The sequence below is a fragment of the Salvia miltiorrhiza genome, chromosome 6 (assembly GCF_028751815.1).
Source record: "Salvia miltiorrhiza cultivar Shanhuang (shh) chromosome 6, IMPLAD_Smil_shh, whole genome shotgun sequence".
Taxonomy (NCBI): domain Eukaryota; kingdom Viridiplantae; phylum Streptophyta; class Magnoliopsida; order Lamiales; family Lamiaceae; genus Salvia; species Salvia miltiorrhiza.
This window is the reverse complement of record NC_080392.1, coordinates 34,023,154-34,155,854: the sequence shown is the minus strand read 5'-3', so window position 1 is coordinate 34,155,854 and position 132,701 is coordinate 34,023,154. Positions and strand designations below refer to the sequence as shown.

The 132,701-nt window shown below is 39.2% G+C and overlaps 5 protein-coding genes and 2 long non-coding RNA genes across 8 annotated transcripts; 4 read left to right on the top strand and 3 right to left on the bottom strand.

Annotated features, from left to right (window-relative positions):
• The first annotated feature begins 5,386 nt into the window (after nucleotides 1-5,386).
• LOC130989167 (uncharacterized) lies at nucleotides 5,387-9,295 on the top strand. Its single transcript, XR_009090516.1, has 3 exons — nucleotides 5,387-6,025; nucleotides 8,328-8,391; nucleotides 8,991-9,295. It is a non-coding gene; the product is annotated as an uncharacterized LOC130989167 (long non-coding RNA).
• Nucleotides 9,296-11,303: 2,008 nt separating this feature from the next.
• LOC130990796 (uncharacterized) lies at nucleotides 11,304-12,005 on the bottom strand. Its single transcript, XM_057915029.1, has one exon. It carries the CDS (start codon nucleotides 12,003-12,005, stop codon nucleotides 11,304-11,306), a length of 702 nt encoding a protein of 233 aa, XP_057771012.1.
• Nucleotides 12,006-18,459: 6,454 nt separating this feature from the next.
• LOC130990795 (metalloendoproteinase 5-MMP-like) lies at nucleotides 18,460-54,332 on the top strand. Its single transcript, XM_057915028.1, has 3 exons — nucleotides 18,460-18,843; nucleotides 25,300-25,989; nucleotides 54,111-54,332. The coding sequence occupies exons 1-3, from the start codon at nucleotides 18,460-18,462 to the stop codon at nucleotides 54,330-54,332; spliced, it is 1,296 nt and encodes a 431-aa protein (XP_057771011.1).
• A 6,457-nt stretch (nucleotides 54,333-60,789) lies between these two features.
• On the bottom strand, nucleotides 60,790-75,371 carry LOC130989166 (patatin-like protein 1). 2 transcript variants are annotated; one of them, XM_057913104.1, is made up of 7 exons: nucleotides 75,003-75,371; nucleotides 72,127-72,308; nucleotides 69,202-69,388; nucleotides 62,639-62,788; nucleotides 62,210-62,503; nucleotides 61,194-61,369; nucleotides 60,790-61,109 (listed from the first exon to the last, which is right to left on the bottom strand). In XM_057913104.1, exons 1-7 carry the CDS (start codon nucleotides 75,141-75,143, stop codon nucleotides 61,055-61,057), a joined length of 1,185 nt encoding a protein of 394 aa, XP_057769087.1. In that variant the 5' UTR covers nucleotides 75,144-75,371; the 3' UTR covers nucleotides 60,790-61,054. The 2 variants fall into 2 exon arrangements, with proteins under 2 accessions (XP_057769087.1, XP_057769088.1); XM_057913105.1 differs by having other exon boundaries at nucleotides 62,639-62,785; nucleotides 75,003-75,365.
• A 9,270-nt stretch (nucleotides 75,372-84,641) lies between these two features.
• LOC130990794 (glycine-rich protein DOT1-like) lies at nucleotides 84,642-85,115 on the top strand. The gene has a single exon (XM_057915027.1). The coding sequence runs from the start codon at nucleotides 84,642-84,644 to the stop codon at nucleotides 85,113-85,115; it is 474 nt and encodes a 157-aa protein (XP_057771010.1).
• Nucleotides 85,116-85,518: 403 nt separating this feature from the next.
• On the bottom strand, nucleotides 85,519-94,355 carry LOC130989165 (uncharacterized). Its single transcript, XM_057913103.1, has 8 exons — nucleotides 93,979-94,355; nucleotides 93,758-93,849; nucleotides 92,786-92,930; nucleotides 87,911-88,042; nucleotides 87,618-87,767; nucleotides 86,257-87,504; nucleotides 86,050-86,177; nucleotides 85,519-85,702 (listed from the first exon to the last, which is right to left on the bottom strand). The coding sequence occupies exons 1-8, from the start codon at nucleotides 94,039-94,041 to the stop codon at nucleotides 85,564-85,566; spliced, it is 2,097 nt and encodes a 698-aa protein (XP_057769086.1). The 5' UTR covers nucleotides 94,042-94,355; the 3' UTR covers nucleotides 85,519-85,563.
• Nucleotides 94,356-105,676: 11,321 nt separating this feature from the next.
• On the top strand, nucleotides 105,677-106,705 carry LOC130989164 (uncharacterized). Its single transcript, XR_009090515.1, has 2 exons — nucleotides 105,677-105,892; nucleotides 106,410-106,705. It is a non-coding gene; the product is annotated as an uncharacterized LOC130989164 (long non-coding RNA).
• Nucleotides 106,706-132,701: the final 25,996 nt, after the last annotated feature.

Below are 132,701 nucleotides of genomic sequence, written 5' to 3'. Positions count from 1 at the left end.
GGGCCTTATGTTTTAATTACTTTTGTGCAATAAAAATGAGAGCCCAACACATCTTGACAAAGCCCAACCCATCTTAGATCCTATATATTTTTCTCCACCACAACCGCCTCAATTCCCTCTCTTCTCTAATATTTCCTCCGCTGCTGCGCCCAAATCATTCTCTCTCAATTCTCTCACTTTCTCTCTCGTTCCAACACTCGGACTAAGCTTCAAGGACAGCAGCCCAACGAATTCAAGAATAGCAACCATAGCTCATTCTCGATTCACACAGCAGCCCAACAAATTCAAGCCAAGGTTTCACCTTTAACTCCCCTGCTACTTCACTTCACTTTTCGTTTAAGAAACGCAAATTCATGTTCATGTTTTTGTGTGTTTATATGTATTTTAGCTGCATAACTTTTGAAAGAATAGATAAAGGTAGAGTCTTATTTTTGTGCTGCTTTAGTTTTGTGTCTTGAGCATGTTTGTTTTATGGAGTTGGCTGTGTGGGTGGGTCGTCGAAGTTAAGGAAGAGGGTGGGTTGAATGGTGGCTGAATTGGGGATTTGGAGGAGAGGAGAGTGAAGGTAGCGGCCGTGGCTTGCTGCGGTCCCCAGAAACAGAGGGAGGTGACGGCGCTTCGCCGTTGCCAAGGAGGAGATCGGCGTGAGCTGTACTGGTAGTTCGAGAAAGAGAGAGTCGGCGGATGTTCAGAGGTTGGGGGTGAAGAGCAGAGTAGCGAGAGTCCAGAGTAGGGAGATGAGTGTAGAGCAGAGCAGAGTAGAGAGGGTGGCAGAGCAGAGCGAGAGGGGCAGAGCAGAGTAGGAGAGCAGAGCAGAGCAGAGTGGAGAGTGGCAGAGCAGAGTAGAGAGTGGCAGAGCAGAGTAGAGAGTGGCAGAGTAGAGAGGGGCAGACCATAGCTGAAAAGACCAGAGCTGGATGCCAGAGCTGAAGATCAGAGCTCGGACGCCAGAGCTGAAGCGCAGAGCTCGGACGCCAGAGCTGAAGAGCAGAGCTCGGACGCCAGAGTTGCAGAGCAGAGCTAGCTTGCAGAGCAGAGCTAGATTGCAGAGTAGAGCTAGATTTGCATAGCAGAGCTGAAGAGCATAGCTAAAGAGCAGAGCTGGGATACCCGAGCTGGGAGACCAGAGCTGGTTGAATAGAGCAGAGAAAGGCGGGAGAGGCGGCAAAGCCGTGGACTGCCTTTGTTATTATTTTGGATTTGTGCATATTTTTAGTAAACACTTATATGCTTAAGTATGAAATGAGTCATGCATTGCATCATGTTTTAATTGGTTTTATTTATAATTTCAATTACAAAAGAAAGATGAGTAAGAATATTGTTGGTGTTCTTAACTCAAGAGAAATGTTTTCATTTATTTATTCTTTAAATTTTGAAAACCCGGCTAAGTGAATCATAGAATGTTAAGCATTTTACCGTGACTTTAGTTTAGATTTAAGAGACCTATTAAGAATAGATTTGTTGTAGGCTTTGAACGTCAGGAGGATTAGCACTGCTATTCCGATTCAGAGATAAGGTTAAACGACAGGCTTTGCCTAAACAGGTGGGCTTATTTTCCAAATGTATGATTGAACTAATGAGCTTAAATATTCGTAAAATATAAACTGTTTATCCAATAAAATGTTTATGTGCACTCTGCTCTGTTTAAGGCTCGCCACAACGAATCAATTGAGGTTCTCTTATAGCCTAACACGTTATTTGAGAATTGTGTACACCGTTAGCTGACTCGGTGGGTTGATCTCTATCGGGCACTAACTAAGAGGCGTTATAAGGGTGCTTGCTGGATGTGTTCCGAAGCATGTAATGTAAGGGCCTGCCTGGGTAGCATCCCGAGGTCAAAAGAAACTTGTCTGGGTTGCGCCCTCAGTTCAAGTAAATGGGAGAAACAGATCTGTCGGTGGCTAAAAGGTCCGGGATCATAGCGAGTAACGGAAATGAGTGTGACAACTGCGCGCAAATTAAGTATATATATAAAATGAAATGTTTTAACATGCTTAGAAGTTCTTTCACTTTAAATCCTTCTAAGTCATGTCAAGTATGATTGGATAAACTACCCTTCAGATTATGAAATGTTTCAAAAGTTGCAGCCCACTAAGTACATTAGGACTTAGCCCAAATATCTTCAAATGTTTTTCAGGTTAACGGCTGGTGCTGACGGGGCGAGCTGAGGCTAGGGTTCAACTCCGTGTTTTGACTTCCGCTGTAGAACTAGTCAATATATATATATATATATATATGTCTTTTGTTTCCTTAACTTAAGACCTTTATGTTGTGACTCTAAACAATATCTATTGTTGAGCCGAGACTATTAATTCTCAAGTATTTCATTCTATAAATGTTGGTTATCTGAAGCATGACACTAAACATGTGATCCTGAAGTTATTATGTTTGTTGAATGATTCGTATCACTTGAGTACCTGTCTTTCTTCACCCAAAGGGGCTAAGCCCGATTATTATCCCTTTTATTCGGATTTCACAAGGATTCTTCCTTGTTCATTTAGATGATTAGTCGTACCCCAGTTATAGTTATTGTTTCAAGAATTGGGGCGTGACAAATATATTCTTATTCTTATAAGAATGATAGCTGCCTCTTAACCCTAGATTAATAGGGCCGAGCTTTTTCTTTTGTCTACAATTAATTAGTCCAATAGTCCAACTATTTACTAATTAATTATGTTATTAGAATATATCAAATATATCGTAATCTAGTCTATAAAATATCTTTCAATCTCCCACTTGGACTAGTATTAGATTAAACACCAAGCACTATCTTTGCACCCTTAAGTGAATCAACAATACACATAAAGTGTGACCCAATAGGCCTCCATTATCGTCAATAATCAAATTAAAGTCTACACAAAACTCTTAAACTGCGTTGTGTAGCGAACTCGATATATGAAGAACGTTTACGTGGATTCTGTAAACAAACCTTTATATGAAGTTTATGTAATATCCTTTCATTCACGATCGACTCGATTGAGCCTATGATCTGCCATGTGTCTATCAAAATAACTCAATCACTTTATCTCATCTTTATTATATGACCCATTCGATCATATTCAATTACTTTTAATTGAATATATCTTTGCATTGGCTAATGACTAACGATCAAATAATATAGAGAATTTGAAGTGTCCTCTCGAAATTCAAATCGAGGAATGAATCATATTCTTGGCTCAACTACCATTTCCATTTTCCTCATGATGTACCCAACACAAGCCGTATCTACCCCTTAGATGGAGTGCAAGCATTGTACTTGGTCAAAGCACACCACTCAACAAACAAAATGAGTATTGACCTCAAGTCAAAGGACTATTACGTACTCCACACACTATTAAATCATAGACACTAGAACAAATGATTTAATAGCAGAGTATACTAATACTCTCTAAAGTATCCATGTGTCCATCACGAGAATCAAATATCTCGTAGTTGTGAGATCAACTACATTCTCTAAGAATATGATGCAAACCACATGCCAACCTATAACGTGTCATCAATATCTCATTCTTGATAACCATTGGTTAGGGCACTTTTAGAATTATACTTATATCATTAATGTCTCACATCATTAATAACAGTGATAATTCAAGGGAACAGATAAAAGAATAAAGTCAAACAATAAAACAAATTATTCCAATAAATGCACAAGCCCATGAAATCAAATAACATATATATAAATGTGATCGAGTAAGGATGTCTCATTACAAATTGTTTCTAAGACATTCAAACAAAACTCCCACTAAATCAAAGCCAACCTCCAACATGTTTAACACCCAAGCTCTCAAAGTGTTTGTTGTGTTTTGCTATACACAACGGCTTGGTGAAAGGATCAGCTAGATTATCATCAGTGGGTACTCTTTCTAATTTCCAATCGCCTCTCTCTATTATTTCTCTGATCAGATGATATCTCCGGGGAGTGTGCTTGTTTCTATTCGTGGGTCTTGGTTCCTTTGCTTGCGTAACCGCACCAGTGTTGTCACAATACAATGGTATTGCACTATTGGTACTTGGAACGACACCCAGTTCTTTCACGAACTCAAACAGAGCAACAACCTCCTTGGCAGCTTCAGATGCAGCAATATACTCGGCTTCGGTGGCGGAGTCGGCAGTAGTGCTTTGTTTGGAACTATTCCAACTAACTGCTCCACCATTGAGGATGAAGACATGGCCAGACTGTGACTTATAGTCATCATGGTCTGTTTGGAAGCTACATCAGTATACTCTGTAACTGATAACTCTGGTTGTCCACCATAGACTAAGAAGTATTCTTTAGTCCTTCTAAGGTACTTTAGAATAGTCTTGACAGTTCTCCAATGTTCCTCACCGGGATTTTGCTGAAATCTGTCTGTCATGCTAAGCGCGTAAGCCACATCTGGCCTAGTAGATGTCATGGCATACATTATAGATCCTATAGCAGAGACATATGGGATCCTTTCATGTATTCAATCTCTTGGTGACTAGAAGGGCAACCCTTCTTAGACAAGATTATACCATGTCCCATAGGAAGAAATCATTTCTTGGAATTTTCCATTGAGAAGCGCCTTAGCAATTTGTCTATGTAGGTGGACTGTGATAATCCCAACAATCGATTAGGTCTATCCCGATAGATCTTTATCCCAAGGATTTAGGAAGCATCACCTAGGTCCTTCATCATGAAGGAACTTGACATTCAATCTTTCACGGATTGCATCATGGACCGATCACTACCCATAATTAAAATGTCATCAATATATATGACAAGGTAGACAACGTTTCCATTCTCGCGTTTACTATAAACACATGGATCCTCTTTGCTTCTGACAAAATCAAACGATTTGATAGCTCTGTCAAAGCAAATATTCCAACTCCTAGAAGCTTGCTTAAGTCCATAAATGGACTTCTTTAGCCTGCATACCGCATTCAGCCTTTCTTTGGATACAAACCCTTCAGGTTGAGTCATATAGACTTCCTCTTCAAGTTCTCTATTGAGAAACGCGGTTTTGACATCCATTTGCCAAATGTCAAAGTTGTAGTATGCAGCTATAGCAAGTAAAATCCTAATGGACTTGATCTTTGCGACTAGTGAAAAGGTTTCGTCATAATCAATGCCCTCGTGTTGACTATAACCATTTTCCACCAACCTAGCCTTATAGGTTCGTTGTCATACCCCGACTTTTAATCCCTGATTAAGGGCTTAATTATTAATAATTAGGGTTCGGCATCCATTAATAATAAAACTGGTTTGATTTATCTGATGTGATTTAATCGTTATATATGTGTTTTAATGTGCTTAGTTAAAGAAATTTTTATAAATGCAGTGCATAAGTTTTAATTGGTGAGTTAAGTGTATTTATATGAGCAAGTTATTATGATTTTTATTTGAGGATTATAGCACTTGGAATTTTAATTAAGTTTCGAAAGCAAGTGTAGTTTATTTTTACCGAGAAATCAAAGAATGCCGGTTTATGGAAATTTTTCCAAACAAAATATTTTCAAATTATTTTTCCTATGATGAGGAATATTATAATTGAGTGAGTGCACTAATATTAGTGTCATATTTATTTTAAATTTTGGTCACAAGAGTTTTGTGTTATAGCATTTCATTAATTAGTGATTAGTCTTTCATGATTTTAATACATGGTTTATTCCTACACCACATACTACCTTACACACACATGATTATTTTAATTAATTGAGCATGTGTTTAATTCCTAACCTTGCATGAGAAGGGAACAAGTGGCCAAGTGGGCTTTTAATATTCATTAACTACTTAGGAAACTTAGTGACCAAGTTTAGCATTAAACAAAAGCATTTCCTCTCTCTTCCTCCCCTCTCATTTTCGTCCATCTCTCTCTCCCTCTCTACTCTCACTATTTTCTTTTCAATCCATCATGGAAGAACACTCCAAAGCTTCTAAACACATAGATCCACCATCACCATTCCTAGAGCTAGCCTTCAATCACCAAGAATCAAGAGAATGATCAAGCTAGAGTTTTCAAACCCAAGTGGATCAAAGAGTTCGCCATTTTCTTAAATATTGAGGGTAAGTGGATCAACCTTAAGATTCCTTAAATCTACCTCCATTTCTTGATGTTTTGATGGAAGAAAACAAGAAAATCAAACCCCTCCATCATTTCTCTAATTTTCGAAAATTGGGGGTATTTTTACCCTTCAAATATTTTCACTTTCTTTTCTTAAATCGAGGCAATAATTATGTAATTGAGAACCTATTGAGTTGATATCCATGAGTTTTTAAAAGGATTAGAAAGGATTTTGAATTTTCAAAGAGTTTAGTTTGCTAAATTTGGGAAGTTTTGGATTTGAGGTTGATTGATGAATTGATGGATGATATATGCTTTTGAGAGTGTTTATATGAGATTTGATGGATTGGATTGATGGTTGAAATTGATTAGTAATTTTTTATATGAGTTAGTTTGATGTAATTTGGGTAAAATTGATTCTATGGTTTAATTTACTAATTGATTGCTTATTTATGCTATTAAGTGTGCCAATTTGATTAATCTAAGGTTTGATTAATGATTTATGTATGTTTGTAGATTTTCAAAAAGTTTAGTTTGTTAAAAATTGGGACTTTGTGATCTATGTGTTAATTGATTAAATTGGCTAAGTTTAATTGTTATTAAGCATGATAGAAATGATAATTAGGGATCAATTTGGTTAGATGTCAAGAATGCCTAAAATTGGTTAAGTTTAGTTTGCTAATAATTGGGAACTTTTGATTAATGAGATAAATACTTGAATTGATGATGTTTATATGTTAGTTAGACTACTAGCAAGGAGAAAGCATGATTAATTTGGTTAATGATGTTGATTTGTGAAAATTTCTCGAGTTTAGTTTGCGTGCATACATGAGATCTTGTATATAAGATGAGTTATGAGTCGAGCATGTTTATATATGGCTATTTGATGATAAATTGAGCTTGTATATGCGATATGAGACTAAACGGACCAACTCCTAATGACTTATGTGTTGGCCGAATGTAAGGAGAAAAAGGGGAAGTCGATGTTTGAATTTTCTTGAGTTATATGATCATGTATTTATGTTATTGTGATTTATATGAGCTTAATTTGAATTTTTGAGAATTTTTCATCGAAGAAGTCCGGAATTTAGGTATATTTGCTTTATGCTCAAGTTTGGAGTTAATTTGAGAACTTTTTTAAAGGCTACTGACCTACTGTTTTCGACGCGATTTTGATATCCAAAAACCATGAAAATTTTATGGTAAGTGTATTTGAGAGTTTTGAGCACACCGGTAAAATTTCAAGCCATTCCAACTTCGTTTGATATTTCTTTAAAATGCAAAACCTAAACTGTACATTACTACCGAGAATTTCAGAGAACAGGGGAAAGAGTCTTTCATTTCAGTAGCTTCCTGTGTGATATAGATTTCCAAATTTTTATGGTATTAACCGTATTGTGTTAGCTAGATATCCACCAAATTTGAGCCCAGTTTGACAACGTTTACTATTTTTCAAAAATCAAAGTTTTCGATTGCCCAAAACTGCCGAATATGGTAGATCGTGGTAAACACGTCATATCTCTCAAACCACTTGGAGTTTTCGACTCTAATTTTTTTTATATGAAACTAGACTTGAAGATCTTTCTTTCAGTATGAGTCTCGAGTCCAGGAGATGTCGGAGTCAGAACAGATTAATATTTGAAGTTGTATCAATGTAAAAACAGAGCATGTTTTAATGATGTTTGATTGTGATTCTTATGTGCCTTATGTGATTGTGTTGTCTATGTGTTTGAATGAGATTAGACGAGCCTTATATGAGAGATAAATCGAGACTTAGTACCATGATTTTCTTGAAACCTATCCTTGAACTTAAGGATTTGAGATGAGTGGAGAGTTTATATAGAGTTGAGTAAGGAGATAGAATATGAGATAGAGCATGAGTTAAGACTTTATGAGTATGGATTTTAAAAGGATTAAAATGTTTTAAATCAATTCCATTTTAATGGAGTTTAAAATGCTTATTTAAGTCATTTATAAATGAATAATGGAATTTCGTATTTATTTACATGGAAATGAAATGTATAGAATGTTATAAGATGGTGCATGATTATTATCTCTTATGTGAACATGTGAATTTCTAAATGATATTAAGTTTAAGGATGTTGAATTCTTTTATTTTGTTTGTTATGTGGTTACGTGATATTATGTGGTTAGTCGATGTTATGTTGGTTTTTGATTGTTTTAATCGAAATGAATTATGGATGCTAGAACCCTAAAACACTAAAAGATACCCTAAGCACGTAGAATTAGACTTTGTCTTGTGACAATTTTCTTCACGAACTTATCGACTCTATATCAATGAAGGTCCGGGCGACAAGAAGTGAAGCCGAAGAAGAAGCGACTCCACGCTAGCTTAAGAACGTTTGAGGTGGGCATTACTTTTACTATACGTATGTAGAGATCCCCTGCGTGACATAGGCCTCTTATACGAATATATGCATGAGATGATTTTAACTGTTAATTTCAGTTTATTATTATGCCCAAATGATAAATGACTCTTATGAAATGAAAATGATATGTTTATGAAATGAAATGAAATGTTTATGAAATGATTGACTGCCAAAAATGTTTATGTTTTACGTATGTATCCTATCTGTGTTGGTTCGCCAACTTTAAAGGAAATCCAATTGGGATCCTATGCTAGACAAATGTCGCTAGCTAGGGTTAACGTGTACACTTATGGAGACCGCGAGTCGCTTGCGACCGGTCTTGGCGTCCGTGGTAAGGAGGCCTCCTTCCCGGCGCGTGACAGAAAGGAACAGATATGGATCATATGAAGGAAAATGGGTCGGCCGGCCAATCTTATGAAAATGAAAGAAATGTTTTAGTAAGCGCAGGACTTTCAAGAAAACCCCTGTGTGTTACTGTTGGCAGTTCAATTTATATATGTTATGCATGACTGTATTTTCGGCATATATCCACTGAGTATTTTTATACTCAGCCCTGCATGTATTTCTAAATGTGCAGGTTGAGCAGCTGATGGAATGGAATGGTGTTGAGCGGGTGGTCCTTTGATCATTTCAAGAAATGTAACCTTGAGTATACATCTTCATATGTATATCTCACACGTTTTCCGCTGCAAAACACTTTGATTAGGATAACTCTATGTTGTGAAGTTGTGACACGTGATATTGGGTAACCCACCTTAATCAGTTCTCCTTTATGTGTATGTGTTATAAGTATCCAAATGATCATATATGATCCTAACATTTTATCTATAAGTGACATTTCCATATACTCTAATGTTAAGTAATTATCCATTTCCGTTCCCACTCATTAATTCTCATCCCAAGTCATAATCCCGGCTAAACCGTCATTAAGGGTAGCGGGCTGTGACATTCGTACTATGCCATCTGCATATCTCTTTTTTTTGAAGATCCATTTGCAGCCTATGGGATATTTCCCATCTGGCAAATCAACTAGTTCCCAGACTAGATTGAAGTACATCGAGTCCATTTCAGAAATTAAGGCTTCAAGCCTCTTCTCCGAGTCGGAGCCCGACACCGCTTCGGTATAGGTCTTAGGTTCATCATCATCCAGATCAACTTCATCATCTTGGTTCTCAACCAATAGATTAAGTCTTTCAGGTGCTCGACGATTCCTACAAGGCCTATGGAGTTGTTCTTGCATTTGCTCGGGTTGTACATTCTGATCGTGAGGAGGTTCTTCTGTGTTGAACGTTTCAACAGTTTCGAAATTTTCAGGGATATCCTCAAGATTTTCTTGAGGTGCTGGTAATACAACTATTGTATCATCCTGTCTTTGATGCATCTTATTGATTTGAGATGTCTCTCTAGGAGATATTCCCCTTCCCAATAGATCATCAACGACTCCCACTGAATTCTTGTCCACACCATTAGACAAGTTTTCATTCTCTATGTTATTTTGTGGTTCTTGACATTCCGGGAAACAATCACCTTGTGATAACTGGAAACGTAGAAATAATATCCAATTGTTTCCTTAGGATATCCCACAAAATATCATTTCTCACTTTTAGATTCCAACTTATTAGTCATCATTTTCTTAACATAAGCAGGACAGCCCCAGGTCGCATATGGTTAAGACTTGCCTTTTTGCCACACCATAGCTCATATGGTGTTTTCTCAACTGATTTAGAAGGAACTCTATTTAGAATATAAATAGCGGTCTGTAAGGCATGGCCCCAAAGGAATAAAGGGAGACTTGCAAAACTCATCGTGGATCGAACCATATCTAATAAAGTTAGATTCCTCCTTTCGGATACCCCATTCATTTAAGGTGTTCCCGGAGGTGTCCAGTCTGACCGAATTCCATGTGATTTTAAGTAATCAAGAAACTCAAGGCTTAAGTATTCTCCTCCTCGATCCGATCGAAGAGCCCTGATACTTTTCCCAAGTTGCTTCTCGACTTCTAACTTAAACTCTTTAAATTTCTCAAAGGCCTCAGATTTGTGTTTCATGAGATACACGTATCCATACCTCGAAAAATCATCAGTAAAAGTTATGAAGTACGAATATCCACCTCTTGCTTGTGTAGGGAACGGTCCACACACATCTGTGTGAATCAGTTCTAGCAAGTCTTTGGCTCGTAACCCCTTCCCAGAAAAAGGTTGGTTAGTCATCTTTCCTTTGAGACAAGATTCACAAGTACCATATGACTCAAGGTCAAATGATTTGAGATAGTCTAACTTTCTCAATCTTGCTATCATGTTCTCATTGATATGACCAAGTCTACAATGCCAAAGATAAGTAGTATTATTCGTATTACTTGACCTAGGTCGTTATTTTTGCACATTGAGAACACTTCTTTCACATTCAAGATAATATAAACCATTCAAAAGAGAGGCACTTCCATAAAACAATCCATTCAGTGAAAACGAGCATCTACTGTTTCCAAAATGGAAAAACCTTCAATGTCTAACATCAGAATGGAAATAATATTCTTAGAAATAGAAGGAACGAAAAAACAATTACTTAAAACTAGTCTATTTCCCGAAAGAAGATCTAATCTATAAGTCCCCACGCATTCGGTAGCAACTTTTGCTCCATTTCCCACGCGTAGATCGACTTCTCTGGGCCTCACTTTCCTAATTTTACTTAGTCCCTGCACATTATTACAAATGTGTGAGCTACAAGATGTATCTAATACCCAGGATTGTGAATGGTTAATAGACATGTTTACCTCAATAACAAACATACCCGATGCACCTCATGCCTTGTATTTCGGGCAGTCTCTCTTCCAGTGCCCCTTTTCATGACAGAATAGGCACTTATCATTTGGCAACTTCGGCTTTTTATGAGTTCATCCACCCTTAGGCTTTAAATTAGCATCAATTGCTTTCTTCTGCTTGTTCTTCTTAGAAGATGTAGCAGTAGAGCTCACCATGAGCACAGATTTGCCTTTAGAAGTGGTAGACTCGTAGGTCTTCAACATGTTGTGAAGTTCAGCCAGAGTTGCCTTCGTGCCATTCATATTGAAGTTCACAATGAAGCTTTCAAATGAGGCAGACAATGACTGCAAAATCAGATTGACTGAGACAGTAGCGGGTAGTATCGTTCCAATCGATGTCAACCTCTCAATCAATCCGATCATCTTCAAAACATGATCAGAAACCGAGCTCCCTTCGTGAAGCTTACACTTGAAAAGATCTCGGAGTATCTCATACTCCATAGTCTGAGCTTCCGAAGCATACAGACTCTTCAAGAGTTTTAGCATTTCAAAAGGGAACATGTGTTCGTGTTGCCTCTGTAACTCCGTATTCATAAAAGTCAACATTACACACTGAGCCATAGTTGCATCCTCGACATGCTTCTTGTGAGCATCTTCGTCAAACGAAGCATACTCCGCAGATTTCTTGTCGAGAATCACAGAGATTGGGTCGTCCAAGACGTACTCAATCTTTTCTAGTCTTAAGACCAGACGCAAGCAACGGAGCCAATCCGTGAAGTTTGACCCAGTCAACTTGTCAGTTTCCATCAAACACTTTAGCGACAAATTCGACATAATATCTGATCAAAATAAATAAAGAAAAGTAAATTAGAAAGAGTAAACTATGATCACATTATATCACCAATCAAACAATGGGCTATCGTATTGATTAGCTCCCACTAATTTTTAACATATTTTACGCCCCCAACGTAAAATACGGATTTATAAGTTATATAAATCTTAGTGGTCCAAGATCTAAGTCAATATTATGTAGCCTCTGCTTTGCTGATGACTATAATAATATCACTTAGTAGGCCTCTAAGCCAATTGCAACAACAATTTTGCAACTCTCGGTTGATTAATCCAATTAATCTGCGTCCTTAAATTATTCTTGGTCGCTTTGCGTTCCAAAATAATTTAAGTAAGTCAACCCCATCACACGGTGCCAACCTATGAATGAGCCTTGGCCTTGTAGATTAGAGCATACAATTTTATGTAAATACTCTTGATCGAAAAGGATGGGTTGCTCAAACAATTATGATGGACGACGTATATTGGGATTACACAAAGACTTCTATGTAATGGGGATTTAGCATGTGATACTAATTGCTTATATTTAATATCCAATATTAAATAGCAAAATAATTACTGGGTGCCGCCTACCCAGGCATAAAATACGGAGCACACATATTGGGCGCCGCCTACCCATACATAGCATAACGGACTACATATATTGAGCGCCGCCTACCCAAGAATAAAAGCGGTCTCTTACTACTATAGTAAAAAATAAGCATAAAAACAAATAGCATGCTTATCACATAAAAGGCACAAAATCTCTACGAATAAAAACATTAATCAAATTAATATTTTATTCTCTAATTAATTATGGGTTAATCAATTTATATTAATTCTAAATTAATATAAATTTATTTCTATTATTATTACTTCAAAATTAATAATAATAATAATAATAATAATAAATAAAATTTATTAATCTAATTAATAAATTAATTCTGAAATTGGAATTCAATTATTAATTCAAAATTAATAAAAGTTTTTTTTTAACTGTTACTGCTCAATTTTGGGTCATTTATTAAAACAGGCTCAGCCTCCTTTAATAAATCAGATTTGCAGCCCAAAAGGTCAACAACAACAGCCCATTTAATCAAATAAACAGGCCCAGACCGGGCCCGAACACTTAACAGCCCAAATCCAATTTTCAGCAGCAAGGGTTTGAGAAAAGGATTTGCAGCAGCAGCTGCCGCCTCCTTTCCCGTCAACCCATGTTCAGAGCCGCGCCGGAGGAGTGGCTGCGACGTCCGGCTAAGGCACGCCTTCGCCGGTCATCTCCAACTCCAGCCGCTATCAGTCCGGTGACCAAGTCACAGAGAGACAGAGAACCGAGGCGCGACGCATACAGCGGAAGGCTGTCGGGCGCGGCAAACCTGCGGGCTCTGAGCCAACGGCGGCAGACGGTCGAGCGCAGCACATCGGCGAGCCCTGAGCCGCCTGTCGTCGCTTGTTGCCACCCCCAGCGATGGTCAATTTTCCGGCAGTTACTGCTGAAATAGAAATTTTATTAAAAAAGAAAAAAGAGAGAAAAACCCCTGAAAGCACAGACGCTAACAGAGGGCCGAGTAAAAAAGAAACGTAAAAAGCAAAACAAAAACCACAGAAAACCCGCAAAGGACCACGGGTGAACAAAAACAGAAACTATGAGGAGAAATCTAAATAAGCTTCGTCGTCTCCAACATCGTCGTCATCCACCTCTTCGTCGTCCAGCATATCTCCCCATTTTTTCTTTTTTGTAGAGACCACTGCCGACATAGCTCGGGCTGCGTCTGAAGAGGAGTGTATCACAAAGTTTTGCAGAATCGCCCCTCTAGACTGAGCATGCTGCACTTTATTCAAGAACTCCACCGGTGAAGCATCAAGAACAGCCATCTGTAAAACTGCACCAGCAGCACCGCCTGCTGCTTTTTGGAAATCCGAAGACATGCCATTCTTGATAATACGCCGGAGTCGATGCTTGATAGAGGAGTCATAAACCTTTCCCTTCTTAGTAGCCCCCTTTGGTCGCCCTCGGCCTCGAGGAATGGGGGGATCCTCCATCGTCGTCTTAGCTGGCGTCACAACCAAAGCCAGATTTAGATTGCTCTCGGGAACAGTATCCGACGGCCTTTGTGAGAGAGAAGTATCAACCTCCATAGTGAGTTGCTCGCATGAAGTGAGCTGCCCGCTAGAAGATTGAACAGAGACTAGCTCCTTCCCATTAGTAGTGTGCTGGTCCATGTCAGAATCTTTGTCATGGGGAATGGAGTCCGTTGTGTCATCCTCGGCGAGGGAACCAAAAGAATTCTCCTGATTGAGAATCTTTGGTATCGGGCGCCAGTTTGGAATTTTTCTCGGGCCCTGCACAACAGTGAATTCATCCACCGCTGTTGTCGAAGTTGGCTTATCCACAGCAACGGAGTTGATCTTCTGACAAACAGTAGAAGCATGACCAAGAACTTTACAAACCGTGCAAAAATAGGGTAGATTCTCGTACCCAAATTCGACAGTAAAACAATTATCTCCGCAAGTAACATCGAGAGAGTCAGGCACTGGATTCGAAACATCAATTTCGACCAAAGCTCTAGCGAAATGCCCCACAAACGCAGCAGCAGATTGTCCGTCCACATTAATCGGATCTCCAACATGTCGAGCAATCCCGGAGATAACTTCAGGGTGCCATAATTCATGAGGCAAACGGAAAATTCGGATCCAAACCTGAGCAGTGGAAGAAGAAGCTTTGTAAGGATCGAAAAAAGGCACCCAAGCCTGGGTGCGTAATATGCCTTGCCGAAGACGCAAAGAAGGAGAGGCTTTCGCAGCATTGAAATCCGCCGCTGACGTGAACTTTAGGGAGAAGAACCCTTTTCCCAGTGGTATAACTTGCCATGGGTGAGTCGTGTTCCACAAGCCGGAGAGCTCTTTGTGCAGATCGTGCGCGAATCTAGGGGTGTCACCCTTACGAAGGAAAAGACGAGCGTGAAGCGCCTGAGTGAAAGATTTCGCCTGTCTTTGGTGGAATGCTGGTGAGAGAACGAGCACCGGTTTATCGTCGACGATCGTCGGCTTAAGGACATCAAAATCATGTGCAGGTAAATCAGGGGGCCGTTCCGATTGGTTTTTAACCGCATTGGCGAAAGAAGATCGCAAAGTAGGGTTAGAATGTTGTGCCCGAACCCTAGTCTTTGTTTCCGAGATTTGTGGAACCCTAATTTCTGGAAAAAGAAGATCCGAGGCAAGGGTACCCTCGGACGAATCAACGGCAGCGCCGCTATCCAAAATCGATACAGCAGCAACCTGTATTTTCTGCCCCAAAATCAGGGCTTCCGGGAAAAGGTCTTTAACCGCAGACTCAGAAACGGTTTTGAGAGTGGAACTTGAAGGAACATCCGAGGGCCGAGTTTGGTTCTTATCGGAAGAAACAGGCGTAGGCCTGACAAAGTTGTTGGAGATCGGAGGAAAATCGGAAGCCATGGAAGCGGGCGGAGGAATCACGCGGCGGCGAGAGAGGAGCTAGGGTTTCTCATGGCGAGAGACTTCGATTACCAATCGATGGGCGACGATGCATCTAAAATTGATATTAATAATCAATAGTTAGTTTCTATGGAGAAGCAAAAAAAAAGAGTCAATTTTCCGGCAGTTAAAGAAGGCTTCAAACCAAGTACAGTTTTGTAAAATCAATTACAAAATTTTGTTCAATTATTTGTTGCCAAATAATCCGAACAGAATGTCCCAATTCAAAATTTCAATTTTCAAACATGTTTTCTAAATCCAAGTTCTAGATGGTTAGCCATGTTCGAAACTCAATTTCAAAAAACGTTTGAAAACATTATCAATTCCAAATTAAAAATTCGGCAGATTTCTAAAATCAAATTTTAATTAACCCATAATTAATTAGAACATTATATCAATTATAAATCGAGCATCATCTAATGATACGCAACGGAAATTCAATCAAGGATAAGATCTAAATTTACAATTATATTCATGTGTAAAGATAAACACACAACAGTTAGAATAACTCACTTGTTGTGTGGTAAAACGATCGTGACAAATCCTGCAATTGAATCCACTACTAGAGGTATCCACGTGTATATAGATTCGATGCAGGAACAATTCCAAGTGCACGTCTCAATCACAGAAAGCTAGGAAATTCTGATTGAATACTATAGTGCTCTAAGTATTTTCTCTCTTGTGTTTTTACGTGTCTGACAAAAGAAATATATTCTTATTCTTATAAGAATGATAGCTGCCTCTTAATCCTAGATTAATAGGGCCGGGCCTTTTCTTTTGTCTACAATTAATTAGTCCAATAGTCCAACTATTTACTAATTAATTAGGTTATTAGAATATATCAAATATATCATAATCTAGTCCATAAAATATCTTTCACAACATGCATTCACAAGAGACCTATACGATTCGACGTAGGGGTGACCTTATTATTTACACCAAATATTATTGTGGCCCACAAATAATTATCTCCCTTTTTATTAACAAAATCTGTATATAGTGTACATGGCCAACTACTTGTTTCACATTCCATTTCAAATGTTATTTCAAGATCTCTGAAATTTAAATTCATTCCGCGTTTGAATATTGATGTATGAAAGCAGAAATTATTCAAATTCAATAGGTCATATTTTCTTATTTGGACGCTCTATTTTCTTATTTTGAGTCCTCCGGAACCGACGGGAACAGCCGCAACGTCTCTGACAGTGCCGCCTTGAGGTACACCAAGCGATTGACCTCCTCGAACACCAGCGGAGAAGAAAGGAGTGGGTCCCACCATCAATGAAAAAAAAATTAAAATATTTAACGGAGTTAAACAACCGTTAGGGCAGAGGGTGTAATTGAACCAAATTTAAGACTTTAGGGGTTTAGTTGAACCAAAGTCGAGTATAGGGAGCTATACATGAAAAGGATGTCTATGTTAGGGGTGTATTTGATACTTAATCATTTTTAAAAGGGTTATTAGCACCTAAATACATTAATTTTGGGGGTAGTTTGGTTTTGCACATGAACGTTAAAAGGTGTGAAAAAATACATGATATCGTATAGGACATCTCTAAAAGATATCATATAAGGCATCTCTAACCCCGTAAATCATAAGATTTTTATGGAGCTTGAAAATCTAATATTTGAATTTGTGATAAAATTGCTACAACATTAAAGTTCATGTATTTTTTTACACCTTTCAAAGTTCATGTGCAAAACCAAACTAACCCCAAATTTGATGTATTTAGGCGCCAATAACCCTTTCTTAAAATAAAAAAATCATTATATGACAAATACCCTTAAATAACTCATTATTACACCAAATGTCATTATGACCCACAAATCACTACAAGAAAACACGCGTATAACGAACGGAATTAACGACCGAAATTTTCGGTCGCTAATTTTGCGGCCTTAACGACCGTTTCACGACCGATGTTTTTTAAATTTTTTTAAAATTTTTTAACGACCGAAAATTCGGTCGTTAATTTTTTAATAGAGTGAATTTGTAAAATGTCCACTTTCATATTGTAAAGATAAAAAAATGTCCACTAAAATAAAAAAACTTAAAAAATGTCCACTGTTACCAAAGTGCCCTTCACATTAAAAATTTAAAAAATGTCCACTTCATTTTACCTTTAAACACTACCACTTTAAAAAATCCCGCATTTCACAACCAGTCGAATTCACAACCAAAATTTGGTTGTGAATTAAACTGAATTCACAACTAGTCGAATTCACAATTTGAATTTAATTCACAACCAGAATTTTTTGGTTATGAATTCACAACCAAAATTTTTTGGTTGTGAATTCACAACCAGAATTTAATTCACAATCAAAATTTTTTGGTTGTGAATTCATAACCAAACGAATTCACAACTAGAATTTAATTCACAACCAAAATTTATTTTGATTGTGAATTCAAGTAATTGTGAATTTGAGTTTTTAAAGTTTGAATTCACAATTAAAACTAGAATTTATTTTGGTTGTGAATTCAAGTTTTAGTTGTGAATTCATAGATCTCGTTGTGAATTCAAGAATATTAAGTTGTGAATTCATCGAGTTGGTTGTGAATTTAAGAACATTAAGTTGTGAATTCATAGATCTGAGCGTGAATTCAAGAATATTAAGTTGTGAATTCAAGAACATTAATCAATTATCCAAAATATGTTTCTCTTTCAATCGATTAAATCTCTTTAATAAAATCCACAAAATTCTCCACCGCTCATTTATCACCTCATCCAATTTCAATTCCATGCTAGGGTTTGAGAATTCGTGATCGCGATCTGCCCCAATCGGCAGCGCCAGCTGCCAAATCACATCTGTCATCAGCAATGGAATCACCTTATTCTCAGCTAGCCGGATCTCCGACGGCGTCCGCTCCTCCCCGCCGAAGAACGGCTGGTGCAGTATCAGCCCTCGGATCCACTCTGGCGCCAGCTCGTCGGCGCGGCGGAGCCACCTCCGGAAGCAGAAGCACATGGAGGAGCTAATGGCGCAGGTTGCCGAGCTCCGCCGCCAGAACCACCAGATCCTCACCAGCCTCCGCGCCACCACGCAGCACCACGTCGTCGTCGAATCCGAGAATGCCGCTTCAGATCTAGGGTTTCCGCAGCAAAACCCCCTAGCTCCGCCGCCAGAACCACCAGATCCTCACCAGCCTCCGCGCCACCCACCGCCGTCCGACCCCATCCTCTATTGCCCGCGTCAGATCTGCCGTTCAGTGGGCAGCTCACGGCCGCGCCAGATCTGCCCAGCCGCTGCAACGACTCCGACAAGGAGAATTGGAATTCAGGGGTGGGGCGAGTCAGCAGTGGCGGAGCAACGCTGCCGCGTGCGCGGCTCCCTCCGTCTCAGAACAGCAGTATAGCGGTGGTGGTGGGCGGCAACTGTGGAGCGGCGGCGAGGAAGAGAAGGAGAGGAAGAGGGGGAGAGAGAGAGAGAGAGAGAGACTGATAACACTCATGTTTCCATGGTTTTTAATGTTCATATGATGTTAATTTTATAGGAAATTGAGTGTTGGATGATTGTTTTGTGCTTAAATTGCTTTATCTTGTGAATTATGTTACTTGCTCGTATTTTGATGAATTTTACAGAAATATGGAATTCGAATTTGGAAAAATATTCTGAAATAGAAGTTGTAGATCGTCTCGATACGAGTTCGTGAGTGCAAACGGATCATAAATCGGAATTTGGACAAGGAAGATATGGCCGAAACAAGAAAGTCGCGCGCAGCAGTGAATAGTGCCCGACGGGAATTTCCGAATTTTCGGGAATTTTCGGAATTTTCGGATTTTCTCAGTATTTTCGAGTTCTACACTGTATTTATCTCCTGTGCCTATATATAGGTCCTTTCCCTGACCTAATAGACACATCTTTTTACATCTCTTTACCTCTCTTTATTTCTTTTGTTCTTCTTTTTATTTTTAGACTTAGGATTTTAATGTTTTCATAGATTAGATTTATTTTCCTACAAGATTCAAGCTCTCATTCAACATTCTTCCGGGTTTTATCTATTTTATTTATTTCAATTGCTTTATTTTATTTATGCTTTTATTTTATTTTATGATGTCTAGCTAGTTCTTTATCTGATTCTAGGGTTTGTAAATAGTTGATTGAATTTATGTGATTAATTTGTTAATACCTTTTTGCCTTCCAGTTTATGATTCATAATTCCTGGTGCTTGAATTCTTGTGAATTATCTGATCAATAGTTTGCATGTTTAGCTATTCGGTTTGAGACCTAGCGGAGATAACTGTTTAGCGGATTCAGGAATGTATGATATGATTTTAACCTTGAGACCTAGCGGAGATAGGTGAATCATAGGGAGCTATTCTTAGGAGCTATTGGGAGTTAGTAGATTTTCTTGAGACCTAACGGAGATAGATAATTTACTAATCTACGATCGTTGCTGCTCTAGCGAGAGTAATTGATTAATTTAGTGATCTCTCATCATAACTGGATTAAACTGGTACATAGGATTAATGGATTTATTATGTGGATTTAGTTAATGAATTTACTACCCTAGGATCAGTTGTCTTTATTATTCGAATTTTCCTACGTGCTTTTAATTATTGTTAATTGCGTTTTAATCTTAGTTCAATATTCACCTTCATAATCGTTTTACTTGCATATTGTGAGAGTCTGTGTAGGAGATAGATAGAGTGATTTCGTCTTACAGTCCCTGTGGATACGATATCCGATTGCTGTTTATACTACGATTACACCGTGTTAGTTGCGGTATTTTTGTTGCTAATAAAATAGTGATCAACTTTTTGGTGCCGTTGCCGGGGACTGTTTAGATTTTGCTTTAATATTTCCAATAGGACTTTATAGTACTGCAAGTTTTTTTTGTTTTTATTTTTCTTTTCTGATCTTTTTGCTGTTTCTGTAGGTTGCATATGAACACACGATCTCACGGAAATCCTCTCTTTGAGTTTGACCCTGAAATCAATAAAACCTTGCGCAACCTAAAGAAGCAGAACGATCAAGTTGAGACAGAAACGATGGCTACTCCAGAGCAAATCCAAATTCGAGCTTTGCAAGAGCAGTTGAAGAAGCTGCTTGATGCACAGGAGACAAGAGAGGCTCAGAAACAACCAGCCATCAATGAAGCGTTCATACCACAATATGTGTACCAGGAGCCCCCACGAGTGAACGTTAACAACTTTGAGCTAAAAACGGGTTTGATCACGATGGTCCAACAGAGCCAATATGGTGGACAAGCGATTGAAGACCCTAATGCGCACCTGGCGCATTTCCTGGAGTTGTGTAGCACGGTGAAGATGAATGGTGTCCCTGATGACATTATCCGTCTTCGTCTTTTTCCCTTCTCACTGCGGGATAAGGCGAAGTCGTGGTATCATACGCTGCAGCTGGGAGAGAATATCGTGTGGGAGGATTTGGCTCATGCATTCCTACGCAAGTTTCATCCGCCTGGCCTTACGTTGAAGTTGAAGATGGACATCGTACAGTTTCAACAGTACGATGGAGAAAAGCTAGCGGAGACTTGGGAGCGGTATCAGGAGAAGCTCAGAAAGTGCCCAAGCCATGGATTTGATGAAGGCATGCTCGTGATCATGTTCTACAATGCCTGCGGGGAGCGTACAAGGATGCACATGGATACAGCTGCAGGTGGCTCTCTATTGCAGAAAAGCAGTTCTGAAGCATGGAGCATTATTGATAGCATGGCTTCTACAAGCTACCAATGGCCATCTGAGCGAGTACAATTGAAGAAGGTTGCAGCTGCGTCAAGTTCTGATCCTATGGCAGCAATGGTTACTCAACAGGCAGCGATGGCTACACAGCTGGCAGAGCTGACTACAAAAATTGGTGAGTTGAATGTTGGACGTCATGAGCAAGCTGTGATAGATTCGTCAGTCATGGAAGATGTAAATTTTTTGAATGGCAGAAACTATGAGAATTTCCAGCGAGGACAGCCAGGAATGTACATCAGAGGGCAGCAGTTCCAGCCAGGAGCACGCCCGCATCCTAACCTTTCTTACGGCAATCCGAACAATGCTTTGCAGCCTCCACCTGGATTTTCTGTGTCTAGCGGAGGAGTTATCAATGAGCCAAAGAAAGATTCGATGGAAGACATGATGAAGCAGGTGTTGGGAAAGATAGGTGGTTTGGAAACGAATGTAGGTGCATGGAAGACCAATATGGAGACCCAAGTGAGTCAAATAGGAAATCATGTTTCAGCATTGTCCAAGCAAGTGCAGATATTGGAGACTCAAGTTGGTCAGATGGTCAACCAAGCAGCTGCGCAGCACAAGTCGGGCCAATTCCCGAGCAACACTATTGTCAATCCAAAGGGCCAATGCAATGCTATTTTCGATGGCACTCTGTCTCCAAAAGATAGGAGAATGAGCAAGGAGAACGAACAACCAAGTGAGGAACCATACAAAGCTCCTATTCCACTTAGGGAATACATCCCAAAGGTTCCATTCCCCCGTAGGCTGATGAAGAGGGAGGTGCTTGAAGAGCAATGTGCTGTGAAGCCGAGCAAAAAGGTGGATGCCTAGGAAATCAAGCTGGAGATCTCCCATTGCAAGAATGAGAAAAAAATTGCCAATCCCGAGGAGACAGAGCATAGACGTATAGTGGATGAGCTAGAGAGACTACTTGAAGAATCGGACCGGCATGCACAGCCTCAAACTCTCTCAAAATTGCAGGATTCCAAGGAAAAAGAAGAAAATATAGTTGTTCACGCCAAGAAGATGGGTGATGAGGATAAGAAAATTCCGCAGGCGACAGCTGTGGGCACTGAGCTGCCAATGAAGCTACTATCGAAGAAGAAAGATCCGGGTAGCTTCACCATTGAGTGCGAGATTGGAGGAGAGCTCTTTCCCAAGGCTCTTTGTGATCTAGGGGCAAGTGTCAATGTGATGCCCATCTCTGTTTTCAAGCGGTTGGGAATTGGAGATCTCAAGCCGACCTCGATGGAGATTCAAATGGCGGATAGATCATGAGTGAAGCCGAGAGGAAAACTTGAAGACATCTTTGTGAGGGTTGACAAGCTCGTCTTCCCTACGGATTTCTTGGTCCTCGATATTCCTGAAGATACAAATCCGCCATTGATTCTTGGTCGATCATTCTTAGCTACGGGGAGGGCTATGATAGATGTGCCCAATGGAAGCGTCGTCTTTCACGCAGCTGATGCACATGAGTCCTCTGTCTCTGTTCGTGTTAGGCGATCTGTCACGCCTGCTGCGTTTGATGTTCATTGAGACCATGAGGTATCGTCGAGCTCTAGACGTTAAATTAAGCACTTGTTGGGAGGTAACCCAACCATTTTCTTTGTTTTGTTTTCCTTTCGTTTAGTTTCTTTTTGTTTCTTTGTTTTCTTTGTTTTCTTTGTTTTGGATTTTTTAGTGCAGCGTTGAGCTTGGAAGATACGGGAACTCGCGCTTGGTTCATACCACCACCATGGAGCATGTTTTTTTCTGTGAGTAGTGACACACATATCATCATCCCTCCAAACTTATTTTCGAACTTATGTTCTGTAATAAGTTTGGGGGAGGGGGGTGAGAGTAGATATGTGTATCACTTTTATCTTTTTCTTAGCTTTATTGTTTTATCCTGCTTGGTTGGTGATGTGTGATTGTTTTTGAGTTGGTTTTTACTCCATTAGAATTTTGGTGAGAGGCTTATGATGATTTCTTTGATAAAATTTTGTAGAATTCAATTTTCTTTGATGATTTAAGTATAATTGGAACTAATTTGCATAATTCTAGAGTGATTTTGACCTTGACTTTTGGACGTTGAATAAACCTGTGAGATTTTGAGCCATAACTGTTTTTCATACGCAGTTTATTCTTTGTTGTGAGTTTTGTCATGCATGTGGTGATCTTCTAGAACTTGCCATGGTTTCTGTGTCGAGGTTGCTGTTGTGCCCAGGATTATGAGTTCGTGCCCAGGATTATGGTTGCTGTGTCGAGGTTGCTGTTGTGCCCAGGATTATGGTTTCTGTGTCGAGGTTGCTGTTGTGCCCAGGATTATGAAATAGAAGTTGTAGATCGTCTCGATACGAGTTCGTGAGCGCAAACGGATCATAAATCGGAGTTCGGACAAGGAAAATATGGCCGAAACAAGAAAGTCGCGCGCAGCAGTGAATAGTGCCCGACGGGAATTTCCGAATTTTCGGGAATTTTCGGAATTTTCGGATTTTCTCAGTATTTTCGAGTTCTACACTGTATTTATCTCCTGTGCCTATATATAGGTCCTTTCCCTGACCTAATAGACACATCTTTTTACATCTCTTTACCTCTCTTTATTTCTTTTGTTCTTCTTTTTATTTTTAGACTTAGGATTTTAATGTTTTCATAGATTAGATTTATTTTCCTACAAGATTCAAGCTCTCATTCAACATTCTTCCGGGTTTTATCTATTTTATTTATTTCAATTGCTTTATTTTATTTATGCTTTTATTTTATTTTATGATGTCTAGCTAGTTCTTTATCTGATTCTAGGGTTTGTAAATAGTTGATTGAATTTATGTGATTAATTTGTTAATACCTTTTTGCCTTCCAGTTTATGATTCATAATTCCTGGTGCTTGAATTCTTGTGAATTATCTGATCAATAGTTTGCATGTTTAGCTATTCGGTTTGAGACCTAGCGGAGATAACTGTTTAGCGGATTCAGGAATGTATGATATGATTTTAACCTTGAGACCTAGCGGAGATAGGTGAATCATAGGGAGCTATTCTTAGGAGCTATTGGGAGTTAGTAGATTTTCTTGAGACCTAACGGAGATAGATAATTTACTAATCTACGATCGTTGCTGCTCTAGCGAGAGTAATTGATTAATTTAGTGATCTCTCATCATAACTGGATTAAACTGGTACATAGGATTAATGGATTTATTATGTGGATTTAGTTAATGAATTTACTACCCTAGGATCAGTTGTCTTTATTATTCGAATTTTCCTACGTGCTTTTAATTATTGTTAATTGCGTTTTAATCTTAGTTCAATATTCACCTTCATAATCGTTTTACTTGCATATTGTGAGAGTCTGTGTAGGAGATAGATAGAGTGATTTCGTCTTACAGTCCCTGTGGATACGATATCCGATTGCTGTTTATACTACGATTACACCGTGTTAGTTGCGGTATTTTTGTTGCTAATAAAATAGTGATCAGAGACGTGAAGGTGAAGAGAGAAAGGAGAGAAAGAGAGAAATGAGTGGCCATTTTTTTAAATTTTAAAGTAAGGGGTATTTCTGTCTTTTCAATCAAAAAGTGGACAATTTTTATTATTTTTATATTAGTGGACAATTTTTATCTTTACAATATGAAAGGCGTGGATAGTTTTATATATTAACTCTTAGAGAAAATTATTAGTTAATTAATGATAAATACTGTTACAATTATTTTTAGTAAAAATCAGTACTGTTGTTTGTAAACCCATCACGACACCATCATTTTTAAAACAATCATCATTTATTTTGCTTACTTATATACTCAATATTCAATTCATTAACTATTTGAAGTTAGTTATTTTTCACAATTCTCAATTTCAAACCTATAATACACATAATTGTTTATAATTATGATATGGGAATAATTAATTTGTGGTAGATGACATAGCTGGTCTCTACGTTTAATATTTTCCACAACCAATTCCAAGTCAAAGTCATGCATTCAAGTAAAGGAAAAAGGAACCCACAATCTTTTTTTTTTTCTGTTTTTTTTTTTTTGCCAAACATAAAGTCTATAAATACTTGTAATATATAACATTAACATGCACCACAAAACAAATTAAATATCTTAAAGAGTTTATCAAGTAGTCATTCATGGCTTTTAAGATTTTCAGCTCATCTCCTTCATCTTCCTCATTTTCATACTACTTGCTCCTAGTGGCCATGCCAAGAGGAACACCCCAAGTGGCAAAAAATCCTCACCTTTTGATTTCGTCAATAAATTAAAAGGTTGTCACAAGGGCAACAATACTAAAGAGATCCATGAGCTCAAAGCCTACCTCGAGAAATTCGGTTACCTCAAATATCCAAATAAAAACCAAGCCATTGATGATGATTTCGACGATATCCTCGAATCAGCCATCAAAACCTACCAAGAAAACTACCACATCAAACCCTCAGGGATCGTGGACGATGAGACGATATCAAAAATGACAACCCCACGATGCGGGGTGCCTGATATCGTCAACGGCACTAACTACATGCAACCTCGAAACAGAAACCACGAGTCTGGCTTGAGTGGCATCGACACCGTGTCCCTCTACTCTTTCTTTCCCGGAAACCCTAAATGGCCACCTTCCAGAACCCATCTGACCTACAGGTTCTTGCCCAATCTTCCCGCCATCGCCATGGACCCCGTGGCACGTGCCTTTCAGAAGTGGCAATCTTCCACACACTTCACCTTCGCACGTGCCCAACCCAACCAAAATTCAGATTTGGTTATAGGGTTCTACAGCGGGGACCATGGTGATATAGACCCTTTTGTTGCCCGCGATGGAACCCTAGCTCATGCATTTGCACCAATGTTGGGAACACGATGAAATATCCTAATCCTAGTTTTGATGATACCAAAATCCTTTAGCCTCTCTTGTAATAGACTAGAACTGTTCGAACTCAAGTGTTAGAGTTCTTTTCTAGTTTAGCTGTTGCTGTGAAGACTGAAGACTGAAGAACGAAGGACTAAAGACTGAAGACTGAAGTTACCGACTGATGTTGCATGAAGGCAGAAGTCAAAAACAGAGGTTTGACTTATCAGTCGAAGAATCAGTTTTAACTGATTATTCAATGCGAGCCATGTGGAATCAGCGGACTGATACTAAAGTCAAGTATCAGTTAAAGTTCTTCCTCGGACTGGACATTCAACGTTCAAAGGAAGCCACGTACTACAGAATTACAGCCGCATTAAATGCAGAGATCTCAGGATCGTCCTTTCTCTGCAGAGGCCATCCTCTTTGGTGATTACCTTTTTAGAGACATCACGTCTCCTGCTCTCCAAAGTAGTCGTTCTCACCAAACAAAGTGTTGGATTTGTATACTGAAAGCAAGAACATTTTATGCTTGTATACAATGATTCCTGTGTTCACTGTTTTATCTCCTATCTGATTGTTTTCATGATTACATATGTATGTTCTTTATCTCTATATAAGTATATTATATGGTGTGTTGTAGATCACAGAAGACCGTATAATTGGAATAACCTTAAGAGATATAATATAATCGCAGCCGAAATAACACTAGGACCAGTTATTGGTTTAGGTTGCGGTATAGATGGAAGTAGTTTGTCTTGACTACTTATCTATAATGGTACGTCATAACGTATTGATAGGACCACAGTGAGATGTATTCTTCTATCTGACTTAAGTGAAGAATCAAGGTCTCGGTAACTTATATGATCTTAATACTAATAAGATTTCAGATATATATGTTGATTCGTTTATCACTTTGATTTACTATGAGCGGGAGTTATATAGTAACTTGAGTACTCTGTATCTTGGGTGATAGCGGTTAATATATGATATTTGATTATCTGTATTAGTACTCGTATCCGATAGAGGATAATGACATCCCCTTAAGGAGCTCAATAATGTTTATTGCGTTAAACCCTGCAGGTTGATTAAGTTCAGGCGCAATAATAAGGTTTGAGTGGTACTGCTTAAGGATTACTGATAAACACTCATTTTGCATTGTTTTTAGGAGTGTTTAAGTGTTAAAAGTGCTAGAATTATGCTCGGTTGTGATATCTTTTGTTTAAGTTTCATATTCTTTTGGGATATTACGCTTGGATATGGTTTTGGCTTTATTTTGATAGGTTTGAGAGTTGTTGAAAGTTAAAGTTAGACAATGAAGATCCAAAAGTTGAGTTAGGAGTGCACCGGGTGAAAGAATCGAAGAATCAAGCTCGAAGGGTGCGAAAAATGAGGCAACAGATCATACAGCGGGTGGGCGGCGACCTAGCCGGCGACCTGGGCAATGATCGCCGCTTGAAGAGTAATTTTTGCACTGAAGCCGGCGACCTGGCCGGCGATCGCCGGGCCGGTCGTCGAGACTTCTGGGACGTTGGAATGTGAGCGGCGATTGCCGCTGAGTGGAGGATTTTCATGCTACAGCCGGCGACCGCCGGATAGCTCGCCGGGCGGGTCGCCAGACGTCCGGTTTTGCGGAAATTTCCGTTTTTCAGTATTATTTTCGAATTAGAACTCTCTGTTTCACCCTAAGACTATAAATAGGTCATCTTTTGACCTATCTAGGGTTCCCAGCTTTAGTTTTTCAGTTCCCAACATTCATATTTCAGTTTTATAGCTTTAGAATATTTTAGCTTTCCAGTTTTCAAGGCTTCGATCAAGATTGAAGATTCAAGCCGCTACAATCGTTTTAATTCGGTTTTTATACAATTTGTTTTTACAATTGCGTTCAATTTAATTATGTTTATGTTTGATTTATTATGTCTGGCTAGTCTTTTAATCTGAACCTAGGGTTTGTATATAGCTGATTAATTATGTGTTTTTGATTTATTGATATCAATTTGCCTTCCAACTTGTGATTCATGATTCCTGGTGCCTGTTCTCTTGTGAATTATCTGATCAATGATTTACATGTCTAGCTGTTCAATTTGAGTCTTGAATGCGATAATTGTTCAGCCGATTCAGGAATGCATGATATAGTGTTAGCCTTGAGTCTTGAATGCGATAGGTGAAGCTATAGGAAGCTATTCTTTATGTGCTCTTTGGAGTTAATTTATTCCTTGGAGTCTTGAATGCGAAAAGGGATTAATTAATCTACGTTCATAGGTGGTCGTTAGAGACGCTTGTGAATAATATAGTGATCTTTCATTAGGGTTGGATTAAAATTGGTAATTGAATCAATAGGTTGAATACATGTAGTTGATTAGTGAAAGTACATCCCTAGGGTCAGACTTTCCTTATATTTAAGTTAATTATCATAGTTTATATGCTCTTTAGTTTTAATTTAATCAATCTTAGTTCATAATTCGTCTTCATAATCGTTTCACTTGCATACTGTGAGAGTCTGTTTAGGGAGTAGATAGAGTGATTTCGTTTTACAGTCTCTGTGGATACGATACTCTGCTTGCTGTTTTCGTACTACAATTACACTGTTTAGTTGCAGTTATTGTTGCTATAAAAATAGTGATCAACTTTTTGGCGCCGTTGCCGGGGACTGTTTAGATTTTGCTTTAATATTTCCAATAGGACTTTATAGTACTGCAAGTTTTTTTTTTTGTTTTTTTTTTCTTTTCTGATCTTTTTGCTGTTTCTGTAGGTTGCATGTGAACACACGATCTCACGGAAATCCTCTCTTTGAGTTTGACCCTGAAATCGACAAGACCTTGCGCAACCTAAAGAAGCAGAACGATCAAGTTGAGACAGAAACGATGGCTACTCCAGAGCAAATCCAAATTCGAGCTTTGCAAGAGCAGTTGAAAAAGCTGCTTGATGCACAGGAGAGGAGAGAGGCTCAGAAACAACCAGCCATCAATGAAGCGTTCATTCCACAGTATGTGTACCAGGAGCCCCCACGAGTGAACGTCAACAACTTTGAGCTGAAAACGGGTTTGATCACGATGGTCCAACAGAGCCAATATGGTGGACAGGCGATCGAAGACCCTAATGCGCACCTGGCGCATTTCCTGGAGCTGTGTAGCACGGTGAAGATGAATGGTGTCCCTGATGACATTATCCGTCTTCGTCTTTTTCCCTTCTCACTGCGGGATAAGGCGAAGTCGTGGTATCATACGCTGCAGCTGGGAGAGAATATCGTGTGGGAGAATTTGGCTCATGCATTCCTACGCAAGTTTCATCCGCCTGGCCTTACGTTGAAGTTGAAGATGGACATCGTGCAGTTTCAACAGTACGATGGAGAAAAGCTAGCGGAAACTTGGGAGCGGTATCAGGAGAAGCTCAGAAAGTGCCCAAGCCATGGATTTGATGAAGGCACGCTTGTGATAATGTTCTACAATGCCTGCGGGGAGCGTACAAGGATGCACATGGATATAGCTGCAGGTGGCTCTCTAGTGCAGAAAAGCAGTTCTGAAGCATGGAGCATTATTGATAGTATGGCCTCTACGAGCTACCAATGGTCATCTGCGCGAATTCAATTGAAGAAGGTTGCAGCTGCGTCAAGTTCTGATCCTATGGCAGCAATGGTTACTCAACAGGCAGTGATGGCTACACAGCTGGCAGAGCTGACTACAAAAATTGGTGAGTTGAATGTTGGACGTCATGAGCAAGCTGTGATAGAACCGTAAAGCATGGAAGATGTCAATTATGTGAATGGCAGAAATTATGGGAATTTCCAGCGAGGACAGCCAGGAATGTATGGCAGAGGTCAACAATTTCAGCAGGGTCAGCAACAGTTTCAGCCAGGAGCACGACCACATCCTAACCTTTCTTACGGTAATCCAAACAATACTTTGTAGCCTCCACCTGGATTTTCTGTGTCTAGCGGAGGAGTTATAAATGAGCCGAAGAAGGTATCAATGGAGGATATGATGCAACAGATGTTAATGAAGATGACTGGGATGGAGACAATTGTTAATACAAGGATGACCAATTTGGAGTCTCAAGTGGGTCATATTGGAAATAATTTTTCAGCACTTTCCAAGCAAGTACAGATGTTGGAGACTCAAGTTGGTCAGATGGCCAACCAAGCAGCTGCGCAGCACACACCAGGAAAGTTTCCTAGCAACACTGAAATCAATCCTAAAAATCAGTGTAATGCGATTCTTCTAAGGAGCGGGACTCAATATCAAAATCATGCAGAGCAGCGAGACGACAGGAATGGCAAGGGAAAAGGTGTCGAGATTGTTGAGGAGGATGATTTGGAGACGATTGTATGCGATATGCCGCCTACTTCTAAGGCATCGAGTTCCTCTGCTGTTAAGAAGCCTATTCCTACTCCTATGTTTCCCAGGCCAGAGTACAAGCCTGTAGCACCCTTCCCGAATAGCCTAGCAAAGCCAAAGATGGATCAGAAGTTAGCCAAGTTCATGGAGATGTTTTCAAAGCTTCACATCAACATTCCTTTACTTGATGCTTTGAGAGATATGCCAGGCTATGCCAAGTTCCTCAAGGATGCAGTCTCCAACAAGAAGAAGTTGGGGAAATATGAGACGATTAATCTTTCCGAGGAATGCAGTGCAGTGCTACAAAGGAAGCTACCATTGAAGCAAAAGGATCCTGGCAGCTTTACCATCGCTTGTATGATGGGAGGACAGAATTTCTCTCGTGCTCTTTGTGATTTAGGGGCTAGCATCAATTTGATGCCTCTCTCTATTTTCAACCGGTTGGAGATTGGAGATATCAAGCCTACCTCTATTGCATTGCAGATGGCAGATCGTTCCATCACATATCCCAAGGGAATTGTGGAGGATGTCCTAGTGCAGGTGGAGCAGTTTATTTTTCCTGCAGATTTCGTAGTCTTGGACATGCCGGAGGACAAGAATACTCCATTGATCTTAGGACGTCCGTTCCTAGCTACCGGTCGTGCTCTTATTGATGTGCAGGATGGAGATCCCACATTTAGAGTCAATGATGAAAAATTGACTCTATCTATCTATGATGCTATGAGAAAACCAGCCAAGCCGCCGCTGGATGAGTGCAACGTGATCAACTCTCTGATAGCTTTTCATGCAGCTGTAGAGGATCCTTTGGAGGAGTGTATCACACAGAAACCTCCACCAAAGGAAGTTCCCCAGAATGAAGTGATTAATTTGGCTGACAATTTTCTAGCAAATCTGGAGGATGAAGAGGTTGAGAAGAATGAGCCCCCCAAGTTTGAAGCCAAGAAAAAAACTCCAAAACCAAAAGAAGTTCTGACTTTTGAGAAGTGTTTGTTTTTGGAGTATGATGGGGGGTCTTTGAAAACCCATACCCCCAAGAAGAAGAAAGTGAAATTCCGGATTTTTCGGAATAAGAATGAAAAAGGGGCAATGCTTGTGGAGGATGTCCGAGCCAAGAGAAGTGTTTTGGTGGAGAGGGCACCCAAGAGTAGAAAAACCTTCCAATGGTTAGAATGCTGTTTCCGACCTCCATGAGTTTTTGAGGTATCGTCGAGCTCTAGACATTAAATTAAGCACTTGTTGGGAGGTAACCCAACCGTTTTCTTTGTTTTGTTTTCCTTTTGTTTAGTTTTTTTTTGTGTCTTTGTTTTCTTTGTTTTGGGGTTTTTAGTGCAGCGTTGAGCTTGGTAGATGCGGGAACTCGCGCTTGGTTCATACCACCACCATGGAGCATGTTTTTCTGTGAGTAGTGACACACATATCATCATCCCTCCAAACTTATTTTCGAACTTATGTTGTGTAATAAGTTTGGGGGAGGGGGGTGAGAGTAGATATGTGTATCACTTTTATCTTTTTGTTAGCTTTCTTGTTTTATCCTGCTTGGTTGGTGGTGTGTGATTGTTTTTGAGATGATTATTGCTCCATTAGATTTCTGGTGAGATGCCAATGATGATTTCTATAAAAAAAAAATTAGAATTTGATTTGCTTTGATGATTTAAGTATAATTGGAACTAATTTGCATAATTCTAGAGTGATTTTGACCTTGACTTTTGGACGTTGAATAAACCTGTGAGGATTTGAGCTATAACTGTTTATCACACACAGTTTATTCTTTGTTGTGAGTTTTGTCATTGCATGTGGTGATCTTCTAGAACTTGCCATGGTTTCTGTGTTGAGGTTGCTGTTGTGCCCAGGATTAGGAGGTGATTTTAGGCCATCTTTTGTTAGCCACATTTTTATCCCAAACACTGTCCTTAATGAGAAAAATTATCCTTTGTTATCCACTTTGAGCCTATTTAGCTTTTATTCTTTAGCTGGATGATAGGGGGTGATGTAGTTTATGGGAATCTTTGCGTGGTGAATTTCATAATGGGTTGTGAAAAAGAAGGGATGATTTTGTATTACTATTTACTCTTATGAGCTCTAAAAAGTTGTGAAAAAAAAAAGTATAAAGTCGAGAGGTTATTGAGATATTTGTTGAAAAATCGACTTTGTGTGTTGGAAAAAAGTTGAGAGCATAAAAGAGTGGTTAGTTCTGCATTGTGATGATTAAATCCCTTGAGTGGTGTTGATTATGGTGATATAGTTGGGTGGAAGATGGAATTTGTTCCATACTTGATTTGTGATTTGTGAAGCTATAAGGTTGGTGTTCTTAAATTATTTTGAGTCACTTAACCTATATTTTCCTACCTTAACCAATGTCCCTACATTATAACCCAAAAAAAAGACCTTTTTAATCTTAGTCCTGGCACACTTTTAGCGATGGAGATTGTAGACAATTGGCAAGCTTATGGTAAGTGATTTACATTGCATTGAATTCGATGAGAGTATACACGTCCCGTTCCATCAAATTGAGAGTTGAGTTATACACATACTTGTGAGATTCAATTGTTTGGAATGTTGAGGTTGATTTTGCTATAGGTTGCGCTTATTGGTAAATTATTGTGCTTAATTATTGAGGATTTGAAAGTTCCATCATCCTGTTTTTGTTTTTGAGGCATCTATGATCTAGAACTATACCCATTCGTGTTTATTGAGTTTATTCTTTCCATTATTCGAGGACGAACAATGATGTAAGTTTGGGGGAGTTGATAAACACTCATTTTGCATTGTTTTTAGGAGTGTTTAAGTGTTAAAAGTGCTAGAATTATGCTCGGTTGTGATATCTTTTGTTTAAGTTTCATATTCTTTTGGGATATTACGCTTGGGTATGGTTTTGGCTTTATTTTGATAGGTTTGAGAGTTGTTGAAAGTTAAAGTTAGACAATGAAGATCCAAAAGTTGAGTTAGGAGTGCACCGGGTGAAAGAATCGCAGAATCAAGCTCGAAGGGCGCGAAAAATGAGGCAACAGATCATACAGCGGGTGGGCGGCGACCTAGCCGGCGACCTGGGCAATGATCGCCGCCCGAAGAGTAAGTTTTGCACTGAAGCCGGCGACCTGGCCGGCGATCGCTGGGCCGGTCGCCGAGACTTCTGGGACGTTGGAATGTGAGCGGCGATCGCCGCTGAGTGGAGGATTTTCATGCTACAGCCGGCGACCGCCGGATAGCTCGCCGGGCGGGTCGCCGGACGTCCGGTTTTGCGGAAATTTCCGTTTTTTAGTATTATTTTCGAATTAGAACTCTCTGTTTCACCCTAAGACTATAAATAGGTCCTCTTTTGACCTATCTAGGGTTCCCAGCTTTAGTTTTTCAGTTCCCAACATTCATATTTCAGTTTTATAGCTTTAGAATATTTTAGCTTTCCAGTTTTCAAGGCTTGGATCAAGATTGAAGATTCAAGCCGCTACAATCGTTTTAATTCAGTTTTTATACAATTTATTTTTATAATTGCGTTCAATTTTATTATGTTTATGTTTGATTTTATTATGTCTGGCTAGTCTTTTAATCTGAACCTAGGGTTTGTATATAGCTGATTAATTATGTGTTTTTGATTTATTGATATCAATTTGCCTTCCAACTTGTGATTCATGATTCCTGGTGCCTGTTCTCTTGTGAATTATCTGATCAATGATTTACATGTCTAGCTGTTCAGTTTGAGTCTTGAATGCGATAATTGTTCAGCCGATTCAGGAATGCATGATATAGTGTTAGCCTTGAGTCTTGAATGCGATAGGTGAAGCTATAGGAAGCTATTCTTTATGTGCTCTTTGGAGTTAATTTATTCCTTGGAGTCTTGAATGCGAAAAGGGATTAATTAATCTACGTTCATAGGTGGTCGTTAGAGACGCTTGTGAATAATATAGTGATCTTTCATTAGGGTTGGATTAAAATTGGTAATTGAATCAATAGGTTGAATACATGTAGTTGATTAGTGAAAGTACATCCCTAGGATCAGACTTTCCTTATATTTGAGTTAATTATCATAGTTTATATGCTCTTTAGTTTTAATTTAATCAATCTTAGTTCATAATTCGTCTTCATAATCGTTTCACTTGCATACTGTGAGAGTCTGTTTAGGGAGTAGATAGAGTGATTTCGTTTTACAGTCTCTGTGGATACGATACTCTACTTGTTGTTTTCGTACTACAATTACACTGTTTAGTTGCAGTTATTGTTGCTATAAAAATAGTGATCAATTACAAAAGAGATTAATTAATTAAGGCTGTCAGAGCTCTAATTAATTGATGGATGTCGGATATTTTAAATACGAGGATTTAATATGTCTAAATACAAGTCCCGACTCATCACCGGCAATAAAGGGGTAAGTCAATATCGGTTCTCTAGTGGAATGAACTGATATTTATAAATTAATTATGGTCTGGGCTGACCATAGATAAATTAATTTATTTGAGGCCCATCTTTATTCCTTGTATCTGGTCCCTGGACTGGCCCAATGTCTCCTAGCCCAAGTAGGGCTAGAAATCGTCCCTGCATAGAGACTGGCGCCCCCTCCCTTTGTTCTGTATTTTAAAATACAGCTGTCAGCTATCAGGAAACACACACTGATAATTATTAGGGTTTTTGAGAGCTAAGGAGGCGCAGGAAACGTGTAGGGTGATTTCTAGCTTGGGACTTTCACAGCTCGTTGTCCATCCAACGGTGAAAGCTGAGCGGGGTACAGTCGAGAAGATCATAACTGGAGTCTTTCGACACGATCATCAACGATCTCTGCATCCATTTCACAAGTAAGTAATTCCTAACACCTATGTGCAGCTGTTAAATTCATAGGGGCATATTTAAGATTAATCGTTGTATGATAAATTAATAATAACCAAGAAACGATCATCGGGCAAAGCGGAACGTTAATTCAATTTAATATTCCTTCATTTCTAACTTCTCAATGCATATCTGTTCTCTTGTTGAGATTGCTGACCATGAGGAAGAAGTAGAAATTTTCAGAGCTAACTGTCTTTCGCCAGCTCTGCCAAGCGCTCCAGCCCTAACTCTTCCGCCAGCTCTGCCCGTTCAGCCAGCTCTGATGCTGGATGACAGAGTAGACATTCTTCCTCCAGCTCTGCCATTGGAGGACAGAGCAGAAATCTTACCGCCAGCGCTGACGAGCTCAGCTCTGAGCAGTACACCAACTCTGAACAGCACGCGCCAGAATTCTGCTAAGGAGAAACTGATAGTCACCAGCCCGGAAGAGGAAATAATTATTCAGAATTTTCTTGATAATTTGCAGGATGAGGAAGAACGGGCTGATGTGCTGCCATGCAAGGATGATACCGTGCTAAGAGTGCAGAGTGCACCACCTTTGGAAGAGAAGAAAGAGGAGAGATCTCGACATAGCTTTTGGTTCGAGAGAATGATGAATGCAATGAGCTCTGCTTGCTCATTAAGAGGACCCGCTTTAACATGATGAGAGAAATCTTGGCATGTAAGATGAATGATGAATGTTAAATCTCTCTGAGGTTTATGGGGAGTCCGAAAGATCTGCCCGCTTTAACATGATGAGAGAAATCTTGGCATGTAAGATGAGCGACGGAAGTTCTGTGCACGATCATGTCATGCATATGATAAATTTGTTTGACAGGCTTGATCTGCTAGGAGGGGGTATCGAAGGCGAAGCCAAAGTCGATATCATCATCAACACTCTCCTCAAATCTTATGAGAACTTCCGTCTCAATGTCGTTATGAGCAAGGCTAACTATACTCTTAATGAGTTGTTAAATGCTCTAGTTACGGCGGAGGGAGTCATGGGCACGCGGAAAGGGAAAGAGATTCTTGTCGCTGCCAAGGGATCTACTTCTTCGTCGAAAGGCGGGAAAAAGAAGTGGAAAGGTCCAAAGGGCAAGAATGACAACGAAGCTAGTGGGAGTGGCAAAGCCAAAGTGAACGGCCCTACCGACGGCGTGAAGAAGCCAACGGCAAAGGGAAAGTGCTTCAAGTGTAACAAGACTGGGCATTGGAAGAAAGATTGTCCCATGCTCAAGGCAAAGGGACAAGGTACGTCACAAGTTCTAGTAACTGAGACATGTTTAGCTTCGTTTTCTACTCATTCGTGGGTAGTGGATACGGGGGCAACTGATCATGTTTGTTACACCTTGCAGGGCTTCAAGCCGACAAGGGAGCTGGGAAGTGATGAGATCACCATCTCCATGGGCAATGCGTCGAAGGTCGCAGCTGTTGCTATTGGAGAGTTATCTTTATGTTTTGGTGATGACATTTTAGTTTTGAGAGATGTTTTATATGTGATGGAGTTTCGACGGAACATTATTTCTGTTTCAAAATTGTTTATGGATGGATTTTCTGTTACTTTTGATAGAGGTGTCTCTATCATGAAAAATAACAAGATTATTTATTCCGGAATTTTGAACAATTCTCTCTATACTATTACATGTCCTATTAATAACTCTGTCCATGTTGCATCTACATCACAAATATGTCCAAATCCAAATAAAAGGAAATACTTCTCTCATGAACAATATACACATGCTTGGCATCTAAGGTTAGGCCACATCAATCTAAATAGGATCCAAAGGCTCGTGACGAATGGAATCTTGAATGACTTTCAAGCTGTTCCATTTAGAACCTGCGAATCCTATATAGAGGGAAAGATGACGGCAAGGCCTTTTAAGGCAAAGGGGAATAGGGCCTCGCATGTTAGGATTGATTCATTCTGACTTATGTGGACCGATGTCCACAAAAGCTCGTGGAGGATATGAGTATTTCGTCACTTTCATTGATGATTACTCAAGATATGGGTATATTTACTTACTTCAACACAAGTCTGAATGCTTTGAGAAATTCAAAGAATTCAAGGCGGTTGTGGAGAAGAGATTGGGTAAATCTATCAAGTCATCGCGGTCTGATCGCGATGGCGAATACCTTGGAAACGAGTTTAAGCAATACTTGTCAGATTCTGGGATTACATCCCAATTGATTGCACCAGGTACGCCCCAACATAATGGTGTAGCGGAGAGAAGAAATAGGACTCTTTTGGAAATGGTACGATCAATGATGAGTTATGCATCGTTGCCTATTTCGTTCTGGGGATATGCCTTGGAAACAGCAGCTTACTTGCTGAATCTAGTACCATCCAAGTCTGTGCCTAAGACGCCTACCGAGTTATGGATAGGGCAGAAGCCCAAACATAGGTAGAGAAGATAATCTGCTGTGGTTAGTCTCCATCAAAAAAAAGAGAACAGGTAACAGCAGAATAAGCAAGTAGCAAGCACAAAACAAAAAGAAAGAGTAAAACTTTTTCGAGACCTTTAAAAAGGATCTAGTTCAAGTAGAACTAGTCAGAGACAGATAGTTCTTGCGAACAACCTGCTCTGATACCAATTGTTGGGTCCGGGGGAGTCTCGAATAGGTGTATGGGGGGGGAATACACCTATAGGCTATTTTTCTCTCTTCTATCTACAAACCTCAATCAGAGGGATCTCAGTCAGAGATAGAGACGAAACTTTACACGCAAACAAGACACCTGTTTAACCGAAATAAGTGTTGACCAACAGGGTTGACGACTGATACTGAAAGCTCTTCAGTAAAGAGTTATCAGTTAAGTCACTGGAACTTAACTGATCCACGTAAGGGCTTCAGTCGTGTTTGCAGAGATGAAGATGATATCTCTCTTCCTTACTATCAGAGGATAGTGAGTCAGATTGATATCATACGCAGCGGAAATTAAACTTAGTTTCGAATAGCCTCGGTGGAGCAGATAGTTGGATTAAGGTTTCTCTTTTCAGTTAGTCAGCATTCAGTTTTATCAATTGAAATAACTCAGATATGAAAGTAAAACTGAAAGCTGTAAATAACACAGAGACTTTTACGTGGTTCGGAAAAACTCTTTCCTACATCCACGGCTGGTTGATCAGACCAACAATCCACTCCGCAAGTGCTTCCCGGGTGCACTGCAAACCGTGAACTGAAGATAGCTCTCTCTTCAGCACCTACTGATAAACATGCATTTTTACCTCTTGGTGTGTCATTTTTGATGCTTAGTTGTGAGGATTTTGTGTGTTTGATGGTCTATTTGAGCTTATATTCGTTTATGGTCAAGAACTTGTTACTTGCTTGTGTTTGAACGAATTTTCAGAAATAATGAAGCAGAATTTGGAAGAATTTCCTGAAATACAAGTTGTAGTTCGTCTCGAGAGGAGTTCGTGAGCGCAAATGGATCATAAATCGGAGTTCGGACGAGGGAGAACGAGCCAAAACAAAATCGCTGCGCAAAGCTGTCAAAAGTTCTGTTTCCTCGCGCGGGCTGAAGGCGCGGCCGCGCGACGTGGCCGCGCGAGTCGCCGTTTTTCCGCCCAAAATTCGTTTTTTTTGTGATTTTGGGTATTTTTGAGAGCTACAAGACCTAGGGCATATAAATACTCCCCAAGAACTTATTCTCTGGAAGCTTTTATCATCTTTTATCATATTCTGACTTTTCCTGAGAGCTGTGAGACACGGAGCAAGAGCAAAACTGAAGAATCTCGACTTCTCTACGGTTTTTCATTATTTAATGTTCATTAGTTTTATTGAGATTGTGATTGTTAGTCATATGTCTATGTGTGGCTAAATCCCTTTTTCCCAGGGTTTAGGGAGTAAACATGATTCAAATTTCTGACTGTTGATTTAATTAATTGAGATTTATATTCCTTTCTTTGTTCTTGTTTTAATTGCTTGCTTTATTGCTTGATCACCAATTTAGCATCATCATAGGTTTTAATTTGAGATCGGGAGATGATAATTAATACCTGAACTAAGAACATAAAACACATTTATTCTAATTCTAAAGGGAATTAATAATTGTGAGGGCGTTAATCCTAGGAACTTTTAGGAGTTACATGTTAGAAGTGTGATCCAGGGATGGTAGCCTTGCATGTAATCAACGATTTGTATGCCACGGGAGTGGGTATGAATTAACTTGGAGATTGCCTTAGGAATTATCTCATTAATTGAATCAATCATGTTAGTTAGGAGAATCTGTTGAAACCTTTGCCTTGGGAAATTCTCTTTCTTCTGTTACTTCGCATTTTCACAGCTTGATTTCTTTTCAGTGTTTCTTTATTTTAATTTTGAAATTGTTTTCCAAAAATCAAACCTTTACAATTCGGTTTTCCAGATAGAGTAAAGTAATTAAGAATAGGCATTGATAACAATTAGTCCCTGTGGATTCGACCTTGTCACTGCTATACACAATTGCACCCGTACACTTGCGGCGTGTAAATAAAATAGCGAACAAGTTTTTGGCGCCGTTGCCGGGGACTGATTTTTATCAGTACTATTCTGTTAATTGTTTGATACTAATCTGGATTTTTATTTCTGTTATTTATTTTACTGTGGTTCTAATTCTTTTGTTTGGAGCTTTCCAGGTAGTGAATGGACACACGATCTCAGAATCTTCCTCTTGAAGATTTTGATCCAGAGATTGAAGCCACGTTCCACCTCAACAACAATAAGAAAAGAGAAGCCACACTAGACACGATGACTGCCACTGCAGAAGAAGTCCGGGCGTTGAGAGAACAGCTGCAGGCGTTGTTAGATGCTCAGAAAGATGCTGGCAAGCAGAAACAGGCCCCGATCAATGAGGCGTTCACTCCGCATTATTATTTTCATGAGCCTCCAAGAGTCAACGCAAATAATTTTGAGCTCGAGACTGGTTTAATCACGATGGTGCAGCAAAACCAGTATGGAGGCAAAGCTGTGGAAGATCCCAATGCGCATCTGGCGCAATTCTTGGAGTTGTGCAGCACCGTCAAGATGAACGGAGTCCCAGATGATATCATACGACTCCGCCTTTTTCCATTCTCACTCCGGGATAAGGCAAAGTCATGGTATCAAACTTTGCAGCTGGGAGCTAATCCGGTATGGGGGGATTTGGCTGATCTTTTCCTACGGAAGTTCCATCCCCCCGGGCTCACATTGAAGCTAAAGATGGAGATTCTCCAATTCCAACAGTTTGATGGAGAGACACTAGCAGAGACATGGGAGAGATACCAAGAAAAGTTGAGAAAGTGCCCGTCCCATGGTTTCGATGAGGGGACTCTGGTGGTTATGTTCTATAACGCTTGTGGGGAGCGCACCAGGATGTTCATGGATACAGCTGCAGGGGGCTCATTGCTCAAGAAAGGAAGTTCTGAAGCTATGGAGATCATTGAGAGCATGGCCACCACGAGCTATCAATGGCCATCCGAGAGAGTTCACTTGAAGAAAGTTGCTGCTACCTCCAGTTCGGAGCCTATGGCGTTGATTTTGACTCAGCTGGCAGAGATGAACTCGAAGATCAAGGCTATGACTGTTGGCCATCCTGAGCCGGCTGTGGAGATCCCAACAGGCGTAGAAGACGTCAACTACATCAATGGCAGAAACTATGGGAACTATCAGCATGGACAACAGTTTCATCATGGAGGGCGTCCACATCCCAATTTGGCTTATGGGAATCCGAATAACGCGCTTCATGCTCCACCAGGATTCTCTGTCACCAATGGAGTCATCAATGATGAAAAGAAGCCTAATTTGGAAGAGCTGATGATGAAGTTCATCTCCAGGGTAGATGAGAGGATGGAAAAGCTGGAGTCCAATGTCGTTGCTGTGGGGACTCAAATGAAGATGTTCGAGACCCAATTGGGTCAAATATCCACCGCCGTCAACAAGCTCCAACAAACAGGAAATCTCATAAACAATGCCAAGGTGAACCCAAAGGAGCAGTGCATGGCCATTGGGTTGAAGAGTGAAGCCACCTCAGAAGACAGCCATGGATCTCATAAGATGGAGAAAGAAGAGCTCTCGTGGAAAGTCTGGGAGGAAGGCCGACGACTTCCACCTCATCTGCGTCCTCCTGGGTGGTTACCGTTTCCCCAGCGTCATTTTAAGATGGTTGATCTGCCGAGCGGGACTACACAGGAAGGGGCCATGACTGCAAAAGAGGAGAGCGCACGGCTGATTGAGGAAAAAGCTAAGGAGGTCACTGTTGAGGTTTCTGGTAGAAAGAATGATGAAAAGCAAAAAGCTACTTCGCCAGCAACTGTGACTATACCTTTCCCTCAGCGCCATAAGAAAGAGAGGGTGAAACAGCAATTCTCCAAGTTTTTAGAGATCTTCAAGAAGCTGCACATCAATCTTCCATTGGTAGAGGCGCTGCAGGAGATGCCACAGTATGCGAAATTCTTGAAGGACATCATCTCGAGGAAGAAGAGGCTGGGAGAGTTTGAGACGGTGAATCTCAATGAAGAATGCAGCGCAATCTTGCAGAGGAAGTTGCCGGCTAAGGTCAAAGATCCGGGCAGCTTCACACTTTCCTGCATTATTGGAGGCCAGCATTTCGGAAGGTCACTCTGCGACCTGGGGGCGAGCATAAATCTTATGCCTCTATCTGTTTTTCAACAGCTGGAAATTAGAGAGTTGAAGCCAACATCAATGAGGCTGCAGATGGCGGACAGGTCGGTCACCTACCCTCGTGGAATTGTGGAGAACGTGCTTGTGAAGGTGGGGAATTTTATTTTCCCTGCAGATTTTGTGGTTCTAGACATTGAGGACGACAATAAAATCCCGCTGATTTTGGGGCGCCCGTTCCTTGCAACGGGAAGAGCTTTGATTGATGTGGAGAAAGGAGAGCTCACGTTGAGAGTTCATGAGGAAAGCCAAACGTTTCATGTCTATGAACCATGCCACATCCAAGAAGAGGAAGTGCCCAAGAAAGCTAAAGATCCGGGCAAGGTAAGTGATGATATTTTTAATATATTTGATGAGGATCAGTTTTCTTGGCAGGACCCAGGTGATCAGAATTCGCAGGAATGGAGCATGGCTGGCAAGAGTGGAGCAGGGAGCAGCTGTTCGCAGCACTGCTTGTACCAGCCTCCTTGATGAGTTTGCTGTTCTGTCGAGCTAACGACGTTAAAAATAGCGCTTATTGGGAGGCAACCCAATTTTGGTTAGTTCGTTTCTTTTCGTTCTTTTTTAGTTGTTTTTGTGCCCCACAAATCCTTTTCAAACTTATTCTCCTTAGTGGTGAATAAGTTTGGGGGGATGTGTCTTTGTGGGTGCACTTTTCTTTTTGCTTTTCTTGTTTGTTTTGTCGTTGAGTTCCGTAGTCTTGCTTTGGTGGTTTCTTCGCGATGTACCTTGATGATGATGCGAGTTGTGTAGAGTTTTGTTGGATAACTGGTTCATGATGATTTCTGTTTAAAACTTGTGAAACTGCATGTGTTTGTGTTGACATTGTTAAGATTGAGCATGATTGATAAATGATAAGCATGGTCTCTATGTGTTCGCAATCAATGTAATAAGCTGTGAGATTTGAGCCTTGACTGTCACTATTTTCCACAGTCTTATTTCTGTTTCTTGAGTGATTGTTCAAGCATGCTTGTTTCTCGCTAGAACTTGTCTTGGTTTCTCCCTCGAGGTCACATAGTGTGCTTAATAACTGTGAGATGATAGAAGGCCATCTTTGCTAGCCCATTTATTCCATACTTGTCCTGTTACTCTATATAATCCTAGTTTCGCCCCTTTGAGCTTTTATTATCCATTTTTATTTGGTTCAGCCGTGGGTGGGAACTTGGAGTTTGTTGCTATGGGATATTTGGTTTGTGGAGGTGTGTGATCATGGTTTATGAACTTCGTCTTTGATTGGAAAAATCCTAGTATCCTACAAGTCTTAAAAAAAAAAAGAAAAAAAAAGAGTGAGAAAATTGAAAAAAAAAAGGGTACATAGGATACATTAGAAGGTCATATTGTCATGGGAGATAATTGTTGTGTTGTGGTGGAATATATATTGAAAATTTTGGTGTTGTGAGAGGTGGAAGATGGTATGGTTTAAGAATGTTATAAGGTTGGTGATCGAGCTACATTGAGGAGTATCTTTTAGTCACTCAGCCAAATATATCCCACCTTACCAAAGAGCCTACATTACAACCCTTAATGAAGACCTTTTTGATCTTGGTTATAAGAGCACACATTAAGTGGTGGAGAGGTGAGACGATTGACAAGCTTATGGTTGAGTACTTGTTTTGCTTGAACTGAGCGTATACACGTCCATGTTGATTGACACTTGAGAGTTGAGAGACCTTAAATTCTTTATCTTTTTGGTGAGGATTGCAATTCATTGAGACCATAATTTGAGTTTGTCATGAGTGTGATATCTTGATGATAGGAGATACAAATGCATGTTAGTATTTTTGTTGATAAATCTGAAGCCACAATGTTATCCACTTTTCTCTACGCTCTTGTTGATTCATTCTTGGTTCATCCTTGTTTTGTCCGAGGACGGACAATAGTTCAAGTTTGGGGGGTTGATAAACATGCATTTTTACCTCTTGGTGTGTCATTTTTGATGCTTAGTTGTGAGGATTTTGTGTGTTTGATGGTCTATTTGAGCTTATATTCGTTTATGGTCAAGAACTTGTTACTTGCTTGTGTTTGAACGAATTTTCAGAAATAATGAAGCAGAATTTGGAAGAATTTCCTGAAATACAAGTTGTAGTTCGTCTCAAGAGGAGTTCGTGAGCGCAAACGGATCATAAATCGGAGTTCGGACGAGGGAGAACGAGCCAAAACAAAATCGCTGCGCAAAGCTGTCAGAAGTTCTGTTTCCTCGCGCGGGCTGAAGGCGCGGCCGCGCGACGTGGCCGCGCGAGTCGCCGTTTTTCCGCCCAAAATTCGTTTTTTTTGTGATTTTGGGTATTTTTGAGAGCTACAAGACCTAGGGCATATAAATACTCCCCAAGAACTTATTCTCTGGAAGCTTTTATCATCTTTTATCATATTCTGACTTTTCCTGAGAGCTGTGAGACACGGAGCAAGAGCAAAACTGAAGAATCTCGACTTCTCTACGGTTTTTCATTATTTAATGTTCATTAGTTTTATTGAGATTGTGATTGTTAGTCATATGTCTATGTGTGGCTAAATCCCTTTTTCCCAGGGTTTAGGGAGTAAACATGATTCAAATATCTGACTGTTGATTTAATTAATTGAGATTTATATTCCTTTCTTTGTTCTTGTTTTAATTGCTTGCTTTATTGCTTGATCACCAATTTAGCATCATCATAGGTTTTAATTTGAGATCGGGAGATGATAATTAATACCTAAACTAAGAACATAGAACACATTTATTCTAATTCTAAAGGGAATTAATAATTGTGAGGGCGTTAATCCTAGGAACTTTTAGGAGTTACATGTTAGAAGTGTGATCCAGGGATGGTAGCCTTGCATGTAATCAACGATTTGTATGCCACGGGAGTGGGTATGAATTAACTTGGAGATTGCCTTAGGAATTATCTCATTAATTGAATCAATCATGTTAGTTAGGAGAATCTGTTGAAACCTTTGCCTTGGGAAATTCTCTTTCTTCTGTTACTTCGCATTTTCACAGCTTGATTTCTTTTCAGTGTTTCTTTATTTTAATTTTGAAATTGTTTTCCAAAAATCAAACCTTTACAATTCGGTTTTCCAGATAGAGTAAAGTAATTAAGAATAGGCATTGATAACAATTAGTCCCTGTGGATTCGACCTTGTCACTGCTATACACAATTGCACCCGTACACTTGCGGCGTGTAAATAAAATAGCGAACACCTACACACCTCGCGTAGGGTTTCCCTACCTACACACCTCGCGCAGGATTTCAGCACCTACACAGCTCGCGCAGGATTTCCTTGCTAAGCACACCCCGTGCTCAGACTTCCCTATCAGAGTTCCGAACACCTTCTGAAACTCCGAGTCACTCAAACACTCTTATGGGGGAGAGGTTTAAACGAGTGCCAACTATACTTACAAAGAACAAGTTCTTTGAAGCAAGTTTGACCTTTGGCTTCTGGGTATACAGAATATATGCCTAGGGTCTAAGAGAATGTATGTAATCAGCAGTGACTGATTTTGGCTTTGGAATTCTCTTCTTCGATTCAAGCTTTGGCGGTTTAAGCTTTAGGCTGAGTAGCTATTTCGGCAGAGCTTCAGCTTATGTCGTTGAATCGGTGAAGATTGAAGTGATCCTCGAGCGCTATTTGTAGGAGAACTCTTGAATAGATCCGTTGGCGTAAATCGTCCTCAAGATTTCTTCCGTTGGAGAGCAATTCAAATTTGGGCTGAGGCTTCAATCTTCGAGGTTCCTTGTCTGTGTGGAAACGGCTCTCTTTGATGGACAGGAGATGTGACATCTCTGAAAAGTAACCACCAGATAGGAATGACCTTTGCAGAGATAAGATATTGAGATATCTCTGCATTTAATGCGGCTGTACTTGAGCGTACGTGGCTTCCTCTGAACGTTGGAAGATCAGTCCTAGGAGGAATGTTCAACTGATACTTGACTTTAGTATCAGTCCATGGCGCGCATTAAATAATCAGTCTTCAACTGATTCTTCAACTGATACTTCAGTTGGTAACTGCCGTCTTCAGTCTTCAGTCTTCGTTCTTCAGTCTTCAGTCTTTGACACCGCAACTAAACTAGAAACGAACTCTAACACTTGAGTTCAAAAATGATTCTAGTCTATTACATTTAAGTCCTATGAATTTTGGTATCATCAAAACAAGGGTTAGGATATTCCACAAGGTTCCCAACAGACACTGCACAAACCATTGTCACAGCTGTACCACCACCGCTTTGTCGTAGTGGGAGGGTTATCGTTCAGCCCGATCGATTTATGTTCTTGGGAGAATCTTCGGATCTTCTCCCTGGTGATGAACAAAAGGATATCGACCCTGATAACTTTAGACAAGTGATGAAAGATGTAGATGCAGATTCTTGGTATGACCCCATGGTTTCTGAAATAGAATCCATGACTGCTATGGATGTATACGAGAAAACCGAACTACCAGATGGCTTCTTAGCTATAGGTAGTAGATGGGTATACAAGAGAAAGCGAGATTCGGATGGCGAAGTCGCAGCTTTTAAAGCTAGACTGGTGACGAAAGGTTATACCCAGGAACAGGGTATAGATTATGATAAGACATTTTCGTCGGTTGCCATGCTTAAATCTATCCGAATACTCCTTGCCATAGCAGCCCACATGAACCTTGAGGTTTGGCAAATGGATGTCAAAACCGCTTTTTTAAACGGTTTCCTTGAAGAAGGAAGGGACATCTATATGCAGCAACCCGAAGGGTTTGTGAAGAAGGGCGAAGAGCATCTTGTGTGGAAGCTGAAGAAGTCCATTTATGGACTTAAGCAAGCTTCGAGGTCATGGAACAAGCGTTTTGATGAGGTCATTAAATCTTATGGATTTACTCGTTGTGAAAACGAAAGTTGCGTGTACCGTTTAGATGCCGATGGTGACATAGTTTTCCTTGCACTTTATGTAGATGATATCCTCCTCATTGGCAACAATGTCGAGCTATTATCGGACATAAAGAAGTGGTTATCCGAACAGTTTCAAATGAAGGACTTAGGAGATGCAGCGTATATCCTGGGGATCAAGGTTGTTCGTGATCGCCAGAAAAGGATGTTGAGCTTATCTCAAGCGTCCTACATTGATACTGTGATTGCTCGTTTTAGCATGCAAACTGCCAAGAAAGGCTTGCTACCTTTCAGACATGGCATTCCTCTGTCTAAGGACATGTGTCCTAAGACGCCTAGTGAGGTTGAGGAAATGAGGAAGATACCCTATGCTTCCGCTGTAGGTAGCCTCATGTATGCAATGCTTTGCACGAGACCTGATATTTGCTATGTCGTTGGCATGGTTGCTAGATATCAGTCGAACCCTGGACCAGGACACTGGACTGCGGTAAAGCACATTCTCAAGTACCTGAAAAGGACTCGAGATTATAGGCTAGTTTACCAGTCAGACAGTTTAATTCCTTTGGGTTACACCGATTCGGATTTCCAGGCTGACCGGGATGAGAAGAGATCTACCTCTGGCTATGTGTTTACCTTGGGAGGTGGAGCCGTATCATGGCGGAGTGCAAAGCAGAAGTGCATTGCGGACTCCACCATGGAAGCCGAGTATGTAGCTGCTTCTGAAGCTGCTAAAGAGGCTGTATGGTTCCGGAACTACCTCTTGGATCTAGGAGTGGTCCCTAATTTGCCTAAGAGTATCACAATTTATTGTGATAACTCGGGTGCAGTGGCAAATTCTAAGGAACCCAGGAGCCGCAAGGCGACCAAACACATAGAGAGAAAGTACCACATCATACGAGAAATCGTAAGCAGAGGAGATGTGCTAGTTGAGAAGATTGATACATTGGAGAACTTAGCTGACCCTTTCACGAAGAGCTTGCCGCAAAAGGCCTACGAGAAGCATGCTCGAGGGATGGGATTGCGGTTGATGCCACCCACTTAGAGAAAAACTTTCAGTATAAGTGGGAGAAGAAGTGAAGGTGTTTGTTGTAATAGCTAGTATTTAGACACATTGTATACTAAAAGTTTTGCTTTAGTATAAGTGGGAGATTGTTGGATTTGTACACTGAAAGCAAAAACATTTTATGCTTGTATACAATGATTCCTGTGTTCACTGTTTTATCTCCTATATGATTGTGTTCATGATTGCATATGTATGTTCTTTATCTCTATATAAGTAGATTATATGGTGTGTTGTAGATCACAGAAGACCGTATAATTGGAATAACCTTAAGAGATATAATATAATCACAGCCGAAATAACTCTAGGACAAGTTATTGATTTAGGCTGCGGTATAGATGGAAGTAGTTTGTCTTGACTACTTATCTATACTAGTACGTCATTACGTATTGATAGGACCACAGTGAGATGTATTCTTCTATCTAACTTAAGTGAATAATCAAGATCTCGGTGACTTATAAGATCTTAATACTAATAAGATTTCAGATATATATGTTGATTCGTTTATCACTTTGATTTACTATGAGCGAGAGTTATATAATAACTTGAGTGCTCTGTATCTTGGGTGATAGCGGTTAATATATGATATTTGATTATCTGTATTAGTACTCGTATCCGGTATAGGATAATGACATCCCCTTAAGGAGCTCAATAATGTTTATTGCGTTAAACCCTGCAGGTTGATTAAGTTCAGGCGCAATAATAAGGTTTGAGTGGTACTGCTTAAAGATTACAAGAAATTAATTAATTAAGGCTGTCAGAGCTCTAATTAATTAATGGATGTCAGATATTTTAAATACGAGGATTTAATAAGTCTAAATACAAGCCCCGACTCAAATGCCGGCAATAAAGGGGTAAGTCAATATCGGTTCTCTAGTGGAATGAACTGATATTTATAAATTAATTATGGTCTGGGCTGACCATAGTTAAATTAATTTATTTGACGCCCATCTTTATTCCTTGTATCTGGTCCCTGGACTGGCCCACTGTCTCCTAGCCCAGAAAGGGCTAGAAATCGCCCCACACACCAAAGTTGGCGCCCTCTCTCTGTATTTCTCTTTAAATACAGCTGTCAGCTCTCAGGAAACACACACTGATAATTATTAGGGTTTTTGAGAGCTGAGGAGGCGCAGGAAACGTGTAGGGATTTCTAGCTTGGGAACTTTCACAACTCGTTGTCCATCCAACGGTGAAAGCTGAGCGGGATACAGTTCAGAAGATCAGAACTGGAGTCTTTCGACACGATCATCAACAGCCTCTGCATCCGCTTTACAAGTAAGTAATTCCTAACACCTATGTGCAACTGTTAAATTCATAGGAGCATGTTAGGATTAATCGTTGTATGATAAATTAATAATAACCAAGAAACGATCGTCGGGCAAAGCGGAACGTTAATTCAATTTAATATTCCTTCACAAGGAACCTCGAAGATTGAAGCCTCAGCCCAGATTCAAATTACTCTCTAACGGAAGATTTCTTGAAGACTTTCTCCGCCAACGGATCTATTCAAGACGCCTCCTACAAATAGCGCTCGAGGATCACTTCAATCTTAACCGATTCAACAACATAAGCTGAAGCTCTGCCAAAATCAAAACTCAGCTTTATCTCAACTCTCCAAAGATTGAATCGAAGAAGAGAATTACAAAGCCAAAAATCAGTCACTGCTGATTACACACATTCTCTTAGACCTTAGGCATATATTGTTCAACCAAAGCCTAGGTCAAACTAATTGCAAAGAACTCTTTCTTTGTGATTTAGTTGGCAAGTTATCAAACCTCTCTTTCAACGAGTGAATTGAGTGTTTGAGTTTTGAGTTCAGAAAGGTATTCTGACTCTGTGAAAGTCCTAGTACCAAGTGGGTATTGGGCGAGAGAAATCCAACTCGGAAGGTTGGTACTGAAGGAGTGAACTTCAGTTGTTTCGGTTTGCTGTGCACCCGTAAGCACGAGCATTGGTTTGCAGTGCACCTGCGAGTGAAGTTGTTGGTCTGATCAACCGACCATGGATGTAGGAAGTGTTTTCCGAACCACGTAAAAATTTATGTGTCATTTACAGCTTTCAGCATTTACTTTCTTGTTCCTAGCCTACTGCTTAACTGAAAACTGACTAAGTGCAAAGAGAAACTTAATCCCAACAACTTGCTCAAGACTAAAGACTATTTGAAACAAAAGATTTTCGCTGCGTATGTTATCAGTTTGACTGATCTATCCTTGATAGTCAGGAAGACTTATAACATCTCTGTTTTAACAAACTCGATTGAAGCGTTACTTGAATCAGTTAAGACTTTGTTACTTAACTGATAACTCATTACTGAAGAGTATTCAGTATCAGTCGCCAACATCGGTTTAGTCAAAACTCTTTTTCATTAAACCAGTTGAGTCTGTTTGTGTTTAAAGTTTCATTTTGAGTTATTTATTTCAAATCTCAAAAATAGCCCATAGGTGTATTTCCCCCCCCCCCCCCATACACCTATTCGAGACTCTTCGGACCTAACAACCAACTAATGGAAGCTTCCATTACAACGCCGACAACAGGTGGTCAAATGGGGCATTTGCCGGTGCTCACTGAAAGAGTTACACCCAGCGCACCAATTAGATTGGTCATTTTTATTTATATGTAAATTCAATCTCATTGGAATTTATATTAATAAAGGCATTTATTTATCTAATGTATTTGTTTTTAATAACTTATGCGATTTAGATGAAGTCCTTAGACCATAAAGAGTTATAAGATATGATCACGCATATGATGGTGATTATGAAATATGTCTTTAAAGCTTTGGTCTTAAAATAGTTCCGAGTGAAATAACTATTCAAGAAAAGGATATTGAATTGTTGGAATTAGCTCGCACATATGATACACACTCATAAGATGAGAATGTTGCGTTTCATCAACATTAACGTAGTTGACGTAAGTGTATATATGTGGGTGCTTGTTGGAGAACAAGTACACCGAACTGACCCGATAGAAATTCTTATATGGAATTTGTTTTATCGAAATAAGAATTACTATATTATGATAGTATACGATTAGTCCTTTGACTTGAGACACCATAGTAATCTTGTATTAGTTCTATTTCATTTTGATATATTTTCTGATTGCTAGTCAATCACTAAAGATTTTATGTTGGATGAAATATGAACTTATATGGAGATTAATGAGTGGTCAATAAAGAATCTATTACTTGTGAGACAAGAGAATTTCCTATAGTTTTCATTGTTCATAACTTGAAGACCTTGGCCAGGGCATAATGAATTATGATTCATTAAAGAGTTATTGAATTCAATTGAAAATATGATTATTGGATTATATTGAGTTTTCGATTTAATTCCATACTCAATATCCAATTGGGAAATTAGATGATAGAAGGACTGTACGTGTATGACGATTCATAATCAAAACAGGTTTACTCGCTATTTCACATAGTGCTAGATGACCATGCTACTTGCTAGATGTTCCCATGGTTTATAGGTTCTTGAAATTAAACAGTTAATTTCAAGTGAATTAATTTATCGGATAAATTAATTAAGTTGTAATGTGTTACAAGCCTGTTACTAGTGCTAGTCGTGAACCTAAGAGGGTCACACACAATTTAGTAGAACGTGTCAGATTGAATCGATTTAAGAGTTAAATCCAATTAATTAATTTGATTAATTAAATTGAGACTTGTTCTAAATTAATGAGTTAATTTAGATATTCAATTAAATTAGTTTTGTTGAATATAATCCGATTAACAAGTCTGATTCTATATTAAATTAATAGGATTAATTTAATTAGAGATAAAGTTAATTAGATTAATTTTAAATCTAATAAAATCAGAATTATATATATATATATATATATGGATATATATAACTGTATCCGGATATAAGATATCCGGATATTCTCCGGATTGGAGAAGAAGAAAATGAAAAGACGTCTGTTCACTAGACATAACCGCAGAAGGATTTAATTTCCATAATTTCCATAATTAAGGGAATTAATCTGCAGCTGTAATTTGGGGAACGCGTTTCCTTAAATTAAAACGTCTTCTGCATTTTTATTTTCTTCTCTCTCTGCTCTCGCCGCTCAGACGCTCTCTGCTCGGTCTCTCTCTGATTTTCTCTGCAACACAAGTGCTTAGTTCTGCTAGCGAAGAACTAATCGCTCGACACGAACACTAAGTGTGGACTTGATAGAGGGGATACGCTTGGATCCCTGCGAGCAACCGATTGCTTCCATTCCCGACATCAACCGGAGAGCGAAAAGGTATGAGATTCTATTCTCGCTCGTTCATCATGTTAACGTGAAGTCGTTAATGCCGTTGGAATGAAATAATAGTTATTTCATTTATAATTTCGAAAAAAATTGTTTCCGCTGCGTTTTTCGACCCGATCTCAACAGTGGTATCAGAGCCCGGTTTCACGTTAACGTGATGTTTTTGGTTCGTTGTTGGCATGATTTAATTGTTGATTATGCTTGAGTTTATTTTGTTATTCAAAGAGTATGAAGGAAATCTGAAAATTCGCATGGTTTTTAATGAAAACTTGACTGTGGCATTTTATCGAACACCTTATTGGCGTAAACTGAATGGTGATGTTTGGGCACGAAATTGCCATGGCTGGTCATGGTGTGCGACGCCATTGCCACTATGGGCATTGAGGAATGCCTTAACATGCACCATGTCACTTGTGTAGCCTATAGGAACCGAGATTTGTCTCGGTTTCGCTCAAACTCGCTAGGGCAATGGAGCACGCGAGTTTGGGGCTGAATGGTGCTGAGTTTTGGGCTGTTTTGTGAGCAGCCTAGGCTCCACAATGCCATAAGCATGCTGCTGTTGTGCAGTTCGCACAGGTGGTGCGGGCTTGCTGATGCGCTGCTGCGTTTCTGGCTCGCCCGCCACCTGTTCGGCGAAATGCCTCAACGAAGGCTGCTGTGTTGTGCAGCCTGTGTGCGTGCGTGCTGTTGTGTGCGTCGTGTGCAACTGTTGTTGCGGCTCGGCGTGCACAGTAGCTCTCACGGCATGCCGATGCGACTCGTGATTTTGGCATTTTAGAGTTAATAGTTAATTCTAACAATGTGATAAAATTGTTTTATGCAAAATCAAAACTTCATGCTTTGAATAATGAAATAAATCATTAAATCCACTTGGTAAAATTATTATGCTTTATATCATGTGATGAATGTTAGCATGATTTATTTGGGGATGATCATGAGCCGATACCCATGTGATGGTTTTATTTGTTTTATGCTTTGGGTTTTAAAATGGGGACTGTGAGCCTCTTATTCCTCTCTATGTAATCGTTTTTCATTTATGCAATGAGTGTAGAATAGAAAGTGAGGTTTTTATTTTTCATTGTATTTTTGGAGGACGTTCGTGGCGAAGAAATAAGAGGAGCTCAAGGCCCATATATGTATGGGATTACATATGATGTAATAGATAGGTCTTTCATTTTAAAATCCCTTAGATTGTCCTTTGACCCGTTTTTGGCTCGAAACGGGTCGCATAGGAATGGCTATGATCATCCCATCGCTTTATATATTTAGCATGTTTGCTAGTATATTTTTTTAATGCTTATTTGCGCGAATCATGTGATGATGTTTGCATTAATATAACCCACCTAGTTAATAGGTTTCGATGAGGTCTTGTAAATTAAATCCCCAAGTTTTTGAAACTTTTATAAAGTTATATTTCAAGTTAAATTGGACAAGTTGAATTGGATTCATCGTTCCAAGCCTACCATCAAAAGTAAAATCATGAGATGCTACCACACTATATCACTTGCCATGAGTCATGGAGTGGTTTGGTGATGGAAAGCTGTGATTTTTACTAAGTATATAGATACTCATGGAATAATTTATCACTACGTTGTCCATGAGTCGTGGAACGCATTGATACTTTATTTACATGAATGTTTGATGGGTATAACTTGACACTTAGTACTATATGGGCTCATAAAATTGAGGTGTATAGGAAAGGTGAGGTAAAATAATATTGAAGGTTATATAGAGATATAATTGTCAAAGAGTTGACTACCGATAAAGGTACTATATTTACTTTCTTGTTCCTAGCCTACTGCTTAACTGAAAACTGACTAAGTGCAAAGAGAAACTTAATCCCAACAACTTGCTCAAGACTAAAGACTATTTGAAACAAAAGATTTTCGCTGCGTATGTTATCAGTTTGACTGATCTATCCTTGATAGTCAGGAAGACTTATAACATCTCTGTTTTAACAAACTCGATTGAAGCGTTACTTGAATCAGTTAAGACTTTGTTACTTAACTGATAACTCATTACTGAAGAGTATTCAGTATCAGTCGCCAACATCGGTTTAGTCAAAACTCTTTTTCATTAAACCAGTTGAGTCTGTTTGTGTTTAAAGTTTCATTTTGAGTTATTTATTTCAAATCTCAAAAATAGCCCATAGGTGTATTTCCCCCCCCCCCCATACACCTATTCGAGACTCTTCGGACCTAACAACCAACTAATGGAAGCTTCCATTACAACGCCGACAACAGGTGGTCAAATGGGGCATTTGCCGGTGCTCACGACTTGGAAACCGTCGCGCTTCATGAAATCGGGCACCTTTTAGGGCTCGGACATAGCTCGGATGCGGCGGTAATTATGTTTCCTAATATGGGAGCCGGACTGACTAAAGATTTGAACGCAAATGATATTCAAGGAATAAGGACTTTATACAATCGCTAAAATCTTAATTAGATTTAAAGGTGTGTGTTTATTTGCATGTGAAAATAATTTTCCACTATGTTAGGATTTTCGTGATAGTATCTAAGGTTCGTCGTTGGTTTTTATGTTTTGTCGTAATTTGTAATTGAAGTCCACAAGATGAAATGAAGTCTTTTTATTTTCTTTAAATACTTAATCTTTGCATGAAATAAAGCCTTTAATTAATTGACCAGCCCATCACATTGTTGTTCATGTGTAATGTAATTCATATATAAGAACTATGAAATTAAACTTAATTAACTACAATTTTTTTACTTCGGCCTTCCTGTTAATTAAAAATGTACTATATATGTCCAATAATGTGATCAGTTTTTATTAGAAGATCTTGATAGTTCTTACTGCGACCCGAATTGAAAAATAGATAGAACAATATAAAGTTGACTCGAAATGCAATGGATTATTAGCCCAATCGAGCGTTGGTTTGGTAAATGTGATAGATAAGATTGATAACATTGATAGAATTGATAACATTGATAACATTGATAGAACAATATAAAGTTTTTAGAAACAATAGGGCCAAATGGCCCTATTCAACATACAACATCAAATTTTGTCCACCATTTGAAAAAACATAAATTTTAGCCATTTTTTGTATGTTATGACTATTCTACCCTTCTCTCTCTTTCCTCTCTCTTTCTCATCTCCCTCTCTCTCTCTCCAGCGGCTGCGCTATCTCCTCTCTCCTTCTCATCTCCCTCTCTCTTTCTCCAGCGGCGCCGAGCAGAAGTCACCGGAGCAGATCTGATCGCAGCTGATCTGATCGCAGCGGCGAAGCTGATCTGATCGCAGCGGCGCCGAGCAGAAGTCAGCGGCAGAATTCGTCGGAGTAGAGGATGAGGCGGCGACGGTGGAAGAGATCCGATCCTCTGAAACGCGTGGAGGAGGGATTGGTCAGGTGGCGGATGATGAGGCGGCGGCGGCGACAGATCAGATCTGATCTGATCTGATCTGTGCTGATCTGATCTGTGCTGCACGTATGGCACTTATGGCACTAATAGTGCCATAAGTGCACACTTCCCCATAGGGTTTAGATGTTCCATTTAGGGTTTAAATGATGTTGTTGTTTCTGTATTTGTGCTGCACGTATGGCACTTATGGCACTATTAGTGCCATAAGTGCCCAAATGACCATTTTACTTAGTTTTATTTTGAATTTTCGTTGGCACTTATGGCACTATTAGTGCCATAAGTGCCAAAATGACTATTTTACTTGGTTTTATTTTGGATTTTCGATGGCACTTATGGCACTAATAGTGCCATAAGTGCCTAACCCGACCCGGCACGCGACCCGCGTGCCTGATCCTACCCAGTCCGCCTCATTAAGGGCAAAAACGTCCAAATCAATAAAAATGGCCAAAATTTGTGTTTTTTCAATGTGTGGCCATAAATTGTGTTTTATGCTTCATTTTGGCTACTTCAAAATTTTACTCAAGTTTTTTTTTTTATTTTTTTATATTTAATGTTTAGTATTTTTTAATTATTTTTTTATATTTTTTTAAAGACCGAAAATTCGGTCGTTAATATTATTATTATTTTTAATTTTTTATATTTTTTTTAATAAAAAAAATTTAAGACCGAATTTTTCGGTCGTTAATATTATTTTTCATTTTTTATATTTTTATTTATTTTATTATTTTTTATTATTATTTTTTATTTATTTTATTTACTAACGACCGAAAAATCGGTCGTTAATATTATTTTTCCAATTTTTAAATTTCATTTTTTTTTGTTATTATTTATTTTTATTTTTTTATTTCATTTTTATATATAAATATTTAATTATTTTTAATTAATTTTCTATTTAATTCTTATTTTTCAATTATTGAGAATATTTTAAAAATGATTGTTATTTTCATTGTATATTTGATTGTTATTTTTCGTACTCTTATTTTCTTCTTTTTTAAAAAAATTACAATAATATTAATTTTTTTTATTATTTTAAATTTTATCATATATTTACCGTAAATATTTCGCCGGCACCACAAGTTTTAGATATCATCTCGATATATTCTAAGGTTATGAATGAATAATATTGTATATTGAAATAGAGTTTAAATGAATTAATAGGTGTTAGTTATATCAATAATACGCGTGTTCTGTACTGGTGACTACTCGAAAAGAACTTCAAAGTTAAACGTGTTGACCTAGAGCACTAGTAAGATGAGTGACCCACCGGAAAGTTCGTCAAATCGTATGCAATTAAAATCAAAATACAATAGAAATACCAAATACTTGTGTGATACAAAGATAAAGGTAAAAAGAAAAAAAAATATTTTTTTTCAAAAAAAATATAATTTTTTATTTATTTTTAAAGACCGAAAATTCGGTCGTTAATAATAAAGAATTCGGCCGTTAATTAAAAAAAATAATAAAAAAAAATCATCTTTTTTCTTTTTTCTTTTTAACGACCGAAAATTCGGTCGTTAAAAATAAAAATTCAGTCGTTAGATTTAACGACCGAAAAAAATAGTCGTTGGGACTCAAAACGACGATGCAAACAACAACCACCGAAAACGATCGTTAATTCGGTCGTTAACACCATTAACGACCGTTGTCGGGGTTTTAACGACCGAAATTTCGGTCGTTAGAGCCGCATTTTCTTGTAGTGAATAATCATCTTTCTTTTCATTTAAAAAATAATAGATTTCTTTTTGTCTCATACTTTTTGAAAAATATATTCTCAAAAAGTTAATTTATCTCTTCTATTTTATAATAAATTATTTGTTTGTTGTTCTTTCTTTTTGATCACTATTAAATTACATCGATTCTCAAGATGATGCAGACGTTTCTCTCTCTTTTTGCCCTAGCCGCACGTAATTCTGCCGCCGCCTTTTGCCGAACGATGGCCAGTTCTCTGCCAGCCGGATTTCGCGACAAGGGAGCCCTTAACCTCCCCTCCGTTTCTGCGAATTTTGAAAAGCCACAAACCATAAATAAGCCCAACTCTTCAAGTCGATCTCCCGCTTCCATGACTATTCATGGCTCATCAGGCAACGGCGCGGCGACACATGATGTTGCCAAGATTGCGGACAATCCCGCTGGTGGTACTGTAACTACTGCAAACCCTAGCGTGCCTGGAAACGCTAGGATTTCTTATGCGAACGCCACTGTGAAGCGACCTGTTAAGCGGCCGGATTTAGCAGCCCATGTGTTTCACGATTTGCGTCCAACGAAGGAGGGAGATCATTTCTCCCTGAAAATACCAAAGGTTTTATATCTTAAGGAGGTTCAAGCATTTGAGCACGCGTTGACAGGACGTCTCCTGCTGGGAAAATGCGATAAGCCACGTTCAACTATGGAGTTGAAGTCGGAGCTTCAACAACTTTGGGGTATAGCTTCTGCTTGGCAATTGATTCCATTAGGAAAGGGCTATTATACACTCCGATTTACTACGGCGACTGATAAAGCTATAGCAAAGGAGAAGGCGATCTGGGAACTCTCGAAGGGAAATCTTCGGCTCCGGGAGTGGACTTGCAATTTTGATCCGTTCAAGGAGAACTCTCCTTTGGCTAACGTGTGGGTCAGAATTCATTACCTTCCAATCGAGTACTGGAATCCACAAGTTATCTCTGGCATTGGACGTTTCTTGGGCCACCCATTGAAGATCGATGGTGCGTCGGCAGGAAGAGATTTTGGATAGTTCGCCCGTATTCTTGTTGAAATAGATATGTCTCTTCCTATCCCTAATACTATACTTATTGATATGGAGGAGTTCTCTTTTCATGTGGAATTTGTTTTCGAAAATCTTCCTCTTTATTGTGGTCGCTGCAAGATTATGGGACATTCTCCAAATGGATGCCGCAAGAACAAATCGGTGGCGCCGGGGGAGATGAATGGTACGAATACGGCGTTGTCGAAGCAGCCGCAGATTACCCAGAAACCCCAGCCACAGCCGGTGCTTGAGTGGCAGCAGGTCGGTGGAAGACAGCAGGTTGGGAAGGAGCCGATAGTGGCTGAATCGGAGCAGGTTGGGTCCAATGACAGGAAGCAGATTACTGAACCGAAGGAGTTGCTGGGGAATTCTTTTGGATCCTTGGTGGCAGAAGATGTTGAGGAGGAGGATGTGGTAGATGAGGATATTGATGTGGAGACTAGAGAGGGACGCCTGGCTGTGAGTCCCATGAAGGGTTTAGAAGGGCGTGATGATGACTTCGACTGCGAGGCCAGCATCTTATAGAATAAGGAGTTAGCCCTTGAGAACGCTATAGAGCACAACATCTGGAGCATGAGTTGGCAAAAGCGCCAAACTCTTTGGCGCAGCCGGTTGGGGCGAGCACAGAGACTGATTCTCCTATCCCTGGTTTGCCGGGGGCAACAACGGAGAATGGAGGACCTGTGATAGAGCAGATTACGGAGGTTGATGTTGGTAAGCAGTCAAATCCTACTCCGGACGAGATGGCGAGTCATATAATTAGGTTAGAGGAACAGGTTAATCAGGGAATGCAGTTGCTCTCGGAGCAGAAGCGCGGACGTGGTCGTCCAAAGGGCTCGGTAAAGGGACGAGAGCCTGTACATGCAATTCCGGAAGGTTGTATTAAAAGTCGTCTCAGGAATGCGGAAGAAATGGGTTACAAGCCGAGGGAGTTTGTGGTTGACCTCACCAATAGGCCCAGTATGATTGCAATGAATAATGTTGTCTATGGGCGTTGGTCGGATAACATGGATGATTATCCTGAGTTTCAGTTTTAGTTTTCATGTTTTGTGCCCTTAGTCTGCGTCTTTGTGCTTTCAAGGGATGATTTTTCTTCTTTTACTTTTTTAATAAATCTCAATTTAATAAACTATTTGTTTGTTAACATCAGTGTCCAAGTCTTGTGACCTATTAAATTGAGATGGAATGAGTATAACTTGGCTAAATTGAAATTGAAGTGTCAATAAAAAAGATATTGTTTTGATTGTCACATAAAATAAAATAAAATTATAAAAACTACACATCATCACTTCAAGCTCACCCCATCTATGTCCTCTTCTCTCTCTCTCTCTCTCTCTCTCTCATCATGATGAACAATAGGAAACCCTCCTCATTGTTTACCAAATCCAGTGAGACTGACGCCACACCATTCCACTTCCGCTCCAACAAACCCTTCACTGCACCTCCAAGGCCCGCTTAATTTCCTCGTCATCCCCATCAAAACACCAGCCTAACCTCTGCGTACTATGTGAACCACGCTCAAACTGAGGCCCATCTTGCTTTTCTGCAGTTGCAAACCACTTATGATAGTCCCTCCTCCTCATCCCCCCCTCTCTCTCTCCCCTTTTTCTCTTGTTGAAATTCTTTGACATCATTTAATGATATCCAATGGAAATCACAGTCAATGATAAGATCTAGATTTATAATTGAATCATGAGTAGAGATAATAACAAAATAGCATGTGTCATGCATGAACTACTCGATTGAGCCTAAGATCTGCCATGCATGTGTCTATCAAAATAGCTCAATCAATTTATCTCATCTTTATTATTTAAAGGGAAAAGATGCAGATGCACCCCTATAGTAGAGACCCCTATAGCGTATTGTTCTTTATAGTCGACATTGGATCAAATAGGCCCCCGAAGTCCAAAACATTGAACAATTAAACCGACTGAACTAATGGGACGTTTTCGTCCGTTAGTTTAATTTTTTTTTTCAAAAATGGGCCCCACCCTCCCAAAATGGAAGAAATTGTTTTAATTTCTTCACAGCTCCACCGCCTGCTTCACCATTGCCGTCTTCGTCGGCCTCTCGCTCGTGACGCCATATTTTTTGATTTTTTCAGTATATACCACAATATTGGTATTCACCGATGTACTGCGGCATCCGAAAAATCCATACTTTTACCTTACCGTAAATCTTCAGACGGTATCATACCTTACCGAAAAATTCGATATACCTTAAATTCGATATTTTACAATATTTTTCGATACGATATGACCGGTATAATGAGTTTTCGGTATATTTCCCCAACCCTAAGCATATCTTCTATCCTCTCTCTCCTTTGAACACCTCTTCAAAATAAACCTTCCAATACTAATTCTTCTCGTTATTGAAAATGTCTTAAGTGCATCAGAACTCCACCCATTGTTGTCGTAAGAACTCCCATCGCCAAAACATTAAGCCAAAAGTGTGTGTTCTCTTTGGTCGATAAATTTGCATGAGAAAATGAAGGATAAAAAAAAATCCCCCTTTAAATGTCTCCTTTATTTTTTCTCATTTCATACAAAAAGAGAATTTCATCATTTCTCATTCATTTTTTTTCGCTTGAATTAGGAATAATATTATCCCTTCATTTTTGTTGTGATATTATCCATTCTCAAAGTGAAAATGATGAATGAGAAAGGGTGCAATTATATTTTGTAGGAAATGAGGGAAAAGAAATGAGGTATTTAAAGGGTTTTTTTTTGACATGATAAATTTATCGATCATAGAAGACAAAATTGCAGAAGTAAAAACTCGAGAAGTCAAAGCCTTGAAGACACAATTTAGCCAGAACACGAAAAGACAAAAGTCAGAGCTCGGAAGCCACAACCTCAAGTCCAAAGACAACACTTCTGATTTGTTCCATCCCTCATAAAATTCCCAGAAAAATCAACATGAAAATCACAAAATTCAACAAAAGTATAAATACATTTACAAATAAATAAGGAAATTGCAATGATTTTGAAACATGGAGTAAAAGTACAACAATAATGCAAGATGAAATGTTTTCAGCTACAACTCTGTAATCTTAGCTTTCTTTCTTCCGAAAGCAATTTTGCAAACCTGCGAAAGTAGCAGAATTATGTTGTGAAGCAACATTTAAATAATGGTGAAATCAGTATCTAACAATGTAAAAAAATGACTCACTTTTTCAATGACTCGCTATTGGTTCCACCATTCTCAACAGTCTCATAAACTCCCGTTTGACAATTCATCCTCGAAACTGGTTTGCTCAATAGCTCTTCTCCAAGCCTTACGCAATTCTCCAAGTTTTCCGTTGTTGCCATATCCATATTCACCATGTCTCCACTCAGATTTTCATCCTTTTTGTTATTCAGTTTTAATAATCAACAAACAAATTAAATGGGAAAAAAAATTACTTCCTTATACTAATTTTTTTTTTTTTTTTTGCTTTACAAAAATATGTAAAAAATAATGTTTTTATTTTTTATACCCTTATTTATTATTTTCACACATCATTTTCACATTTAAGTGGAATAATGGATTAATTTCATGGGACGGATGAATTCTTTAATTAGCTAGCTATCCATCTAAGCCTTCACTAGTAAGGATTGAAAGAGGTAGGGATGGAGAAATTCTAATGATGATGAGGATAACAAATAGGGATACCTATGCTTAATACACGAACTTACACTAAATTTTGTTTTTCCACATACACTAAAATTTACTTTGTTCGTTCCAATAATAACGTCCCAAATTTTCTTTTTGGGCGTCCAATTTATAATATCTCAATCCAAAACAAAAAAAAAAATACTTTTTCTACTCTATATATATATATCTCTCTCCTCATTTACTTTATATTTCTATTACTTTATCTATATTTTCTTAATTTGCGTGCCCCATTTTTTTGGGACCTTATTATTGGGACGGAGGGAGTACATCTCCAAATACATGAATTTTCAACTATTTTGATTTTTCATATGATTGTAAATTTCCAACAAATTGATGCCATTGTCACTAGATCAAGTGACAAATTAATTGCATCGCGACTACTTGAAGAGGCGTAGACATTTAACTACGTCGTTTAGTACATCAGACGACATTCACCATCCGCCTCGGTAAAAGTTGGTGTATTTAGGTAGCCCTAAAGTAGTCAATCATAAATGTATATCACGAAGCATGATTAATAAACGCCTCCTTACCTGAATGCGAAGATAATTATGTTGTGAATGCAGCGCTTTAAAAAATACGGCATTGTGAAAATCAACCATGTCTGAAGTGGCCTGGTTGTAGGCTCGTAGCAAGGGACTTGGAGTTGCATAGAGCCATCCCACCACCCCCCATTCCGAAGCAGTTTTGGCATCGTATTTTTCTTCGTTCTTCCGGGCGCCCGTGCCCAGCGATACTACGAGAACACGCCTTAAATCCATGGGATCATCGGATCCGGAGTTGTGGTTGGAAATCTCTCGCGTTACCTCCGAAATAGCAACCAAAGTCTGAAAATTATTGAAGAAAATTGAGTTGGATCCGATTCAAATAATTATTAAAAGTAGTTGTTTTTTTTTATTTGAACCCGGAACCGCACTGTTCACACATAGGAGGTCGCACCGATTAAAAGCAGTTGTTATTACCGGGTTATTAGCAGCAATGCCGCCGTCTATGAGGTTGAATGCGTCGCCCTGGTTCTCAAAATAATGGGGAGGAAGGGCGGTTGGTGCAGCTGAAGTACTGATGCATATGTCTGATAACAGCGCATCCATTGTAGAGTTCTTTTCTGCCTGCTACAAGTTCAAAAAATTATTTATGTTCGCTTATAATTTTATAGGATTTATTGTATGTAAATACATTATCTAATTTCAATTTCTAACCAAATAAGGAGAAATTTATTGAATTTAAATTCAGGTCGAATTCAACCCATGAGACACGAGGTCCTATGCTCAAAACATTATATATAAACGAGTCCTATTTCTGGCGGAAAAATAAATAAATAAATAAAATCAGGCCGAATTGAAGACCTACGTGACAAACACGAGGTCCTATTCTCAAAATATTATGTATAACCGAGTTCTATTACCGACGAATTTTTTTTAGAATAATGATAGCTTTTCATTTTCAAAGTCAAAAAATAAAAAATATAGTATTTATTATAATTTTATTTTGTATAATTATCTATTTTGAGTTTTGAAAGGCATATTATCCTTACTTAAGTTGCAAACTTTGCTCGACATATTTGACCAATATAAATTGAGCATGTTGAGCATTAGTGTATATGCGATAAAAAAAAAATTAATACTCTACATGTTTCACCTCTGCGAGTCGAGCAATAATGATAAATGTATGAATGTTCGACCACTGCGAGTATAGCAATCGTGCATTCTTAGATAATGCACCAATGCTCGATATACTCGACCATTATGAGTTGAGCATTTGAACATCAATGCAAAATGCACTAATGCTTAAATGGATATAATTTATACAGTATATTTTATAAAAATATAATATACTCCCTCCGTCCACGAAAGAACTTCATACTTTTTCTTTTTGGACCGTTCACAAAAGAACTTTCTATCTATTTTTGGACTATACCCACCACTTACTTTTAACTTTTTCACCACTCTCAATAATAATTACAATACTTTTTCACCACTCCCAATACATTAACTTTTTCTCCATTGTTATACATTCAACAATTTTTTTCTTAAAATTTATCATTCCTTCATAGAAAAATTCTTTCAAGAACTAAGGGAGTATAACTTTTAATGTTCTATCTTTTAAAATGGATAGATTCCACTCTCACCCAAAAACTCATATATATAATGTGATAGGGTAGCAACTTTCATGCTTTTCAGGCCATATTAGATAACAAAAATCCAATAATAAGTTAACATTAGAAATCTATCATACAAAGATTCTAACTCTGCCTTCACAATGTTCATCAAATTCTAGACAATTAAGTTATTATTAGGTGAATTCGGAGTTACGGTTAGATTTCGCACACTTAGAGTTTGTGCAATTTCTCGCCAACTACTTCTATGATCTATCTATTCTTTAAAGGGTTAAGATGCAGATCCACCCCTAAAGTAGAGGCCCCTAGAGCGTTTATCCCCTTATTCTCGACCTTGGCGCAAATACCTCCCCATAGTTCAAGAAAATGGTGTAATTAAACCTAGACCTCTAACGCCGTTAAGTATCGTTAAACGTCTGGATTTAATTGCACCCTCTACTTCAGGGGTGGATCTGAACCTTAACCTCTTTTTTTTCAATTTCGGCAACCCATCTTCGGCATCAGCTTAGCTACCCCAGTAGTCATCGGCTCCGACTTGCACCTTGTTAACTCGCACGAGCAACGCCACCAGCTTCTTCATCGCCCCGCACAACAACATCGATGACCAAGAGATTGAGTGCGTGCGACCTGACAAGGTGCATGTCGGAGCCGATGAGTACGGAAGCGGCTAAGCTGATGTCGGAGGTGGGTTGCCGAAATTAAAAAAAAAATTAAGGTGCAAATCCATCCCTGAAGTAGAGGGTGCAATTAAACCCAGACGTTTAACGGCGCTTAACGGCGTTAGAGGTCTGGGTTTAATTGCACTCTTTTCTTGGAGTATGGGGAGGTGTTTGCGCCAGAGTGGAGAATAGGGGGGTAAACGCTCTAGGGGCCTCTACTTCAAGGGTGGATCTGCACCTTAACCCTTCTTTAAATTAGAATTTGATAATAATTTGCTACATATCAATATTATTCATGAACATTGTTCTCATTTAGCCTCCGTTGATATATTTTGTTTTCTACATTTGTTTTTTATTTTAATACCTCAAAAATTATTATTTGCTTCTTTTATTTGATAAAATATATAGAAATCAAAGCTCATTTTGTTCTTTTATTCATTTTTTTGAAGTTATAGGAAAAATGATCAAATCTGCTTTGATTTTTGTGTAATTTGTGAAAAATAATAATGTCATATTCTCTTTAGTTGTAAGTATATCATTAAAAAAGAAAAGAAAAAAAGAAAAGAAAAGATGGAATTTTTTTTATCACACTTTAGTGATACCCACTTTTTTATCTCGTATTCTCTTTGGTGAAAGAATAAGAACATCCACATCAAAAAAAGAGCATTCACATCCGTTGAGTCAGTTGGAGGCTCATGTACGGAGGAGACCACTTATGAGTCAATGCCCTGCATTGGGGAGGCTCATCCAACTGACTCGTATTCTCGAGTCGCCTATGCCCTGTATCGGTCGACTCATCATACAAACCGACTCGAGTCGACTGAATGAGCCGGCTGATGTGGGTGCTCTAAGTTCATCTCATATCACATTTATTCTATACACTTGTTCTTTTGTTAAAAATAAATGGATAAATTATTAAATGACTATACTACCCTTATTATTTAATTGATTAGTTTATATTTTTCATAAAACATGGAGTATTTATTTATTTATTTTTAATTAATGCAATTTAAAACTTAATATTTTAATAATAAAGATAGAGTGAAAGAAAAGAGAGAAAAATGTGTGTGTGTGTGTGTGTGTGGGACAATCAAAAATGAAAAATGAGTCATTTTTAATGTGATGAATATAGTATATGAGTCATTTTTAATGTGATGAATATAGTATATATATTTGGGTTGAGTAGCAGTTACACCCCTAACATAGACACTCCTATGACATTTAGCCCCCCCTATACTCGACACTCCTCTTGACGTTCCGAATTGAAAGATTATAAAAATATACAATATGAGAAAATATTATTACACGTTGAATTGGAGTAGAAAAGTGGGAAATAGGCTGCTCGGGAAAATTTTCCTTTCATCCGAGGAAAATATTTCAACTAAGAGAATGTGAAAAGAGTGAAAAATGAGAAAAAAAAATATATTTATTCCACTCTTTTCCATCAAAGAGAACACACTTTTAGGGTATGTTCTCTTTGATTGATATATCATGGAAAACTGAGGGATAATTTTAAATTTTTTCTTCCTAGTATACAAAGGAGGACTTCATCATTTTTCATTTCTACTTTTCACTTCAAGAAGGAATAATATTATCAACACCAAAATAGAGGGATAATATTATCCATTCTTCAAGTGAAAAGAATGAATATAATGCAAAATGGTGAAACTCTCTTTTATAGAAAATAAGTGAAAAGAAAAGAGATATTTAATGGGAAGATATTTTATTATCATTCCTTTTTCCATCTTAAATTAATCAACAAAAAGGACACGCACTTAAAATAAATAAAAAATGTATACAAATAAAAAAATGCGGTAATGCTAATTAGGAATTAGGATTAACAGAGAAGGGTACTTAGAAACGATGCTCACTAAAATATGTAACATTACATTTTATCGTTAAAGTGCGTAGCATAACTTTCCTTGTTAATTAACACTAGTGTATTACCCGTCGAAATTCGACGGGTACATATTTTCTTGTAATTTATATATTTTATGTTATTTTTATGATAATTATATAAAATAATTTTTTATGTAAATTATTTATATAATTAATTAAATTAAATTAAATTAGTAATACATTTTAAATTATATCAATGTCAACAACTTTTAGCAATTAAATTATTAATTTTGTTGAGATCATAAAAATACCCATTAGTTTTCATATGAAATTTTATAAAAAATTGACGCGTAAGAAAAAAAAAAGAGTAGAAATACATATAAATTTGACATAGGTATCATATAATTCCGAACTTCTAAAAGCATAACTAATTATGAAAATAATCTCGCCTGATATTTAAAAGACCATAACTGATTTATCGAACATCGTATCATTTGGAGTTTTAAGACCAACCAAGTTGTGGGCATCAGCTCGTCGCAAACTTGACAGATCACCTCTAACTTTTGAGCATCATCTTGTCTGAAACTTGAAAGAGAATCATCTCGTCTAAAACTTGAAAGAGCGTCATATCGTCTGGAGTTTTGAGCATCATCTCATCTAGAGTTTGAGAGAGCATCATCAAATATGAAATTATATTCAACCATGACTCCAATTGTCAACTATCTAACAAACATAACTCTAACAATTTAGATATTTTATTTATATATGTAATTTTAGTTCAAACTCTAGAGAGAAAGGAAAGAGAAGAGTTCTTAAAGCAGTAAAAGAGAGAGCGTGTGTTTTATTTCATCATCGTAGGTATTTATAGGCATTACAGTCGGGGTAAAGTAGTAAATTCGTCTGGTCATCTATTCCGCATGCTCGTCATTAAACTAATTAAGGCTATTATTAGATTATAACTTGTCAGGTCGTTGTCCCCTAATTACAGAGCTGGATTCTGTCCTCATCATCCCGCTCTGTCTAGTAGCTCTGGATTTCCTTCCTTGGGGCAGACCTCTACTCTTTGGCTCCGCTCTGCTAAGTAGCTCCGCCTTCTGGCGAATTGTCTCTAACGTGTGGCTCCGCGCTCTGGCTCCAATAGCTTAGCTCTGACTCTGGATCTGGCGATTTGGCTCTGGCTCTGACTCTAATGACTTAGCTCTGACTCTGGATCTGGCGACTTGGCTCTGGCTCTGACTTTAATGACTTAGCTCTGGAATCTCTGCTCTGACATCTCTGCTCTGGCAACTTAGCTCTGGCCCTCTGCTCTGGTTAGCTCTGGCTCTGTCAGCTCTGCTCTGGCAACTCTGCTCTGGTTAGCACTGGCTCTGGCATCTCTGCTCTAGCAACATGGCTCTGACCCTCTGCTCTGGAAGCTCTGCTCTGGCTCTGGCAGCTCTGCTCTGGAAGCTCTGCTATGGCAACTCTGCTCTTTAAGCTTTACTCTAGCAACTCAAAATGGTATTATATGGACCCAATCAACTGTAATTTACATATTCCGTCGAAAGGCTTATAACATATCTTTCACAAGTCAGAAACAAATTTTATTCAAATACGAAGCACTAAAATTACACAGCAAAAGGTTTGCTTTGCTCCCTAAACACAGCAAAAAAAGAACAAAAGTACCTTGTGTTGGCTGAAAAAACACGATGAAGCGTAGATCATTATTAACTAAGGAATTTATAGCTAAAAATCTAGGTATGCAATTATAGAATTTAACTAAGGAATTATCGACTTTAGAGAGAGAAAATGATTGAGAGAAGAGAGAGACAGTGAAGGGGGAGACGACGCCGATCGGATTCAGGGACGATGGCGATGGGGTGAGGAAGAGGCAGGCGTGAGGAAGAGGCAGGCGTGACTTTTGTTTTAAAAGTGAGAATGAGAATATATAGATTGGATTCTCAAATGCCACGTTGGAGATTGAGATTGAAAAGAAAGAATTTGAGGCCTGCCACGTAGGCTAAGGTCTAATCGTATTATAGAATTTTTTTTTTATTATTATTATTATTATTATTATTATTATTATTATTATTATTATTATTATTATTATTATTATTATTATTATTATTATTATTATTATTATTATTATTATAGTAATGGACGAACAGAAACAAATAAAGTTTGCAGAAATGAAAAATATATTTTTCTTCCCTATATAAATAAAATGTATGGATTTATTTTATAAAAAATAAAAATAAAATTTTAATTATTTTGATAGACATAAAATAAGATTTTGTTTTAAATTAATCAGTTTATATAATTTGTGCCTTATTATGCAAACATGTAAATCAATGACCGGACCCGTTTATAATTTACATATATGTGCATGTCTCAATTCAAACTTAATTTAAAATTAATTTTATTGAAAATTATTAAGAATATAAATATTATATATATATATATATATATACACACACACACACACAATATAATATATTGCAACATATACATATAATATGTACGCTATTGAGAAATATAAAATTAATAACAAATATACATCTAATCACTAACATTCAATTAAAATAATTTATCGTATATAGATTATAATTTTTTTCTTATCAGACATATAAATCTATTTTTTTTCTAGAAAAAATAAATAATAAAAGTTATTAATTTAGATTATATGTAATGTTAATATTATTATATATATACATTTATTATTAGTTATATTTATTATGATTAATGAATCTTTATATAGAATGTAATAGTTAATTAATTAATAAATGATGAAGATTATATATGGAAAATTTTGAAATGGTGAGATTTTAGATATGCCACATAGGCTAAGGCTTAATCCTATTATATAATAGATATGCAATAAACTAAGTAGAAGTAGTAGAAGTTAAAAATGAGCAGCAATTTTGAGTAATACCGTATAAGAACTGAAGATGACAGGTTGAAGTTTCTTGATGTCGAAAGTGGGAACAACGACATTGGTTAAGGTTTGATGCAACCTTAAATCCCCCAAAATCTCCCTTGTAAGAGTGCGTATGTATTTACCGTCGTATTTTGGGCCCGCAAACGCCTTCAACGTTCCGATTAACCCTGCAAATAGCCCCCTGCATTTACATCATATCATTAACTGTTTTTTTCTTAACTTACAAGGTACGAGGGGTATTTGAATACAATTATTAATGCAACCCACGTCTTACGTGTGGGACCAACGAACAATCAAACAAACAATAATACATCACCACCTTAAAGTGGGAAAACATCGCCGCTAAGCGAGATCAAACCCAAAACCTCTCACAAAGGAGAGTTTTTAGGTGCCTCAGCTTTGCCACTAGAGCAAGGCCTCATCGGCTACATCATATCATTAACTGTTTTTTTCTTAAGTTACAAGGTACGAGGGGTATCTGAATACAATTATTAATGCAACCCACGTCTTACGTGTAGGACCAACGAACAATCAAACAAACAATAATACAACACCACCTTAAAGTGAGAAAACATCGCCGCCAAGCGAGATCAAACCCAAAACCTCTCACAAATGAGAGTCTTTAGGTGCCTCAGCTTTGCCACTAGAACAAGGCCTCATCGGCTACGTCCTATCATTAACTCATTTTGAAACATGCCACATGCTAATTGATGTATCGAAATGCATTTTTGGTAGCCAAGTACAAATACAATCTGCATCCTCTGTTTCAACATTTTGGGCCGCCTTGTTTTGCTCTATTTCCAAAATTTATGTTTATTTATTTTTGGCTGAAATTCAATCAAATAACTCCTCAATTTTTTTGAGTAATCTTTTTCTACATTCTCAGATTTCTTATATACTAGCACTTGTATCTCGTGCAATGCAAGAAAAATATTTTTATATTCTATATTTATATAAAGTTATTATCTAACTCAATTACTCCCTCCGTCCCATAATAAGTGGCCACATTTCCTTTTTCGTCTGTCCCACTATAAGTGGCTGCTTTCTAAAAATGGCAAAAGTTTACTTTAATTAAGTCAACAATTACTCACTAATTTGGTCAACAATTGTAGGCCACTTTCTACAAATGCCAAAATTACTTTAATTAAGTCAACAATTACTCACTAATTTGGTCAACAATTGTAGGCCACACTCTATTAAAACATATAACACTCAATTTCTTAATCTCCGTGCCGAAAAGAATGTGGCCACTTATTATGGGACGGAGGGAGTATCATATTTATAAATATAATAAAAAATTAATTTTAATTAAATATATTTGAGTTGAATATTGAAAAATAAATAAAAAAATTAAGAAAAGTTCACAATAATAAAAATTGATATTATAAAAAGACAAAAAATATAGATTTATTTAAAAAAAAGATGAGAGAGGAGAGAGAATGTTTTAAAATTTTAATCTTTAAATAAATATAACTTTTACATTTTAAATCAAATATTTACATAAGTATCAAATTAAAATTTTTATCGTGATATTTAATTTGATATGCATATTAAATATTTTATAATTAGTCGAATTGCATAATTTTAGAAAGAAATAAAACTAAAAAAAATAGAGAAAAAAGAAAAAAAAAAGAAAAAATATAATTTATAAATAAACCTTCAATTATAACTACAAAATTACCATTCAATTTTAAAATTGATTTGAAATTGATTTTCAATTGAAAATTGTCTTTTTTTAATATAGTATAGCTATGAGTATTTACTTTTTTTAATATAGTATAGATATGGGTATTTAATAATACTAGTGTACCTCATTCGCAATGCGTGATTATTTGAAGGATAAAATGTACCTAAATTGATGAACTTTAGTCAAAATTCATTTTTAACATGAACTTTCAAAAATTCATTTTTATACACCAACTTTGAGACCCTATTCAATTTTAACACTGAATTCATCTTCGGTGATTAAAAAACATTCGTGGCACCTTGGGTAGGCTCACTACCATCCCCAAAATATACAGAAAGACTGATAGTTGAAAGCTAATGGATAGTATACCTGCACGTCAGTGTCATGCGTGTTTTTAAATTGTCGAAGAAAAATTTGTTGTTAAAATTGAACATGATCCCAAAATAAATATATATAAATAAATATTTGTTAAAAATAGATTTTGACTAAATTTCGTGTCTTTAGATGCATTTCACCCTTATTAGATTCAATATGTGCACATGCATTGTTGATATCAACTAATACTATTAACTAATAAAATTAAAATCTGATGCCAAATTTTAACAATAATACATTAACAATAACACACAAGTAATATAGCCAAAAAAATAGCACAGAAAATAGTGACACGTGAAAGTTGAAAATTAATTATGCTATTCAAAAGTCAAAATCTTTATTTTCTCAAAAAAAAAAAATCAAAATCTTTATTGGTCATTTGTTTGTCAGAATTGATTTCTTCACCATCTGTTCGCAAGAACTGATGAATAGATCAATTCTGGCGATGAAACTGATCGGATACCAATGGATCAGTATTATCGAATAGATCTATTCGATAGATCAGTATTATCGAATAGAAATAGATCAATTCACTGCAAGAAACTGGTCGGATACCGATGGAATTGTCCATCGGTAAATCAAATTTTTCATCGGTAAAGAAAAATTCCGTCAGTAAATCAAATATTCCGTCGTAAATTTCGTCATGTTTTTTGGTAATGATTATTGCGAATATATATGTGTTGGCATGTAGATCCAAAGAGGATTCTGACTTTTGAATTGTCATACAATTAATTTTGGCTTGCGAGTGTGATCGTATTCTAATTCTGGTTGAATTTCGAAAATTAAAAATTAAAAATAATTAACCCCAAAAAATATCATATACGCAATATATAATTAAAAAGAAACTTTATTCCTACCTTGGTTGAGGAAATATTTTAGGACATTGCTGGAGATAAAAGGGAACTATGTCTTTGGCGGAATAAAGAGGTTGATTGTTTGAATCAGGTGCCGTTAGCATCGCCGTTACAAGACCACCTGTACTTGTTCCTGCTATCACATCGAAATAATTTGCAAGTCTTGCATCTTCACCATCTAGCTCCTATACCACCGTACCAACTTTGTTAATTTACGTTTTAAAGGATAATTAATTAAGCTTGACTATGCCTAAACTTTCAAAAAAAAAATATCAACGATTGTTAATTTTTGACGAATAAATGTCATCATAGCTAGTTGAAGTATTGTAAACATCCATCTAGGCTATTTAATATATTGGCCATTTAAGCTATATAGACATTTAAAGGGTCCACCCTAACTTTAATTTAGGTGCAATTGGCAAATGGGGAAAAAATCCACGCAAATGAGGGTGTGTTTCTCTTTGATGGAAAATAGTGAAAAATATACTCCTTTCGTCCTTTAGTGAGACTAAAGGGGCCATGTTAAATGGGACGGATGGAGTATATTTTACTCTCTCCGTTCTATTATAAGTGGCTTAAAATTTTTTGGCGCATGATTTAAGGAGAATGTGTAAATTTGTTAAAAAATGGTAGGGCTCATACTTTCTTTAAAGGTTAAAGTTTTTTCATTTATGGAAACATGTACTCCCTCCGTCCACGAAAAAGTGCCCCATTTGGGTGCCGGCACGGGTACTAAGAAAGCTGATAAAGTTGTTTTGAGCGGGGTAAAAATTACAATAGGGGTAGTTCTAATGATATTGATTAGTTTGTTAATATTTTCTTGTCTTTTAGTTGTTGAGAGTTTAAACAATCCTACTATTTATTGAGTTCGATTTTAATGTTAAAGACTAGTATTTAATTTTTATGCCTATATTAATTCTTGTGTTTTTTTTAACATATTCATTCTTGTTTTTTTTATGCCTTTTTTAATGTTAAAGACTATTTAATTTTTTTTTTTTTTGAAAAAAAAAAAAAGACTATTTAATTTTTATTTTATTGTATAATTGTAGAGAAATCAATTGATTAGTTGGCACTAATATATAAAAATAAAATTAAATTTACTTTAGTTTGTCAAAATATAAATATAAAAATTATTATCCACACATATATTATGTGTGGTTTAAAAAAATTAATAGAGGTGCACATCAAATATAAAAATAAACTACATTAAATAAAATAAAACTGAAAAAAGAATTACCGCCATATAATAAATGTTACAAATAATTTTTTTGCTACACATTTTAAATGTCAATAACTAATTGAAAGTTTCAAATTGTTTCACCTACACATTTTTCAAAATATGTGTGGGTAAAACATCAATTACGATTTGCATAAATAATTAATTAAAGCCAAAATATAAATGTAGCTAAAAATATTTTCCCACGTTTCTTACATGTCAAGAATAAATAATGATAAAAATTCGTTACCCACACATAGATAATTTAGAATTATGCGTGGTTAATAACTTTTATTAGTTTGCCACGTTGGCGCAACAAATTTAAAAATAAATTTTATTATACATTAATAAAACTTAAAAATAACCGTAAAATAATAAATGTCACGAAAATATTTTTGCCACACATTTTAAATGTCAATAACTAATGAAATTTTTTTGTGTGAATTACCTACACATTTTGAAATTATGTGTGGCTAAACTACCACACATTATTATGTGTGGGTAATTATATGTGGATAAAAACTCAATTTCTTGTAGTGCGGAATTCACACGTGAAGCGGAGTTAATTTTCAGAACATATTTATTATTCCATTGAGCTAATCAACAAACATACATAGCCCAAAAGCCATTAAATCGGGTTGTAGATACAATTGGAGATACAATTTGGAGGGTTTGTGTGTATTTCTTCAACTTGTTTGAGTTCAGAGAAAGAGTAATTTAATTTTGGGGGAAATGGGATTGATTAGGCGTTGGGTGTTGGTTTCGTAGTTTTAATTAGTGAATTAATTGTGTGAGTTTTGCACAGATTAAATAAAAGTGTGGATTTAATTAATGACATAAGTTGTAAATAAATTGAAAAGTAAAGGGTATGAATGTACAAAAAGGTAAACATGACACTTTTTCATGGACAAAAAAAAAGGGGTAAGTATGACACTTTTTCGTGGACAGAGGGAGTAACTTATAGTGGGACACTCCAAAATATAATATAAATCACTTTTAGTGGGACAGAGGACGTACTATTTTTCCACTCTTTTGACGTGTTCTCTAGAGTGAATAATTTTCTCAAGGTAATATGGAAAAAAATTCAGACAACCTATTTTCCCTCTTTTTCCACTTTAATTCATAGTAATATTATCATGGGGTATTCGTGTTATAATATTTTTCAATGTCTTCCATCCTAAAGAACATGAGATAAAAAACATGATGATGGAATAAATTTTTTTATTCATTATTTTATCATAATAAATTTGCAACCAAAAAGATCACATTTTGAAAATTTGTGTATTTTGAGGTAGACTATTTTACTTCATTTACAAAATCAAAGTTTGATTCATATATTTATGTGTAGTTACCCTGCAAAAAATCATGTATTGACTTCCACTGCATGCATGTTCTTCGAAAATTAATTGCATTTCATGACATGTTCAACTGCTTCTTTATATTTCTATTGATATGTTCATGACATGTTCAATGTTTCTCTATTCTCTACTTTTTTCGCTTCTCCGTTGAACATGGCTCGAATCAATCTCAACCGTTAGATTAAATAAGACAATGGCTGAGATTGCTTCTCCTTTCTTTGCAAATATTTGATTCTCCATAGAACTCTCTCCTATATATATATATATATAGATGAAGAAGATTGAAAGTCGAAACATATGTATACCTGCAACTGGGATTCCAAGTAAGCGAGTATAACTCCAGGGATGATTCCTCTTACACCTCCGCCATCAATGCTAAGAATGGTGACGAAATTCCCTCTGCTTCCATGCTGATTTCCTGAGTTGGATGAATACTTATCCTCCATAACTAATTCTATTGATTCCCTTGTTGTGTGAGTCTGCGTAGAAATGTGCTTTATAATGATAAATACCTATTAAAATTCATCTTGAACGAAAAAAAAAAAAAAAACAGATTGAAATGAGCTTTCAATGCAAGCTGTACAGTTGCCAAATAAATATTTATGATCAATGCTTCATGTTTTTAAAAGCAAAATAGCTGTATAAAATGCATTGGAAACAATGAGCTAGTGTTTTTTAATAATTACGAATTATTCTTAACTTGACACCCACCCAACTAATCTGTTGTATTTATACAACTCTTTGCTTAGGTCAACGATATACAGAATCTGCCCACATAATAAGGTATAACTATCTGCGCATGCATTTCACATGTTATTCTTTTGTTTTTAGATTAAGAATATAAAATAAATAGTTGGTTAACTTTTTCAGTACACAAATAGCTGGCTAACAACTACATCTCTTTGACGGATTTTAAGAAAATATTTATAGATCTTGCGACGGTCTTGCGTGTCGAGTTGTTCTCGGGTTGATACGATAATGATCTGATATAATAAAGTCAAACATGAACTTAATTTATTAAAATTTATTCGACATGAACACGATCATGACACAATTTACACTGACATGTACAATTCACGAATATAATAAAAACAATATATGATAACGATCGATCTAATAAAAATTTGAATCACGAGAGAAGAAGAAGTTAGTGGCACTAATAGACTGCTGAAATAGAAATTTTATTAACAATGAATAAAAGAGATTTAAGAGAAAAAACAAAAAAAAGCGAAAGCACCCGCAAGAGACCACGGGTAACCGAAAAACGGCCAAAACTAAGAGAACATTTTTAGAGGGTCTTCCTCGTCAAGAATTGTAGCTCTAATGCCTCTTTTCAAATTAGACAAAATATACACACTATTATAAGATGAGCGTTGAGTTGAGTTTTTAGTTCTCAACAATAAATTTGTGAAAAACAAAAAAATCGAGCTAAGAACATAGGAAAAAATTTAACTTAAAATGTATTCATCGCGTAAAAGAATGATCAGTTTCTTCATTTTACTAAGAGAAATATGAAATGCTTGTGAATAACTTATAAATAATCCCTTACTTTTAAACCTAAGCTCCATATTTATAACATATAAACTAAATCGAACACCAAGACCCATTAGCTATTCGATTTGGGAAAAGTTCTATGTTTTGATAAATACAAAAACCTCTAATTAATATGATGATTCAGCATTGTCATTCGTTTTCATTAGGAAGTTGAGTTTTCTTTTTATAGGTACTAAGTCAAGACGAAGTATCTGACGGAATCCGGTGAAAAGTTCAAATGTATGTTAGGATCTCATAAGAGAATAATATTAATTGCAGAATATTCTCATGCAAATTCAATAACAAAACTATCACATAACATATACAGTATGATGGAAAAACATATTGAATGTGTTTCATTGTTGTTGGATCGTACTTGGTTATCTACATGCCTCCATCTTTTCCCTTTTCTCAAAACCCTAGCCTCCTTCTTTTTTTTTTTTTTGAGAAAGGAAGAGAGCTTTAACATTAAACCAGAACAGAGGAGTTCAAAACATCCGCATGGGAAAACAAACCAGGAGGAAAAGAATCAAGAAACATAGGTAAAGAGCAAGACGAAAGCGCGAATTTTGAAAGACGATCAGCCATAGCATTCCCTTCCCGAGGTGTCCAATAAAATTCGCATCTTGTGAAGTTATCAGCGATGAGTAGGATCTTAGCAGTTGTGTCTCCAATATAAGAAGGATCCGCCACCCGATTGTGAAGACGCCAATAAAGAGTTTGGCTATCAGTTTCCAGCATGACATCGTTGAGGCCTCGAGCAGCACACGCTTGAATACCCTCTAGAATTGCTAAGGCTTCCCCCTCTTCCACCGTGACAGCGCCTGGGAAAAAACCATGTAAGCAACCAATAACAGCACCATTCGAATCAGTAAAAACCACGCCAACTCCCGCACCAGCACCAATCTTAATTGCTGCATCACATGAAACTTTGATTTGGCCCTCTCTTGCATGGGTTCGCCTGGCTGGGCTGGTGTGATTCTGGTGTCCCGACACCAAGGTAGTCCATAACGCCCGTTGAGCAGTCGACCAACATTCCAGATGAGTGATCTCTCGGCTTTAAAACAGCAGCATGTTACGCGCATACCATATCGCCCAAACAGTGGAAGCAAAAAGATTGTGAACCTCCCGGTGAGGATTTCTACGGATGCTATCAAACCAGTCAGCTATAGAAGTTTCACCTCTGTGTTGAAGCGAGTTCAATCGAAGGGGAGAAGCCTCCCAGCAAAAGGATGCCCAAGAGCAATCGCGAAGAGCATGCTCAAGAGTCTCCATCTCAGTCCCACATCTTCGACACATGGGGTCAATGTTAAGAGATCTACTAATCAGAGCTGCAGCGGTAGGGACGGCTCCGGCCAAGCAACGCCAAAGAAAAAGTTTAACTTTGGGAATAACATCTAAACTCCAGATCCAATTCCAAAGCGGGTCTGAGGAGGAGGAAGACGAGGCCTCGCTGCGTTGTTTTATAGAGCAAGCTAAATGATATCTTGATTTGACAGTATAAGCATTATACTTTCCCAAAGGCCAAAGCGGAATATCAGCTCTAGCCGAAGGCTGCACCTGAGTCGTAACCTTCCATAAGTCACATGTCGGGAGAACATCAGCTAACAAGTCCCTATCCCACGTCCAAGAGTCAGCAAGAATGAATTCATTAATAGTTACACCCTTCCAATCATTTGAAACTGACGCAGCAAGAAAATTTCCAGATCCATCTGGTAACCACCGATCAAAACCCATGCGAATTCTACTTCCATCTCCCACCTTCCAAGCAATACCTTCCCTCAATAAATCCCTTCCAACTAGTAAACTTTTCCAAGTAAAAGATGGGTTGTGAGGTTTACTAGCAAGGAGTGGATCATGTCTGGGAAAATAACGCGCTTTAAGGGAACGAGCCAAAAGAGTATTACCATTGTTCAAAATTCTCCATGCTTGTTTAGCCAACATAGCTTGATTAAACAAACTAATATCTCTAAAACCCATACCACCTTCACTTTTCGGTCTGCAAAGTTTACTCCAACTCTTCCAATGGATGCGTCGTTCCTCCTTTTTTTGTCCCCAAAAAAAACTAGCAGCAATACTATTTAAACGTTGACAAACTTGGTCCGGCACATCAAAACAGCTCATCAGGTAAGTCGGAATGGATTGAAGAACTGACTTAATGAGAACGGTTTTACCTGCCCCCGACAAGTATCGGCGCTTCCAGTCCTTGGCTTTCTTTCTAGTACGGTCCACCAACATCTGAAAGATTTCAGTTTTAGATCTTCTCACTGTACTCGGAATTCCCAAATATTTGCCATGTTGAGGGGCACACACAACTCCAAGATGATTCGCAAGAGCCAATCTCACATCAGCTGCGACACCCTTGCTGAAGGTGATGTCGGATTTCTCCAAACTAACTTTCTGCCCGGACACGCCTTCATACCTCCACAGAATGTCCTTAACCACCTCTATCTCATTCAAATTTGCCCGGCCGAAGATAATGCAATCATCAGCAAAAAGGAGGTGACTAACTCTTGGTGCCGAGCGACACAACCGAGCACCATGAATGAGCCCACGATTCTCAGCTTGACGAAGAAGACCCGAGAGAGCCTCAGCGCAAAACAGAAACAAGAAAGGCGATAGAGGATCTCCTTGCCTCAAACCCCGTGAAGGAACAAACGGATCTCCTGGAAAACCATTCACAAGAACATGAAAAGAGACAGAAGTAACACAACGCATGATAAGATCAACAAACGAAGAGTGAAAACCAAGTTGTCTAATCATTGCCTCGAGAAAACACCACTCCACCCTATCATAAGCTTTGGCCATGTCAAGTTTAAAGGCGAAGCTACCATGCGCACTAGCCTTATTAAGTTTCATCATGTGGAAAATCTCAAAAGCAAGTAAAGCGTTATCAGTAATTTGACGACCAGGAACAAAAGCAGACTGACTCTCATGAATAATAAAAGGGAGGATGGACTTCAACCGATTGGTGATCACTTTGGAAATTATCTTATAGACAACATTACAAAGACTGATAGGACGGAAGTCGACCGGGGAAGAGCATTTTTTCTTTTTTGGAATCAAGCATAAGAAAGTAGAATTAATAGGTTCGGGAGAAGCCCCATTATTCAGCACATTAAGAACTAAAGGAACAACATCATTTTTTGCAGACGACCAAGAGAAAGTATAGAAGAGTACATGCATACCATCCGGCCCAGGGGCTTTAAGAGGAGCCATATGTTTGAGGACCTGAGAGACTTTCCTGTGGGTGTAAGGGGAGATGAGTGAGTTGTTCATGTCATCAGTGACCACAGGTTCAATGGAGCTGAGGATATCCGCCGGGTCCTGAGTTGTTCCAGCGGTGAAGAGCGTACTGAAATAGAGCTTGAAGATCTCGTCCATTTCCTGGAAATTGCGGGTAACAGAGCCATCATCTTTCTTAATTTCACGAATAAAATTGCGCCGCTTTCGACCTTCAGCAACCTTATGGAAAAAGTCGGTATTTCTATCTCCTTCATTCATCCAGTCAACTCTTGATCTTTGTTTCCACATAAGTTCCTCCTTTTGAAGCAAGTCATCAATCTCCTTTTCAATCAATCGTTGTTGTTCCTTTGAATGAGGGTCGCAATGGGGTTGTTGCAGCTCAGCAAGCTCTTCCCGAAGCTTTGCGCATTTTTTCCGAACCTGCCCAAATTCCCTAGTTTCCCATATTTTTAGCTCCCTTCCCATAGCTGTGATTTTATCATTGAACTCAGCAACCGAAGAAACCAGCCCCCTGGAATCCCACATTCTCTCGCAAAGCTCCCTACACCCATCCTCCTTGAGCCACATAGCCTCAAATCTGAAAGGCCGAGGCCTCATCCGCTGTTCTTCTTCAGCCATGTTTTCAAGTGATAACAACAGAGGGCAGTGATCACTTGATTTGCGAAGAAGATGAGTAACGCAAAACCCAGGGAAAGTATGGATCCAAGTGTTATTTTCGAAGATTCTATCCAGCCTCTCAATAATATTATCATTCCCCGATTGGTTGTTCGTCCAAGTGAAGGGATTTCCACTATATCCCAAGTCCGAAAGCTCACAAAAAGCCACTGCTTCCTTGAAAGCAGCTAATCTAATATCATGTTTTGCATTGCCTCCTCGCTTCTCATAATGGTACATAGTTTCGTTAAAATCACCTCCACAAATCCACTTATCCGCCACTTGAGGCGCTAGAGTTTTCATGAATTCCCACGTAAGATAGTGATCTGTTGTGTTGCTCCATCCATAAATGCCGCAAAAGTCCCAAACCTCATTCCTATGGTCCACCACCGACGCCAAAATGTGATTACTAGAGGAGGATTTGATTGAAATCTCAACGTTCTCAGTCCACAACAAGCATAAACCCCCATGTCTACCTCCTGTAATAACATCACACTCCACCACGAACTGATTTGCCATACCAGTAGACACCATGATCGAACTCCATTCTTCCATACACAGCTTAGTCTCCATAAGAAAGACTAAGTCGGGATGCTTATGTTTGGTGAGCCAAACAAGTTGACGAATTGTCGATTGGTTCCCAAGCCCTCAACAATTCCACAGTAAGCAATTCATTGTGCCCGGCGGGATTGCTCCGTTGCAATCACCGCCGATAATGCATTTGAGGAGGGAACGTCTTCAATGATAGTACCTTTGAATCTTTTTTGAACGAGCTCCAGTGCGCCATCGTTGCACGACATGTTAGAAACTCCACTCTCCACCTCGCACGAGTAGCGTTTCTTAGAACTAGCAGGCTTTTGGATTTTGGTTAGGGAAGAGGACTTGTCAGGAATGGTGGGATGTTTGGATATAGGGGTTCTGGGTTTGCGGGTCCAATTCTTTTGTTTGGGTGTTTTTTGGGTATCGGTTGGGGCAGAGGGTGTTTGGCTTTGAAGCATTTTGAGAATATCTTGTGTTGGAGTGAAGGGAGCTATGGGAATGTCAGTGAGTTTGGTATCAGAAATAGCAGAAGCATGGAGAGGAGAGAGGCTAGCTTGGCTAAGGAGAGAACTTTTTCCAGGTAGAGGTTTTTGGTGGGTAAGTTGATGATGGGTTTCAGTGAATTTAGGTATGGTATGGGAGTTAGAGTCAGCTGTCTGCTTTTTGGGTGGTTGGCTAGATATTGCATGGGTTTTTTCATCTGGTGGGTTGAAAGATAGGGGGGTGGGCATGGTCGGTGGGAATGGGACTTATTTGACCAATTTTTTTTAGAGTTTGGGTGTGATTGGGCATTCGTTTGTTGGCCAGGGGTACGAAGGCGTTTGAGGGGTGAGGCTTTAAGGAAAGGTCCATACAATAAATCTTCGAATTGCTTCCCATTTTCATCACTCTCCGACTCCTTCTCGCAAGAACGCGTGTGGTGCCCAATCAATCCACACTTATAGCAGAAAATGGGAAAATTCTCGTACTTTAAGGGGATCCAAAGCGTCTGACCCTCGAAGAGAATGGTAAGTCCCCTCATAAGGGGAATGGTGATATCCAGACTGATTTTAATACGAGCAAAGCAACCAGCAAATTTTCCAGCCATGTCAATATCCTGCACTTCCCTAATTTTGGCTGCAATATTCTCGAGAATAGTAGGGTTCATGCACCGCATTGGAAGATCATAGACTCTCACCCAAAAGCTGCTTTTAGTGATCTTAATATTAGAAGGTTGGGTCGATCCATCCAACGGGGCGATGGCAAACAAGTGTCCATCAAAATGCCACGGCTGACGGCTCAAAACCCATTCACGATCTTCATAGTTGGCGAAGGTGAACAGAAACAGATTTTTCCTCCATTCCCGTGCCGTAAACTCCAACTTGGTTTTCCATGATTTTTTCATAATCTCCAATATGTGGAATCCATTCGGGGGTTTGTTACAGATCAAACGCCCAACCAACTCAAAAGAAATATTTTCTGACTTTAAGCTTTCGACCGCAATGGACCCAGAAATATCAGTCACTTCATCCTCTCGTTTAGTACGCTCTTCCGGGCCGGTTGCGAACTCAGGGCCTTTTGAAGATCCAGTGAACTCCATACATGCGAAACACAAACCACAAAAAATAAAACACAAAAAACCTCCCCAAAACCCCCACTTTGGAATCAAAGGAGAACAAACAAAAGGATGGGGGAAAGTGAGACAGGGAGAGTGAGGAGAGAGGGGGAAAGGGAAAGAAGACGTGAACGTCGACAACAGAAGGGAAAAACCCAAGACACAAGACTCGAAAGAGTGACGGAAGCCCTAGAAACCTAGAGGACGGAAACCCTAGAAGAAACCTAGGGGACTAGAGCATTAAGGTTTTTCTGAATAAAAATAATAGGTATATATAGTGAAGAGTAACGGGTCAAACCCCTACTTGGCCTGACCTAAGTAAAATAGGTGCGTGGGCTTATTATTGGAGCTTCATATTATTCTCTCAATTGAGCTCACTGAGCTATGTAGGGTGGTCAGTCTAGGCATATACTACTAAGACTAGAGTTGGGTCTTTCGTAAATTAAATTTCAAATATTCAATCGATAATATTAAGAGTCAACTTTTGAGATACATAACCATATTGAGTAATGAAAATTAATATTTGGCCTCCCATCTAAAAAACACAATTTTTTGGCCATTTTTTATGTTTTAGGACTATTTTGTCCATACTTAGGGCGGACCGAGTTCATATTAGCGCGCGGGTTGGGTTTTTGGATTCGGGTTGGGGCGCGCAGATTATGATTGTACAGTTGGTACAAATGGGTAAATTTGTGTCAATTATGTCATTCATTACGTTCATTTGGCACAATTATGCCTATTTATGTCAAATATGTATGAAGTTTGAATGATGGTACCGTTGGTAAAAATGGGTAAATTCGTGTCAATTGTATCATTCATTAAGTACACTTGGCACAATTATGCTCATTTATGCCAAGAGAGAGGGGGAAGACAAAGGGAGAATCACGTGTACGGGTTGAGCTGGGTATAGTAAGATCCACGGGATCAAAGGTATTTTGCACCGAAATTGTAAAAAAATTAGCCCCACTATAACTGTGAGTTAGCCGCATTCTTTGGTTATTTCATAAAACTATAGTTTATTACAAAAAAAAATAGTGAAATTAAAATAAAAGTTAGAAAATATAAATGAATTACTATCACTGCAGTAATTCAATGTATGATTTAATCCATCAATATGGTCAACTTATGATATTTTTCTCAAAATTATAATACTAATTCATTTTTATTTCCTAATGAATAATAATAATAAAATAATATAGACAGCATATGAGTTATATCTAGTTAATAATTATTTGTTTTAATAGTAACTCACACATCGAGCAAAATACTACTTTATTCAAATTTCGCTTGTTTAATTAACGAACTTCACTAAACGGGTTAACACAAATTTTTATTGAGCCAAACTTTGAATAACTCACGAATTGCTTAGTTCATTTACACTATGGAGAGTCTCGTACACTAGCCACATTGTCCGACTACTATATAAAACTATAGTATAGTGGAATAACAATATTACATATTAGTAGAATTAAATTCCAAATACTCGAATTCCAATATGCATAGATATAGAATAAGAGAGTGTCACATATTGATTTTTTCTGTTCGATTATTTTTAGTAAAAAAATGAGAAAATAGTAAATTGAAATAGAATTGTAGAAAATTAATTTGAACCGACACATCTATGGAATTTAATTAAGTTGTCCGAAAAAACAAAAAAAAAATATTTAATAAAATTATTGGAAGATAATTTAAAATAAGAAATCTATAAAAGAGGAGTGTTTTCCCTCCAATTTTTCCCTCTCTTTTTCTCTCTCTTCTCCCACCAATTTTTTCACTATTTTTTTTATTTTTTTAATATTTTAATTATTTTCTGAACATCGTCAAATTTGATTCATGAAAAAAAATATTCAATATGCATATCAAATTTAATATAGGGTTAAGTAACAAATTCCCCCTTATCGATGGCGTCCATATCGTGTACAGGACCCTATAGTCAGGGTTAGAGCTGTTTACTAACCCAACGTGGCAAAATCGCACCAAATTCCCCCTGCCACTTAACTGACGATAACGCTGTTCATTTTTTTATATATAATTAATATGGAAATCGAACGGTAGAAACGGGACCAAATACCCCCTTGCGCCACCGGGCCTCTTCCCATTTCCTTGTTCGATACAGGGCGCACCAGTTCTCGCCGCCTTCGGCGCAGCGAGGCCAACTTCTTTCCTTCCCCCTCACTTCTTATTTTCTTTCCTTCCCCCAAATCAAAATACATCTAGGATTTCTGGTTTTTAAATTTTGATTTTCTCTTATTCACACCTTCCACTCCATCACCATAAATATGTTGCCCTATATAATGGCGGAATGCCGCCCTCTTGTCTTGTAATTTGCAAATCATGAAGGCGCATAATTACGTAGTTTCTTGGTGGCTTTCTTTTTATGGTTGTGATCTTGTCTTGTGGTTATGGAGGTGTTGAAGATGTCATGGAGGGGAGGTTTCTGTCTTCTATCGCCGAAAAATGGATACAAATCTCTGAAAATGTTGGTGTGGATGTGGGCTTGACGGTTGGTGGATATAATAAAGGTCAAGGTTTTGGGCCTAGAAGGGGTTGGGGTGGTGGCCATTGCGGCGGCGGCGGGTTTGGCGACGGCTATGGTGGTGGGGGTGGGTTTGGCGGCAGAGGATTTGGTAATAGTGGTGGTGTTGGTAGTGGGTATGATTTTGGGGGAGGCAGTGGCGGAAGGTGGGGTAGCGGTGGTGGTGGAGGCTCTGGCATGGGCCAAGGTGGTGCTGGATATGGTTCCAGCGGTGGAAACGAAAACGGCGGTGGTTCTGGTTCTGGGATGGGAGATGAAATGAAGGATCTGTTTAGAGAGAGAATTTCATTTCTAACGGTGTTAAGCTCCGTTTAGTGGCGGGGAGGAATTTGATGTGATTTTGTCACGTTGAGGTAGTAAACAGCTCTAACCCTGAATATATGGTCATGTACTTGATAGAGATCATCGATAGGGGGAATTTGGTACTTAACCCTTTAATATAATATAAAAATATTCAAAAATAAATTTAAAATTTTAAATATTTTATTTTCTATCTCTTCATTAAAATTTTATAACTTTTTATTTATGTTTGTGCATGAAAACATAAATGGGGAGTTTGTTTAACTTAAGACCTATTACTCCGTATCAAAACCGGATACCAGCATAAGCCATGCAGCAGTGTGGTTGGGCAGCATGATCTGATTATCTCAAAATTCCCACATCTATCTAGCCTTTACTTTTCCAATTACTATACTCAGCTTCATCACCATTCATTCGATTTTGATAATTACTATATGATATGTCAACCATCCTAACTCTACTTTCATAACTTGAGCTTCTCTGTTGGATATATACCTTTCCCTACACTTCTTGGTTGTTGCTTCCCGGACAAGGGCTTCAACCCCTTGTGCTTTGCCTGAGGATTTTGTCGACGTTCTTGTGCATTATGCGCGTTGCTTTTTCTGCAATCGAATGTATTCTTACATCAACAGGAACAGATATTCACACACCAATATAGAGGGACTAATAAATAGTCGTTTCAAGATAGCACAGATAAAAAACTAGTCACTAATATAAAAAGATACAAAGTAACCCTTTAATTCAAGACTGGGAATAGGTTTATTTGTGAATTGCTCTCTAAATAAGGCAATTCACAACCAAGAATAGTTCGGTTGTGAATTTAGTCTTGAATTTGTGAATTAAGGCCAAAACAGTACTTTAAGCCAAAAAGTGGCTATTTTTATCTTTACATTATGGACATGACTATTTTCATATAATTAACTCAACAGATATATCACAAGACTCATACCTGATGTGTAGCAAGAGAAATAAGACACCAGCAATGGCCGTGCATTTGACAACTGTTTTCAGCAATGGGTTTTGCTTAGGCTTCGTAGAAGGCAGCTGGGAATCACTTTCATCCTTTTCTCTTTTGTCCTGAGTGAAAAAGGTGATCAAATATTAAATATTGTTCAATACATAATTTGTTGCATGACAATTTGTAGAAAATAATCACCTGATCGCAATTTTCATCAGTGGGAGAAATATTATCTTCGACTTGCACACGGGCTGAACCAGTTTCATGTAGATTTGTTCGAAAAATAGAATTATATGTGTTGGTGTCACCAGAAGCAATCTGAGATGGCTCAACTAGTTTACTCTTGGTTGAAAATTCTAAACAGACCAATCCCCCATTGTCAACCGTAGCTTCATCTGAACCAAGGATGATAGCCCCGTCAATCTCTTTTTCATTATCTTCACCAGAAAGAGGTCTCTCCGGATCATCATTTGCATCCAACACAACCCTATGGACCCCGTTCCCAGCAGGGTTGCTGGTTTGATTACAACATGACTCATCCTTTGAGAGCTTCAAAATGGACGTTTCACCATTGTCCTGTGATGGATGATAATACTCCACACAATTTAGAAATCTTGGTGCCATCTTAAATTCATCTTGTGAATCGAATAGTTGGGTGTGAAATGTGCCCTCCTTTGGGGGTTCCGATAATACAGGTGCATCTTTATAGAGTTTTCTAGACTCAAGCTCCTTGGATGCAGAAGAGTGAACGTTCGTGCTCGATGAATCATCCTCATCAAACTGGTTATCAAACTCCAAGTTGAGCAACCGGCCCAACACAGAGCTCATACTAGTGGTGGAAGAAACCTCTAAATCTTCATCATCAGAATACACTCTTTCTGATCCGTTGTGGAAACTCGCTCCTTGGGAATCGACATTTAGAAAGAAATCAAACATATTGTTCTCCCCATCACGAACAACAGAGTTACTGCCATCAGTTGCATGAACCATTAAATCTGAAAATGCCAAATAATTAGCAATGTAATTATTTTCTCCCGTCTCGATGCATGAAGAATCTCCCATGTATGGATCGTCACTCTCGAGCGTGAAGTTCACATTGGAAACATCCGCATTACCATTGCTGTAGGCTTGTCTCTCTTCACTGTTTACATGTGAATTGCCATCATATGTTTTTTTCTTAGAAACGCTGCAACAAGAAGTATCTTTGTCGATGTCAGAATCAGATTTGCATTTGGCATCTGATTCCACGAAATTTTGTGTCCTATACTGTCCAGATATATAACATTTTTCAGGTGAATCTTCTATGTCGGAATTCACTCCATCAGCATTATCAAAATTGCTTGGAGATGAAAAGGAATTGTCACCCATGTATCTGCTTTCTGCTTCATCTGACTCGTCTGAGCTACTAGAGTCATCATCTCTGATGTCCGGTGCATATAAATTGCTCTATATAAAGGCAAGAAAGCACTAATTAGCAACTTTCCGGAGGCATCTATCACATATTTTGGCTATAACAAGAACTTGTAACTCATGCTTAGAAGAACAAACTAATTGTCTACCTTTTTCAGCTTCGTTTTTGAGCCCTTACGTGAACCATAACTGGATGAACTTGAAAAGGTGCATTGTGGCGACTCTAAGCTCCTTCTTATCACCCCTACCATATCAGTTGGCATGGTTACCGAGTATATAACCATGTCGAAATCCGGGACCTGATTGAAAGAAAATATTAAAAATAAGAGCCTGACTGGAACGATTTGGAAGAGATGCTGCCAAAAATTGGGGAAACAGTTGTTGCTGAAACGGCAGAAAATAACAGGAACATAATTGTAATAACTAATAAGAGATATCTTACACTCAGTTGCTTAGACCTTGCTTTTTTTGAGAGAGCTCTTATGCAAATGCATACTTTTCGAATGTTTCTCTTCTCCACAACATCAGATGGTGAAAAAAGGTCGATGCCATTCAATCCCAGAATTTTGCATATCTGAATACACATAACAGATCAAAGTTTCAGCCCAAAGTATCGAGAGACAAATGTACTGCCTTTGTCAAAATATTGGAATTTTGTAGACATGACTTGTATTTCTACATCACTCAATTCGAAAGATGTGCTGTTACATTTTATTTCCCAAGTGATAGCGGTCGTCGTCCGTGGAGGGTGTATACACGAGGGAAACGTGCTGTTGTCAATTATTAATTTAATTGCTGGAGTCTGTTATTTTGTTTAGCGTTTTATTATTGTTTTGGATGGAGTCTGGCCCATAGTTGCATGGGCCTTACAGATTAGGGTTTTATTATTATTTGGGTTTTATTATTTATAGCGGGAGAATTAGGTCAGGGAGGGTCTTTGGTTTTCTGGGATTTTGGGACGGATTATTTCCGTAGGGCTCGTGGAGGATTCCTGTTGAGTTCATTATTATTCAGTTTTCCAGCAATAAATCGCCTTTACTCTATCAAATTGGTGCGGTGAACGATGGTTACTATGCGAAGTACCGAATCTCGTTTGGAGGATGTAGAGAAGGCGATTGGGGAATTGTCTGGCGTCGTTCGGGAGTTGCGGACATTCCAAGCGTCAACAGAAGCCCGCCACTCATCCATGGAGACCAAACTTGATGCCTTGATGAAGAAGTTTTCCATCTCTGTTGATACTCCACACGACGAGGAATCGGGCGGGAGTCACCACAACGAGGAGGAGATTTTACCACCCATGCACAAGATGGACCTTCCAGGTTTTGATGGGTCCGATGCACACTCTTGGTTGGCTCGTGCTGAACAATATTTTTTAGTGCACGCTACGCCCACTGATCAACGCGTTAAAATTGCACTCATTGCTATGTCCGGTTCTGCCATGCCATGGATACAGATGTTGCTGCGACGCTGCCCTACTTTGACTTGGTCGCGTTTTACTCGCGAGTTATTGATTCGTTTCGGGGATGGGTCTGCTATTAATGGCTTTGAAGCTTTAGTTACTACAAAGCAGACGGGGACTCTGGAGGAGTATATTTCTGCTTTTGAAGCTCGAGTATCCCAGCTGCCGGAATTCTCGGATGAGCAATACTTGGGTTTTTTCCTCGGGGGATTGAAGAAGGAACTTCGCATGATGATTCAGGACCCAACTATTACAGACTATTCTGCTGCTGTCCAGATGGCAAGAAAGCTCGACTCGGTTTGTACTCCACAAACGAGTTCTCCCTCTTTTCGGGTTACCACTACCCCCACGCCTCCATCACGGTCTAATTTCCAGCCGCGTTCTTCCCAGGTTGTTTCTACGCTGCAACCCCAGCAGCAGGCAGTTTCCTCTCACGCGTCCTGGACACCACGGCCTCCTCGTCGTTTCCGCAACATGACGGATGAGACGTACAGGAAGCACTTGGCTGCAGGTACTTGTTTCAAATGTGGCCTTAAATTCGGACCGACTCACCGCTGTCCTCCAAACACACTACACGTTATGGTGGGAGAGTTGGAAGACGACGCTGTCAATGACGTATTCATGTCGGAGGATAGTATTCCGACCGAGCCAGAACAACCTGAACAGCCACAGCTCCAATCTCTGGACCTATCTGAGTTGACATCATTTGGGTTTGATGGACCCCAAACCATGAAATTATTCGGCCATGTCGGTGCATCACGCCTCAAAATTATGGTGGATAGTGGCGCTAGCCACTGCTTTGTGGCAGAACAGGTAGCCCGGAAGTTAAAGTGGGCCATTGAACCAACCGAGCGATTTTCGGTGGTTTTGGGTGATGGTACCCGTGTTTACACCGGCGGCATCTGTAAGAATGTTCCCCTTATGATCGACTCTGCATTATTTATGATATCATGCTATGTGTTTCCTCTCAGCAATATAGATTTAATTCTGGGCGTGTCGTGGTTGGCTACCTTGGGGGATGTGAAGGCTAATTGGAACACACTTACTATGGAGTTCGTGATTGAGGGACGCCAACAGTGCATTCGGGGTGATCCTACTCTAACTCGCAAACCATGCACCTATCAGGAACTCAAGTCACTTGAAGCGGAAGACACTTGCTGGGGTCTGTTGATTCTGGATGCTGCTGCCCCTCTTGATCAGTATGGGGTCTCAGAGTCACTATCGGAGGCTGCTCGACGTGACTTGGCAGCTGTACTTTCTGCATTCCCTTCGGTCAGTACGTCCGTGATGGAGCTTCCTCCAGAGCGTGCTAGTGACCACCGGATAACCTTACATCAAGAGGCCCCACCAGTTTCCGTGTGTCCCTATCGCTACAATCACTTGCAGAAAGATGAAATGGAGCGCTTGGTAGCCGAAATGCTCGCTGCCGGCATTATCCAACCAAGTACTAGCCCCTACTCGAGTCCAGTTCTCTTGGTTAAAAAAAAAGATGGATCGTGGCGATTTTGTGTGGATTATCGGGAACTCAACAAACTCACCATTCCCGATAAATATCCCATTCCGGTGATCCAAGAGTTGTTAGATGAACTACATGGAGCAAAATGGTTTAGTAAGTTTGGGATGATATTAGTCTTGATTTTGTTTCAGGTTTACCACGCTCAGGCGGAGTGGATTGTGTGTTAGTCGTGGTGGATCGATTCTCCAAGTATGGTCATTTTTTAGCTCTTCGCCACCCTTTTACGGCGAAATCCGTGGCAGACATCTTCACCCGCGAGGTAGTTCGCCTACATGGTATCCCAAGTTCAATTGTATCTGATCGTGATCCTGTTTTTCTTAGTACATTCTGGCAAGAGTTGTTTCGTATGGCTGGCACTACTCTAAAGATGAGCTCAGCGTACCATCCCGAGACAGATGGTCAAACAGAAGTTTTGAACAGGTGCTTGGAGACTTACTTGCGTTGCTTCTCATCGGAGCATCCTAAGCAATGGGCTAAGTGGTTACCCTGGGCCGAGTACTGTTACAACACAGGATTCCATTCGGCAGCTGGCACTACACCATTTGAGGCGGTATATGGTCGTACTCCACCAGTTCTGCGCCGATTTCTGCCTGGGGAAGTTCGAGTGCAGTCTCTGGCAGAATCTTTGACATCTCGCGATGAAGTGTTGAAGCATTTGCGCTACCATTTGGAACGTGCGCAGCAAAGGATGGTACGTGAAGCTAATAAGCATAGACGTGATGTGGAGATACCTGTCGGTTCCCTTGTTTATTTGAAGTTCCGACCTTATCGACAGTCAACGTTGTTCAAAAACAAAAATCGCAAGTTGGCGCCACGTTTTTTTGGGCCGTTTGAAGTCGAAGCAAGGGTGGGTTCTGTTGCATATCGCTTAAAGCTTCCACCTGGTTCCAAAATTCACCCGGTCTTCCATGTTTCATTATTGAAGAGGGCGGTTGGTGTGGTACAATCGGATCCGGTTCTTCCAGAGGATCTCATGGCTGTGGATCCACCATTTTTACCAGAAATTGTGTTGGATCGTCGGACTATTGAGCGCAGTGGCCAGTCGGTGGAGCAAGTTTTGATCAAGTGGGATGGGTTAGATGCAGAGGAGGCTACGTGGATGGATACAACTGATGTTCGAGGACAATTTCCCTACTTTAGCCTTGAGGACAAGGCTGTTTCGAGCGGTGGAGTATTTGATAGCGGTCGTCGTCCATGGAGGGTGTATACACGAGGGAAACGTGCTGTTGTCAATTATTAATTTAATTGCTGGAGTCTGTTATTTTGTTTAGCGTTTTATTATTGTTTTGGATGGAGTCTGGCCCATAGTTGCATGGGCCTTACAGATTAGGGTTTTATTATTATTTGGGTTTTATTATTTATAGCGGGAGAATTAGGTCAGGGAGGGTCTTTGGTTTTCTGGGATTTTGGGACGAATTATTTCCGTAGGCCTCGTGGAGGATTCCTGTTGAGTTCATTATTATTCAGTTTTCCAGCAATAAATCGCCTTTACTCTATCACTAAGATTCATTGATGCTGTTAGTTGCATGGCTGAATGTTTTGAGGCATAATTTTAACGTGCCTACCATAATGAAGAAAATGATGAAAGTTATCTCATGATATTCCATGCATTATAATACTCATATAAAAGGTCTCATGTATTACTGCCTAAATGTCGAGGTCTTTGTTGTATTTCAAAGGCATCTCAACATGGTTACCAACCAACAACTGATACATTATAGATATATATTCTTCACAAGAGAGTATCTATATATTATGTCATGCAAATAAAGGAACTAGCATGCCTTGACAGGATTATAATTGATATACATAAAAAAGCACATAGTAAATCAGACCCAAAAGCACCATATATTATACACATGTATCTATACAAGAAAGGCAGCCTTTCAATTTTTTCAGTAAATCTCATATCAGCATAGACAGTGGAAGTGCTCTTAGAAGTGTAGGTTTTTCTGACTTTGGTCATTGATAGATCTTTGATTCTTGTGCTTTGTAGAGAATAAGGTATATCCATATATATGTCAAATTTTCGTTTACTTGAAGGTATCTTAGATGATGAGTATATTATTATACTCCATTTGATAATTGACAAACGATATATTATAGATATATATTCTTAACAAGAGAGTATCTCTATATTATGTCATGCAAATGCCAAGCAAAGAGAATGTTTAGAGTTTGTAGGCACAGAGCTGACAAACCAGAAGAATGTAATAATTGCAACCTAAGATTTAAAAGGAGTAAATTACGTCAATAGTATTAGCATCTGTATAACTGAAAACAAACTGAAAGCACAATTGCCTAGAAAAGTAAAAAAAGTTCACCCAAAAATGATGCATTACCTTTAGAAAGGAATCAACGTTGGAGTAAGGCCTGTACCTCCCACTGCTCTTCTTAGAAGCAAACGGACCGTATTTATGTTTCAAATGTCTGACCTCCATACATTTGGTCATCAAAAATTCCCACACTACTCTAGAAACTTGAAACCTAAAATGCCAGAAAAATATTATCAGTGAATTTTAAAAAGGTTTCTCAGAGATAATGAAGTATCTACTCAATGGCTTATTAGCAAATGCAATACAAATGTTTATCGTGCTCTGTTTTTCTGAGTTTAGGAAACCATACATTTCCAGTATGAAGGAAAAGCCGAAGACGTGAACAATCTCCTAAGTGCATATATATAAAAATATACACATCAAATTCCAACATTCTGTTGTTTCACCAATTGATAATGGAGTCAACATTCTTATTTCAAATTTTCAACAGCATCAGTACTTTCTCACGATAGAGCACACCAATTCAAGAACAAACGAAACACAACGAGAAACAGACGAACCTTTGATTCAAGTAAGTTCATCTTAAAAAGCAAGCAGAACACAGATACATTCCTCAACCCAATTGATCTTGGGATCGATTAATTTTGACAAGCACAACAGATAAGAACATTTATTCATTCAAAATCACATGTTTCTTTTGCCATAAATAAACCAAATCCCGGACAAATGCGTTCACAATTCAGTTACAAAGATAGCACTTAATAACAGTAAATAAATACTTTTTGCCCGTTTGAATCGTACAGCGTTGCCTCCGATATCTTCTACTATAACATTAATGACAACCTTTTTGGCATCTAAACTCAGTAAATAAATACCAAGAAGCAGATAAATAAAACCCAGAAAAGGTACTAAATTGATCAAACATCCAACACCAACAATCATATAAAAAGAACACAATGAATAGGTAAGAAAAAACAACAAAAATGAAATCCTCCCAATTTCAACAATAACCAAGAAACATAAAACACAATAACTAACAATATTTCTCCATCTTGAAGCAAATCGGGGAGAGGCAAATCCTCATCCAATCTCGAATTTAGAAGCTCTCCCAGCCATATCCGTGTTTGAGTCTGCACCAGTGAGTTGAACAAGAATCCAACACATCATAAACTTCCCATAAATAATTAAAAAAAAATTACAAAAATCGCAACAAATTAGAGCAATGATCGAGTTTGAGGTGCAGTGAAAGCAAAAGGGACCTGCAGGAAAACTTCATCCAACTCTCGGAAGCTCGATTCTGCCGACGACGACGGTTCGATCATTTTATATTCTCAGATTTCCCGCCTAAAATCACTCATCGACGGCTAGAAAAAAGTTTTCTGATGTGATTTAAAAGAGGAAAAAAGATGAAGTGGAAAGAAGAGAGGAGAAAGTGTGAAGCGAAGTGGTTTGAATTTTGTGTCCACGTACGTTTACGAGGTAACAACAGTGGCCGCGTGGGTAGTTTTATTTCCCTTTCTTGTTCATTAATTGAATCTTACATCCAAAATGAGAATTCAAAGCGATGGTTATGTTTTAATATTACTACAATTTTTGTGAAGATTATCGTATTTGCTGTTCCTTTCATAAATCATGTATTCTTTTCCTTTGATTTTATGGACGAGGCGCATAGCATAGCAGCTCGTGAATGAGACAAGCTGCGGATTGTGGGCGATCTCTTTTTGTATTTTCTCACTTTTCACCACATATATTTGATTTGATTTCTATTGTTTTTTTTTTCTTCCATTCGGTTCTCGCTAAGATAGTGCGTTCACTTAGAAAATGGTAGAAAATAGTCTCTCTCTTTTTTCATACGTTCAATAAAGTACTCCCTCTATCCCAATGTATCAGAGACTCTTTCTATTTAAGGCGTCTCATGGTAAGTGGGACTCTTTCCTTTTTTGGTAAAGATTTTACCCTTTAAACATATTTTCATTTTTTACCTACAAATAAAATACATTTTTCTTAATTTCTGTGTAAAAAAAATGGTCTCATATACAGTGGGATGGAGGGAGTATATAATTTTTTGGTTAAAAAAAATTAAGGTAGATTTTTTCCCTTTCTATTTGGATTGTGGATAATGTTATTGTGGAGATTTGTGTGATAACATTATCATGAAATGAGGGATTGGTGTGATGGTTTTTTTTCCATCCCAATAAATATATGATAAAATAGATGCAGATCATTAAAATATTATTGGTTTCGAGTGAATATATATTTATGTACGAGGGAATACAGTAATTACAATTTTCATTTCTTGAAACATGATAGAAGTTACTCCCTCCGTTTCACTATTGTTGGCCACATTCTTTTCGGCACGGAGATTAAGAAATTGGTATTTTGTGTGTAAGTGTGGTGGGTGAAAAGGTGAATAAGAGTATTTTGTGTGTAAGTGTGGTAGGTGAAAATATGAATAAGGGTAATTATTTTGCCATTTTTAGAAAATGGCCAAGAATAATGGGACAAATCAAAATGAAAATGTGGCCAACAATAGTGGGACAGAGGAGTATATATAAGTTAGCAAATATGAGCTAACTTTTCAAGTGACTAGAATAAGTTCATTTATCATGTGTTGATTATGTCCTGATAAATGTTCTATCAAAAAAGTACGCGCAGATCCTAACTAATAGTTTCATAACTCATCAATTTGACACATAATTGAATAGGTGTTGAGATGTGATGGTTTTAATTAGGGGTTATGGCAAAAAAATACATGAATTTTAGAAAAAATTGTAATTTTCACCTAAACTTTCAATTAAGTAACAAAATACATAAATTATATATTTATTGCAATTTTCACTTAAGTTTGACTTTAAACGAAATTAGAGCTTAGTTGACAGTCAAAATTAAGTCAAATATATTAATTTTTTGCTTTTTTAAACCTCTGAACTTCTAAATATTCTTCATCATCAGAAGTTAGACCAACCTTAGGTGAGTTTTTGACTACCAACTAAGCTCTAATTAAGCTGAAAATCATACTCGGGCGAAAATTGCAACAAAAATACTCCCTCCGTCCCACTCCAAATGTCCCATTTTCTATTTAGAGTTGTCCCACTCCAAATGTTCAATTTCCTTTTTTGGCAATACATTGTCTCTCTATACTTAATATTTAAGCAATTTCCACCAACCCACTTTATCTACTTTATACCCAGTTTATCTACTTTATACACATTTCTTAATCTTTGTGGCCAAAAGAAAGGAGACATTTAGAGCGGGACAGAGGGAGTATAAATTAATGTATTTTTTGGCTTAATTGAAAGTTCAGATGAAAATAGAGTATAACTTTTTTCAAAGTTCGTGTATTATTTTGGCCATAACTCCTTTTAACTACTTAATTTTAAGTCATGAAAATCTTACTCAAAGTTTATCAAAACATGCAAATTAGTTAAGTTCAATTATGATCAGATGAATAGTCAATTGATAAGATATGTGTTTGAAAAGAGGTTTCCAACTAAAAGAGAAAATTGTTACAATAAGAATAGTAGGGGATGGAAGTTTGCTCGAAATTAGGCTAAATATTACAAGCATATTTGCATAGATTTTTTAAGGGAATGTAAATGAGATCTCTAATAAGATAAATCTTAACGAACAAAGAGATTTTCAAAACTTTGAATTTGCACTGCTAAGGGTACTGGGAGCTAGCTAAGAGCTTGAGAGCTTAAGAGATTTTGATTGTGCAAAGTTTTTGAATGTGATTGTGTTAAACTCTTGAGGGCATTTATAGTAGAAGTTTGAGGAGAGCCCGTTCAAATTCGTCTATTGTGATTTGTTGAAGAACCTTAAGAGTTGGTGGGATGTCACTATCAGTTTTACAGTATCGTACACAATATTTTGAACTTACAGAGTATTTGAAGATTTTGTCAGACATTGTACGATTCAATTGAATTCGTCAGCTATCTTCGAGTTGCTTAACAGTCTTCTATACTGATGTGACTAGGAGATTTTATTCAAATATTTAATAAAATTGTACTCATAATTTTTTTATATAATAATTAAATTAGCATTAATTTAAATAAAAATTAAATATAAAAATATTTTAACATGCTAATACATAATTAAATTGGAAACTAATATCAGATTCACCAGCATATTTCCATTAAATGTGTTTCCATATGCTTAAATTATGAGAGCCCAACTAATATCATACTCACTCGTGTATTTCCATTAAATGTGTTTCGATATGCTAAAATTATGAGAGCCCAACTAATATCAGATTCACCCGCGCATTGCTATTAAATGTGTTACGATGTGCTAAAATTATGAGAGCCCCATACCGGAATTAATTATGAGTGACTTGTGCAGAGTTTTTTTATTTTCAAAATTTTAAATTCATGACAAATATTTGAAATTCGAAGGTGACTAGTACCATGTCGGCATGATAAGGAAAGAAAAGTAAATAGTTAAATTAAAAAGTTTAAGAGCATATATTTTATTGGGAAAATTGCACCTAAATACACAAATTTTGCCAAAAATTCATATTTGACGCAAAGTTAGAATTTTACATTTTAATATACCAATTTAATAACTTGTTCAATTTTGACACAATTTTCTTTTCCGGTTACCGGAAAATCTAACGTGACTATTACATGTCATTCACTTATCCAGCGTAGAATGGAAACGACAACGTTTTGCTTGCGTGTAATTACACGGCGTCGTTTTATAATAACAAAACGACGTCGTTTTATAACAAACTTCCAGAGTGCAGAGCTCCAGAGCCAGACTGCCAGAGTGCAGCCCTGCCAGAGACAACCCGCCAGAGTGGAGAGCCCCAGAGCCAGATTGGCAGAGTGCAGAGCTCTGTCACTCTAGTTAAACAATTCTCAGCAAATTCACCAAAATGAGAACTTGAAACTACATTCAATTGCTTCTGTACCGTGTCCACCCAGACGAAGAAATTACACTGACAATGAAGCAAAATAAAGAATATTAGGGTTTCGAAAATTTTCAAATTAAAAAGGGGAAATCAAAAATTTCATGGGGAAATCAAATTTTTCATGTGGAAATCGAAATGAAGGGGATTCTTACCTCTCCATACTGACAACAATAGAACTTTCGACCTGGATTTTTTGAAGTTCTAGACGTCTCCACCTTCGCCGGTATTTTGCACCGACATTTAATCACAGTATCCTCTGAACCAGTTGTCCACGACGAAGAGGCTGACATGATTATCCCACTCCAATTCTTCGATGCAAAGATTCAATCAAACGTGCTTGAAGAGGTTAGAAGCGTAGGGATCGCGTTTTCAAATTTGATGTGAAATTATAATTAGGTTTCAGTAAATTGGGGTTAAATAATGAAGAGTGTAAAACGACGTCGTTTTATTTAACAAAAAACGACGTCATTTTGTGTTTAGTCCGGCGAACGGAATGGAGTGTGCCGATGAGACACGTAGGCGCCATGTCAGATTTTAATTTGGGGGAAATGAAAATTGTGTTAAAATTGAACAAATTATTAAATTGGTGTATTAAAAAATGTAAAATTCTAACTTCGCGTCAAATATAAATTTTTGACAAAATTTGTGTATTTAGGTGCAATTTTCCCTATTTTATTCCGTAAGATGACCATGTATAATTTTACAAGGATCCACATAATATTTCTTCATTTAATTAATGGGTTCAATGGTTTTGACTAAAATATTAATTAAAAGTTATCAGTGTAAACCCAACACTACAACTTCGACTAGCAACAACATTATTAAAATTAAAACAAACACTACAGCTTCGACACTACAGCTTCGACTAGCAACCACATTATTAAAATTAAAACAAAGACCCTTTCAAAAAAAAAAAAAAATTAAAACAAAGACGTGTGTACCTAGCTATAGCGATAGGTGATTAATATTTAAGATTTGAGATTAATAGTTTGAGTTCATTATAATGCGATTTTAAACTTTTTTATTTATTTATGTAATTTATCAAATAAACTAAAAAAATAAATAAAATAATGATAATTTCAATGTTCGATATATTTTAAAATCAAACTTTATACTCCCTCCGTCCACGAAATGAGTACCCATTTGGGGGTGGCACGGGTTTTAAGAAATTGATTAAGTGTGTGTGAGTGGAATAAGGGACCCACTTTTATTGTGAGTGGGATGTGTGGGGTACACTTACCAAAAAAGGAAATGGGTACTCATTTGGTGGACGGACCAAAAAGGAAATATGGGTACTCATTTCGTGGACGGAGGGAGTATAATTTTAAATCAATCTTCTATCAGATCGAGTGTATAGGTGAAACGAATTTGACCCGACGCAATAGGAGACCTGATTAGAGGGTGCGAGCATTGGAGAGGGCGACGGTGCCAGCGCGACGGGGGCGGTGAGGGGAGGGTGCGGGCGTGGGAAAGAACATGGGCGCAACACACGGCTATGAGGGGAGGGAGGGTAGGAGAGGGTGCAGGGCGGATCCGACAGGGTGCAGTGTAGTTATTTTGCTCAAGTAATTATTGTTATAGAAAAAGGTAATTATTTATATAAAAAATGTAATATCATAGTTATATGATTAATTTTAGTTTGTGTCTATAACTATTACTGAATCAACATTTCATCCCAAATCACATATTTTTGCTTTTGATGCCAATTCTCATTCATGAACTGTAACATTATATAAGTATATATATATATATATATATATATATATATATATATATATATAGGGTGTGGTTCTAGAGAGAACTATATTATTTGTGAGAACGGGAGAACCATCAAATCTAATGCATCCACTGTAAAAATTAATGCATTCGCTGTTAAAATTAATGCACTAAAAAAATAAAAAAAAATGCTCCCTTCAGGATTCGAACCCAGGATCTGCATTCATCCAACAAGATGATGCATCCACCGTAGATCTTGATGATCGAATGGCTGAAAATGGTTCTCCGGTCTTCTTTTATTTATGGTTCTTTCTTGAACCTCTCCCTATATATATATATATATATATATATATCATAATAAAACTTATTTTAATTTGTGTGTGTTAATATAGTAATATTAGCATGGGAGATTCACAACAAGATACGAAAAGGAAGGCATCTAATTATGAGCAATGGACTAAGGAACAAAGTGACTTACTGTTAGAACTTATGGTTGATGCCGCAGCTCGGAGATGGCGTGACAATAGTGGTATCTTAACAAAACCAACGGTTGAAGAAAGAATACTTCCTACTCTTAACTCAAGACTTGGATGTAATAAGACTTACAACAATTACCTAAGTCGCTTGAAATGGTTTAAAAATCGTTGGTTATCTTATTCAAATCTATTGCGATTTAGCTCTGGTTTTGGATATGACTCTACTACCAAAAAGTTTATAGCTCCAGATGAAGTATGGGATGAGTATCTAAAGGTAAACTTCTTAAACATCATATTAAATTATAAAATCATTTTATTTTGAGGATATAGTGAAACAATAGATTAAAAAATACAGGTTTAACCATTTCTTTAAGGTATGAGTCCTTTTGATAATATTTTCAATTGTAAGAAATGCTATAATTTTCTTTTATTAAGTATTCACTTTATTTTAGGATTGCACCGGAGCTATTGATGGAAGTCATATTCCGACAATAGCACAAGGTCGAGATGTAAGTAGTTATCGTAACCGTCATGGTATACAATCCAAAAATATTTTGGTAGCTTGCAACTTTGATTTGCAATTCATGTATGTGCTTAGTGGGTGGGAAGGTTCGACACATGACTCAAAACTTCTAAATGATGTTTTATCAAGAAGAAATGGGCTTGTAATGCCTCAAGCTAATATACTTTAATTTTATTGTTGGTTTCAGAATTACCAGTTTATCTTGGGATTCTTGTCATCTTCAAATTCTTCCCAGAGTTTCCTCTGGCCACTATCATGTCTTGCTGCATTGTGGTAATGTGGCTGATCGTGGTCCTCGTTTCATCAAATTTCTGCATATGTGGACGATGCATGATGGTTTTCACGACATGGTAGCTGATTCTTGGACAAAGGACGTGGACAGTCGATGCCCTATCTTCACGGTTATGGTGAAGCTGAAAAGGCTTCGCGGAGTGTTAAAACATTGGAATAGGGAGGTGTTTGGGCAGGTAGACGGGATGCTTGCGGGCTTCAATGATGACCTCTTCGTAATTCAAAGCCAAATTACTTCGATTGGCTATAGTGACGACCTGTTTGATAAGGAAGTCGTTGTGTAAGATAAAATTAACATGACGTTGTCACGAAAAAATTGTTTGCTGCAACAAAAATCTCGTGCTAAATGGCTGAACGATGGAGATCGCAACACGACTTTCTTTCACACAATGCTTAGATACAAAAAGAAGCCTAATGCCATTGCACATCTTAGGATCGGGGACGACACCATATACGAGCAGGAGATTATTAGCCACCATATTGTGGATTACTTCTCTACGTTATTCCATGAGGATAACAGTCTAGAGGTGGATATCACGACAATTGAGGCGGTGATTGATCATGTTAGTGGTGGATGATTACCACAACGCTTTCCTTACTAAGATTCCGGACGAGGAAGAAATTACTGCGGCTGTATTTTCCATGGATGCATCGAGCTCGCCGGGTCCCGATGGGTTCTTGGGCAAGTTCTTTCAGTTTTGTTGGGGGATCATTAAAGAAGATATTTGGAAGGATATCAGAGCTTTTTTCCAGTAGTCTTATTTGTTGAGTGGTTGCAATTCTAACATTATGGTTCTTCTGTCAAAGAAGGAGGTGGTGAGTTCGGTTACGGACCTTCGGCCGATCGTTCCTCTCCAATTTCTTCTATAAAATTATCCCAAGATTTTAGCGACACGTCTTAGTCTTGTGGCGGCTAAGTTTGTGACGGCTAACCAATTTGATTTTATCAACGGCCGCGCGATTCACGACTGCATCATGTTGGGGTATGAAGGGATAAATTGCATGCGGCGCACCGGCGATGGTAAGAATATGGCATGTAAGATTGATATCACCAAAGCTTTTGATACGCTTCGGTGGGACTTCATCTTCAAGGTCTTGAAAGTGGTAGGTTATGATGATAAATTTATTCCCAGGATTGGAATTCTTCCTCCAATCGGCCAAACTGTCCATTCTCTACCGGGAAAGTTCATGGCTACTTTGCATGTTCCCGCGGTGTAAGGCAAGGTGATCCTTTATCCCCTCTTCTTTTTGGTATTGCTGAGGATGTCCTTAGCACTCTCTTCCAAAATTGTGTGGCTTCTGGTCATCTTGCTCTGATGAGTATGAAACGCTCACGGAATTTTCCCACTCACTTACGCTATGCCGATGATATTTTGGTTTTCTGTAAAGCTACAAAGGATAATGCTATCACTATTAAAAAGATTTTGGATTTCTACAGTGCTATCTCCGGTCAACTTGATGTGTGCGATTTAGTTGTCTAGATTCGAGTTATTTATCGTGTGATTTTATTTGATATTACCCAAGTTTGTGGTGTTTTGGCGCAAGAATTGCATGGATCAGAGTTGGAGACTCATGGATGAAGAAAGCTCAAGAATGGTGTGAATTTGATGAAGTTCGGTTGATTTTGAAGAAGGAATTAGAGATTGGGCTTGGAGTTATTTGTTCTAGATTTAATTAAAGCCTAATACTCTTATGTTTTAATTAATTTTTGGGCTCATGTTTTGTTAAAGCCGATCAGCCCTTTTAGTGAAGCTAGGGATTGGCACTTAAGGGTTTTAAATCCCTTTGTTTTGTTTTTATTGGTGATAGCCGCTAGTATATTAGATATAAGTTAGGATTAGTCTTTAATTTCCTTTAAGCACTACACGTTTCTTTTAGGCTTAGGATTTTATTTTTGCTTTTTGATGGGTTCGGATTTGGTGGGTCATTTTAGAGAGATTTACATGTAGTGTGTTGAATGTAACTTGAGAGCAATTAGCAAGAACAAGACAAGGATTATAGTATTGAATATCACGTAGATTACATGGGCATACAAAGGTTCTATTTATAAAGAAGAACAAGGACAAAATAGTAAAATTAAGGTCGCATGTAACACCCCGTACTTTTTCTATGTTGTGAGATAGTGTTTTAACACTATTGAGAGTACTGAGATGTCGAGATGCGAGACTACTTTTTTTTTATGACCAGATAAGACAGATTGTCTTTTAAATAGAGATACGAGTGACTAAACCGATGATAGAGTTAGAGTGATGAGATTCGAGAAATGAGTTGAGCTAGAGATGCTGATTGAATTGAGTTGAGATTTTATTTTATTTCTGACTACCGGGAATAGAATTACCAGATACCGAGTTATCAGAGATTTACTGACCTATTAAGAAAATAGGAACAATGAGTTTGACATAGAGTCGAGGAAGAAAGAGTGAGAACCTTGATGAAAAGAGTCGGTCTGAGAGAGGCCTAGTTTGTTTGTGTTTGCCGACTGCTTTGATGTGATGTTATGTGAATTTACGTGACTAATTGATTATGTGATTTCTGTGACGTGTGTCATTATGACCAAGTTATTTTGATTTTTATTTGAGACTTTAGCACTTGGAATTTTGATTAGGTGTCAAAAACAAGTGTGGTTTATTTTTATCGAAAAATCGAATGATGCCGGTTTATGAAAATTTTTCCGAGCATAATATTTTTAAATTATTTTTCCTACGAAGAGGAATATTATAATTGAATGAGTGCACTAATATTAGTGCTATAATTATTTTATTTTGGTCACATGGATAATTATGTTATGGTATTTATTAATGAGTGACATTTACATAATTATTGTGATTAATATTTAATCACCCTTCTCACACTTTATTTTAATTTCTCTACCATATGACTAAATGCCACAAATTGCCAAGTGTAGAGATTGAGAGAGAGTAGAGATTGAGAGTGTGTTATTGAGAGAGTAGAGATTGAGAGTGTAGAGATTAGAGTGAGAGAGATCAATGCATTAATTGCATATATTCCCTAAGATCTTCAAATCTCCCTTAAGATTCACAAGATCAATTTAAATCTTACAAAGCAAATTCTCTCTCCCTCACTTCACAATTTTCGGCCATCTCTCTCTCCCTCACTCATCATTTTCGCCTAACACTCTTCTCCCTCACCTCTCATTTCCTCCATGGTTGAAACCTTCGGAGCTTCCAAAAATATTACCAAACACCTCAAAGCTAGAGTGAGAAAGTGTGAACCTTGGTAAGAAACTTGGGTAAGTGACCATGTATTTCATGAATCTTGCTTGAAGGATGTTGTTTGTGAGTGTTCTTGAAAGATTGAAGCAAGAAAATCACCCCCCCTCCCTACTTCAAAATTTTCGAAAAAGTGGGTCTTCACCCCTTCAAAAAATTTTCATTTTCTTTTCTTGATTTGGGGTGAAAAATGATATTTACATGATGTGTGTTGATGATTGATGTGTGTTGTGAAATATGTGCCTTGAGATGTGAAACTTCGATGGAATTTAGTTTACCCAAAAATGGGAACTTTTGAGTCAATGATTTAAATGATGAATTGATGATAAAGATGAGTCCATGAGATGTATATGATGATGATTGATGGAGTAATTTGAGTATATGAGGTCAATTGATGATTTTGATATGAGTTAGATGAATAAAATTAGGGATATGTGTATCTATGCTCTAATTTGTAATTGATGGTTTATATGTGAGATAAATTGGTTAAAAATGATAGATCTATGAATGGATTAAAGATTCATATGTGTTTGTAAAATTTTTCAAAGAGTTTAGTTTAGTAAAAATTAGGACTTTTGAACTATGTGTTATTTAAGTGATGTGGCTTAAGATATGTATTTTTAAGCATGATAGTAGTGTCTTTGTATCTTTGATTAAGTCTATTGTAGGCTAAGTAAAATTTTGACTTAGTTTAGTTTGTATGAGTTTTTGAGTTCTTGTATGATGTGAGTTTGATGCTTGGTAAAATGAGGTCTAATTGCTCTATGATCATTATGTGAACTTTTATCATGTTTTATTAAGAGTTTTATGTGGATACATGGATTTTCATTAAAATCTAGTTTACATGATAAAAAGAGAATAAATATGTGTATAATGAGTTAAATGATATAAAAGATCATGTTTGAGTATTTGAGTAAAGTCGAGCATGAAAATGAAAGAGAATTTGTTTGATGCGTTCGTTGAAACATTTTCCATGAGATTTGAGTTGATGATGAAAGAAAAGAGTCGAGATTGAGTATTATGAGTATTATGTTGTACTTGAATATTTTTGAGTGCTATAAGTGCTTAAAATGAGCTTTGATGAGTTTGCCTTCATGAAATGTTGAGTTGAGCATGTTTGCTAGTGTGTATGTTTCGGAGTCGTTTTTCATGACGCACTGACCTACTATTTTCGAAGGGTTTTTGATACCCAAACACCATGAAAATTTTATGATAAGTATATTTGAGAGTTTTGAGCACACCGATAAAAGTTCAAGTCATTTGGACTTCGTTTACTATTTTTATAAAATGTAAACCTAAAACTGCTATGTTCTGCCGAATTGTTCGGTGAGTAGCCAATAGAGTCACCTTTTCCAGTAGCTTTCCTTAGCATTCTAGAACCCAAATTTTTATGGTTGAGACCTGAGTGTCTTAGCTAAGTACCCACCAAATCTCATACCTTTTTGACAACGTTTACTATTTTTCAAAAATAACACTTTTCGGTTTCTAAAAACTGCCGAATATGGTAGACTGTAGTAAAACAGTCATATCTCCTAAAATACTTGGAGTTTTTGATCCTACTTTTTTTAAATGAAACTAGACTCAAAGAGGTTTCTTTGGGTATAAATTAAGACTCCAGGGGAGTTCTGTACAGGGTCTGGTGAGGTTTTGAAGTTGAGTCAGTGCAGAGTGAAGTTTATTTTTGACTTGTCTATGTGTGTTTTTCATATGCTTAAGTGTTTATACTTGTTCATGTGATTGATTGCTATGAGTTTGAGCCAAGTTGAGAGTTAAGTCGATAATAGGACGTGTGAATCCTTAGAAGCCGAGTATACCTAGGGATTGAGTTTTAATGGGTAAATAGACGTTGAGTGAGGAGTTATAGTTAAGATGAGATTGGATTTAGAAATTGAGTTTCTGACTAAGGTTTGTTTTATCACATGAACCTTCGATGACGATGACGATGTGATGATGACATATGAAGGCCCGAGCGAGACGAAGAAGTAAGTTGCCTGATTTCTTTCCAGGATTAGCGAAGGACTTCAGGTGGGCAATATTTTTTGAGTATATGTTTATCATATGAGCTTTCTAAAATGATTTGATGATATAATGAGTTTATCAAATGATTTGAGTTAAATGATGTTGGAGAACTGTTTGACTTGCCAATTTTTGATGTTGAACCTGTATGTTACCCTCTACTGATGAGACGAATTCGGTTCTGCCACAAGCGGGATTTTGTGCACAGAGGTGACTGCGAGCCGTCTTCGGGTCGGCCGGTCACGATACTTGAGAGGGAGGCCTACTTCTCAGTACCTTTGATAATGATGAGTTGTAGATGTGGTACATGCATGATGAGTACTTTGATAGCGCTATCGTTTCTTTATGATATCTTGATTATGAAAACTGCATGCACAGATTCATTTACGCTAATCTTATTTCTGTGTATTGCTGAGATGTGGCAAGCTTCAAACTTATAGCTCTAAAAGCACCTTTCTTGTTTTTCTCGGCTTTTGCCCACTGAGTATTATGTACTCACGCCCTGCATATATTTCTAAATGTGCAGGCTAAGCAGGGAGCGAGATTGGCCTGGTGCTGGTGGGGAAGAGTTTCAATCGTTGTATTTTGAATTTCTACTTCGCCTTTATGATATTAGAGTCTTGATGTGTGAGATACTTAGTTTTCTTTTGAGATCAAGCAATACACTCACGGTTATGTGTCTTCATACATATAATCGGTTCGCCTTTTGCTGCGATACTCTGCATATTATGCTTCCTTACGAAAAATGAGCTATACCCGTTTTGCTTTTGTTCGTGAAATTCCTGATAATTAAAAAGTTATGACAATGTTGACGTTTTTACCCTTGGGCTAATTTTATGAAGATTTTCCTTAGCATGCTTTGATGTGAGCTTCCGCATGACGTTCACCTAGTTCTTCTTATCTTTTATTCTTTAAAAATAGTCGTATCGATACTCGTACCCCGCTATTACTAGCGCCGGGATTTCGGGCTGCGACATCGCAGCCCTGCCCTAAATCTATCCCGGCTCGTTGCCCTTCATTCCTCATAAAAGATGTTGCTCCTCAACTCGGTCGATACCAGCCCTGTCATTCTGGGCTCAGCCCCGCCATTCTGAGCTCAGCCCCGTCATTCTGAGCTCAGCCCCGCCATTTTGAGCTCAGCCCCGTCATTCTGAGCTCAGCCCCGCCATTCTGAGCTCAGCTCTGCCATTAAGTTCTGCTGGTCTGGGCTCAGCTCTGCCACTCAGCTCTGCCGGTCTGGGCTCAGCTCTGCCGGTCTGAGCTCAGCTCTACCGCATATTTACTCCTGGGAGCCTTTATGCTGATTGATTTCCGCTATCTCAAGGTCAGCGCTGAATGTCCTTGGATGGGCTGATGCATATTCTACTCCTCATTAGCTACTCCCCTCCCAGTCGGGTTAGGGTTTTCTTCGAGTTTAACCCGATGTCATATCTTATCTTAGTATTCATTGAGTCAGCGCTGCCCTTGCTGGGATGTACAATTGTTAGCGCTGTCCAATTAAACCTACTAAATACATGTCAGCTTCGGGTCCTCCCTCTGTTACCTTACCACCTTTTCGCCCCAAAGACCGCCCTTTCGATTCCACCCTTGCCACGTGTCTATTTCCAATTGGGCCTCCCGGTTCCCAGAATTCGTACCGTCTTTGACTTATAAAACCCCTCGTCTTCCTCTTCACGCCTCATTTCATTATTTCAGCTTATTCCATTTTGCAACTTCCGGCGTAGTCACGCTCCCTGTCCCTTTTCGACTATCTCTCGACCTTCTCCGATGCCTACTCCTTTTTGTCTGATTCCGCACATTGACCTAGGTATCGCCTCGAACCCTAACCCTCCTCTTTCTTCCTTAGTGTACTTTCTGTGCTTTTTGGTGATTTCTGGTGTTAGCATATATTTCCTGCTCATAGGATTTCTTGATAGCCATGTCGTCCTCCCTTTCCGTCCCTCTATCAGAAATGAGCATGAAAGAGATGAATCGATTAGAGAAAAAGCTTAGAGGTCCCATCCCCGGCCTAACCTTTAGTCTCCCTGAGAATAAATCCCAGATGACCCCCGATAATCTCAGGGAGAATTGCATTGCCTTATAGTCACATCAAGTAGCCGCAGGGCTGCGCCTTCCTCCTCCTCCTTTCTTGGTAGAGATCTGTAAGCACTTCCGTATCCCTTTCTACCAGTTAACTCCGTCAGCTCTGCGACGAGCTTTCTTCTTCCACATCGTGCTTACTCATCATGGATGTGCTGACACAACGCTGCTCTTCCGCCAAACCCAGATTCTCAAGAAGACTAATACTCACTATAGCTTCTCTACTCACCAGAAATTCAAAACCACATTCCTCAACAAATTACCCTCTGACAAACATTTTGTCAATAACTATTGCTTTGTCAAGACCGATAAAGGAACTTGGATCTCCTTTGCCAGCGTTCGGGATGTGAAATGGCATCCTGAGCGCCATTCTAAAGTTATTCCCTCTCTTCCCTCTCCTTTCTCTAGGGATTTAAATATCCTTGACAAATTAAATGCCTTCAGCCGAGCTCTCCCAGCCAAACTCGTCTTGGAGAATGATTCAGCTCTCGCCTTCAACGGATTATTCTCTCATTACCCCCCAGCCCGCATAAGTAAGGAGGGAACCATCTCCTTTGGTTAAAGTTAGCGCCCTCTTTTACCTTTTTTTTTTCTCATGGACATGTTTGTGATGTTGCAGAGATGGACTGGATCGCCCTATGTGAGGATCTGCTCCCTGTTCCCACCATAGCAAGAAAAGAGAGATCCGGCAGCCCCCAAAGCAGGGCTACCGATGTAGGGGCTGCCACCGCCAGCTCTCCCACGCATTCCTCGGCTGACATCTCCCACAGAGTCAGCCAGTCTCAAGAGCCGGTGGGGGCCCCTGAGGACCCCGAGTACATATGCATCCCTCTGGAGGGCGGGGATTCTTCCGCCATTGCTGTGACCGTCCCTCCGCTATCACCTAGCTCTCCCCCCGCTCAGGTAGCGCTGGGGGCTACGTCCACAGACCGCATCAGGTTGTTGGATGAGGAAGATGAGGATGTCGGCGAGGAAGTCCGTGTTTACGATGTGCCCCCTATCTCCACTATCAAACCAGTGGCCCCGGTTCCCAAACGCAGGAGAGCTCATTCGAAGGCGGATAAATTGGCCAGAAAACGTCGGGCGATGCAAGAGAGCAAGGGTAAGGAGCCCGCTGGCTCTCCCACCGGCCCCACTGACGAAATAACCCTTACCCTTCATCCTGTCACCCAATTGTCGGGGTGGGAATTTTATGATCAGATGAGGGGCAGGATTCACCCTGATGATAAGGCCCATGCTTTAGCCATTTCCCATGAAGAGCTGGCTAGACCCTAGGCCGGTTCTATATGACCGTAAGTCCCTTTCCCTTACTTTTATTTCTCCATTATTCCCACTTTTTTACTACACTTCGTTATTTATATTCCCCTTTATGACCATCCCTCCATCCCGGACCCCAGTGCTAGTGGTTCCGGCTTTCCTCTTGGCAGTTCTGCTCAACAGCTTACCGAACCCGCCCTTGAGTCGTTTAAATTTCAGTGATGTTTTTGTTTTTACTTTGTAATTGTTTTTGGGACAATTCTGCCCTTGAGGCATGACGATTTCACACATGCCGTAATGCGAATATTTCATTTTCCCTTTGATATTTTTGTATTTCATTCTTCTTATTATTTCATAGATTCGACTTGTAGGCTTAGACCAAGGTTTAGTGAAACCATTTCACTATGTGAGACAACTCTTATTAAACTCAGCGCTCGCGGCCAAGGCAGCTCTGAGAGCTCACGGTTTGGGCAGCTCTGACAGTTTGGGCCCTGTTCTTAGATATTAAATTTTTTATCCCTAAAAAATAGATATGAGAGGTAACGGGGGTATACACCCCCTACTCCCCCCCAGTGTCGTGTGTGTACTTTAGAAGTCAAGCACGATTGGTGAGTAGAACAGGAGAAAACCCGACGAATAAATCCTAAAACACCCCATAATTGACGATTGAGAAGTTGGCCAATTCATAACGAGAATATGGAAGTGAAACACCCTTCCTTAGTCTCGAAGGCGAAGTGCCGAGCAGGACTGCTAGGAAGTCCCGAACAATGTTTGGACGTCTCATGTATAGCTGGAAATGTTCGCCCAGAACAGCCTGGCCAGAGCTAGGAATGCTCATCCAGAGCGTCCCGATCAGAGCTGGAAGTGTCCGTCCAGAGTAGCTGGGTCAGAGCTAGCAATACTCACTCGGAGTATGCCGGTCAGAGCTAGAAATGTCCCTCTAGAGTGTCCCGGTCAGAGTTGGAAATGTCCCTCCAGAGTACCCCGATCAGAGCTGGCGATGCTCCTCCGAAGCATCCCAGCCAGAGCTGGCGTCACCCATCCAGAGCATCCCAGCCAGAGCTAGCGTTGCTCATCCAGAGCATCCCAGCCAGTGCTGACGATGCTCATCCAGAGCATCCCAGCCAGAGCTGGCGTTGCTCATCCAGAGCATCCCAGCCAGAGCTGGCGTTGCTCATCCAAAGCATCCCAACCCGAGCTGGCGTTACTTATTCAAAGCATTCCAGCCAAAGTTAGCAATACTCATTCTCGCGACTAATGCAGCTCTGGGGCTCAGTGCCCGCGCTATTACCAGCATTGGGATCCGACGTAGGCAGCTGCCCACGCTAAGTCAGCTCTGGGGGCTAGAACTTAGGCGGCATTAAAAAGTTCAACCCTCATGTGGCCCGCGCTAAGGCAGCTCTGAGAGCCCGCGCTTAGGCAGCTCTGGATCCTAAGTGCTCGCGCTACTACCAGCATTGGGATCCGGCGTAGGCAGCTGCCCGTGCTAAGTCAGCTCTGGGAGCTAGAACTTAGGCAGCATCTAAAAAATTCAACCCTCATGGTGCCCGCGCTAAGGCATCTCTGAGAGCCCGCGCTTAGGTAGCTCTAGGTCCTAAGTGCTCGCGCTACTACCAGCATTGGGATCCGGTGTAGGCAACTGCCCGCGCTAAGTTAGCTCTGGGAGCTAGAACTTAGGCAGCATCTAAAAAATTCAACCCTCTTGGTGCCCGCGCTAAGGCAGCTCTGAGAGCCCGCGCTTAGGCAGCTCTAGGTCCTAAGTGCTCGCGCTACTACCACCATTGGGATCCGGTGTAGGCAACTGCCCGCGCTAAGTCAGCTCTGGGAGCTGAAACTTAGGCAACATCTAAAAGAAAAAAAAAATTTAGTCCCATTTCCTTAGATATTGAATTTTTTATCCCTAAAAAATAGATATGAGAGGTGATATTAGAGGTGACGGTGGTATACACCCCCTACTCCCCCCCAGTGTCGTGCGCGTACTTTAGAAGTCAAGCACGATTGTTTGTCAGCCCTGCGTTTTGTTCCCATTCATACATGCATAAACAAGATATTGAGGAATAAGAAAAGAGAGTCAACACGGGTACGTACCCTAAAACCAAGGATCCCATTTTATTCAAGAAACTTGGTCCCGAACCTCGTTAAAACCCCAGTGGGGAAAAAGAGTATTTGGTCTACAAAAGATATGTTAACACTGAGATAGTTCAAGCATAAAACTTTTTCAATGTGTTGGTATTCCAAGGACTGGTAAGTCGCCTTCCCTCTGCATCAGAGAGATGGTAAGCTCCTCCTCCTAGCACCTCTGTGACGATAAATGGACCCTCCCAAGTGGGATCGAACTTCTTGGTTGGGTGAAGCGCATCCACGCGCTTGAGCACTAGATCCCCTTTGTTGAATTTTCTTTCAATGACTTTTCTATCAAACCCAGCCTTGACTAGGCTCTTGTACTTGGCTGCTCGGAGCACTGCCGCATCCCGGTGCAAGTCAATCATATCCAGATCAAGGCGACGTAGCTCGTCATTTCTGATGGGATCATAGTGTAAAATCTGGTGAGAAGCTAAGCGCACCTCTGCTGGGATGACAACGTTGGAACCATAAACCAAGGTAAAAGGCTCCTCCCCCGTAGCGGTTTTCGGGCTAGTACGGTGAGCCCACAAGACCCCATCCAGCTTCTCCGCCCATCTCCCCTTGCATTTCTCAAGTTGTTTTTTCAGCCCGTCACAGATAGTGCGGTTGGTGAGCTCCACTTGTCCATTTGCTTGAGGGTGCGCTACGGACACAAAGCGTTGCATAATGTCCATCCTCAAACAGAAATCTTCAATTCTTGCCCCTGTGAACTGAGATCCATTATCCGAGACTAGCACTCGAGGCGGCCCGTACCGATAGCAAATATTACGCCACATGAATCTTTCGATAGCACACTCATCTATTTTCGTCACGGTTTCCGCTTCCACCCATTTCGAGAAATAGTCCACGACTACAATGAGGAAGCACTTCTCTCCCGGTGCTGTAGGTAGCTTCCCGACTATGTCTATTCCCCATTTATCAAACGGGCAAGTGGCGTACATGATGCCCATAATCTCCCCTGGCGTATTAATACGCGGCGCAAACTTTTGGCAAGTTTCACATTTCTTGATAAATTTTTTAGCATCGTCTCCCATCGTGGGCCAGTAGAAGCCTGCCGTGACGAGCTTCCGCATGAGGTCTTTGTATCCCGCATGGTTGCCGCAGCAGCCCTCGTGTATTTCCTGAATGGCATACATTGCCTCCTCTGGCGAGAAACATTTGAGAAGTGGATGCGTGAAAGACCTGCGGTAGAGCTGGTCATTCAACAAGCAGTACCGACTGTAAAGGCAGCGCTGAGATACCACAGCGTCGAGACGCTCGCCTGTGCGTAAGAAATGAACGATAGGTGTTCGCCAATCTGGCCTTTCTTCGACATTAAGAACTGCCTCCCTCCCCTCTATAGCGGGCTCGAACATCAATGTCACAGAGTCATTCCAGGTATGATCCACAGCGCTGGCCATCCGAGCCAATAAGTCAGCTCTGTTATTCTGCTCCCGCGGTATTTGTTCAATGTGGCAATCCCGGAACTTAGACATTAAGTCTTTAGCTCTGAGGTAATAATTAGCCATCCGACTTTCTCTGACATCATACTCTCCCAATAGTTGCTGTACGACCAGCTGGGAATCAGATCTTATATGCATTGACTCGGCCCCCAGCTCTGTTAATATCTGCAGTGCCCTCAACACAGCTTCATACTCTGCCTCATTGTTGGACAAGCGCTGTCCATACTTTATGGCAAATTGTAAATTATCGTTGGTTGGGGACTGTATGTGGATACCCACGCCACATCCTTCTCTGGTGACCGACCCATCCACCGAAGCTGTCCAGGGCGGGTTCAATTCTGTCTTCGTAGTTTCTTGTATGAAGTCAGCTAAGGCTTGTGCCTTAATTGCTACCCGTAGTTCGAAATCCACATCAAACTCACTGAGTTCAATCGCCCATTTGACCATTCTCCCTGACAAGTCCGGGCGCCCCAGCGTTTGTGTTAGGTCCGGAGGGTCTCGAATAGGTGTATGGGGGGGAGAGAATACACCTATGGGCTATTTTTGAGATTTAAAAATAAATAACTCAAAATGAAACTTCAATCACAAACAGACTCAACTGGTTTAATGAAAATAGTTTTGACTAAACCGAGGTTGACGACTGATACTGAATGCTCTTCAGTAACGAGTTATCAGTTAAGTCACAAAGTCTTAACTGATTTAAGTAAGTCTTCAGTCGAGTTTGTTAAAACAGAGATGTTATAAGTCTTCCTGACTATCAAGGATAGATCAGTCAAACTGATAACATACGCAGCGGAATTGTTTTGTTTCAAAATAGCCTTTAGTCCTGAGCAAGTTGTTGGGATTAAGTTTCTCTTTGCACTTAGTCAGTTTTCAGTAAAGCGGTAAGAACAAGAAAGTAAATACTGAAAGCTGTAAATGTCACAGAGATTTTAACGTGGTTCGGAAAACACTTCCTACATCCACGGTCGGTTGATCAGACCAACAACTTCACTCGCAGGTGCTTACAGGTGCACTGCAAATCAATGCTCGTGCTTACGGGTGCACAGCAAACCGAAACAACTGAAGTTCACTCCTTCAGTACCAACCTTCCGAGTTGGATTTCTCTCGCCCAATACCCACTCGGTACTAGGACTTTCACAGAGTCAAATACCTTTCTGAACTCCAAACACAAACACTCAATTCAAACGTTGAAAGAGAGGTTTGAAATCTTGCCAAGTAAATCACAAAGAATGGGTTCTTTGCAATTAGTTTGACCTAGGCTTTGGTTGAACAATATATGCCTAAGGTCTAAGAGAATGTGTGTAATCAGCAGTGACTGATTTTTGGCTTTGTAATTCTCTTCTTCGATTCAATCTTTGGAGAGTTGAGACAAAGCTGAGTTTTGATTTTGGCAGAGCTTCAGCTTATGTTGTTGAATCGGTGAAGATTGAAGTGATCCTCGGGCGCTATTTGTAGGAGGCGTCTTGAATAGATCCGTTGGCGGAGAAGGTCTTCAAGATATTTTCCGTTAGAGAGTAATTTGAATCTGGGCTGAGGTTTCAATCTTCGAGGTTCCTTGTTTGGTGAGAACGGCTACTTTGGAGAGCAGGAGACGTGATGTCTCTGAAAAGGTAATCACCAAAGAGGATGGCCTCTGCAGAGAAAGGACGATCCTGAGATCTCTGCATTTAATGCGGTTGTACTTCTGCAGTACGTGGCTTCCTTTGAACGTTGAATGTTCAGTCCGAGGAAGAACTTTAACTGATACTTGACTTTAGTATCAGTCCGCTGATTCCACATAGCTCGCATTGAATAATCAGTTAGAATTGATTCTTCGACTGATAAGTCAAACCTCTGTTTTTGACTTCTGCCTTCATGCAACATCAGTCGGCAACTTCAATCTTCAGTCTTCAGTCCTTCGTTCTTTAGTCTTCAGTCTTCAGTCTTCAGTCTTCAAAGCAATAGCTAAGCTAGAAAATAACTCTAACACTTGAGTTCGAACAGTTCTAGTCTATTACAAGAGAGGCTAAAGGATTTTGGTATCATCAAAACTAGGATTAGGATATTTCACTGTGTTCCCAACAATTTCCCCCTTTTTGATGATGCCAAAACCACACAACAGTTCTAGGCAATAAAAGACTGAATTCAAGGCACAAGATTCTAATCTGGGTGAATGCTATTCCCCTTAACAATAGAACCTAAAACTTGTACTTTGAAGGAAGAACGTATCAGTTCGAAAAAGACTGAATGAGGACAAACTGAAAAACATTAATCAGAGCCTGGACAAAGAGACATTGTCTTCAGGTTGAGGTCAAGAAGTTTATTTTATTTCACTCAAAGACTGAATAGACATCAATTGAGATTACAAGAAGAGTGAAAGAAAAAGATAAGAGAATGCCAGGATCAGGGTCTCTGATCATACAATTCGAAGACTGTATTCTAGATGTTGTCACGAACCCCTGAAGCAGAATCTTGAGGCACATTCCAGATTTTACAAATGGCTCTGACTTCTCTCTTGATGCTCTCTCTGTTGACAGCATTTTTGATTTTTGGAGGAGACACAAATCTCTTCAGAGGATTGGGAATCAGAATACCTACTTTTCTCTGAGCTTCCAGCATCTTATCAACCATCCCTCTTTCAGGCCAGTTAGCAAGGAAGTATTTCCATGCTTCCTTTAGGTAATTCCTATTCATTCATGTCAGTTGGTATCCAGTGATCTTTTTGATCAATTCTATCCAAGTACGATACCATGAGTCCTTCGCTGACATAATGTCTCAATTGTTGTTCTTGTTTTAGCATTCGTGGGAAGGGTTGTTGAGTGTCTTCATCCATTTGAAGTGCATTCTTAGCTTTAGGCTCTGATTCTCTAGAAAAGTAGCTCACATCATCTCTGGTTCTTTTCCTGCTGAATTCCTCTGAGACAGAGGGAACTTGAGCAGAGTGCTTTGCAGTTAGAGGTTCAGCAGGCTTGTGCCAAGTTTGCAGGGAATTCCACCACATACTCTTCCCCCTTTTGGCATCATCCTGAGGGAGAGAGTTGACTCTGTCTTGAAGGGTTTTGATGTCTCTCATCATTGACTGAATGAGTGAGGAGTTGGATGACATCCGGAGGTTGTTGAGCTGACTTTTGAGCTGTGTGATTCTGACAAGAAGAGGGTTGAGTTCAACTGCAACCAACAGCTTAGCTTCTGAGGTACTCATGAATTCCTTCATGAACTCTATTTTCAATTTGTCAAAATCTTTTTGGAGGTCCAGAATGCGCTGTTTGGTTGTAACTTCTTCTTCCAATGTACGCTGCTTTAACTCACGAAGCTCTTTTCGAACAGTCGGAAGCCCAGTCTGGACAGGGGCCATGTCCCTTTTATACTCAAGATGAGCAATCTCAGCTTTGATGATTCGACGGTGGAGTTCAGAGATGCGAACTTCATGATGGATCATGTCTTCCTTTGCATGTTCTTCCACCGAGACCAGATGTTTGAGAAACTTGGAACCATAGATGTCCTGTCGTTCCCTCTCATGCTTTAGTATCTCAATTTGGAACTGTTGCTCTGCTAGAATTTCCAGTAAGACCGGGATTGATTCTACCATCCCTTCAGGGACCACGAACTGACCCTTCACAGGTGCTCTCCTTTTCCATTCAGTGAGGAATCCATCAGTTTCGTCATCTGAGTCATATCTAAAGACTCCAGGGCGACGTTCAATGTTGATGACCTCAATGGGCAGTTCATGTGGGATGTGTGGTTCCCTGGACTCTTTTTTAGAAGAAGTCGCTCCTTGAGAGGTAGTAGCCTCATCAGTGGCAGTGGGTGGAGCGGAATGAGGGATGTCTTCTCCATCCGTCGAGTAGAATGGAGCGAAAGAGGGTCATTTCTGGTGTTTTCGTTGGAAGGCGCATGGTCATCAGTTGAGAAGATCGGTGGTGATGCCTGTCGAGGAATATCAGCAATATCCTCTATACATCCTTCTGGGGTAGATGCTTCTTCAGTTCATGCGGAGGTGGTGTTGAATGCAGGTTGAGAGATTTGTTGCTCAGCCTTATCAGAGGTGTTTGGTTGAGCTTCCTCGCTGTCTGGAGGCACAGCAGTGGAGGTGTCTGCATTCGAGTGGCTGACTGGATCAGTCAACAACTAACATGGAGAAACTGATGTGGCATTGTCAGCAGTAGGGTTTTCATGAAGAGTAGACTCAGGAGCAAGCGTCTCCTGAAGAAAGTCTTCAAGCACCGGACTTTGAGAGGAGGGTCCGACATTCTCAAGTGTAGAAAAATCCTCAACAAATTAGGATGTCGAGGGTCCAGCATCAGCATTAGTATCGAGAATTTGAGGTCTTTGGATGAATCCTTGGGATTCAAGATACTCCTTGACAAACTTGTCAAAATCATGAATCACATCCCACACTCGGGTGAGATTGAAGATGCTGAACAGTGAGGCTTCCTCATGTTCGAAGGAGTCCTCATTCTCTAGGTAATGAAGATCATTAACTTGTGAGCAGGGGGCTGTTTTGAGAAAGGTGTAGGTGAGAAGTCTATGAATATTTTGATAGACTTCGAGGGTTGTGTCAAATTGGCCGAGAAGATTGAATAAGAAGATTGAAGCTTCTTCTTTGGCTTTGGTTTTTAAATCTTCAACCATTGTAAGATTCTTTGAAGATTTGGAAGGATTGAGGGTATAAGATTGATGAGCCCATGTTTGTGCTCATTTTTCTTGTGTGTTTTAGGTCTAGATAGAGTCCTTTTCCTTTGTTTTGCTAGAGTCAGTCGCCTGGGAGGGCGTTGTTCCAGGGCAGGCCCGTTCTTTGGGCAGAAGGTGCTTACAAGGCATAATGCTGCTGCATTCCGCAAAAGACGCATGAGTTTAAATCAAAGGAATCAAGGTGCCAGGGCAGAGGAGTCGGCCAGGGCAGAGGAGTCTGCTAGGGCAGAGGAGTTGGCCAGGGCAGAGGAGTCGGCCAGGGCAGAGGAGTCGGCCAGGGCAGAGGAGTCTGCCAGAGCAGCGAAGTCATCCGACCAGAGGGATCATCCGACCAGAGCAGCGAAGTCATCCGACCAAAGGGATCATCCGAACAGAGGAGTCGTCCGAGCAGCGGAATCAGCTGGGCAGAAGGTACAGACGGGGCAGAGAAGAAGAGTGCAGAGGATGTAGATAAGGAAAGATATCCAAAACCTTATCTCTTGAGGTTTGGATAAGAACAAATCAGCCTCCAGATCAGGATACAATCTCGGGCAGAAGGAGCCCTAATTCCAGCCCACTCCTTTTGGGCCCAGCCTGTGTAGCCCTAACTCTTGCCTATAAATACCTCATAGTTGTGAATCATTGAAAGAACGGATTTTGGAGGCACCAATTCAGAGATCATTGCTGTAGTTTTACTTTCCATAGTTAGGTAGGAGTAGTCGCCCGTTATGGGCATAGCAGTTTAATTTTCTGTTCATGTTTTCTGCGGCACTTTTGGCCGTAAGTACCCTTTTTCCTCAAGTAAGTTTTTATTTCAGTTTTTACTTTATGTTTTCCTTTATGTCTTTTGCTTGTGTTATCTACTTTATGGTTGGCTAAGTTTTATATTCTGATTTGGGCAAGATGATCTAAGCATGAATGAATAAACTCGAGAGGTCTAATTTGAGCATAATAACTGTATGAGCATATTCCCGATACACTAGGTTTGATTCCAAAAAGGTTGTAACAACTTGGTTAATTAATTGATCACTAGTTAACTAGGAAGTTCTGACCACAAGTAATACTTTGGGCAAAAGGCGAGTTGCCATCGACCTCCAAAATAGTACAACTGGTGTTGGAGCCGTGACTGCTGTGAAATATCGGCGTAAGAGTCAAGTGGGTCTATCTAGTTCTTAAAGCATTCTGGGCAAAGCACAACTAGCGATAGGCCATCGCAGAGAGCGTGGATGTTGTCCGGGGTAGTTGATTTCCATTAGCTGACCCTTCTAAGGGATCATAAACTGAAAGGATAGATTGGGCAAGGGGTTTTTGCGTGCGTGACGAGTGACAATAGGGGCGCAACAATTCTTATGCCTATAACCACTGGTATGCGAGTATAGTAATTTATCTTTGCACCAATGATCGAGTGTCTAGTTCATGTTTGGTGATTCAAGCCTAAGTCAGGATTGTTTTGTTATTTGATTTATTTACCTTTGTTATTTCAGTTTAAGTTGGAACCCCCGTTCTGCCCATAAGCTTGTTGTGGGAAGAGTACTGCAGAAAACAAAACCTTTTTAGTGACACCTTTGCAGGAGAAGTTACTGCTCAGTTCCCTGTGGATTCGACTCTGGACTTACCGCTAGCTAGTCTAGTTGTGGGCACAGGATATTTTATTTGCGCGAAGCTCAAACGACGGCTTCGTCAAAGATGAGGTATGTTGTATGGCTTTTCCTTTGGATTTTGTTTGCTGAGTGGATCGTGGACGACGTGGTACCGTTGTGGGATGAGTAGGAGGAGAGGAGATGGGATTCTCAGCAGTGGGAGAATCAGTTGATTCTACTTCAATAAGTTCAGAAGAAGAGACAATAATTACCTTTGCTTTCTTGGAGGGTTTAGGTCCTCCTTTCCCGATCTTGAAGAGTCGAAGCCCATCAGAGAAGGACAGTTTCTCCGCCCAGAAAACCAATGGGAGATCCTTCGTCCCTTGGATTATAATTTGGGAAACTCTGTTCCCCTAGCGAAGTAGATTTGCAGGCCTGGTGTTGCGGGGTTCTTCAAAAAGAAGATCGAGATACGCTTTTTCTCAGTTGAAGGGGCCTTCCAGCATGAGTGCAGCAAGGATGTTCTTCTGAGGCTGAGATGCTTTGTCTGGAGTTCCGGTTGCTCCAATCCAGCATTTCTGAACGATTTTCCCCAAAAGCGTGTATCTCGGCTGAAGGTGGGCGAGAACAAAAGTTCCTTCGGAAGACTCGTTTGAATCTCTCATTGCTGATTTGAGAGTGGAGTTAGCGGTTGTGTCCGTGATGGATGACGGAGAAGGACCACTGTTCGGAAGATTGAACAGTTCGCGAACAATGCGCGTGACGTTGAGATTTTCCTCCTGTTCTTCTGAAAAATCTGGCGATGTGAAGATATTGATAGTAGTGAAGAGTTCGCCAGATTCACTGAATTTCAGATTCTCATAGAACTGCTTGACGATATTTGTGAGAAGAAAATCTGCTTCTCTGGTTATAAACTTCATCCATTGGTGGCGATTTAGTATCTCTTCAGCCTCTGCATGTTCCGGCTTTGTCTGGAATGGTGAATAGTCGACTGACTGTTCATATCTAATATCTTTGTTGGAGACAACAATTTCTTCGGTGTCGGATTTCTTTGCTACGCGTTTACCCATTTCTGAAAAACAAGGTTTGAATTGAAAAGGTCTCACAGTTGATGGCTGTGGAGCACAAGTTAGAGGAATAGAGAAGAAATAAGGTAAAAATTCAGTTGATGGTAGTGAAAAGTCTGAGAGATGTGGTGACAACGTGTGATCGTGGAAGATGAACAATTGTTTAGGGTATTTGAAAAGACATTGGCAGTTTCAAATCCGCGCGCCAAGTTGCATTTAATGAATTTTGAGGTCCGTAATAAATGCCCGTCAGACAAAATTCCTTATAATTAAAGATATCGAATGATGAAGAATATTTGGCGTAATGTTTAATAAAAAGGTGAAAATCAGATCATACTGTTGTCAGGAAAAGATATGCTCAAAACCTATTTTTGGGTAAATCGTGTTCAGCGTGAGAAGCAAGGTAAATTTTAAGTTTTATCAGTTATGGTTGTGTTCCCAACAATCAGTCATGATAAGATAAGTGGATGAAAACTGTGACTGATTTTTAAGGGATATGTTCCCCCTAATTTAATATCTAGTGAAACTGGTGAGATAGATGTATTAGTCAAAAGTGGAACAATTGAGGAAAACGTATCAATAAATAAACAAAGAAATGACTCAAGTTGAATAAACAAGAAGAGGAATATAAATAGTCAAGGCATTCAGTTAAAACACAGATTGCACCAAAAAGAAATCAACCATATTTCAAGATGGAAAATTACAAGTGAGAATTAAAATGAAAAGAAATCTTGTACTTTCCTTTGATTTCAACCAAGACGAATCTTCTTGTTCGTGCTCTTCTGGGGATTCTCAAAGGTTTCAGTCACCTTTTTCCATTTTCCCTTCTTGTCACCTTTTTCTCTTTTCCCTTCTGTTATCTTGAGATTTAGATGTTGGCTCGCCTTCAGTCTGGATTCCCATTTGAAGTTGAAGATGCATGACTGTTGACTCAAGGAAGGCTAGTTTGATTTTGAGATTGTGAGTCTCATCTTCTTGAGATAAAAGCCTTTCTTTCAGCAGTTGCATTTCTTCATTGGGGGGCAGCTTTGTAGTCTCTGGAATTTCTTCTGCCATATCTTCACTCCTTGTGTTCTCCGTGGATGGATGTGTTTGATAGTCAGGACTTCGACGAAGAGGTACATCTTCAATGTTGGAATCTTCCTTAAGGAGATCCTTGGAGATCAATACACTCTTAGGTTAAGAGCCCAATCATGAATGGCATCCCAGATGTTTGTGACCTTGAATTTCTCAATGACACTGTCCTCGAGAGACTTTATTTCGGCGCTTGTCAAGACGTCGTCAATTCCTTAGAATTTTGATCTGGGCATGGTCTTGACAAAAATGTAGAAGAAGTAATTGACAAGATCTTGAAATTCTTCAGCATTTTCAGTTGCAAGCATGATTGGGAAGGTGGAGGCAACACAATGTTGAGCGAGAAGAGTAAGGTAGTTCTTGAGAAGTCCACGTGGTGCTCTGATGGATGACGATGCAGCATTGACATCTCTTGACTCAACAAATTTGACCTTTGTGTCAAAGCTTTCAAGGCACCGATGGAAAAATCCAGTGAGAGGAAGACGTCTCACCACTGTTGGGTTTTCTTCTCTGTTAGATGCAGGTGAGTTTGGGATTGAAGAATTGCGAGGAGTATCATTAGTTGGAGTTGAAGAAGTTTCTGCTTTCTTCTTTGCAGTTTCTTCAGTTGATCTTCGCGATTGAGGCAATGAAGATTGAGAATCAGTCTTGACTGGTGTTGCAACACTATCGAGGTATTTCTTGAATGAACCTCGAGTTCTCAGGTGAACTCCAGATGAAGTGTTAGGCGTCTCGCTTACAGCTGGAGTTGTTGATCTGCTTGCACCTTTCTTTCCTTCAAACAGCAACAATGTTGAATGAATTTTTGTGGTATTCTTCCAGAAGCACTGAAGTGATTTGGTGCTGTGAAGAATAATCGAAGATACTCTGGTTCCTTGGCGTAGGAACTTGGAGGAGTGAGTTTCTCCCTTTTCTTCTAAAAGAATTTGAAGGAATGCCTTCTCCCAATTGAACGGCCCTTCTTGCAGGAGCGCAATCAGCACCATTTTATGAAGCCGAGAAAGATGATCTGGGGATCCAAGATTGCCGAACCAGCATCGCTTGATCATTTTGGCAATCGGTCTGAGATGAGGATGAAGTCTTGACATGCTCAAGACGTTTTTGAAGTTTGAGGTGGATGAGTCATCATCTTTAAGTGCATTCTTCAGAAGAACAGAGGCTTCTTCATCCGGGAAGGTAGGATCAGGTCCTTCTGTAGGGAAGTTGAACAGTTCTCTCGCTGCTCTTGTGACGTTGATGGAGAATTGAATTATTTCTGAAAAATCTTCAGTGATGAAGATGTTGACCTCTGCCGTGCAGTCTCCAATTGATTCGTCCATCTTGATTGATTCATAGAATTCCTTGATGTTTTGTTCGTCGAGCAGGAATTCTGGTGTACAGTGAAGAAATCGAGTCCATCCATGCCGATTCAAGATCTCACTGATCCTGCCTTGTTCAGAGAGATTCTGAAGAGCCTAATTTGTGACAATGGATTCGTAGCAAACCACTTGACTAGAAATGGACTTTGAAGATTTTGTCATGAGTAAAATGATGAATGAATGATATCTGCGGAAATCTTGAAAGTTCTCTCACAGAGGTTTAACTGTGGATGTTGAAATGAGTGAAAAAGTTGAACTTCACAGTTTGAATAATGCTGAGGAAATTCTCGGAGATTGAGAAGGTCTTATGTGAAAGATGAAGCATTTTTGCTAAGAATATGGAGGATCGCGCACTCGTCGGTTTCAATGATCTTTTGAAATCCGTGCAAATAGAATCGTTACACATGTAGATAATTCCGCTTGTTAGTAAAAAGGGCGGGATCTTGTGAGCGTGTGACATTCTTATTTAGGCGTAGATTTCTGTAAATTCAATTTAAGTACATTTCCCAAATTCTCAAGATATGTTGAGCAAGTAACAGTTTTCAAGTGAAGAAGAAGATTGGTCTTTCAGACTTACAAGAGAATGGGTAAGGACTTACACATCAGTTAGTCTTTGAAGTGGAAAATCAGGACTATGAGAGTTCCCCCTGAGTTGATGACTGATTCTTCTTCATGTCATTCTGATCTTGACTGTCACTGCATTTGCTTCTTCTGTTTCATCTTTCCTCGAGTCTGGATCGTTGCTTCATGAATCACCCTTTCAAAAACTTCTGAAATCTTCTTGAAGTTCAGTTCTGTTTCTTCGAGAAGAGATCGATGCATTTGCTTCTGAGACTGTAGAAGAGTCAGTCTGTTGGTCAGTCTGTGCCCTTGAATGGTTCTACTATCATCTTCGACTTCATCTGAGTGATGATATAAGATTCTTTCTCGCACATCTTGTACAAGTCGGATCTCTTTGTTGATTTCTCAAAAATCTCTCAAGAGGTTTTCAAATCTCATCCTCAGATCTTGATATTCCAGTCGAATCTGATCATAGTGATCAATTTCTCCTTGAGGCGAATGAGTTGGACTCATGTTTTCTTCGGGGAAGATGAATCTATCTTCAAGGTCTGAGTCCAATGGCCCAATTTCAAAGCCGCTGACTCCTCGAAAGAAGGTTTTGACGTAATCGCTAGAGAAGCTCTTCTTTGTCCTGTCCATAGAGCAGAGAAGGCACAAGAAATGAGAAAGGTGTACAGAGTGAGCAAGAAAAAGGGTTGACTCGAAAGGTTTTAGAAACCCTTGGAGGATCTAGTTCAATAGAACCTGATCAAAATAGAATTGTTCTTGTGAACAACCTGCTCTGATACCAATTGTTAGGTCCGGAGGGTCTCGAATAGGTGTATGGGGTGGGGGGGGAATACACCTATGGGCTATTTTTGAGATTTAAAAATAAATAACTCAAAATGAAACTTCAATCACAAACAGACTCAACTAGTTTAATGAAAATAGTTTTGACTAAACCGAGGTTGACGACTGATACTGAATGCTCTTCAGTAATGAGTTATCAGTTAAGTCACAAAGTCTTAACTGATTCAAGTAAGGCTTCAGTCGAGTTTGTAAAATAGAGATGTTATAAGTCTTCCTGACTATCAAGGATAGATCAGTCAAACTAATAACATACGCAGTGGAATTCTTTTGTTTCAAAATAGCCTTTAGTCCTGAGCAAGTTGTTGGGATTAAGTTTCTCTTTGCAGTTAGTCAGTTTTCAGTAAAGCGGTAAGAACAAGAAAGTAAATACTGAAAGCTGTAAATGACACATAGATTTTTACGTGGTTCGGAAAATACTTCCTACATCCACGGTCGGTTGATCAGACCAACAACTTCACTCGCAGGTGCTTACAGGTGCACAACAAACCGAAACAACTGAAGTTCACTCCTTCAGTACCAACCTTCCGAGTTGGATTTCTCTCGCCCAATACCCACTCGGTACTAGGATTTTCACAGAGTCAGAATACCTTTCTGAACTCCAAACACAAACACTCAATTCAAACGTTGAAAGAGAGGTTTGAAATCTTGCCAAGTAAATCACAAAGAATGGGTTCTTTGCAATTAGTTTGACCTAGGCTTTGGTTGAACAATATATGCCTAAGGTCTAAGAGAATGTGTGTAATCAGCAGTGACTGATTTTTGGCTTTGTAATTCTCTTCTTCGATTCAATCTTTGGAGAGTTGAGATAAAGCTGAGTTATGATTTTGGCAGAGCTTCAGCTTATGTTGTTGAATCGGTGAAGATTGAAGTGACCCTCAGGCGCTATTTGTAGGAGGCGTCTTGAATAGATCCGTTGGCGAAGAAGGTCTTCAAGATATCTTCCGTTAGAGAGTAATTTAAATCTGGGCTGAGGCTTCAATCTTCGAGGTTCCTTGTTTGGTGAGAATGGCTACTTTGGAGAGCATGAGACGTGATGTCTCTGAAAAGGTAATCACCAAAGAGGATGGCCTCTGCAGAGAAAGGACGATCCTGAGATCTCTGCATTTAATGCGGCTGTACTTCTGCAGTACGTGGCTTCCTTTGAACGTTGAATGTTCAGTCCGAGGAAGAACTTTAACTGATACTTGACTTTAGTATCAGTCCGCTGATTCCACATGGCTCGCATTGAATAATCAGTTAGAACTGATTCTTCGACTAATAAGTCAAACCTCTGTTTTTGACTTCTGCCTTCATGCAACATCAGTCGGCAACTTCAGTCTTCAGTCTTCAGTCCTTCGTTCTTCAGTCTTCAGTCTTCAGTCTTCAAAGCAACAGCTAAGCTAGAAAAGAACTCTACACACGAGGTAAGGGATAACAATATTTTGGGCAGGTTGCGTTCAAATCTCGATAGTCTACACACATCCGCCATTCCTTCTTTTTTTTTCTCAACCATTACAGCGTTAGATAACCAGATGGGGTATTGCACCTCCACAATGTGCCCTACCTCTAGCAAAGCCTTCACCTGTTCCCTGATTGCCGCATCTTTTTTCGGCCCAAAATGTCTTGTTTTCGGGATCACTGGCTTTCTTGTTGGGTCAACATTCAAGCGGTGCTCGGCCAGTGTACGATCTATTCCCTTGAGGTCTGCCGTAGTAAAAACAAAGATGTCTGCATTGCGGCGAAGACATTCTATGATCGCCCTTTCCAGCTCTGGAGCCATCTCGGTGCCCACTCTAATGGTGAATCCAGACTTTCTTGGGAATAATTTGACTAGCATGCAACGGTCCTCCGTCGATATCATTGGTTGCTTCTCAGGATTTTTTCTCATTTCTTCCACCTCTTCTCTCTCAGCCGGGTTGTCCGAGCTCGTAGTTAACCTGGGGTTTTTGCTGGCTGGCGTTTCCTGTTCAGCGTGGGAGCGCTTCCCTCCAGTCTGCATTGTCAAGCTTCGGACAAAGCATTCCTTAGAAGTAACCTGATTTCCCACCACTTCTCCTATCCCTCCTCCTTTCAACGGGAACTTCATTTTCAAGGGATACATAGATATTATTGCTTGAAAAGCATTCAGGGCTGGCCTCTCTATGATGATGTTGTAGCTAGGTCGAGGAAAATCAACCACCAAAAATTTCAAGATTCGGGTCCGCGAGGCTCCCTCTTTTTCCCATGTCATGGGTAGCTCTATCGACCCCAGTGGTGTAATAGACTCTCCCGTGAAATCGAATAAGGGATTGCCCGGCGGCTTCAGTGCCGCATTTAAAGCCATAGTTGTCAAGCAATCTTTATAAATGATGTTGACAGCGCTGCCAGAGTCAACAAAGATGCGGTGCACGGTGCAGTTGGCCACATCCGCTGAAAAAACTAGGGCATCGTCATGCGGGTGGATGAGCCCCGTATGGTCCCCTGGACCAAAAGAGATAGTGGGTTCCCTCTCGGCTGTACGAATCGACATAACAGGACTGGGATAAATGCCAGCCCTGGCTGAGCGTATGATACGTTTTCGGGCTCGGTTTGAGATGAGGGCGTCCTCCTCCCCGATGATCATATGCACATGCCGCTTGTTTTCCCGGGGTGGAGTAGCTCCGCGACCCCCTCCCTTATTCCCCTGGTTTTGGTGTTGTGGTGGTGGCATTTGCTTAACGAACTGATCCAGCCTGCCCTGTCTCACCAGCACTTCCAGCTGATGCCTCAGATGTCCACAATATTCTGTGGGGTGACCGCAATGGTTGTGATATTGGCAAAGTAAATTATTAGGCCCTGGCTTGGCAGCCCCTTCCGCGTAATCCTTCGGAGCTCTGAAATAAGGCTCTTTTTTTATCAGATGAAAAATCTCTTCTTGGGATCTATTCAATGGTGTTTGATCAGTCAACTTGTTCACATTATTGACTACTCTTGCCCCTTGTTCCACCCTGGGGGCCTGAGCTTGATACGAAGATTGGTAATGGAGCTGGGCTTTTCCTTGAATCACCCATAGAGGCAGACCTCGATAAGGTGCTCGTCCTTGGAAACGAGTCGCTGGCTGGTCAGCCCTACCCTCAGCCTTCTTGGGTTTATTATTTTCCTGCTCTGCCTTACGAGCAGCTCTGGCCTCTTCCAGCTGAATATAGGCCGGGAGACGAGCTAAAATATCCTCAAAATCCCTTTGTTGCCTGATCTGTAAATTGTCAAAGAGGGCGTCGGGCCTCAACCCTCTTGCGAAGGCATAACCCTTAATTTGTGACTCGGCCTTGGGGACCTCTAGCGATGCCTTAGTGAACCAAGCAGCGAATTCCCTAAGCATTTCATTGGTTCCCTATTTCATATCCATCAGTGACATAGATGTTTTAGCTGTTCGCTTGGAACTCGAAAATTGGCAAGTGAAGGCGTCATGCAATTCCTCAAAGGAATGGATCGAGTCTGGATCGAGCGCCCGAAACCATTGTTGAGCCATCCCCGTCAGCGTAGTAGAAAATATCCGGCACTTAATCCCTTCCGTGTATTGATGTAGGGTAGTCAAGGTTTCAAACCGAGCCATGTGAGCTTCCGGGTCCTCAGATCCATCGTAATCAATGGTAATGGGCCTGTAGTGTCTAGGCAACGGGTCCGCCAAGATGTCTTCAGAAAAAGGGCTGCCATTAAACCTAGCCCTCCCCTCGACGCAGAAAGAGCGGTGTTGACTTTTGCCTTTTCCCTCATACGGAGATTGTTGGGTAACATTCCGACGTTTACCTCTCTCGTCCCTGGCATCATATCTCTTCTCCTCTCTCCAGCGAGAGTGCTTGTCTAGTGAACTTCTTCCCTTGGAACGAGGAGACGTTGCACGCCGACTCTTCCTGTGTCCCGTAACTCTACTCTTCCCCCTCTCTCTGTCTTTGTCAGCGATAACCCCTTCCAGATCTTGGATATGTTTCTGCATGGCTGAAACCCTTTTCTTCATCCCCAGCTCTGCCCCCTCATCGATCTCTGATTCCTTGCCACGATGGTGGCTGACGGGTCTGGTCTGGCTAGAGGTATCCTCCAAATCCTCAATTCCTTCCATATCCCCTTCCAGATGAGTGTTTGGCACATTTTCGGTTCTAGTTGTTCTGGTTCCCGCCGGGGGGATGACCACAGTACTTTTGATCAGCCCTACCGGATTGTCAGCTCTGGCACCCCTTGGTAAAACCTGCACTGGACGTGACAGCCCTGGAATTTCCAGCCCTACTTCTGGAATAGCACTCGAGCCCAAATTCGGGAGAGGCGCAGAAGCCCCTATCATTTGTTTTGCGCAAGCATAGCTCAGAAAAGATAACATCTGCTCTGTCATAGTGGTGTTCACCATCCCTGTTCCCGCAGTTCCCGATCCCTGTACGGCCGAAATAGCTTGCAGCCCTGCAAAGACCGATCTGACCGGTCCAGTGGGTGTAGAGTCACCCAAGTAAATTCCTTCATTAGTATCTGTTGCAGCAGTGGTCGGATCCCGACCTTCCCCAGTGAGGTCTCCCATCAGGTTTTTGGGAACGTTAGTGCTTTCCATGACCTGTTGTGATCATAATCAAACTGTAAGCATGTAAAAAGGGGTGATCCCTGTCTATCGTAACGATCAACTTAGAAAAAGACATAAGATTCCAGAAATCCCAAGAGAGTCCAACGCCGCATAATAACGAAGCTATGCAAAAGTGAAAACCATAGAAAAATCATAGATCCGTTGAAAGCATATAGATACACTCCATTTCCACCGCAAATAAAGCAATATGAGGCAATTCTTCACGTTAAACGTTAGATCAACGAACAAAAACCATAAACACATATGAAGATAAATGAAGCAGCTAAAACACATAACAAATCGCACATAAAAGAAACAAAACATCATAGAAAAAAGCATAAAGGAAATCCCCGTCTTAAACTCCAATTCCCACATACGGCGCCAGTTGATGGGTTCGGATTTGGTGGGTCATTTTAGAGAGATTTACCTGTAGTGTGTTGAATGTAACTTGAGAGCAATTAGCAAGAACAAGATAAGGATTATAGTGTTGAATATCACGTAGATTACATGGGCATACAAAGGTTCTATTTATAGAGAAGAACAAGGACAAAATGGTAAAATTAGGGTCACAGCCCTGCCCAATACAAAGTGATAAAAGATGTTGCTCCTCAGCTCGGTCGATACCAGCCCTGTCATTCTGAGCTCAGTCCTGTCATTTTGGCTCAGCCCCGCCATTCTGAGCTCAGCCCCGTCATTCTGAGCTCAGCCCCGCCATTCTGAGCTCAGCTCTGCCATTCAATTATGCTAGTCTGGGCTCAGCTCTGCCACTCAGCTCTACCGGTCTGGGCTCAGTTCTACCGGTCTGAGCTCAGCTCTGCCGCATATTTACTCCTGCGAGCCTTTATGCTGATTGATTTCCGCTATCCCAAGGTCAGAGCTGAATGTCCTTGGATGGGCTGATGCATATTCTACTCCTCATCACTTTTGGAGTTAATTGCTTGGTGATCACATCTTGGCAGAAGACGCACTCTGCCTTATTCAATTTCTTGCTGACCAATTTCAATTTAATTTTTGTTCTTGCTTTTACTTTATGTTTACTTTTATATCTTTGATTGTTTCTAGTTTTAGTATGAGTAGCTAATTTCTTAATTCGGCGAGAATAATGAAGTATTGATTTAATAATCTGTGAGACCTAATTGTTCATATAATTGATTCATATTGATTTCGATTTGTTCCTTGTGTTTAAAGACAATTCTGATTATATTTAAGCCTGATCAACTTAGATTTAATTGGATTAAAGCCAATCGGTTCCTGCTAATCCGTAATTGTTGGAATAAGGCTGATTAGTGATAAAGCTACCATGTTCGTAGTAGGAATAAATTGGTAGATTGATTATTACTAGCGTATCTAGGGTAATATGTCTAAACTGGGTTCCTTCATCTTAATGCTATTAGAATATTAAATTTAGGTCTGGCGTCTCCAGCTAGGTTATATTTTAATAAGGGAAATAGGCAGGTCTGACGTCTCCAGCTGTCTATCGACACAGTAAGTAGGAATTCGGGTACATCCGTTGCGTTCACGATATTCTATAACTGGTTGCGTGATAGGGATTAGTTTATCTTTGCGTCGATGAACATATTTATTAAATTAGTATGGATTTATTCGAGCCAAGTTACTTTTCTTTGATTAATTTCTAGTAGCTATTTTTGTTAACTTATTTGCTTTCTTAGGTTAATTAATATTTCTCTCATAATTTAAGGCGTGGTGGCTACACCAACTTTAGATCTCTAGGAAATTGATTGCAATTACCTGTTCTCTGTGGTTCGACCCTGCTTACTGCTAACTATATTAATTCTTAGCTATTGCAGGAATTATTTGGTGGAATACGACGTTCACCAAATTGGCGCCGTTGCCGGGGAACGGTGTTAATTATTTTCTTTTTCCTATTAATTTATTTTCATTGTTTTTATTTGTTTTCTTTTGTTGTTTATGAGCAGGATTTAAAAAAAATAATTAAAAAAAATTGCAAAAAAAAAATCCAGGTTGAGGAAAGAAGCAAATGAGAGGAAGCTGCAAGGTCTGTTGGATTCGGAGATTGTTCTGTCTGCCCAGAAGGAACCATTTTTCAAGGCTGGACCTAGTGCCTCAACTGCTGAAGAGGATCTGTTTGCCCAAACGGATCTTGATTCAGAGGCAGAAACGAAAACCGAAGAGGATCCTGAATCTATTTTTATGACTGTGATTGATTCTTTGGTTGGTGATTTTGTTGAGAATTTCAGGGAAGATGAGCTCGAGCAAGTTATTTTCAGTGTGCTGAATGATGAGGATGCCAAAACAGAGGAGAATGACACTATCCGAGAGATTATCATGCAGCTGTATTCCACAGACGAAATTCCAATTCAGCACCTATCGAGCAGGATACCCAAATCAACCAGCACATAATCGATTTTGCTATCTGTTGTGGAGGCATCGGAGCTAGACTTGAAAGAGGTAGGATTTGGGTGTCATTTTGAAGATTCTGGAGAATTTGGGGTCAAATTGGACACTATGCTAAGTGTGGTGGAGTTAACTGCAATTCTGGGATTTGATGGAGGGTTTGACATAGTCAAAATTCCCCCCATCATTTCCCTCTCAATTCTACCTCCTCCAAAACCAACTCTAGCCATCTCCACTCGCATCTCTCCTTCTGAAACACCACCGCCGCCGCGACCCCCTCCAGAACCGCCGCCTTCCGCCCTCTGCTGGCATCTCCACAAGGCAGCGTGCACGGTGATGTCTTTCCCTTGTGTTTGATTTTTCTTTTTGTTTCTCTTTGTCTTGTTTTTTTGTCTTGTGTTTTTGTTAGTATTTTGTGTGCTTCCCTTTTTTTATGCTTTTTCTTGTTTGCTTGAGGGCAAGCAACGTCTAAGTGTGAGGAGGGGGATGTGTCTTTGTTTTTGTGTGTCTATATTGAGTCGTGGTGCTGTCTTGCATGTTAGTCAAGTGAGTGTTGGTTTGTTAGTTTTGTGTATGCATGCTGCCAAGTTGCACTTTGTGATGAAGTAGATAACTTGATACTTTTGGAATTGAAGAGTTGTGATTTTATGGATGAATATTTATTAGATGAAAATTGGGATGACGAAGAAAGGCAATAAGTGAGTAAAAACCACACATAAGTGAGATTTGAGCTTAATAGAGTAGAGCACTCTCTACTATATTCCTTTTTGAATGCTTTGATGTCCATGAGGTCGTGATATTAAGTGTGTCATATGTGACAAATGATAGAAGGCACTAGGAAAGCCCATTTGGCCTGCGTTTCATTGCCTACCCATACATTAACCCCTAGTGAGCCATTTTTGAAGTCTTAACCATTTTTGTTCTTATTAGTCACTAAATAATTAGCCAAGGCCTGTTTTAGACTCTCTCTTTGGCCTAGTGATGCATGTCTAATTTTGAACTTCATTCCATTAATTACTAGAGAAAGTTAAGTTGTGGTTACATGTGCCGTTTGCCCAAACTGTTGTCTTGTGCTAAATGATAAGGGTCTGTGATCCGTTTGGCAAAACAGTGGCAATGAATTTAGATGGGGTTTGAGAGTCGATTTGTGGGGATATTTTGTAAATGACGATTGCATGTTGAGGAGTGATATGAAAAAAAATTCAGAGAACGGTTCTGCTGTATAAAAAAAATGAAAAAAAATAGAAAAAGAAAAGAAAAGAAAAGGAAAAAAAAGATGATTCACCAGTTTGAGTTGAGCATGTAGTATTATTGTTATTGATGGAGTTTTTCCCCCAAGATTAGTTGGTTGCTTTCTTTCTCTATGAACTTAAAATTGTGGATGATGATTCGGATTAGATGTGCACACTTTGATCTTCATTGCTTGAGCCTAGGAACCCCTTTAGATCCTTCCAATATTATGAATGGTCCCTAGCCCCATTACGCCAAATGAACAAAGTCCTTTTTGAGTCACTATTTGACCGCGACATATCATGACCGAGTGGATCTTTTCTTATATGTGTGAATATCCTTAAATGCAAATTTGAGCGAATGAGTGAAACCGTGAGTTATACTTGCTATTGCCTGATTTTGACTAATTTGATGGTAGAGATGCATTCTTGAGATTCCATATTCATCATTTTGAAGGTTGAGAGTTATTTGTGAATTACTTGGTTTATCTTGGGATTGTGCGTTGCAAGCTAGCAGTTGGCATTTACTTGGCGGTTGTGTTTTCGTGTCTCACTTATTATCTTCCATATTTCTTTTTCCTTTTTGTGTGTTTGTGTGTCGAGTCGGGAAAAGGTCGTGTCTAGATAGT

Bases quoted from the DNA above. Each gene is read 5' to 3' on its own strand.
- LOC130989165 (XM_057913103.1), bottom strand. From the start codon at position 94,041: ATGATCGAACCGTCGTCGTCGGCAGAATCGAGCTTCCGAGAGTTGGAT. The intron at 87,505-87,617 runs GTAGACAATTAG...GCCTTTATATAG, and splicing joins CAAAAACGAAGCTGAAAAAG to AGCAATTTATATGCACCGGA. The intron at 85,703-86,049 runs GTATGAGTCTTG...ATTCGATTGCAG, and splicing joins TTTCTCTTGCTACACATCAG to AAAAAGCAACGCGCATAATG.
- LOC130990796 (XM_057915029.1), bottom strand. From the start codon at position 12,005: ATGTCGAATTTGTCGCTAAAGTGTTTGATGGAAACTGACAAGTTGACT.
- LOC130990794 (XM_057915027.1), top strand. From the start codon at position 84,642: ATGGTTGTGATCTTGTCTTGTGGTTATGGAGGTGTTGAAGATGTCATG.
- LOC130989166 (XM_057913104.1), bottom strand. From the start codon at position 75,143: ATGGAGGATAAGTATTCATCCAACTCAGGAAATCAGCATGGAAGCAGA. The intron at 69,389-72,126 runs GTAGGAATAAAG...ATGTAAATGCAG, and splicing joins AAAATATTTCCTCAACCAAG to GGGGCTATTTGCAGGGTTAA. The intron at 62,789-69,201 runs GTATTACTCAAA...TTGAACTTGTAG, and splicing joins TCATCTTCAGTTCTTATACG to CAGGCAGAAAAGAACTCTAC.
- LOC130990795 (XM_057915028.1), top strand. From the start codon at position 18,460: ATGGAGGAGCTAATGGCGCAGGTTGCCGAGCTCCGCCGCCAGAACCAC. The intron at 18,844-25,299 runs GTATAGCGGTGG...TAAGATTTTCAG, and splicing joins CCCTCCGTCTCAGAACAGCA to CTCATCTCCTTCATCTTCCT. The intron at 25,990-54,110 runs TTGGGAACACGA...TAACAACCAACT, and splicing joins CTCATGCATTTGCACCAATG to AATGGAAGCTTCCATTACAA.